This window comes from Equus przewalskii, chromosome 10, assembly GCF_037783145.1.
Source record: "Equus przewalskii isolate Varuska chromosome 10, EquPr2, whole genome shotgun sequence".
Lineage (NCBI taxonomy): Eukaryota > Metazoa > Chordata > Mammalia > Perissodactyla > Equidae > Equus > Equus przewalskii.
Window position 1 is genome coordinate 47743531 of NC_091840.1, and position 137941 is coordinate 47881471.

The following is a 137941-nucleotide window of genomic DNA, read 5'->3' on the forward strand; positions in this document are numbered from 1 at the left end:
CAAATCCAAGGTCATAAAGATTGACCCCTATGGTTTCTTTTAAGGGTTTTATAGTTTTAGCTGTTAAATTTAGACCTTTGATCCATTTTGAGTTAATTTTTGTATATGCTGTGAAGTAAGGGTCCCACTTCATTCTTCTTCTTCTTCTGAGCTAACATCTGTTGTCAATCTTCCTTTTTTTTTTTTCTCCCCAAAGCCCCAGTACATAGTTGTACATCCTAGTTGTAAGTCATTCTAGTTCTTCTGTGTGGGACGCTGCCACAGCATGGCTTTATGAGAGGTGTGTAGGTCCACGCCCAGAATCCGAACTGGCGAACCCCAAGCTGTTGAAGTGGAGTGTGTGAACTTAGCCACTTGGCCACAGGGCCAGCCCCCTATTTTATTTGTTTTTTGATGCTATTGTGAACAGAATTGTTTTCTTCATTTCATTTTGGATTGTTCATTGCAAGTGTATAGAAATACAATTGGTTTCTGCATATTGATCTTGTGTATTGTATTCTGCAAACTTGCTGAACTCATTTATTAGTCTGAATAGTCTTTTAATGGATTCTTTAGGGTTTTCCATATACAAGATCATGTCATCTGTGAGTAGAGATAGTTTCATTTCTTCCTTTCCAATTTGGGTACCTTATATTTCTTTTTCTGGCCTAATTGCCCTGGCTAGAACTTCCAGTACAATGTTGAGTAGAAGTGACGACAGCAGACATCTTTGTCTTATTCCTGATCTTAGGAGGAAAGCATCCAGTCTTTCACCATTAGGTATGGTGTTAGCTGTGGATTTTTTTTTTTTTTTTTTGCTGAGGAAGATTAGCCCTAAGCTAACATCTGTTGCCAGGCTTCCTCTACTTTATATGTGGGTTGCTGCCACAGCATGGCTGATGAGTGGTGTAGGTCTGCACCCAGGATCTGAACCTGTGAACCTGGGCCACAGAAGCAGAGTGCACTGAACTTAACCACTCGGCCACGGTGCTGGCCCCAGCTTGGATTTTTAATAGATGCCCTTTTTCAGGTTGAAGAAGTTCCATTCTATTCTTAGTTTGAGTGTTTTTATCAGGAAAGGGTGTTGGATTTTGTTAAATGCTTTTTCTGCACCTGTCAAAATGATCATATGATTTTTTGTTTATTGATGTGATATATTACTAATTAATTTTTCAGATATTAAACCAACTTTGCATCCCTGGGATAAACCCTGCTTGGTCACGATGTTTAATTCTTATAATAAAAAAAATCATTATTGTTTTAAGCCACTAAATTTGGGGGTCATTAGCTAAGCAGCAATAGATAACTAGTTCAAGCTGCCTGGTATGAGGCCGTGGGCACCTCTTTGCCACCTGAGCTCCCAGGGGACTGTGGCCACGAGTAGGGCAAGTGCCCTCTCTGGGGTCTGCTCTCTTATGCACCTTCTAGGGCCTCTTCTTTCCAAGGCTTGGGGGTGGGGTAGCCTCACGGAGCTGGAAACCGGGGACGCCCTCTTCTCTCTCTCTTCTCTCTGGTGGCAGGGGATGACAGGTGGAGCACGGGACACCTGGGGCAGAGCTGGGACTAGAACCTGAGCCTCTTGTCCCCTGGGTCTCCAAGTTCTTTCACTGGGAGTGAGGACTCACGCTTGAGTCTCGGCTATGTCCTCCTGTGGCTTTCAGTTGTGCTTGGATACGTGAGGAAGACGCGTGTTGTCTATTTGCACGAGGGTCTAGGTTGTCCTCTGGAAAGTAATTCACCCTAAATCCTAAGAAAGTCAGGCCCTCAGGCTTGGTTGGAGCAAACCTCCCGTGCTGGAAGGCAGAGTGATGCCCTGAACAGCCCTGCCCACCGCTCAGGTCGTGCTCTGCTCTTCAGACCCCAGTCCACGGCAAAGGGGAGGGAGCTGTGAACACTGCTACAGGAATGGCTTCCCCACATCTCTGAGAGATGCTGGAAGCCTCACAGAGAGGTTCCCCGTGTACAGAGAGAGCCCAGATGTCATGTACTTGAGAGGGCATTCTGTGCACACGCAAGACTCCCTCTGCACGGTCCCAAAAGAAGTGTGTGGAGTCATAGTTTCAGATGGGGACAGAGTTCTAGCTGCTTTGCTGGTAAAGGCTAGAGCGACAGCAATAGTTTTGCTGAAAGTGAGAGCCTGCTGTTACTCCCAGGCTGGCGCAGCTGGTGGCCTGAGAAGCAAGGTTCATTCACTCATTCAGAACAGCTGTTTGTCCTGCTTTGGTCAAAGCCTGGGCCAGACTCTAGGGGAGGCAGAAAGGGCTCACACACTGCCTTCCCCTTAAGAGGCTTGCTGACCCATGGTGAGATAGAAAATCCTGGTAAGGTGCAGTAAGTATGAAAACGATAATCACTCAGCCAAGCCTGCGGGCTTCCTGGAGGAGGTGACCTCTGAGTGGAGTTTGGAAATATCAGTAGAAGGCGGCAACATGAAGTGGATGGGGTGGGTGTCGAAAGCTCAGCAAGCAGTGAGAGCCTAGATCGGGGGGCGTTTGGAATATTCTCTCCCTCCTTTTTTCATCCATCTCTGCCCACTTCCTCTTTCCCTTTCCCTGTCTTCCTTTGCTCCTCTGTTCCCATCTTCCCACCAGTTTGCCAGCCTCCCCTATCCCCACCCTGCCCCCAGTCCTGCCCCATCGCTCACCAGGGCTGGGTCCCTATGAACTGCTTGTCCCTGTATTTACAGATTCCAAGGGAAGGAAGGAATTTTCAAAACTGCTGCCAGGGGCCGACCCCGTGGCAGAGTGGTTAAGTTTGTGCCCTCTGCTGAGGCAGCCCAGGGTTTCACTGGTTCAGATCCTGGGTGCAGATGTGGCACTGCTCGTCAGGCCACACTGAGGCGGTGTCCCACATGCTGCAACTAGAAGGACCCACAACTAAAATATACAACTATGTACTGGTGGGATTTGGAGAGAAAAAGCAAAATAAATAAATAAATAAATAAATAAATAAATAAAAAATAAATAAGATTGGCAACAGTTGTTAGCTCAGGTGCCAATCTTAAAAAAAAAACCAACAAAAACCCACCTTAAAACTGCTACCAAATCAGGAGAGCCCAGGTGAAGAGGAGAGTGGACTTCTTTTTTTTTTTTTTAAAAGATTTTAGTTTTTCCTTTTTCTCCCCAAAGCCCCCCGGTACATAGTTGTATATTCTTCGTTGTGGGTCCTTCTAGTTGTGGCATGTGGGACGCTGCCTCAGCGTGGTCTGATGAGCAGTGCCATGTCTGCGCCCAGGATTCGAACCAACGAAACACTGGGCTGCCTGCAGCGGAGCGTGCGAACTTAACCACTCGGCCACGGGGCCAGCCCCCATTTGCTTTTTTTTTTTGAGAGTGGACTTCTGCAGCTCCCCAGTCCCAACCTTTCTGTGGGGCTGCACCCACGTGGCACTGGCAGCCCGGACCCCTGCAGCCACACACATAGCACACAGTCACGTTTATTTGGTTTTGTTTCATATTTTTTTGTGTGATTAGAAAAACTATACCTGCCACTACTTTTTCTTTTTTAAACTGTTCCCTAAGCGATACACTGCAGAAAAATTAGCATATACAAATAAGACAAGAAGGTAGTACTGCAAAGAGGTTAGGTGCACAGAGTTCAGAGCCAGATGGAACAGTTACGTAGCCTCTTTGTGCCTCAGTTTCCTCGTCTAGAAAATAAGTATAATTATCAGACCTGCTTCGCAATTGCTTGTAGGTCTCAGCACATGGTAGGTGCTATGTTAGTTTTTGCTATTATTATTATTGGTAAGTAAAGAAAAAGTGAAAGGGAAGAAAGGAAAACAGTTCCCTATAATTCTCTGAGCCTGAGATAAATACTGTTGACCCTCTGGGATATATCCTTCCACTCTTTGCTGTGTGTACAGTATATGCTCTATAAATATGGTGGGTTCCACAATGTGGCATACCATATGGTCACAGCCTTTATTTTCCCAATTAATTGTGCGTGCTTGCCCACGTTTTATTAGCAAGAAGTCCAGGATCTTGAATCTCGGACTGAATCCTGAATGATCCAGGAAATTTGAGGGCTTACTCCCTGCCTGGAATAGTTCATGACTGCTGTGACTTCTTATGGCCACATGGTGTCGCTATTGAAGTCTGGGCCCTACCCGTCCCCAGGACATGCTGGTGAATGATGCTCAGCTCTGCTAGGGGGCCCCCAGGCTTGAGATCCCAAGCTTGCAGCTCTCAGCGGCTCTCTTTCCTGCGCTCTTCCCTCTAACTGGGGTGTCCACTAGCTGCAGGAGCTCTGGGTTAGGATAGTTTCTGGCATCTGCCGCCTCCTAGATTCAGAACCTCGATTTTCCTTTCCTCCTTGGGAATCCACACCAGGAGCTTGTTTGAACCCTCTGCACGTAGTTGGTCATTCTCACATTTCCTGAGAATGTGGTTGCTCAGTCGCTCTCACAGGGCAGACGACTCTCTCGGGCGCGGAGGTGATTAGCCATCTGCTCACCCAATGCCTGCCTTCCTCCCCCTTCTTCCTCACTGACAGAGGCAGCCTTCCATGGCGCCCACCTTCCCAGCCTCTCCTGCAGCTGGGCACGGACGTGTGACTCCAACCTGGCCAGTAGGTCCTGAGGAAATGCCAGCTGGGGGATTTCTAGGAAAGAATTTCCTCCTTGATAAATACACGTGAACACATTTCAGGAGGAATCTCCTTCCTTTTTATATGTGAGATGACAGCCACAAGACGAAGGCTGTGGGAGCCAGCCTGCAAGGTGACCTCCGTGAGCTTCGCCTCCTGGTGTTCATGCCTTTGTGTGGTCCTCTCCCACAATGAATCTGGCCTGGCCTGTGTGACTGATAGAATACAGCAGAATACAGACCTAGAAGGCTAAGTCATGAAAGGTATTGAAGTTTCTGCCTTGGTCCCCAGTGGATTGCTCCCTCTAGAGGAAGCCAGCCACCGTACCAGGAGCACATACAAGCGGTGCTGTGAAGAGGAGCCGACAGCTGGCACCAACTTGCCAGCCGTATGTGTGAGCCACTTTGGAAACGGACCCTCCAGCCCCAGTCAAGCCTTCGGATGACTGCAGCCCTGGCTGATAACTCACTGCAGCCACGCAAGAGACCCGGAGCCAGAACACCCAGCTAAACTGCTTCTGGATTCCCGACCCACTGAAACCATGAGAGATAATAAGCGACTATTGTTGTTTAAAGGGGATTTTTCCTACAGCAATAGATAAAAAACCCAAAGGCCAACACTATAAAAATTTATATAAGATTTATGAAGAGGAAAGGCAGAAAACACTGGAGTCTTTGATGATGTCATGGTGTCAACAAGTTAACCAACCCTGAAACCTCCTACTTCCTGGCTTCTTCTCATCTGAGGTCATTAATGTTTAGCTGCTGCTGGGTGTCCTTGCAGCCAAAGCCATCCTTACTGATTCATGCTCTACAAGAAGACTCCCCGGGAATTTCTGAAGTATGATTCTGGGGTGATTTCCTCTCACCTTCTCTTCTCTGAGGCTGGAAATTTCTTTTGTTAAAAAAACAAAAAGGACACAAATTTAAACTCTAATGGGAGTCCTTCTGGAGGGGCTTCGCTAAGAATAATCTCAAATGAACTTCTGTGTTGGTCAGAGTTGACGGGGCAAGCAGCCAAGTGAGTTACGATGGGCCAACTCGCAAGTTTTTGTTGTATTTATTTTTGTTATTTTTACTTCAATAGGGTCATACTGGACATGGCTTTTGTACACTCTTATTTGCGATTCACTGTCGTATCCTGAACACCTTTCAGATCAACGTAGACTAACGTTCTGTAAAGGGCTGTCGGGTGCTCCGTTGTATAGAAGTACCATTGTTTATTTGCTCAATCCCCTGAAACCTGGAACCGAGCATGTTGCCACTTTTTTGATATTACAATCACCACCTTTCCTTTTTTTATTCTGGCGAAATATACCAAACATAAAATTTACCATTTTAACCATTTTAAAATGTGTAATTCAGGGGCATTAAGTACATTCACCTTGTCGTGCAACCATCTCAACTACTCATCTTTAGAACTTTTCCATCGTCCCAGCTGAAACCCTGTACCCATTAAACAACTCCTCGTTGCCCCCACCCGCAGCCCCTGGGAACCTCTATTCTAATTTCTGTCTGCATGAATTTGCCTACTCTAGGTACCTCATATAAGCAGAATCATACAATATTTGCTCTTTTGTGTCTGCCTTATTTCACTTAGGATAATGTCCTCAAGCTTCATCTGTGTTGTAGCATGTGTCAGAATTTCCTTCCTTTTTAAATCTGAATAATATTCCATTATATGGATGTACCACATTTTGCTTATCCACTCATCATGTGTTGATACACATTGGGGTTGTTTCCACCTTGGCTATTGTGAATAGTGCTGCTATGAACATGTTAGTGCCGTGCAGTCGATTCCGACTCCTTGCAACCCTGTGGACGGCAGAGCAGAACCCTGCTCGGTCTTTTTGCGCCATCCTCTCACCTTCCAGTGCTGTATCAAGCAATGTTCCCCTGCTATTCATAGGGTTTTCGTGGCCAGTTTTTTCAGAAGTGGGTGACCAGGTCCTTAGTCTGTCTTAGTCTGGAAGCTCCACTGAAACCTGTCCTCCATGGGTGACCCTGCTGGTACTTGAAATACCAATGGCATAGCCTTCAGCATCACAGCAACATGCAGCCGCCATGGTGTGACAACCAACAGACGGGTGGTGTGGTCCCCTGACCGGGAAATGAACCTGGGCCGTGGCAGTGAGAGTGCCGGATCTTAACCACTAGACCACCAGGGCTGGCCTCTGCTGTGAACATGGGTGTACAAGTATTCGCTTGAGTCCTTTCCTTCAATTCTTTTGCCTATATACCCAGAAGTGCACATTTACTTTTAAGGGAAAGTGATTTTGAACATATTATGCTTCAATTTGCAGAGACTGATGACTCTGCCATGCCAGACAGCCTGAGTCTTGCCGCGGCTGGGAGGGGGCTGCCACACGCGGTGAAGGATTTGCAGCCCGCATGGGGGTGACCCATCCACTTCCCGTGTCCTCCTCTCTCACTGGGGACTCCAGATCATGCACCACATCATCTTCCCCAGTCTATGCTTTTCCCTCAAAAACTGTTTCCTGTCAGTGTCCATGTGGAAATTTTTCTGTTCTTTGAAAAGCAGGACTTTTGGGTCCTGGCTCCCATGTGGAAGGTCAGAAGGCAGCAGCATCTGCCCGGAGACTTTGGAGAAATCAATGGGACCTACTTCCAGGGCCCCTCATGGGGATGGTGGCAGGATGCCTGCCCTCAAGGAACCCGCAGCCGAGTTGAATGAGGGACACACACGCAACCGCGAAGCTGAGTGGACCTTCTTGGGCCGTCCAATCCCTTCACCACCATGACCACCGGTCTTCAAATGGGCAAGCGGAAGCCCAGAGGGCAAAGAGTCCTGTTGGCTCCTCTAGGGGTTGGAACCCAGGCTTCCTACCTGATGGCCCGTGAGTCTGTGCTGCCCCCTGCTGGCCTCCTGCTCCCGGGATGTGACGGTCTTCAGCTTTATTCCTAAGATGGCTCTGGGGCAAAGCCTCTTCATCCAGAAGCCCTTGAGGGGTCAAATCCTGGGCCCCTGGTGGGAGCCTGCACTTGGAAGCTGAGGAGTCTCAGCATATAGCCTGGGTGTGTATAGTCTCAGGGCGGTTGGTCCTCAGCAATTTTGATGCTGCCCTCCTGGCCAAGACCCAGCCTCCCTGGTCTGACAAGTCCTGGGAGTTCTGACCCGGGAGCTGCCCCCTTGTCCCTGCCTGGCTCAGAAAGCCAAGGCAGGGTGGCGTTCTGGCCTGGTGGAGGTGAGGGCTGGACCCAGGAAAGGGGTGACCATGACCAGCCCTGAATGGGGCAGCAGCCTCCGGATAGGGGGCAGGTCTGTCTTGGTGCTCACTTGGCTGTGATGCTCTTGTGCGGTTTGCACAAGAGTGTCTGTGTGCATGCTTGTGTGCCTGGGTTTGTACGCATACTTGAAGATGTAGCTCTGCCTGTCACTCCTCAGCTCTGAGGGCGAGGCTGAGACCAAAGTCTCATCTACATGTGCAGGGAAAGCCCATTTGATTTAATAAACGCATGGCACTTCCTCAATACCAGGCAAAACTCTAGGCACTTTTCAGACAATCTCTTAGTCAAGCCACAACAACCCTACGAGGTATGTACTGTTATTATCCCCATATTATAGATGAGGAAACTGAGGCACAGAGAAGTTAAGTGCCTAAGATGAGATGGCCAGTGAGTGGTGAGTCCAGTTCCAGGTACAGGATCTTAGCTGTGATGCTAACTGCCTGCGTGAGCTCAATTGGAGGGCTGACTTTGAACCTCCCTTTGTTTCACCAAGACCATTCACATGGGGCGTGTGGTTGAACCGCATGGCAGAGGCCAAGGACCCATCACCACCACTATCCCAACAACAATAATAACAGTTAACACTCAGTGTGCCGAGCTCCATGTGGGAATGTCACATGCACTCGCCTTAGCTCATCCTCACAATTAACCCCTCAAGCACTCACTCTTCTCTGTATCACATGTGAGGACACAGAGACTGTGAGGGCTTGGGGACCTGCCCAAGGCACACAGCTAGGAAGAAGCAAACTGGAATTGGAACCCAGGCCCGTCAAACAGCAGGGCGCACATTCTTGTGATGTCGCCAGACTGGGTTTTTGTTTGTTGGTTTGCTTTAACTTAAAAAAAAGAATTGAGGTGAAATTCACCTAACATAAAATTTTCAATATTTTGAAGCATATAGTTTGGTGGCATTTGGCACATTCACAATGTTGTGCAACCATCACCCCTCCCTAGTTCCAGAGCATTTCATCATCCCCCGAGGAGACCCTCTACCCAGTAAGCCTTCCCTCCTCCTCTTGGCCCTGACACCACGAGCCTGCTTTCCGTTGCTGTGGACTTAACTATTGGGGACATTTCACAGAAATGGAATCATACACTATGTGACATTTCGTGCCTGACTTCTTTCACTTAGCATAATGTTTTCGAGGTTCAACCACGTCGTAGTGTGGATCAGGACCTCATTCCTTCTCGTGGCTGGATAATATTCCATTGCATGCACAGTCATGTGCTGCATCATGACGTTCCAGTTGACGACGGAACATCGGATGAGAGTGGTCCCATAGGATCAGTACCATATAGCCTGGGTGTGTAGCAGGCTGTACCGTCCAGATTAGTGTAAGTACACTCTAGGATGTTTGCACAATGACAAAATTGCCTAACAATGCATTTCTCAGAACGCATCTCCATTGTTAAACGATGCGTAACATTTTGTTTCCCCAATTGTCACTTGATGGACCTTGGTTGTTTCACCTTTTGGCTACTGTGAGCAGCGCTGCTATGAATATTCATGTGCAGGGATTGGTTCGAGCTCCTGTTTCAATTCTTTCGGACACGCGCCTAGGAGTGGAATTGTGGGGTCATGTGGTAGTTCTATGTTTAAACTTTTGAGGAATGGCTATACTGTTTTCCACAGTGGCTGAACCATTTTACATGCCCGCTAGCGACAGATGAGGGTTCCGGTTTCTCCACATCCTTGCCAACATTTGTTACTTTCTGTATTTTTTATTAAAAACTTTTTTTATTCTCTCCATCTTAGTGGGGATGAATTGGTATCTCATTGTGGTTTTGATTCTCATTTCCCTCATGACTGGTGATATCGAGCATCTTTTTGTGTGCATGTTGGCAATTTGTGTATCTTCTTTGGAGAGCTGTCTATTCTGTCCTTTGCCCAACTTTATTTGGATTATTTGTCATTTTGTGCTTTAACTTTTTATCTAGAAATAATTTACAACTTACAGAAAAATTACAATATAGTACAAAGAAACCCAGAGAATCTTTACCCCCAATTCATCTATTATTCACATTTTGCCCCATTTGTTTTGTATCTATCTATTTTTTTTCCTGAGCCACTTGAGAGTAAGTTGCATACATCATGGCCCTTTACCCCTAAAAACTTCAGAAAAAGGACTTCATTATATAACCACAGTATAGTTATCAACTTTAGTAAATTTGACACTGGTATGATATTCTTTCCTAATCTACTATCTGCATTCCAATTCTATCAATTGATCCAACAGTATGCATTTCCCCTTCTGGTACAGGATCCAGTCTGGGATCTCATGTTGCACTTAATTATCACATCTTTTTAGTCTCTTTTAATCTGAAACAATCCCTCAATCTAAAAAAGACATGAATAACCTTTTATGACTTTGAAATTTTCAAATAATACAGTCCCTTAAAAAAATAGCATTCCAGGTTCTTGCCATATGATCCAGCAATTATGCTCCTTGGTATTTACCCAAAGTAGTTGAAAGCTTATGTCCACGCAAAAACCTGCACACGGATGTTGACAGCAGCTGTATTCATAATTGCCAAAACTTGGAAGCAAACAAGACGTCCTTCAGTAGGTTGATGGACAAATAAACTGTGGTACATCCAGACAACAGAGTATTATTTAGCCCTAAAAATAAATGAGTTATCAAGCTAGGAAAAGACTGGAGAAACCTTAAATGCCTATTAGTAAATGAAAGAAACCAATCTGAAAAGGCCGCATACTCTAGGATTCCAATACGACATTCCGGAAAAGGCAAAACCATGGAGACAGTAAAGAGATCAAGGGTTTCCCAGGGTTGAGGGGAGAGAGGAATGGATAGGTGGACCACAGAGGATGTTTAGGGCAGTGGAACTACTCTGTATGCTATAATGGTGAATACATGTCATACATTTGTCCAAACCCACAGAATGTGCAACACCAAGAGTGATCCCTAATGTAAGTGATGGACTTTGGTGGTAATGATATGTCAATGAAGGCTCATCGATTGTAACAAACGTCCCGCTCTAGTGGAGGATGTTGATAATAGGGACACTATGCATGTATGGGACCAGGGGATATGTGGGAGCTTTCTGTATCTCCCCCTCAATTTTGCTGTCAACCTAAAACTGCTCTAAAAAGTAAAGTCTAGGGGCTGGCCCCGTGGCCGAGTGGTTAAGTTCGCGCACTCCGCTGCAGGCGGCCCAGTGTTTCGTTGGTTCGAATCCTGGGCGCGGACATGGCTCTGCTCGTCAGACCACGCTGAGGCAGCGTCCCGCATGCCACAACTAGAAGAACCCACAACGAAGAATACACAACTATGTATCGGGGGGCTTTGGGGAGAAAAAGGAAAAAATAAAATCTTTAAAAAAAAAAAAGTAAAGTCTAGGGGCTAGCTTGGTGGCATTGCAGTTTAGTTCCTGCGTGGTGCTCTGCTTCGGCGGCCCAGGGTTTGCCGGTTCAGATCCCGGGCGTGGACCTTGGCACTGCTTATCAAGCCACGCTGTGACAGGCGTCCCACATATAAAATAGAGGAAGATGGGCACGGATGTTAGCTCAGGGCCAAGCTTCCTCAGTAAAAAGAGGAGGATTGGCGGTGGATGTTAGCTCAGGTCTAATCTTCCTCAAAAAAAAAGGTAAAATCTATTAAAAAAAAATAATGTCCCTCCATTTGGGTTTGTCTGGTGTTTTCTCATGATTAGATCGGGTCGTGCATTCCTGGCCAGAATCCTGCAGAGATGATATTGTGGCCTCTTGGGGCCTCACGTGGGGGCACACAGTGCCCAGTGTACCTCATCAATGATGTTATTTTAATCCTTCTGTCAAGATGTTTCTTGATTCTTCTACTGTATAGTTACTCTTCCCCTCCTTGCTGCTAATAAACAAACCATCAAGAGACACTTAGGACCACACTAATGTCTTGCCCCTCATCAGAAATTTCCTCCTAGATTTGGCATCCATCGATGGGTTCTGCCCAGGCTGTCTTCCTGCAGGCAGCACCTCTGCTGAGTCTGTTTCTCCAGGTAGGGTGGTAGACAGGAGCGGGCGCCAGCCTTCCGTTATAGTCCCGTCCAGTGCTGCTCTCCTGGCCAACGCCCAGGCTTCCTCATTCTACCCGAGTTCGAGTCCCTCCCTCGTTCACAGCCCACCTCTTGCGTGAGCAGCCAGACTCTCTTACAGTGAGCGGGACTCTGGGAGACTCATCTCGTTTCCTGTCCTGCTAAGCTTCTCTTCCTCATTGTAGCCACTGTAGCCACCACAGCTAGACCAAGGGGACCGTCCTGTGTGTCACCAACGGAGGGGGGTGCCAGGAGCTCTCCTCCCCTCTAGCAGGGCTTGGAGACTGGGGATGGTGAAATCTCACCGACAAGGCTGCGGTGGGCTCGGCAGGAACCTGTGATAAGATGCCAAGCAGTTAAAGCAGCTGCTTTGAGGTTGAGAGGCTGGAGGCCACAGGAAGTGAGCTCTCCGTGCAGAGCTGATGTGCCTTCAATCGGCACTTGTCCCGGGACAGCGGCTGCGGGCTGGCGAGGCTGGGGGCATGTCTGTGGAGTGCCGGGAGCCCGGGCCGGAGGGGCCTCAGGACTGGTCTGCGGGGCCAGGCGGGCATGCCTGGGCCTCGGGCTCAGGTCGGTGCCCCCGTTCAACCACACCCGCCCCCTGGAGCCTGCCCCGCTGGAGAGCTATCGTGGCCGCTGCGGTGCTCTGCTATATCAACCTCCTCAACTACATGAACTGGTTCATCATCGCAGGTGAGGAAGCGGACGGGCCTCCTGGGCAGCGCCTGCTCATGCATGTGTGCGCGGCCTTGCTACCGGCCGGCACTGCAAACCCATTGTGGCCTCCCGTCCTTCAGACTTTCTTCCTGTGGAACGCATCCCTGCTGTTCTCATGCCTGGAGGTGGTTTCAGCCATGCCTGCAGGTGGGAGGGCCTATCAAGTTCGCAGTGCAATCCCAAACTAAGGGTGTGCACATGGGTGTGGGTGCATGATGGCGAGTGGGTGGGTGAGGACAGCAGGGAGGACCGGTCCTGCAGGCAAAGGCCTAGAGGCTCTGGGTGGAATGCTGGGGTAAGGTTGTGGAAGACAGGGTGGCCTGGCCCAGCTCCCAAGCAAGAAATAACTTGCTGGTTGTTTCCGGGACAGCAGGCTACGTGCAAACCTTGCATATTTTGCCTTCCTTCCTGCGGACACTGGGCTTCTGCTCTGTCTTCTTGTCACTCACTCATTTACTCATTCATTTATTCAAGGTTCAACCTTCTTTGCTTTCTTCATCACGGATTCATTCGAGATTGATGGAGCACTAACTGTGGGAAGGACCCTCTGGTGGGCCTGGGGGACCCAGAGGAGGGGCAGTCAGTCTTGTAGCTCCTGAACTCAGGAATGACTATCTCATGGGGCAGAGGGAGAAGCTCATTAACAGGACTCCTGCAAGGCAGAGAGATGTGGCCAGGCGAGGAAGGCACAGACCGGCCTGGGGAGCTCAGAGGGGGTACCTGCAGCGACTGGGCATCCCTGGGGCCAGGATATTGATTCATCAGTTGCCAGCTGGGCACCCCAGGGAGTGGCTGTGGAATGAACAGAACTTGGAGTTGCAGACAGCCCCTGATCTGGTGTCCATCTTTGAGGAGCTCAGAGGGACACAGAACACCTGTTCAAGTACCTCTAATACAGAACAGAGTAGGGTGAGACTCAGCGGGGCAGCCCCAGGGTGAATGGCTGAGGGTTCTGGCAGAATTCACAGAGGAGGGGGATCTAGTTTGGGCCTTGAAGGCTGAGAAGATTGGCAAGGCAGGAATGGGGCGAGGCCAGGGCATGCAGAGAGAGGGGTCAGTGTGAGCCAAGGCATGTGGGGTGAGCGTGCACGCTCTGATCAGGGATGGCAAGAGGGAAGGATGCAGGAAGTTATTCTAAAAGGGTGTTGGGGGCCAGATCATAGGCTTCTTGGTGCTAGCCTGGAAGCTTGGACTCTCTGCTGAGACAAAGGGGAGCCATGGAAAAATATCTTAAGTGGAGGGACTCGTAGTCAGATTTGGGGCCCTGATGGAGGCCAAATGAGACAAGGAGGTCAATTCAGAGGCTCCTGCAGTGGGTTAGGCCAAAGCTGAGGAGGCCTGGGCTGGAGTGTGGGTCGGGGGCATGAAGGGGCCGTGGGGGCAGGAGACAGAGGGGAGCAGGCAATGGTACGAGTGGAGCTCTTTGAGCCCCTCAGGCTGGGTCCCTGCTTTCCTACCACTAGCCCTGGGAGGCCCCTGGCTGGGCCGTCAGACCCTGAGTCCTGCCTGCCTGAGGGCCCTTCCCTGTCAGGACTTCCTCTGGCAGCGTGAAGGGGGCAGGAGAAGTGAAACCACGCTGAGCGCTGGGGACTGCTGGGGGCGGGCGAGCCACTCTCAGGGCAACTACAGTTTTCTTGTGGGAAGCAGCTCTTTGGGAAGCCAGAGTGACACGTGGAAGGTAACAAGGAGGCTGGGTCCACACCTGGCCCGGGCTGTCCCCAGAGTGCCACAGGGCTGGGAGGAGCCCAGGAGCAGACCAAACAAGGGGACAAGTCCCTGTTTCTGGAATGGAAGATGAGTGCCATGACAGAGAAGTTTTATAGAGCTATATACTTTGCTTATCTGCGTTAACTATGTTTTTCTTTCCAACGCATATGTCTTATTCGTGTAATTACCCATGTTAAAAGGGAAGGAAAGACACGCAGGGTGCCCTGCCTGGATGCTGTGGCGACCGGGCCGAAAGTCAATGTCTGAACCCAAATCTCCTACGTTGCTTCTCCGATTCTTTGATCTGTCTTCGCCTGCTGGCAGGTCTTGGGGGTGTAGATGTGGGGCTTCTACACCCTCACCGTGTGGGTGTTTCTGCAGGGCCCCATTTGGGGGCTTCTGCCCACTTCTGTGACCCTAGGTGGGAGGGCGAGCTCCCTCTGGCCGGGATTCTAGTCCCAGCTCCTATTCCAGCTGTGCTACCGTGGGTGGCTGGAACCTCTGTTTCCTCATCTGTATGATGGGGACAATGACAGTCTCCACCGCTTAGGCCCATCTCATACTTCAGTGAAAGTGGTGGTTGATCCTGATAACGACAGGCCAGAGCCTCCCAGCTCGGTAAGCAGGTGCCTCGTCCTGACTAACTTGTCCTGAAATACGTCAAGGAGCTGAGGGGACTTCAGTGAAGAGAGCCTGGTGTCTGGGGGCCCGCTTCCTCTCTCCGCATTGGGCTGAGCACCACTGCACTGGCCCACGGCCTAGGCAGATCTTGGAGGGGTTTTGGAGACCCAGCTGGCGCAGGGCAAGAGCCGGCCACCCTCGGGGAGGTGAGGCCAAGGTCAGACCTAAGTGGGACCTGTCTGTGAGGCAATCACGTGCACTGTCATGTTGGTGTGTTTATGCCTCTGGGAGAACATGCTTGTGTGTGCACGTGTGCAGGCCCGGACACACGTGTCTTTGCATGTACATGCTCGTGTGTATACGTACACCTATGAATGTCTGGAGTTTGCACATGAGCAGGGCTGCTGTGTTGCACAATCCCAGGGACTTCCATTTACACTATAGTCTAAGTGAATGGCTGTGCACTGTGCAGCAACAGGGAACTGCCGGTCACTCTGACTATAATGCACATGTGCACATGCATGCACGCCTGTGGGTGCGTCTTTATGTGTACACCTCAGTATATGTGTCTGTGTGTCTGGGTGTGTGAGACTGGGCTTACACACCTGTGAGTGCAGGCTCGTGTGTGTGTATGTACATCTGTGCCTCTGTGAGGGTATTCCTCTGGGTGTGCCTGTTTGTATGTACCTGTGTGGGGCTGCATGTCTGTGTGTCTGTGTGACTATGTGTCTATGTCTGGGGTGCATGCTCGTATATGAATGTGTGAGTCTGTGCCTTTGGGATGTGTGTTTCTGCGTGTGTTTGGCTCCTGTATCTTGTGTGTGTGGTTGGACACATGTGTGGGAGAGAGGGGAAGAGAGCAGTTGGCCCAGGTGCCACGCCCTTTGCGGTGTGGGTCAGCGGTGGCCCTGTCTCAAACGCGGGGGCAGCTGCCTTTCAAGGCCTGCTGGGCCACTTCCCATTTCCTGAGTACTGTCTGTCTGTCCACAGGAGTACTGCTGGACGTGCAGAAGTTTTTTCAGATCAGTGACAGCAATGCTGGTCTGCTTCAGACGGGTAAGGAGGGCGTCAGGGCCTGGAGCTGGGGCCCTGGGTTCGTGCTGGGCGGGGTCTTTCTGCAGGTCCTGTTCTGAGCCCAGCCCCGGCTGCTGGGAGATGGGGCCAGGCTGAGCCCCACTAAGTCCCCTGGCACAGAGGAGAGGGCAATGAGGACGGGTGGTATGTGCGCATGAGGGCCAGTCCAGGTGGGAGATGAGACGGCCTGGGCTGAGACCTCGTGCTTGGACAGCCGCTTCGGGTTTGAGGGCGGGGGCTACAGGAGGAGCAGAGGGAGAGGAGCTGGAAAGGCTGCTGGGCCTCGCCTTCGGATCACAGCTGTGGAGTCGGTCACTCATCCCTTCACGTCTGCTCAGCTCAGCTGGGAACCGGCAAATCAGCGGGGCTGAGGAATCCTGGCCTGTGCTTTCCTCTCACGGACCTGAAAAATCTGACCTCCAGGACACACACAGACAGACAGACAGATAGACAGACACAGACACGTACCCACCATGGGCTCAGATGAGGTGTGGGCCCACAGAGCTACAGTCCAGCAGCAGAGAGCAGCCACATGTCCCGTTCCAAGGTGGGGGCTGTTGAGGTCACGAGGCACTACCTCTTCCCCTGTGGGTGCCTGGATGGTGACACACACATACCCACGTGTGTGCACACACTGCCACAACTCAGGATACACACGTGTGCACACACCCTACCTGTGACTGGCGCATGCATGGTTCCTCTCTGCAGGCCCCTCCGTCCTCCTAACAGTCTGCCATCTCCCGCCTTAGAACAAGCCTCTCAAACTGGAGACGGGGACCCTGGGGACACATAAGAACTTTCCAGGGCTACATGAGCAGCGTTTTGAGAGCATCCATTTACGGATATTCAAGGCCGTGTATTTCTTCCCTAAAATGGATCTGCCTGAGAACAAGCCTCTGTTCTCTTTTCTCACCTCCCCTTTAATAATCACCTGTCCACCCTCTTAAGCAGAAAAATACACCTTTCTCCCATTCTGAGGTTTTCTATGGTGCACTGCCCTGGGTGTAGAAAGTTCCAGGGTGCCAGCCAGAGGGAGCCCTTGGGGATGCTTAGCTTCTGCTGGGGAGACCCTGGGAGCGAAGCAGAGGGAGTGTGAGCAGAAAGCCACCGGGGATGTTTCCTCCAGGCCACAAGCCCATGGCAGGGCGCCAAGCCCTATCTAGCTGTCCTGCTGGTGTGTGACAGTCTACTATTTATCTACAATTTAGAATTCAGAAGTGAGATGTCTCAGGGATGGGTGTCAACACATTTATTTCAATAAAAAAAATGAAGCCAACATTTTAACATCTTTCTTACAGACAGCCACTCTGACCTGCCTGATTGATTTGGCAAATAAGGACTGGTTTTGTTCATTAGACCCTACAGCGACATTTCCCATAAGCGAAATGACCTCGATCTGCAGTTCCAAGGATTTGGATGAAAATATAGCTAAAAGAACACAATAATGCTGGAAATCACATCCTTTGGAACTGTTTAAACTTACGATAAAAATGTTTTAAATGTCAGCTGAAAGCTCTTGAAGGGGTGCCCAGTTCTATAAACTTCTTTAAGAGGCACCCGAGTGAAAGAGTTAGCAGAGACTGCTCTGGAGCAGCGGTGTTTTCCTGGTGCTTCTGTCTCGGGGCTGAGCCAGGGCTGGTCCTTCGGTCATTTCCGTAGCCGGAGTGAGGCCATCTTGCCTTGATACTCGCAGCCTTGTAGGTTATAAACAGACAGTGGTAGCTGAGTCAACATGTCCCTTTTCTGGTCCTTGCCACGGTGAACACGATTATTACTACCAGGTCCCTGATAAGTGAGAGGCCGTGGAGGGAGGAGTTTGTGCGTATGTGTGAGAGAGAGAGAAAGTACGTGAACATGTGCATGTGGATGTGTGAGTGTGCAGCGAGCATGTGTGTGCGTGTGTTTGGGAGTGGGTGAAGGGGAGCGCCATCTTTGCAGAGGAACCCCAAAAAGATGCGTGGGCAGGGCAGTGGGGCTGGAGGCCTGATGACCAGGCTCGTCTCTGGTGACCGCAGGTGAGTCTTTCCATGTTTCTGGGGCCTGTGCAATGGCCCCAAGACCCATCCTGCAGAATGGAGGAAACCAATGATGAAGACAGGGGCTGGCTGAGCTATAAGAGCAGGGTAGGGGTGAAGGGAAGCAGTGGTCAGACCCCCGCCCATGGGACAGAGAGGCTGCTGGAGTTATGTAACTGAGTAAGAATATTTACAATGAACACTGATGTGGCCCTTGCCGTGTGCCAGGCAGGGTTCGAAGTGCTTTATAATATTAAGCCACTTAATCTTCGTAACAATCCCATGAGGCAGGTATAATTCTTATGCCCATTTTACAGACGGGGAGCCTGAGACACAGAGAGGCTGTGGGGCTTGCTGAAGGTCACCCAGCTAGTAAGCGACAGAGCTGGGCTTCAGATCCAGGCAGCTGCCTGTAGAGTCCTTCTCTTACCCCAAGCTCCTTGATCACTCCCACCTTGTCGCAGAAATGATTTGAATTTAGAGAGGCCGGGAATGAAGGCTTGCCTGCCTTCTCCTTGGGGGCAGGGCTCTCCTTCCCAGAGCATCTGGGAAGGTTTAAGGTGTTTGTATCCTGTAAAGGACCCTTGCCCCAAATCTCATAAAAGTATGAGAAGATTTGAGGAAATATTTTTATAACCTTTGTGTAAAGAAGATATACATTAACAAGGCACGGAACAACCTCCCTAGAGGAAGAGTGATAAATTTGATGACATCAGAGCTAAACTGCCTTGTATAATGGCGACTGAAACTTAAACGCAAGGAGTAATAATAACGGATAACATTTATGAGGCATTTATATAAAGCCAGTCACTGCCTTTTATAGACTTTATTATATTTAATTTACTCAATAACCTTGTGAGGGAAGTACTGTCTCATTGTACAGTTGATGAGAGGAGAACAGAAAAGTTAAGGAATTTGCCTAAGGTCACACAGCTAGGAAGTGGTGGGCTCAGGATATGAGCCCAGGTTGTTTGGTCCCAGAATTTGCATTTTAAATCCTTAAAACAAATGTAAAGGACGGGGAGAAATTATTTCCCAACAACAAAGAGGCCAACAGGAAAATGAGCAGAGGATGCGAACCTAGGAAGGGCTGCTGAGCCTCGCTGGGAACAAGGACAATGCAGATTAAAACATCAGTGAGACATCATTTGTTTTTCAACCATTAGATGAGCAACAATCATACGATGGATCATATCAAGTGTCAGCAAGGGTGCTGGCAACGCTTGCTTCTATGCAAGTGTAAACTGATACAGCCTTTTCCAAGGCCTCGTTTGCCAGTAGCTATTAAAATTTTAAATGCTGTTGACACCAAAGACCATTCTCTGTGGAGTATTAGATGGAACCATATTAAATTGCTGTTTTTGTAGGTCAAAACTGGCCTAATTTCTGCAATTGCATATGGCTCAACCCAATACTAAAGCGGGTCAGGGGAGAGCGGGAGGGGCTGGAAGCTGAGCCAGGACGAATCTGGATGCTCATTAGGCTCAGGAAATGTCAATCATCTGTGCTCAATGAATGGCGACTCAGGCACTGGGCGGGGCCCTCCAGAGCCTGAGGCCCTGGGGTGGTGGGACCCGGTGGAGGGGGGGTCCAGGCTTTCCCTGCCACCTGCTCTGGGAGGCGGCGGACATACCCTCCTCGGAGGGCGGAGGTGATGTCATTTAGTGAACAGAAACAGTGAGGGTACTGATCCCTGTGGCATCGTCATGCAAATCTGTGGCAGTTTCTTTGTCTTCACAGAATAATAAACGTCTTCATTAATCCGGTCACCGATTTATAAGGGTTTCCTTTTAAAAATGGGATAAATGCAACTGACAACATCAGGGGAATGCTGTACCTACTTAGGAAAACCAAGGCGTTTCCAGGTTCTAGGATTCGCTGTGCTAATTCTAAACCCTGCTCATCTGCTCAAAGCAGGCCCGGGCAGACCTCCCCTCCCTGCTCCACCCCCAGCCCCAGCAGGGGTGTGAGAGCAAAATCAGACCAGTCCCAACACCAGGCTCACAGTGGGCAGGATGCTCTTACAGACAGGGCACTGGCAGGCACTGAGTACTGGCAGCCCCATGCCAGGCTCCATGTTCACTTCTGTCTCACCTTTACACAGCCTCGGAGGGCCTGTTGACTTCTCCAGTGTTGGGGTGATGCTCAGAGAGGTGGAGTTAGTAACCTAAGGCCGCACAGTGAGCAGGGAGCAGAGATGGGATTTGAGCCTGGGCCCAGCCCCCCACTCCCCACTTCCCAGTCCCCTGAGTCTGGGCAGTGGGTTACGTTAGGGAGGAACTGAGGGTTCACCTTATCTTCTCCTCCTTCTGGCCTTGACCCACTGTCAGGGTGCAAGATTGTGGCTTCTGAGCCAGGCCCTTTCTGCGGGCCTGCCGGCCGTCTGCCCGCCCTCCGTTGTGGGGGGATGCAGGCTGCCCCTCACTGTCTCCCCCAGTCTTCATCAGCTGCCTGCTGCTGTCTGCACCCGTGTTTGGCTACCTGGGCGACCGACACAGCCGCAAAGCCACGCTGAGCTTTGGGATCCTGCTCTGGTCTGGAGCAGGCCTCTCCGGCTCCTTTGTCTCCCCCCGGGTAAGTGCCCTCACCCCTGCACAGGGCCCAGGGGACCTTCCCCCACCTGCTTCCTCCCTGATCCAGTCCCATCAGAGCTGGGTGCAGCTGCTTCTGCTCCGTTCCAGTCTCCAGGCTGGCTCAGGGGTTGCCTTCCAGGGCTGAGAGCGGAGCTCCTTAGACTTTCTTAACGGGAACCTTCCTCTCTTACACCTCCCGCTGCTGCCCGTGGCTTCATTTCTGCCCAGCTGTCCTGGGGTGGGGGTGGGGCTAACAGCTACTGTCTGGGGGACCCGGCCTGGTTTGCAAAGGCGATGCCCAGGGAGAGGGCTCCTTGGGCATGGGGACAGGCAGAGGCTGCAGGCGCCATCAGGGGGCACCCGTGTGGTTTGGGGAATCTGGGATGGTTGGATATGAGGTGTTTGTAGCCCGGATGCCCTCTTCCTCCCGTGGGGGCATGTGTCCCCAGGTGCCCTTGGCCCCTCTGACAAGTCCTCAGGTCCCTTGCTCCCTGAGTGATTTCTGGAACTCACCATGGTCTTGTGCCTGCTTGCCCAGTATTCCTGGCTCTTCTTCCTGTCCCGGGGAGTCGTGGGCACTGGCACAGCCAGTTACTCCACCATTGCGCCCACCATCCTGGGCGACCTCTTCGTGAGGGACCAGCGGACCCGGGTGCTGGCCATCTTCTACATCTTTATCCCTGTTGGAAGGTTGGTATCACCCTGGATCCACTTCCCTGGATGGTAAACTGAGGCCCAAAGGAGTCAGAACAGAAGGTGGGCTGGGGTTAGGAGACGTCAGACCAGGAGGACTGGGGTCTGACTCCCAACTCTACCCCTTCCTTACCGTGTCACTTTGCCTCTCTGTGCCTCGGTTTCCTCATTTGTAAATGGGGGCAACAACACCCACTGACAGGCTATGTGAGGATTAGAGATGATAAAGATGCTCCCTGCGTGTTAGTGGACTCCGGGGAGGGTGAGAAAGAGCAGCGTGGCAGCGCGGCCCACTCAGGGAGGGCCGGCTCTGGGAGGTGAGGCAGGGAAGTGTGTCGGGGCCGGCCGCGCGCCAGCACGGGGTAGGACACAGTGGGATTTGCAGTCAGGCCTCTGAGCTCTGACGCACGTTTCCTGGAATCGCCTGACTCAGGCAGGGCTGAGCGTAGGGAAGGGGGCTGGGGTCCTCGGATAGGGAGACAGTGGACAGTGGTGCCGAGGATGGGCCAGGAGCCAGAGGTCACCAGTGACTTGACCAAGGTCAGTGGACATCTGGGCCTCACGTGGCTCACTTTTCCCAGTGAAAGTGCTACGGGCTTCAGAGGGCCAGCTCCCTGGGGTGGGGGCACCCTGGCTCAGGCTGGCCTTGGGCCTGCCTCCCTCCCCTCACTGCCCACGTCCCCTGCTCCTCTGTTGCAGTGGCCTGGGCTATGTGCTGGGGTCGGCGGTCACGGAGCTGACAGGGAACTGGCATTGGGCCCTCCGAGTGAGTCTGGCTTCCTTTCTTCTCTCTGCTTTCCCCCTGGGCCAGCAGGGACTTTCCAGCCTCGAGTGGCCTTAGCCACTTGGCACAGTACCCAGCACCATGTGGGGATGGGAGTGGTCAGAGGTCGGCAGCTTCAGACATTCGGGGCTTAATGTGCAACGTGGACGATGGAAGCCGTGGCCCCGGCTTCAAATCTCGGCTGCTCAGTTTGCTGGCTGTGTGACCTCACGCAAGTCACCTCCTTCTTTGGATCCTCACTTGGCCTGTCTGTAAAGTGAGGGAAGTAAATGCTACCTTCTGGAATCTTGAGGATTAATGAGACAAGGGGTGGAAAGATGCCAGGGCAGGGCTGATGGGGCAGGAGGACGCCTGGGCTGGGAGAAAGGACAGTTATGGAGGCAGCACGTGCTGGATAGTTGGGTCTCCAGTGCTCAACCATGTCGGGCTCGTTGATCCCAAGAGAGTGGAGTCTGTGCTGGACAGATAGGTATTAAATCCAGCCCCCAGGGGACCCCATGCCCCGTGTACTCTCAGGGGTGAGGGGGTGAGAAACAGTTGTAGGTCAAGCTTTGTGGATAACCAACACCCAGGAAATGAGCCGTGCCCCCGCCCCCCCGCCACCCACCCCAGGGAGCAGAGCATCCCAAGAGCCTGCGCCGCAGAGTTCAGTCACCCCCCCGGGATCTCCGGGGGCGCAGGAGTGTGTGGCCCTGAGTTTCCTGGGCCCTCATGTCCCCAGGTCATGCCCTGCCTGGAAGCCGTGGCCTTGATCCTGCTCATCGTTCTGGTTCCAGACCCGCCCCGGGGAGCTGCTGAGAAGCAGGGGGCTATGGCCATGGGGGGCCAGAGGAGCAGCTGGTGTGAGGACGTCAGATACCTGGGCAGAAAGTGAGTGTCTCTGCTCCTCCCTGTATACCACCGGAAACCCCTCTGTTTGCCCCGGCATCACTGACCTCCCTTTCTCTACCTCCAGGGAGACCTCCCTGAGGGTCCAAACCTTCACACCCCTCTTCCTCTCCTGAGCTCCCACTCACCAATGGAGATGCCCTCCCTCCCTTGGAGGCCCCCTCTGCCTGGCCATGTGATGGAATATGGGCCGGGAGGGAGGGAGGGAGGTAGCGAGGGAAGGAGGCATCTTGGCTCTGCCCTGCCTTATCCCTGAGTGACCTGAGACTTGGAGCCTCACTTCCCTCATTTATTCAATGGACATAATTCTCCAGCCTTGCCGGCTTCTCAGGGTCGTGGGGACTATGCCGGGAATTAATCACTCCCTTCTCCAAGTCCCGTGGGAGGGTATCTGCGCTCTCTCCCGGGCCTGGTTGGGGAGGCAGACGGGAGTCAACTGCACGCCCAGGTCTCATGATTTACTGAAATGTGGGGCACAGACAGGACCCCACTCTATCCTGGAGCCATGAGACCGTGGAGGGCACTCGGAGGAAGGTGGGGGCAGCAGGCACAGCTTCCTAGGAGCAGTGATGTTGCGTTTGGACCTTTCAGGAGGGCAAGAGTTGGTTCTGCAGGGAGTGGGGAGGAAGGCACAGCATGAGCAAAGGTGTGGAGGTGGGACGTGCAGGTTCTCAGAGAATGTCGGGAGGGTCTGGAGCCTGGGGCCTGCCTGAGCGCCCAGTGACCGGAGTGCCCAGGACGGGGCAGGGAGAGATAGGAGCAGACAGGCCCCGCAGCCCCAGCCCTCTCTCCGCCTCAGCCAGGGCGCTTTCTCTTGCAGCTGGAGTTTTGTGTGGTCAACCCTTGGCGTGACAGCCATGGCCTTTGTGACTGGAGCTCTGGGCTTCTGGGTTCCCAAGTTTCTGTTCGAGGCCCGTGTGGTGCATGGGCTGCAGCCGCCCTGCCTCCAGGAGCCGTGCAGCAGCCAGGACAGGTGAGAGGCCTCTGGGAGCCCTGGACACCCGTCCTGGGTCGGTGGAGGGTCTTGGTGGGGAAGTCCTCAGCATGTTCCGAGCCCCCAGACTCTGTGTCTCTGGGCACACAGTGCTCTGTGATGACACCAGGCTTGGGCCCCGGTTGTCAGGCAGGAGGCCTTGTTCTGGCTCTGGTCGACCTGCTGTTGTTCTGGGCGGCCGCAGGCATTTCCCTTGTCTTCTCTGGGCCCCAGTCCCCGTCTTCCCACTCTTGGGGCTGCTGTGGGGTCCAGAGGCACTAGAGAGGGGTGAGGCTTCTGTGGAGCCCGTGGGACGATGGGAGTCTTAGGCAGCCTTCCTTCGGAGGGACCCATGGTGTCTTCTGTGAGGTCAGCCCATTTTACAGAGGACAAATTGAGGCTGGGGGATTTCACACCTGTATTCACTCATTCTCTGTCTCGTTGGGGGCCCTGAGCATCCTGGGGAAACTGCTGGGGGTTGGGTACGGTGGAGAACAGAGCCACACACAAGGAGGCACTCTGGCCTCAGGGCATGCCCCCCTCCCCGCCCTGCTCCCCCTGCTGTGCCCCTGTCTGCACCACCTTTGACCCCAGTCTCCATGACCTCCTGATCGATCGATCGAGAGGGCACATCCTCATGCTCTCTTACCTGCTTTCTCCTCCTCCTCGAAACCCTCCATCCTGGTTTCCTCCTCTCTGCTGGATGCTCTTCGGTCTCCTGTGGTCCCCTGCTCCTCGCCGATGCTGCCCCCTGGGCTCCTCGAGTTCCTGGGGCCCCTGCTCTTCACCGGAGCCCCGTGTTCCCTGAGACTTCAGTGACACCAACTCTCCACTGGCTGCCTCCTTCTCCCCAGCCTCCCCTCTTGCCTCCCCCTCAATCCCTGATGCCCAGAGAGAGCTTCATGTAATTTCCAGAATATCCCACGCCCTCTCACTGATCTATGCCTTTGCCCAAGCTATGCCATCCACCCATAGCTCCCTTCCTTTTTCTCGTTGTTACTTCTTAAGCTTTAACTTTAGTTCAGGCCTTCTGCTAAGCATTTTCATGATAAACTCTCTGAGGTTTTGTAATAATAAACTCTATTATTCCTGTATAACAAATGAGGAAGATGAAAGATCAGAGTGGTTAAGTGACTTGTTCAAGGTCACACAGCTAACAAGTAGCAGAGCCAGGATTCAAACCCCTCTGACTCCAAAGCTGGTGCTCCTGAGCCGCATGTCCTGTTGCCCCTGGGGACGGCCTGTGCCTGTGAATTGACGTGAACATCTCCCCACTGAGCTGGGAGTGGCTTTCTGGCACAGGCTTTCTGGCACACGGCACTCAGGGAAAGCATCCAGTGAATGCAGGAATGAATGCATCGAATGAGATTGTGATGTCTGTCTCGGCTCTACAGCTAGATTCTTATCTCTTGGGAGGCAAGACTGAGTCCTAAAAGTCCCACAGCAGCTTGAAAAAATGGGAAAAGAAACAGGACTTAAGTCCACGTCAGGCCTTAAGTGGCTGTGTCCTCCTGGGCAAGTCACTTCCCCTTTTCTTAGCTTCAGACTCTTCCTCTAACTCAATTTGTGTAACAAATGATCACACACCCCGTAGGTTAAAATAATGGAAATTAATTTTCTCATAGTTCTGGAGGCCTGAAGTCCAGAATGGTTTCACTGGGGCAAACTCAAGTCCAGCAGGACCACACCCGCCTTGAGGCTCCAGGGGAGCCTCTGCCAGCCTCTTCCAGCTTCTGCTGGCTGCTGGCATTCCTTGGCTTGTGGCTGCACACTCCAGCCTCTACATCCACGGTCCCACTGCCTTCTCCTCTGCCTCACCTCTCCCTCTGCCTCCCTCTTATAGGGACACTAGTGACTGCGTTCACGGCCCATGTGAACAATGGAGAATAATCTCCCCATCTCAAGAACCCCAATTTAATCACACCCACAGGGTCTATTTCCCCTGTGAGGTGACACAGGTTCTAGAGAGTGGGGCGTAGACATCTTGGGGGGCTATTTGAGCCTACTGCAGAGCGGGTAGAAGGTCCCAGTGTTGGGGTTCTGCACAGACCTCAGCTATTAATACACTCTCCTTGCTTAGGATAAGCCCCAAGGTGAGGGCGGGGCAGGGATGGGAAGGAGCAGGACGCAGGATTCCAGCTCCGCCAGAGGGAGAACTTCCAACTCTCGGAGCTGGCCCAAATGGGACTGGCTGCCTGAGGGGGAGTAGTGAGCTTCCTACCCTTGGGGGCATGTAAGAAGGAGTTGGACAGCTGCTTGCCAGGGCCCCTTGTGCAGAGGATCAGTGTAAAACTTGCAGGCTTTTTTTTTTTTTAATTGAGGTAACATTGGTTTATAACATTGTATAAATTTCAGATGGACATCATCATATTTTGACTTCTGTATAGACTACATTGTGTTCACCACCAGAAGTCTAGTTGCCATCTGTCACCGTACAAGTGTCCCCCTTCACCCCTTTCACCCTCCTCCCACCCCCCTTCCCCTCTGGTAACCACTAATCTGTTCTCCTTATCTGTGTGTTTCTTTGTCTTCCACGTATAAGTGAGATCAGACGTGTTTGTCTTTTTCTTACTTGTTTTCTGTAACTAATACGCTCAAGGTCCATCCATGTTGTTGCAAATGACAAGATTTCATCTTTTTTTTTGTGGCTGAGTAGTATTCCATTGTACACACATACCACATCTTCTTAATCCAATGATGGGCACTTAGGTTGCTTCCAAGTCTTGACTATTACGAATAATGCTGCAGTGAATACAAGGGGTGCATTTATCTTTCGAATTAGCATTTTCATGTTCTTTGGATAAACACTTAGAAGTGGAATAGCTGGATCACATGGTAGATCTATTTTCAATTTTTTGACAAATTTCCGTACTGTTTTCTATAGTGGCAGCAGCACCAGTCTGCATTCCCACCAGCAGAGTACCAGGGTTCCTTTTTCTCCACATCCTCTCCAACACTTGTTATTTCTTGTCTTTTTAATAATAGCCATTCTAACGGGCGTGAGGTGATACGTCATTGTGGTTTTGACTTGTATTTTCCTAATAATTAGTGATGCTGAACATCTTTTCGTGTGCCTGTTGGCCATCTGTGTATCTTCTTTGGAAAGATGTCTATTCGGATCCTTTTTTATTTTATTTTATTTTATTTTTAAAGATTTTATTTTTTTTCCTTTTTCTCCCCAAAGCCCCCCAGTACATAGCTGTATATTCTTCGTTGTGGGTCCTTCTAGTTGTGGCATGTGGGATGCTGCCTCAGCGTGGTTTGATGAGCAGTGCCATGGCCGCGCCCAGGATTCAAACCAACAAAACACTGGGCCGCCTGCACCGGAGCGCACGAACTTAACCACTCGGCCACAGGGCCAGCCCCATCCTTTTTTATTTTTTAATCAAGTAGTTTGTGTTTTTTTTGTTGTTGAATTGTATGAGTTCTTTATTTATTTTAGATATTAATACCTTATCAGATATACAATTTGCAAATATCTTCTCCCAACTGGTAGATTGCCTTTTTGTTTTGTTGATGGTTTCCATTACTGGGCGGAAGCTTTTTAGTTTGATGTAGTCCCGTTTGTTTATTTTTTTCTTTTGTTTCCCTTGTCTGAGAAAATATATCCAAAAAGAAATTAAGACCCATGTCAAAAAGCGTACCGCCTATGTTTTCTAGAAGTTACATGGTTTCAGGTCTTAACATTCAAGTCTTTAATCCATTTTGAGTTGATTTTTCTGCATGGTGTAAGATAATGGTCTACCTTCATTCTTTTGCATGTGGCTGTCCAGTTTTCCCAACACCATTTATTGGAGAGACTCTCCTTTCTCCATTGTATATTCTTGGTTCTCTTGTTGAAAATTAGCTGTCCATAGATGTGTGGGTTTATTTCTGGGTTCTCGATTCTGTTGCATTGATCTGTGTGTCTGTCTTTGTGCCAGTACCATGCTGTTTTGGTTACTATAGCTTTGTAGTATGTTTTGAAATCAGGGAGTGTGATACCTCCAGCTTTGTTCTTTTTCCTCAGAATTCCTTTGGCTATTCAGGGTCTTTTGCTGTTTTGTATACATTTTAGGATTCTTTGTTACATTTCCGTGAAAAACGTCATTGGAACTTTGATAGACATTGCATCGAATCTGTAGATTGCTTTAGGTAATGTAGGCATTTTAACGATGTTAATTCTGCTAATCCAAGAGCAGGGAATATCTTTCCATTGCCTTGTGTCTTCTTTGATTTCTTTCAACAATGTTTTATAGTTTTCGGTGTACAGGTCTTTCACTACTTGGTTAGATTTATTCCTAGGTATTTTATTCTTTTTGTTGCAATTGTAAATGGAATTGTATTCTTGAGTTCTCCTTCTGCTACTTCGTTGTTAGTGTATAGAAATGCAACTGATTTTTTCTATGTTGATTTTGTACCCTACAACTTTACTGTATTAATTGATTGTTTCTAACAGTTTTTTGGTGGATTCTTTTGGATTTTCTATATATAGAATCGTGTCACCCACAAATAGTGACAGTTTTACTTCTTCCTTTCCAATTTGGATCCCTTTAATTTGTCTTTTTTTTTCTCCCCAAACCCCGCCCCCCCGCCCCACCCCCACCCCCCGCAGTACATAGTTGTATATTCTAGTTGTGGGTCCTTCTAGTTGTGGCATGTGGGATGCTGCCTCAGCGTGGCCTAATGAGCGGTCTCATGTCTGCACCCAGGATCCAAAACGGTGAAACCCTGGGCCGCCAAAGCTGAGCGCTCGAATTTAACCACTCGGCTACGGGGCCGGCCCCAATTTCTCTGTCTTGACTGATTGCTTGAACTAGCAGGCTTTTAAGGACCCTCTTAGCTCTGAGAGTCTGACTGTGGGAAGGCCCGTGGGGGTGACAGGACTTGATGGCCGGGTATCTTCTGGCCACACCTCCTGCTCAGGAGCCGGTGGGGGCCCTGTCTACACTGCCAGTCTGAATAATCAACCCTAAGTCCCCCCAAGGTTTTGAGAACCTGCCAAGGCCAGCTTAGCCCAGGACTGGGAGGCGGATAGCATTCATCCAGGATTCAGGGTCACTTGACTGGGCTGAGCTGGAGTCTTGCACAGCTTGGAAGGCTGGGAGCACCTTTAAGCTGCCTAAGGACACACATGCTTTGTCTGGTGGGCAGAGGGCCAGAAGGCCCTGGATCTGCCAGTGAGGGGCTGTGTGACCCCAGGCAGGTCCCTGCCCTCTCTGGGCTCTACACTCTCCCCTATAAAGCAAGAGGATGGGGCAGGGGAACAAACTTGTTAGTCCTCAGCCTGTGGGATGGACGTTTCAGAGAAGTTATTTCGAGGAAAGGTGGGCTCTTATGACACTCAATTTGTCAGTAACCATAGTCTTGCATCTGTCATCTTCTTCCATCTTGGTGGGAGCCATGGAGGTAATAGCAGGGCACCTGGCCATCCTACACTTCCAGAAATGTTTGGGTTTGGGAGGGGATCCTGGCCAGGTGGAGAAGAGGGGGTGGGGGCAGCAGTGCTACAGGCCAAGGGAAGAGAGCGGGCCAAGGTGAGGAAGCCACAAGGCATAGGGTGAGTTTAGAGAATTCCCACTATTTGTGTCGTCCCCGCAGATGGCAGGGAGCCACTGAGGGGCTGGAGAGGGCCTGGTTGCATCCGTGCTCCCCAGAGTTCATGCTAGTCGGTCGCAGCATCCCTTTGAGCTCCTTTAGAAGGAGGCCTGGGAGAGCCGGATGGACCAGGAGAGTGAAGATGTATATTCAAATCCTGGCTCTGTCACTTACCAGCTGGGGAATCTTGGCCTTAATCTTTCTCAACCTTGCCATCTTCTTCCGTCTACCTGGGAATTCTGGGATGGATCAATGAGCTCATTTGCTCCACATAAATCTCTTGTGTTCCAGGCTCTATGCTCCTAGCACTGAGTCAGGAAAGTCAACCAAACCTGGTCTCTGTCCTCCAGGAATTCACAGGCTAGTGATTGACCTTGATGATAGAGACACAGAAGGTGCTATAGGAACAGAAAGGAGTAGAGGAATCGGCAAAGGGACAGGGGAAGACATCTCCAAAGAGGGGATATTTGTGATGGGTCTTGAAGGATGAGTAGGAGTTCAGTAGGTGGAAAAACTAGTGAAGGGTGTCCAGATAGAGAAATAAAAGTATGAAGTGAGGACAACAACCAGTCTGGGGTCAGAGGAGGATGGAGCTGGGGGTTGAGGTCAGCCCGTGTCAGATCATGAAGGGCCGTGTACACCGCAATGACTTGGCACCAAATCTGGTGGGTGTTTGAAAGCCAGTGGAGAATTTTAGGCAGGGGGTGGACAGGGGCACGGCCAAGTCTGTATTTTAGAAAGTACCCTCTGGAGACCTCTATGGAGGTTTTCCTGGAGGGACAGGTTTCCACAGGATGGAGCTGTAAGCGGGGCCGAGTGCAGCTGAAGTGGGTCTAGGAGCAGGTGGGGGAGGGAGTGAGTTAGGAGGGGCTGCCTGAGAAGTGTCCAAAGACAGAGAGTGGGAGGATGGGATTCGAGGAGGGAGGGTGTGTGCAATGCCAGATGAAGCCTGGGGGGATCCTAGGAGCTCGGTAAGTTAATGTCACTTGCCTCCATTCCCATTAGGATTGGTGGCTAGAAGGTGAGGTGGTTGGAGCGAGTGGGACCATAGAGTTAAGATTTCTGAGTGGGACGGTTTTGGGTGGTGAGAGGTTGGAGAAGGTTGCTGGAGAGGAGGCAGGTTGGGAACTGGGGTGCTGGGGTGCTGGGCAGATCACCCACATGGCCGGTGGCCTCCCCAGGATGAGACGGGGAAGGGGATGGGGGAGGGCAGGAGGGGCACACGGTCCTTGGTCAGAGTCCCGAGGACCCAGGAGCACTGGTTAGGAGGGAGGGGAAGGGGCCCACGGCCGCATTCCCTGTAGGTAGGAGATCACGCACCAGGGGTGGGTGGCTGGATCCCCATCCTGACCCCACCCGGCTGACCAGCTCCTCTCTGCTCTTTCCCATCAGCCTGATTTTTGGGGCACTGACTGTTGTGACGGGCATCGTTGGGGTCGTCCTGGGAGCAGAGGTTTCGAGGAGTTACAAGAGAGTCAACCCACGGGCTGAGCCCCTCATCTGTGCCTCCAGCCTGCTCGCCGCAGCCCCCTGCCTCTACCTGGCTCTGGTCCTGGCCCCAATCACCTTCCCGTTCTCCTATGTAAGTGGGGGTCCCTGTGGTGGTGGGGCGGGGCGGGAACTCCTGTTCATACAGGGTTACGCTGTGCCAGGTCCTTAGGTACATTGTGTATACCATCTTCTAGGTGCAGCTTCTTATCCCCATTTTACAGATGAGTAAACTGAGGCTTACCAAGCGTTACACAGCTAGGAAGGGGCAGAACAGGGAGAGTGTAAGCCTTTCTGACTCTGAAGTGTGCCATCTAAGTTCCTGGTTAATGCTTTGATTGGAGATAACGGGACTCATTTACTCCCAGGACATATTGCGAGCCCGAGATGAAATAGGGTGACTCTCCTCAGGTTACAGATGAGGAAAGCGAGGCCCAGATTGGTCATAGTTGGTGCAGACACTGCTTTAAAGGTGACCATCATGATAATATCACGTCTTCCAGATCCGTATCCCGTCACCTCCCTTCATGCACCTCACACTCTGGCTGTACCAACGACAGGCGCTCACCCCCCCAGCCTTTGGTTGTGTCCATTCCTTCTGCCATGGCCACCATTTCCCTCTTTTGTGCATCCTGACATCCTTCTCCTTCTGCAAGATCCAGCTCAAAGGCCACCTCCTCCAAAAGCCTTTCCAGATTACTCCATCCTCGCGTCAGAATTCGTTCCTGCCTAGGCTCCGCTTGTGTTTGGGTCCCCTCGGGCACCTTGGTGTATGGGTGGGGCTGTGTCCATAGACAGAGAGCCTGAAGGGCAGGGATGAGATCCCGTGAATCTCTGTGTGCACCAGCGTCCCTGGCTCCCCAGAGCCCCAGCCCTGCCTGTCCCACCGAATGGGAAGGGGCCACTGATCCTGGGAAGATAGCACTAGCCCAGCTCTGGCTAGATGGGCCCCAGTGCCGCCACCACCCCCTCCCTGGTTCCAAGGTCCTGGGGACCCACCACAGCAGACGCGGATGCCCTTGCATGTGTGTGCGGGGTTCGTTGAGCAGGCTGGACTTGGAAAGAAAATCAGTAACAGCTTTCGTTCTCCTGCTGGCTTGGGTGGGTCTCCCACCCATGGCCAGGTCCCATAGCTTTTCCAGTCACACTCACGAACTAAAAAGCCTGGTCCCATTTAAACCAAAACTTTGGTTCTACTTCCAAATAAAGCTTCTATCCAGGCCCAAAAAACTGCGTTGGGGAGGGGGGAGCTCTAGTTGGTTCGATTCTTCTTGTTCCATCTCCATCCCTCATCCCGACACCACCCTCCCTGGAGCTCCTGACCCCTCCAGGGCTGGGCAGGTGAGGATGACTGGAAATGAGCCAAGTATCACTCGTGTCCGGAATTGTTTTTGTTGACTGTCGGTGCCCTGCGTTTGGCAGATGCCCAGATGCTGGCTGACTCCTCTCTTGGGGGCACTTTTGTGGGTTTTTCTTGCCCCCGGCCCTGGCTTTTGCATTGTCCAATTCCCTGAGGCAGGTGACATCGGCACCTCTGTCCTCTCACTGCTCCCCTCCTCTCCCCTTCAGGCGTTGCCCTTCCAACACCTTCTTGCTGGACCCTGTTGCCCTGGGCGGGCACCTGTGGGCCTCCCTCTCGTGACCCTCAAGCCAGTCTCCCCTTGGTGTCCCTTTGACACCTGAATGAGCTCGGGAGGTGCGGCCACTCCCGCTTCTGCCCTCATGCATCCTCATGCTCCCAGGTGACAAGCTTTGAGATACCGCGAGGACACCCTTTGTGGACACCCCTCAGGTGGCCCTGGCGCAGGAGGGTCAGCATTTCTCAAAGGTCCAGCCAGGGAGAAAGGCCAGGCTCCTTCCTGGCATGCACTGTCCTCTCTGTGGGTGGGTTGCCTGAAGCCCCTCCCTTGGCTTTCTCGCTCTTCAAATAAATCCTCCCCAGGTCTCTTCTCTGTGAGCTGGGGAACCACACAGGACAGTTTCGTTTCTCTCTCCAAGCCCTGGGGGTGTGTCTGGTGCCTCTCTGAGGGTGTGGGTGCCTCTCACCCGAGTCCTCAGCCTTGGCTGGGCGTCAGCTGTGCTTCCTGCAGAATGAAGTCCTGTTAGCGCTCCCCTCTGCACCTGCTCTTCTTTAGTTCTTCTGACTTCCCTCGTGGTGAAGGGTTTTTCTCATCCCCACTTGACAGATTGGGAAACTGAGGCCCAGAGACAGCAACAGACAAAACTCAAACTCAGCCCCGGAGACTCCAAGGTCTGTGTCCTTCATGCCTTACTGACCCTTGTCACCCCCATGGGAGAGAAACAGAGCCAGGCATACACTAGGCGCTAATAAGTGCCTTAATGCTTATTGGCTGAGGGAGCAGAAGAGTGACTGGGACCATCGTCTCCAGCCGGTGGGGGCTAGAGGGGCCTGACCTTGCAGGCGGACTGAGGCCCAGGCAGATGGAGGCCCCATCAAAGGCTGCCCCTGCCTTGGCTGGGGCTGCGGACCCCCTGCCAGCTCTGCTTCTGCCACTATCTTGGTTGGCTCTGGGAGGCAGCTCCTTGGCTATGTTTTGGGGACACAGCTGTCCCCCCTCTGCAGCCTGGCGCATCTCCAGAGCTGGATGGCTCATCTAGAAGTGACATTGCGCTCTGGCTGGCAAAGCCAGCTGGAGAAACTCTGCTCTAGGCCTGCCCCGGGGGGTGAGGGGCTGAGGGGCAGGAAGGCGGGCAGGGCCTGGATGCTGGGAAGCCGCTCCCTCCCTGTGGCTCGTGTTTGGGCCTGGTGTGATACCCAGCGGCGCTGACTCCCCACGGCCAGGACTCCAGCCTTCCAGACGTGGGGCGGTTCCTTCCGGCCCTCCTGACTGGATCCCTACCTCCATGCTCTGAGGTCCACCTGGATGTTCCGACTCGAGATCCAGGTTCCGGATCCTCCCCCCTGCCTACACCAATGCCAGCCATTAAACCGTAGCACCTCCCAACCTGCCCACTTCTCTCGGGCCCCCTCTCCTGTCCTGGCTCGCACCTGGCCTTCTTTCTCCAGACTGCTCCGGGAGCCACCTCCCTGGTCTCCTTGTCTTCCTGTTCACCCATCACGATCTGTTCTTCCCACACCGCCAGAGGGATGCCATGGACCTGCCCTGCTCAAAAGCCTTGCGTGGCTCCTTGGTGCCTCTGGAACTAAGTCCAGCTCCTCATCCTGGCATTCAAAGCCCCTCACGAACTGCCCTGACCACCTGAGTAGGCTTATCCCCCAGGTAGTCCTGCCGTGTGGGTCTCCTCCTGATTCCCAGGACATGCCCCATGCTTCCCACACCCAGGCGCTCCCTCTGTTCCCTCTTCCCCCACCCCTTGTCCTTCAGCCCAAATCATTTTGGGCCTTCAAGGGCCAGCTGGAACACCACGTCTCTGCGGAGCCTTCTCTGATTGCTGGGTCTGACAGCCTCTCCATCCTCCGTTCTCCTCAGCGCTGTCTTCCTCGGGTCGTGGTCACTTATGCTCTGCCCCCTCTCCCAGCTGGGCCCGGTTGCTTCCAATCTTTCTCAGCCCAAAGCACGGTGTCCGGCCCTTGGGGTGGGGTGGGGTGATCACTGCCTGCTGAGTGAATGATTGACTAACCAGCTATTTGCAGTCATTCGTTTATTCAAGTATTTATTGAGAGCCTGTAGAGTGGCAGGCTAGTTTAAATACCACAGATATAGTGGTGGATAAAGCAGACTGAAATAGCTCTGTCCCTAGGGAGCTCGCATTCTAGTTGGGGAGAGAGATGACGGGCAAGATGTATAAGTAAAGTTCACAATATTTCAGATAATAAAAGCTTAAGATAAATAGAGTGGAGAAGGGAGATAGTGGGGTGCGGGGGTTGGGGGAGAAGGCTGTAATTTTATGTAGTGTGACCAAAGGGGCCTCATGGAGAAGGGGGGTGTTGAGTAGAGACCAGTAGGAGGTGAAGGAGTGAATTACGTGGATATCTAGGAGAGCAAGTTCCAGGCAGAGGGAACAGCAACCGTAAAGGCCCTGAGGCAGGAGGATACCTGGTGGGTTGAGGAACAGCCAGAAGGACACTGTGGTGAGTGTGAAGTGCAGGGAGAGAGGAAGAGGAGGACAGAGAGGTGATGGGAACCAGATCACGTGGGCCTTGTGGGCATCAGGTGGAACTGGCTTTTCCTGAAAGTGAGATGGGGTTTTGTCCTGAGGAGTGGGAGATCCGACTTACGTTTTCTGCATCCATTGAGATGCTCATGTGGGTGTCCTTTCTTTTGCTAGTGTGGTGTATTACATTGATTGCTATTTGTGTGTTTAACCAACCTTGCATTCCTGGGATCAATCCTCTCTTGGTTGTGGTGTATAAACATTTTTAGGTGTTGCTGAATTCAGCTTGCTAGTATTTTGTTGAGGAGTTTTGCATCTATATTCATAAGGAATGTTATGATGTCTTTGTCTGGTTTTGGTATCAGGGTAAGGGCCTTACAGGATGAGTTGACGAGTGTTTCTTCCTCGTCCAGTTTTTGGAAGAGTTTGTGAAGGATTTCTGTTAATTCATCTTCAGACGTTTGGTAGAATTCACCAATGAAGCCATCTGGTTCTGGGCTTTTGTTTGTGGCAAGTTTTTTGATTACTGACTCAATATTTATTTGTTATAGGTTAATTAAGGCTTTTATTTCTTTTTAAGTCAGTTTCGGTAGTTTGCAACTTTCTAGGAATTTGTACATTTCGTCTAGGTTATTTAATTTGTTGGCATACAATTGTTCATACTATTCCTTTACAATCCTTTTAATTTCTATAATGTTGTTAGTAATGTCCCCTTTTTCATTCTTGATTTTAGCAATTTGAGTCTTCTCTCCTTTTTTCTTGGTCAGTTTAACTAAAAGTTTGTCAATTTTTCTGCCAACTTTGGTTTTATTGATTTGTCTCTATTGTTTTCTGTGATTGGCTTATGTTTAATAGAGTCACTCTGGCTTTGTTGAGAATAGACTTGGGGTGGGGAGTCAAGGGCAGAAGCAGAGAGAAGAGTTAGATTACTGCCATAATCCAAGTGGCAGTGATGGCCTTGGACAGGAGTGGCAGCAGTGGAGATGGTAAGAAGTGGTGGGATTATAGATGTATTTTAAAGGTAGAGCTTTTGGAATTTCCTGATGGATTTGGTGCAGAGTATGAGAGAAAGAAGAGTCAAAGGTGAGTTCTAGGATATTGGTCTGTGCAGCTGGAAGGAGGGAGAGGCCATGACCTGGGAGAGGAAAGTGAGCAGTGGGGTTTTTTGGGGGAAAAGTTGACAGCTTGGTTTTATAGATACTGAGTTTGTGGTGGGAGGCCAACACCCAAGTGGAGGTGTTAGTAGAGAGTTGGACACAGGAGTCTGGTGTTCATGGGCCTGACGTCACCCCTAAAACTTCAACCGGTAGAACTGCCTTCAGTCCACCATGAAGGATTGTCACCAGGTTTGGGGGAACCATAGGGTCAGTATCAGAAAGGGCATCCAAAGGGGGCTGAGGAATTGACCTGTTCAAAATAGCTTCAAAACAGGAAGAGTTACTTGAGTCTCTTCCATCTGTCTAGCCATCCATCCGTCAGTCCATCCATCCCTTCACCATCTCAGATTGTAGGAACCAGAGTTCTTCCTGCACTTTCTCTGAAAGTCCTGGGGAGATTGACAGGCTCCCAGGGAAATTGACAGGGCTTCTTGGGAAGGGCCCATGGGAATGTGCGCATGTGTGCATGCATCTGAGTGTGAATACATTCAGGTGTGTGAATATGAGTGTGGATACGTGTGCTCTTGTGTATATACATCTCTGTGGGGCTGTGCAGTCGTGCTATATGTGTATTGCATATACATGTATATTCATTCTATATATGCACCGTGTATATGAGTGTGTCCACGTGTGCTGTTTTGTATATATATCTGTGCACATACACGTGTATAGGGGAAGTAGATAATTGTGTGTGATGTGTGCGCACGGGAGTGTCTGCAGCTGAGTTAGCTTTTCCCTCACTGCTTTTGTGGCTGGAGCTGCATTGCATGGAAAGGAGGGGTTTTTGGCGGCATCGTGTGCCTGCCTCCAAATTTCCCGAAGTAGGGGCCAAGTCGTGCTGTATGTTTCATGGTGATGAGGTTTCCTAGGCATATAAAGTCTGGTCTTGGGCCTTCCCTGGGGGAGCCCGTGCCCTGTGGCCCACCCGCAGGTGCAGAGTGTTCCGTCTCTTCCCTCCTTCCAGTCCCCTTGGCAGGGGAAGTGGACTTCTCGGCTGTTAATTGGGATCCAGACACGCACAGCAGGTCTTGGCTCTCACCCTCTTGCTTGGCCTTCTTCCCAGAGTGGCTGCCCTTCAGAGGAGAAAGCGCTTGTGCTCAGAGGAGGAACTGAACCCAAGGAAGGGGCTCTGCCGTCGCTGGCCTGGTGGTTGGAGGACATGGCTGAACACTGCCTGGTCCCTCCTTGGGTGGGCCTTGTGGTCCAGATGGAGGGGCAGGAGTCGGGGGATGGGCATTGAGGCGTCTGCAAGACCTAGACATTGTTCCTGCTTCTTTACCTACTAGCTGTGTGAGCTAGGGCAACATTCGACTTTGCGGGTCCTCAATTTTCTCAGCTATAAAATGGGAGTGCTCATCTTTACCTCTTGGTTTCACGGAGAAGCTAAATGAACTTTTGTGCTTGTGCTAGTTATTATGGATATGTAGTGAAACTTAGTGGCTTGAAACACTTATTTTGCAAGGTTGGGGGCAGGGATAACATCTCTTTCCCATTTGGGGTTAACTAGGCGGGATGTGAGGGCCGGATCATCAAAGGCTGGGGCTGTCTGGTGGTTGATGCTGGCTCTTGGCTGAAACCTTAGCTGGAGCTACTGGCTGAAACACCTGCCTGTGGCCACTCCATGTGGCCTGGGCTTCTTCACGACGTGGTGGCCGGGTTCCAAGGACTAGTGCCCTGAGAGAGCCAGCCAGGTGAAGCCGTGTTGCCTTTTCTGACCCAGCCTTGGAAGCTGCACAGCATCACTTTCGCTGCATTCTATTCCTCGCTTGAGCCACAGAGTCTGGCTTACATTCGCGGGGAGAGAAGATGGATCCAGTCCTTCGATGGGGACTAACAGCGATCTGAAAGAGCACGTGGAAATACTGCAGTGGCCGTCATGGGAACCTACAATCTGCCACAGTGCAAGGGCTTCTCCTCCCCCGTGCTCTGGGTCCTGTTGATGTCCAACACTGCGGGGAGGGGTGTCTGCGCACGCGGCCGTGAAGCCCCCGCAAGTGTGGCCCCCCAGGGTTCTCTTGTTCCATGCTGCTCTTCCAGTCTCACGGGTGAGAAACCTCGGCGGGGGTTGAGTCTCCACCCTCAAACCCTTGCTGGGCCTCAGAGGCTGAGGGAGCAGAGGCTTCAAGGGGCAGAGCCGAGGCCGTGGGGAGGTGGCTGGGAGGCAGGATGAGCAGAAATGGTCCCTCACTTATCAAATATTTTCCAAATACTTCCTGTGTGCCAGGCACTGTTCCAGGCTCTGAGGATACAGCATTGAACAAAACAGGCAAAAATATGTATGTAATAAACGGTATGTTAGATGGGGACAAGTTCTGTGGAGAATAACAGAGCAAGGAAAGAGGACAAGAAGAGGGCCAGGGGCAGGGCAAGGTGGTAAGGGAGGCCTCACTGAGATGATGATGCTTCAGTAACAACCTAAAGCAAGTGAGGGAAGGACCACATGGATATGAGGGTGGGGCAGGGAAGAGCCCTCCTTGCAGAGGGAACAGCAAGTGCAAAGGCCCTGAGGGGGAAAGCATGTCTGGTGGGTTTGAGGAAACGTGATTGGAGTGGGGCGAACCAGGGAAGAGCAGAGGAGAGACCATCAGAGGTGATGGCAGTGGGGGTGCAGACAGTGTAGGGGCCTGTGTCTGCAATGACTTTGGCTTCAAACTTAAGTAAAATGGGAAACCGCTAGAGGATTTCTAGTGCAGAAGTGAAATGATCTGACTTATGGTTTGTATCAGTTAACTATTGCTGTGTAACAAATTGTCCCAAAACTTAGTGGCTTAAAACCATGGTTTATTATTTCTTATGATTCTGTGGGTTGGCTGGATGGTTTCTGCTGGTTACACCTGTGCTCACTCATGTGGCTGCCTTCACCTGGCAGATTGGCTGGACTGGAACATCCAAGCTGACCTCACTCATGTCTGGCTGTCGGCTGGGGCTCCTCGGTCCTCCTCTGGGTGGCCTCTCATTGTCCACTAGGCTGAACCAGTCTTGCGTGGCAATCTCAGGGCAGGAAGCACAAGTGAAAGCTGCAGACTCTTAAGGCCCAGGCCGGGAACTGCCCAGTGTCACTTCTGACTTGTTTTGGTGGTCACAGCGAGGTGTCAGGCCAGTGCCGTTTCTCTGTGGGAAGAGACTCTACAAGGGGGTGAAGGCCAGGAAGCATGATTAATTGGGGGCCGTTTTGTAACTATCTGCCATGTGGTTCAACAGGGTCTCTCTGGCTGCTGTGTTGATAATAGCACGAAAAAGGAGAAAGACAGAAACAGGGAAACTGATTGGGAGGTTTCCAGTAACACAGGCAAGAGATGACTGCAGCTTGGACCAGGGTAGGAAGTGTGGGGAAGTGGTCAGATTCTGGGTGTATTCTGGAAATAGAATCGACAGGATTTCCTGAAGGCTGGGGTGTGGCGTGCGAAAGAAAGGGAGGAGTCTGGGATGACTCCGGAGGTGTTGGCCTGAACCAGCAGAAGAAGGGGTTGCGGGTTACAAAGATGGAAGATGGAGGGAGGGGCAGGGTTTTGGTTTTGGAGGGAGCCGGATTAGGAATTCACTTTTAGACTGTGGAATTTGAGATGCCTCTTAGGACTTTCAACTGGAGGTGTTAAGAGGCAGCTGGATATATATGAGTCTGCAGTTCAGGAGAGAGGTCCAGCTGGTTACTTAAAGCCACGAGACTGAAAGAGACCACAAGGGAGCAAGGAGCAGGGAGCCAAGAGAAACAGACCAAGGACTCAGCTCTGGGGGACTCCACCTGCCCTGGACGTGGGCACAGCATTCTGCCACACGGAAGCCAAGAGTTGGGACCAATTCAATCCACCACCTTGTATCAAATGACCTTTCTATTTGTATTCGGGGGGAATTTAAAAACAAAAGCATGAGCAGAAAAACACAAAGAAAATAACAATGATCCATGTTCTCATCCCACAGATTAACTACTCAACATCTTGGCCTATTTGCTTCCGCTTTTGTTATTTAATTAGGTGACCATCATTCTATACGTTTCTCTCTGTGCAGATACACAGATTTATGTTTTTAGAGATATTTTTATTAACCTGGGGTCATATGATCGTATAATTTTGCAAACAGATTTATTGAGATATAATCAACATACCATACAATTCACTCATTCCAAATGGACAATTCGGGGATTTTTAGTATATTCACAGAATTGTGCAATCATCACTACATCAATTTTAGAACATTTTCATTGCCTCAGAGGGAAGCTTCATAGCTATTATCAGCCATTCCACATTTCCGTCCAACCTGCCCCTCCCCCGGCCCCTGGCAACTCATCTGCTTTCTGCCTTTATAGTTTGCCTATTCTGGACATTTCATGTAAATGGACTCATACAATGTGTGTAATTAATTTACGTGAATTTACCTGGAGAAACTGAAGTGAAATCAAAGGAAGTGTTGAACCTCAAATTAATTTTAAAAGTTTGGACTCACTGATGCATCCCAACCATGAAAGAGAGCGCCAGCCTTCTCATCCTTCCCCTCTTCTTCTCTCCCCAACTTCCTGATAGATGTTAGTTGTACTATTATTTTTATGTTTTCTAGATTTTTTAACCCTCACAGCCTACTCTCTAAGCATAATCCTCAGAGTTATTGGACAGTATAGTCCCCGCTTTAAAAAGATGCGATGCTCATTATGAGTCTGTTCACATAGATTCGCCACTCCTGAGTTCTTTATTCTGCTTCAGCTCCTAACTGGGTAGATTTCGTTAAGAGATTTTTTTCCCTCCGAGGAAGATTAGCCCTGAGCTAATCCACTGCCAATCCTCCTCTTTTTGCTGGGGAAGATTAGCCCTGAGCTAACATCTGTGCCCATCTTCCTCTATTTATATGTGGGATGCCTGCCACAGCAAGGCACGATTAGCAGTGTGTAGGTCGGTGCTCAGGATCTGAACTGGCGAACCCTGGGCTGATGAAGTGGAGTGCGTGAACTTAACCACTCAGCCACAGGGCCGGCCCCCTGAAACAGTATTCTTGAATCAGTCTGAGTATCTTCCTTCCCCGTTTTATCTCTTTGAATGATTTCTTACGTTTGTTTATTTGTTGGGTTTTTTACTTGTGTCAGATCATCTTCAGGGCTAGGGCTAGGGTGCATCAGGCCAGGCCCCTAGGGCCCCAGATTTAAGGAGGCACCCACTCTCAGGTACAGACTCTGCACTTGTGCAACCCCAAGAGTGAGCACCTCCTTAAATTTGGAGCCCTAGGGGCCTGGCTTGCTGCACCCTAGTCCCAGCCCAGGTCATCTTTATCTGTCTTCCATGTCATTTACTTCTCTCTAAATGCTTTTTTCTCTTTGTCTTTTAAAAAATCGTCAGTCAGTGGGATTATGTCAAGGCTTTTCTCTTCATCAGCAGCTCTACCCTCATTGATGTCTATTCTGTTTCTGGCTGTTTTTAATTTACTAGTTCTGTAATAATGTTGTTTTCTGTTTTGCTCCCCTGCCCCTGCCTCATTTATTTCCTTACATCTGCATTTCCCTTTATATCTCATCCTATTGGGTGTTCATTTCATCTTTGAGCTCTTTCTTTATTGAATTAATGTTCAATATAGTTTGAAGCAACTAGAAGGAATTTCTTTTTGCTCCTTCTCCTGTCATCTGTCTTCTAGGTTGGGTTGTTTTTTCTTCCTACCTCCCATTCTCTCTTCTTCCTCTCACTGCTTTCTCTCTGTCTCTCTCTCCTTCCTTCCTTCCTTCTTTTCCTTCTCCCTTACCCCCACCTCCCCCTCACTTCTCTCTTTCCCTCTTTCTGTGTATTTGCATAGTTTCCGTGCTGAATGCTTTCCCCCAGCCTGGGTGTGGGCAGCTCTGCTCAGAAACTGAATTTGCTTTGACACAGTGTGGGTGACTCTGTTCTTGACTCGCCTCCAGCCTTCCCTGTGACCATTCTCTTCTCCAAGGGGGCTGCAGTTTGAGAGCCGAACATTAGGTTTTTCTGTCACCTGAGGGAATTGCAGGGCTCAGGTGAGGCCCTGAGACGTCTTTGTTCAAACACCTGGGCTCTGCTCTGTCTTCTAGGATTTGGGTAAATGCTCCATCACAGGGTGCATTCTACTTAATTACTAGGTGGACCCCCGTCTGGGATGAGGGCTGCGCTCAGGCCTGGAGTGGAGTCAGGAACTGGAGTCCTTGTTCGTTTTCTCCACTTTTGCCCATTTCTCCCCAGCAGCCTGTCCCACTGGTTCTCAGTGAGGAGCAGGAAGAAAGGACCCCACTCTTTCTATTTCCCTCCAGATCCACGGGTTTTGTAGGATAGCTTTGGGGAGGGGGAGCCGGGAAGGGCTATACTCTCTACTCTGGAATCGTCTGTTTTTTCCCTTGGCTGCCAATATTTAGTGCTTATCTCATTAGGTTTTATTCTTTTCTTTGGTGAAAAACAGTGTTTTCTGACTTAACTATTTTTTAGTTTTGGGGAGAAGGGAAGTCTGTGACGCAATTTCAATCCCCCATCTTTACACAGGAATTGGCCCAGATGATCTTTAAGGCTATAACTCCGAGTTCCCTTCCCACCCAAGGAGGGATGGGGCCACCCCCACACAGAGCACAGTCAGCTTGGCTGTCACCGAGGCCTTTACATCCTGGAGGGGATGTGGCCCTTCTCAGCCTTGAAGACTCCTGGGCAAGGACCAGGGCTGGAGGCCCATGATCTGCCCAGCCTGCGAGGGAGTTGGCAGGGATCAGCTAGGATGTGTGTCCACCATAGCTGCCGTCAGGGTCCCCTAAGGATTCTGGGGATGGCTGTGGGATCTGCTCTCCCGCCTGTGGGTGGCCCAGACAGCTGGAGTGTGCAGGCACCGCAGCTCTGGGTGGCTCCCCTACCACTTCCTAGACTTGGCCCTTGGGGGGCTTCTTGGATAGATCCTTTTTCTTTTGCATCTTGGGCTGGAGTAACCAGCCTTGCCAGGGACTGCCTGAGAGGGGCGAAGAGAGGCCCACCCGCCCTTCTTCTGAGGGCCCCTCCCTGCCAGGATCTAGCAGGTGTCTCTGCTTGGATGGGCAGCAGAGCCTATGAGGAGAGCCCACAGTCTCAGCTGAATTCTCCAGGACACCGGAGCTCTGCTCCCTCACTGCCTCACTCCCCACTTGCCTGCCTACCAGGCTGTCAGGCTGCTGCCAGCCTCCGGAGCCGGGCGGTGCCCTTATGCCCTGAAGCCAGTCCCTGCAATTATAGTCTGGCAGGCCCAGGGGGCAAAGCGTGCCAGCCAGCACGGCAGCTTGCTGGCGGCCAGTCTGTGCCTGGGACCTGTGTCCTGAGTGGCTCAGCCATGCTGGGCAAGGAGTTGATCCCTGAAAGAGGAGGATGGGGTCCTAGCTCCACCCTAGTCTCTGTGAGCCCGGGGCGGGGGGACATTTGCCTTCTCCATTCCTGGTGGGGCCCAGGATCCATTCTTTGCAGTTCAGAGATCACTTACTGCCCAAGTGGAAGACTGAGATGGACCGAGGTGAAGACACTGCCCCCTCCACCCACAGGGGCTGAGCCTTCTCTGTAGCAGGTGCCCTCTCTTTCCTTCCGCTCCCTGCCCATGCCTACCTGTGTGTGCAGGTGTACATGAGGAGAGGTGTGTATGAGTGTGTGTACATCTGTGTGCATGTGGTGGGTGCTTGAGTGCAAAGGCATGAGCATGTTTGTGTACATGTATACTGGTGTGCACATGTATGACTGTGTGTGCACAACTTGCTGTCCATATTATGAAACTACCAGTGTGCACGTGTCCATGCCAGGCTGTTTTCAGCCTGTTCACCCGAGCAAGCCTATACCAGTGTTTACAGTCAATGCCTGGTTGGTTGGTATTCTTGCCACACATGTTGTAATATTTTAATGTCTTACCTGTTACCTGCATATGCATGTACTTATGCTGTGTGAGTCCCTGCGTGTGTGTCTCAGGTTATGAGTGTCCATGGATGTGTGCATGAGTGTGCACGTGTGTTGAAGCCCCTGTGCATGAGGGATGTGTGAGGTCTTGCATATGCACGTGTCTGTGCATGCTGGTGTGGCTGCATGTGTGTGTGAGTGCATGTGCATGTGTCACAGTGTGAGCATGCGTGTGTATGTGTGCACACCTCTCTGGTTAGGGGTGACTAAAGCCAGGGATATGCATCATCGTTGTCCCAGCTCGAGAGGGAAATCCTCCTGAGCCTGGAATGGAAAAGGCCAGGGGCTGAGGGGCTCCAGGGTTCTCAGGCTCCAGGCAGTGTTCCCAGGCCCTGTCACCCGCGGGAATAAGTCAGGGTGCAGGGAAGCATGCACAGGCGCTAAGGGGACAAGGGCACAGTCAGATTTCCCTTTCGGAAGTCCCCTCCAGGGCTGGCGTCAGGAGGGATGGTGGGGCCTGGGAAACTGGCGAGGAAGAGAGAGAGGGAGGAGGCCTGGACCGGCCAGCAACAGTGGACGGGAGGAGGGAGCAGATTTGTGGGACATTTAGGATGCAGAAGGGACAGGAATCTGGAGGGGTGGGAGGGCGAACAAGGCATGTGGGAGCCTCCCCTCCCCCTCCCTGTGTCTGGCCTGAGTGACAGGGGACAACCGGCCATCCCAGGGAAGAAGCAGCTTCAGCATCTTTCTGGCAGCCAGTCTATGCCTGGGACCTGTGTCCTGACTGCCTCAACCACCCTGGGCGAGGACAGCGATGTCGGGGTGGGGGGACCAGAGGAGAGAATGGGTGTGAGGACCTGGTCAGTGAGCGGTGCCTGTGGCCTTCCAGGGGATGGTGTCCAGGAAGCGCCTGGGACTGTGGGCTGAGGCAGCCATGTGGGAGAAGCTTTGAACAGTGCGCGAAATTCCTCACGGTGACTTTACTGCCCGCCAGGGCCCTTTGTGTTTTTATTTTTTAATTGTGGAACCCAAGTCCTAATTGGTCATGGAAGACACTGCTCTCTGAGACCCAATTTGCACGCAGCCTGGGGGGAACACAAATAGTGCCAAGGAGATTCCCAGCTTCAGCAGCTCAGGTTGTTGGGGCTGGAGGAGGCTGGCAGAGCATCAGGGCCACCCTATGGTTGTCCGGTTGGGAAAACCAAGGCCCAGAGCCAGGTGACCTCCCCAGGGTCACCCTGCGGCAGGGCAGGGCAGGGCAGGGGCCCGTCCACCCCAGGAGTCACAGCCCTTTGTTGGGGAGCCCCTCCCTGGGCCCCGGCAGGCGGCTGCCTCAGGAGCCTCGGTAATTATGGGATTAGGAGGCGGCTGCCCGCTGGCCCCTCGCCCCTCCAAGCCACAACGTGGAGACGGGATTTGGTGTCGCGGGCCGTTTCCAGGTGTGTCTGAGGAAACCTGGCATCCTGGGTGGCTTGTTCTCCTGAAAGGCCCCATTGTGGCTGCGGCCTCCCTCTGATCGGCTCTATTTTGGGGCTGAGATCCACCCTGCTCTGGCTGGAGGAAGGAAAAGGTATATTTCAGTATGTCCTGTGGGTGTGTGTGGGGGGGGAGGACAGGGCAGAGACGAAAAGGGGGCTGGCTGGCGCCCACTGCGTGAAGGGGAGGGGCAGGTGTTGGGGGCAGGGCCTGGCAGTGCAGGTGGAGGCGGAGTCTGGGCAAGAGGCAAGTGAGGGCTTCTGTGTGGCCCCAGGAGGCCGGGTAGGCAGACTCTGTCAAGCTGGAATGCCGGTCTGCAGCCTGCTTGGGCCCCACCTGCCGCCTGCCCGCCAGTGACTTCCTGATTCCACCCCTGTGGGTGCCAGCCCCACGCCCTAGGCCAGGAGGGAGACCCGCCCTGCCCTCAAGGGTCCCCCAGATTGAGTGCGGGGAGCCCCAGAAGACACACAGTTCCTCCCCCTCCTTGGTCCATTCTGCCCTCCCTGGCAGCACTGGGCCATATTCCTGCCTCACCCTGCACAGTGGGTGCATCACTGCCTCCTTACCTCTGCTCACGAAGGTTCTCTGTCTGGTGGCCTCGGGGCTCTTATCGGCCCATCCTGATCCTGCCCATCCTTCAGGGCTCTGCTCAGCGCCACCTCCACCTGGAGGCCCTCCCCTTCCTGGGCTTTCCTCTGACTTCCCTCGTGCCGGCCTCACCTGGCACCATGGCTGCTGAGGCCCCCTCCCGACAGCCTCCTGCTCCTCACCTTGCCCAGGGCCAGCCGCAGAGGTGAGGGGCTCGCTGAAAGTTTGGCATGTGACCTTGGGCCTGAGTCTCCTCATCTGTGGCATGGGTGTAATGATGTCTGCCTTATGAGGTGGCTGAGAGGTTAGACAGGTGCAAGTGGATGTGGCTGGCACATAGTAGGTATGCAAACAGTGGTCCTCCGGTTCCTCTCTCCTGGGTGCCCGCAGGCCTTTGGGAGCCAGAGCCCCGTGACTCCAGGAATGACTAATTCCACTCCAGCAATAAGCTCTTAGAAGCTCTGAGAAATGAGACTTTATTCTCCTTGCTGCTTCATTAGACTCTTCTTGAGTGAGCAGCGTGAGGATTGTCCTAATCCTTTGGCACGAGGTGGAGGGTTCGGGGAGAGACAGGCCCACGGCTACCTCCAGTCACTGCAGACATGGGGCAGGGCAGGGGCTGGGCACACAAGGGCACAGTACCCCATAGGGGCCCGGGGCAGGAGGTGGGTGCTGGACAGGGGCCGGCAGCCTCTGGTTCCAGGCTGGCTTGGCTTGGGCCAGCTGGTGGCCTCAGACAAGCCCTGGCCCTGCCCTGGGAGCCGTTTCACTGTCACGGCCTTGCTTACCTCCCCACCTTCTCTGGGGGTCTGGGATGGGGACGGCCTGGGAGGGCTGTTGACGGGGTGCCTGGGCAGGGCAGGCGGGCAAGCACACAGTAGGCACCTTATCAGTATCCACAGCCTTAGGGGAACACAGAGGAGTAGGGGCCAGCCCTGAGCAGTGCCTTGCCTTTCTCCTCTCAGAGTCTGTTTCCCACCTTTGAAAGTAGCCTATGGTCCCCTGGGGCCCCACGGGTGACCTCAAGGGCTGGGCCCTGGGGGCCATCCCTCAGGGAGAGTGCTGTTCTCCACTCTGGGTCGTGCCTGCCAGCCTGCCCAGATGGGAAGGTCTATCTCCCATCGAGGCTGCCAGAACTGGAGAAACAGCTCCGGACCTCACCCACCCACCCCAGTAAGTCTTAACAGTGCCCTCCTCTGCGCAGCCTCAGTCTCCGTCTCCCCAGGTGGGAAGCGACAGTGTGGGGGGTCAGTGACTGAGGTCTGAGGAGCCTCACCTGGCCGCCCTTTGTCCACAGGTGTTCCTGGCCTTTGGGGAGCTGCTTCTGTCCTGTAACTGGGCAGTGGTTGCTGACATCCTGCTGGTAGGTGTGGGGGCTGGAATGGGGGGCTGGTCCTGGGGTCTCTTGAGCAGGGGGAGCTGGAGTCTGTCCAGCTCAGGGCTGAATCTCTGCTGTTGTGTGACCTGGAGGTTGGTGGTGGGGGTGCTTCAGAGACTACGGGGTAGGAGACCAAGGTCATGGAACACTTACCTTGGACCAGGGCCTCGCTGACACTCTCAAACATCTCCTCTGACCATCACCCCCATTTTGCAGATGAGCAAATGTAGGTTCAGAGAGGCCAGGTGCCTGGACCAAGGTCACACAGCATGCAGAGTCACTAAGCCAGGACTGGGCCCCAGGCTTTTTGACTCCGGGGCTCTCTCCGTTCCTCTTCTTTGACCACACTCAGCAAGCAGGCTCCTTGGCCTCCACTCTGGTCACACAGATGGGGATGCCAGACCTTGGGGCTATTGCCACTGAGCCCAGGTGGGTCCAGGCCACCCCAGCTCCCATGTCACAGGCTGCAAGGCAAGCGGCTGGCTCAAGCTGCCATGAGGACTGATGCTGTCCCGACCACACGACTCTCCTAGGTCCAGAGTCAGCCCCGCCCTCCCTGAGCCTCACTCTCTCCATCCAGCCTCCCTGACTCCTAGGAGACATGGAGGAGGGACTTTGAACACTGACGGGCTGTACCCTTGTGGATAGCATGGGGTCCCAGACCTAGGGGCACCCTGAGAGCCCCCCTCCTGCCTGCTGGCAGCCTGCATTGTCCAGTGCTGGGCACAGAGGACCCAGGGTGGCCTGGCGTCAGCTGAGCACTGTCCTGAGGGTGAACCTGGATTCAGGAAGCAGACACAGTTTCAGCCCTGCCTCTTCCACCACTTACTGGCTGTGTGTGACCCAGGCGAGTCACTTGGTGTGTCTGAGCTTCTCTGAGCCTCAGTTTCCCCGGGTGGAAAATGGGGATGGAAATACCTCATGGATCGTCATGGGGGTGAAACGAGGTGACCTGTGTGAAGCTTTTGCGCAGGCCTGGCACAGAGCATGCCCCGCCTGCGCTGGGCACTGACCCGATGCAGAGCTTTCGCTTTCTCGAGGTCCGTCTCCTGGGGAAACCCTTGCGTCCTGGGATCTGAGTGTGGCAGGGCTATGGGGAGGCGTAGTCATCTGATAAGCCAACAAGGCCTGCTTGAACACTACTGTTGCTGAACACTCCCTGCCTAGAGGTTCTGCCCCCTCCCTTGGCCCAGGCTCAGTGGGTGTAGACAGGGCTGCCCCGTCTTTGACTCCTGGGTGGGTGTATCAGCTGCAGGCCTGGCAGGTCTTCTCCAACCTCCAGAAGCAGACTTGGGCTCCGGCCAGACAAAGCTACAGACCTGATGAATGGCCTTGGGCCTCAGTTTCCCTGTCTATGAAAAGGGGTGATCATAACTGGCCTGGCAGGGTGAGCGAGACAGCCCGTGGGGAAGGCCTCCGCGAACGGGAAAGCGCTGGCAAACGCTTTGGGTAGTGAGGGGCCCACTGTTAGGCACAGGGAGCTTCACTCCCCGCCCCCCACCTCCATGGCCCGTTCTCTGTCTCTGGAGGTTCAGACGGAGCTGACACCTGCCCCTCCTTCTTTCCCCGCCTGCCCCGTGTGCTGCTCCCTTTTCCACATGACAGCCCTGCAGATATGTGAAGATTGCCCATGTCCCCCCAGCGTCTGTGCTTTTGACAATGATTAACCTGGCAGAGCCAGGCTCTTCCAAGAGCTGTGTGTGTGTTGGGGGCAGGGATGTGGTGAGGAGGGGAGGGCCTGTGAGGCTGATCAGCCATAGTTTCACCCATCTGTCTGGGCTGGGGAGCTGGCCGGAGTTGCCCAGGGGGCCAGGCTGGATGTGATCCAGCCTACCCTGTGCTCTCTATGGTCCTTCCCTGGGTTGGAGGCCTCCAGCCCTCATCTCAGCAAGGCTTGTCTCCCCAAGAGGTCTTGCCCACCTTCCCCTGCCTTCCCCCTTTCCTGAAGCCACGTAGCCAAAGATTTGGTGGTCGGAGCTGAACCAGTCCTTGCAGTTCTTGGCGCTCGGTACCTTGGCAGAGACAGGGATGGGCTTGAGGAGGGAGGGGTCTCGGGCAGATGCAGGCGGGGGACAGGCTGTGGAGGCCCGGTCTGTGGAGTGGAGGGGCAGGCGCTGGCTCAGAGCCGGGTGAGGACAGAGCAGGAGGTGAAGAAGGAGACCCTGAGCGGAGACAGCTCCTCAAGAAGCTGCGCTGAGTGGGGAAGAGAGAGAGGATGGGGGCTGGAGTGGGCAGAGGGTCCCAGGAAGCTGGTTTTGCTTTTCTAGAGGTGAGACGGGAGCAGCCTGGGGCGGGGGGGGGGGCAGGGCCAGGGCAGGAAGGGAAGAAGTGGAGAGAGGGCCAGCAGGGGATGGGACCGGGCTGGGAGGAAGCAGGGCAGGGATGGGAAGCCTGTGGGGACCGGGTGTGGCAGAAAGTGCAGGAAGGTCCCATCTGCTGTTCTGCTCTTGCTCCTGAGGCACAGGAGCTCTCTCTGGGCGGGGACCCTGGCCGTGGCTATAAGGATGAAGGAGCTGGTACTTGCTCCCTGCATCGTGCCTGTTCCTGAGGGGGCAGAGTGGGCTCGCTGTCCTCAGTGTCAGTCCTGTCTTGGGGACACTGCTGTCTTTGATCCGCTTACCCACAAGGAGGGGAATCCAGATTCTCTCTGGGGAAGAGACCTCAGGAGCTCTCTGGTCCAGTGGTTCTTAAACTTCACTGAGTGTAAGAACCAGGTTTGGGGAACCTGTTACAAATCGGCTTCCAGGCCCTGGAGCCTCCGAGCCTCATTCAGTGGGTCTGTGTTTGGGTTCAGGGGCCTGCATTTCTAGTGCTTCCCACGCGATCCTGACATCCATGATCCTCAGAGCATACTTGGAGAACACTCGTCTAGCGCAGCCAGCTCCCCTTCCACGAACCCTCTGCAAACTTCTGACCGGTGTAGTCCACCCCCTTGTTTACATACCCCTCTGATGGGAGCTCACTCCTTGGACCCTGAGAAGCCCCTGCCTCCTGGCAGCTCTGTTGATGAAAAGGACCTGGCTCTGTCACAGCCAAGGCCCAACTCTGACCCGCCTCCAGCAGCCTCCCCCTAGCCCGGCTGGGCCTCAGAGGGTCCTGCTCCCTGGAATGCTGACACTGTGTCTCCTGAGGCTGCATCCCCCCAGGCTGAGCACCCTGCCTCCCCAAACCCACTGATGGGGTCTCCAGCTGCCTCCCAACCCTCTTGTCTGTCCGGGCTCCTCCTGGGGTGGCCTACAGCTGGCTCAGCCGCCCCCAGCAGTGAGGGGTGGAGCAGAGGAGGAACTGACTGCCTCTCCCAGGTCTGTCCTCTGGGGTTCGGGAATCCAGCCACCAGGCTCATCTCCCACCTCCTCAGCAGATTTCCCCTCCCTCTGGCGGGTCATCACCCTCCTCTTCTCCCTCCGCCTGTGTCTCAATGCTTCCCCTGCCCTCTGCCCCCAGGTAGCCGTCTGCTCGCTGGCTCGTCTGTCTCCCCCTCCCAGGGGTGTCTGAAGGCTGAGTGAGGCACGCAGGAGGCAGGCTGCCGAGGAGTCTGCACGTGGTGGTTGCGACCCTGCCTTTCTGCAGGCCCTTGGTTGGTGCTGGCTATGCCCCGGGCTATAAAGGGAACAGCTCTTCTAAGAAAGGAGAGTCAAAACTGAGGTGTTTTTGTCTCAGAATAGAGTAAGCCTGGATTTTTAGGAACCCAGAAGCCTCTAACTTCTTAAATTACCCGCTGGCTCTCCAGCTGCTGGCAGGTCCCAGCCTTGGCCCCATGGCTATATGGAGACAACGGGGACCCATAACAGGCTGGGGGAGACCTGCCTCTCCTGCCACTGGCAGCGGGGGCTGGTCCAGGCCCAGCAGGTTGGGGTTCCTGGGAGGGGAGGAAGGGGCCAGCCTGTTTGGGCCTTATTCCGAGGGTCCGAGCAGCCCTGGCCCCTGCATGGACTTTTTTGGACATTCAGGGCCCACCCTCTGGGAGGCCCTGCCCTTCTCCCCAGAACCACCAGTTAGTAATCACATAATTATGGGGTGAGAAGGAAGCACTTCTGGAAGGTGCAAAGCTGTGGTCAGTTCCTTCTTAGGCCTGTTGGCAAGTCTGGGTGATGGGTGGGAATCTCCGCTCCTCTCAGCACCTGGGCAGAGTGGCTCAGCGCCAGTGACCCCGGGACCAGCCAGTCACCCTCTGACCTGCCCCCCACAAGGCCCCCCTCCCTATCCTGCGGCTCCTGTCCCTGGGCTCCTGCCTCCACCCCTTTGCTGCCTCCATCCCCTGCCCGGGATGAAGGCCTTCCCCGCGCTCTGCCAGAGACCTGTCTGCAGGGCCACGGACGAACTCGTCCTCTTTATCCTTCTCTGCGTTTTCCCGATGTTCTGTAACAAACACTTATACATTGCTGGGAAGGCTCCTAACAGCAGAGTGGTCAAAGGTCAGACCCTGGAGGAGGCCTGGGATCAAATCTCAGCCCTGCTATTTCCCGGCTGGGTGACCTTGGGCAAGTTACTTACCCTCCCTGTGGAGGGTTTCCTCTCTGTAACACGTGGATAATAATTGCATCTCCCTCACGGGTTGGTTGAGTGGATATATAAAATGCATACAGGAAGCATTTAACAAACGTTAGTAATTATTACTGTCATTGCTGTTATTCTCTGGTGACTCAGATTACAGGCACCTCTGTCTTGGGGTCAAGGCTCTGGGGTGGGAGGCTCCCCTGCGGCTGCCATGTTGGGACTGCATCACTGTGTGGCTTCTGTTTGAACCCCCTCCTCCCTCCCTCCTTCCCTCCCTCCCCCGCTGCAGCCCTGGGTTCTGGCAGGGTTTCTCCTGGGACCTGTCTCCCATACGGTTCTACTTGACTTATTTAGTTGGCAAACTTTCAGCTAGTCCCCTCTGAGCCTGGCACCTTGCTGTACCTCAGGGACCTCAAGAGAAATTAGACAGGAGGTTTGCTGCTCAAACAAGGTAGGGGTAAGGGGAGGTGGACAAGGATAGACCCCTCCCAGTTGTGCGGGACGTGCACTCAGTTAGGGGTGCACACAGGGGCTGTGGGAGCTCAGGGCAGGCACCTGAACTCTGGGAAGGCTTCATGGAGGAGGTGACCCAAAGATCAGTCCTGAAGGATAAATAGGGATGCTCCAGCTAGATGGGAGAGGGAAAGGCTTGCCAGGCAGAGGACACAGCATGTTTGAACGCCTGGAAGCATTCTGCCTCCTGGAGTCATAGAACGTTATTTCCGTCTGATGTCCACATGAAGGCTCCGGGTACCACAGGCAGGCATGATCATGAACCTAACCCTCCATGAAGGTGCTATTGTTATCCCCACTCGGGATGAGGAGACTGAGGCACAGACAGGTAAAGTGACTTGCCCAAAGTCACACAGCTAGTGAGTGGGGATCTGGGATTGGAACCCAGATGATCTGACTCCAGAATTCATCTTCTTAAACTCTCTCCCCTCTTCCACGGAGTCGTGTGGGCCTCTCCAGCAAGGCTGCCTTTGCTGTCTGCCCAGAGGGGGCTTGAATTTCCTGCGAGAAGGGCTGAGCCCTCTGTGCCACCCACCTAGGTGCCCACACATGCAGACACTTGGCTGTGCACCCGCCCTTCACCCTGCCAGCCTGCACTGCTGTCTCCTGGGCCCTGGAGCTGGGATGCCCCATTACTGTTGTCACAGCCATGCCTGGTCCCTGCCCGGTTCAAGAGCAAAGCATCAAGAGGGTGGCCCTCATCAGGGGCCTTGGCCTACCCATCCTGGGGGACTGGGAGCCTTCCTGAGCCTTGGAGGGGCCTGATGTTCTGGCTTCAGGCACTGGGGGTGTTGACTCCCTTCCACGCCACTCAGTTGGCCAGCCCGTCCCACCTCCAGGCAGGTCCTTGGCAGGTGGGAGCAGGAGGTGGGTGTGAGGGAGCACCCGCTCTGCCCTCGCTCAGGGAGCTCCCCTGGTGCTCCTGTGTGTTGCAGTCCGTGGTGGTGCCCAGGTGCCGGGGGACAGCAGAGGCACTTCAGATCACGGTGGGCCACATCCTGGGAGACGCTGGCAGCCCCTACCTCACTGGACTTGTAAGGCTGGGTGGGTGGCTGGGCTCCGGGTGTGCCTAAGTGTGTGTTGGGGGGAGGTCTAGGGGAACACTGCACAGGCTAGGCCTGGAGGCTGGCCCGCTGGGCCCTGCAGACCCAGCCTCTCTCCTCCGCAGCTCTCCAGCGCCCTGCGGGCCGGGCGCCCCGACTCCTACCTGCAGCGCTTTCTCAGTCTTCAGCAGAGCTTCCTGTGCTGCACCTTTGTCCTCGCCCTGGGGGGCGGCTGCTTTCTGCTGACGGCCCTGCACCTGGAGGGGGACCAGGCCCGGGCCCAGCAGCCCTGCACAGGTACCCCCGCCCCTCGCACCCATGCCAGGCTCAGGGCTGAGCCCTGTAGGAGCCGGGAGCACTGGCCACCCCCTGAGCCCCCAGCCAGCTCATTTATTCATTCAAAAAGAGTTATTAGGCCCCTGCTCTGTGCCAGGCAAGGAGCAGATGCTGGGGAGAGAATGCCAGGTCCAAGCCCTTGTGGAGGGAGAGACAGACAGAAACAAACAAAAAAGCAAAGATGGAGAATGTTCGAGGTGATGAGTGCTATGGAGAGACATGGAGCAGGAGAGTGGGTGGAGAGGAACAGGCGGGGCAGCCTGCAGTTTTTGAAAGGGTAGTCAGAGGTCCTCAGTGCACAGGTGACAGTGGAACAAAGATTTGGAGGAGGTGAGAGAGTGAGCCATCTGGGGAAGGTGCTCCTGGCAGAGGGAGCAGCTGGTGCAAAGGCCCTGAGGTGGGAACGTACCTGATGTGTTTGAGAACCAGCAAGGAGGCCAGTGTGGCTGGAGCGGGAGAAAGGGGGACAGTGGTAGGGATGAGGGTGGCAGCAACAGGGCCAGAGCATGGGGGGCTGGGGAGGCCCTTGGAGGACCGTGGTCTTAACTGAGTGAGTTGGGAGCTGCTGTGGGGTTTCCATGGAGGACCCCCGAGGCATCTGATTTACACTGTAAAAGCCCCACTCTGGCTGCTGCGTTAAGGACAGACTGTAGGGGGTCAGGGTTGAAGCAGAGAGGCCATAGGAAAACCTGTAGCCATCAGGTGACAGTGCTGTGGCTGGGACCATGGAGGTGGATCTGGAACTTATCCTGAAGACGGAAGCTAAGGGATTTCCTGACAGGCTGTACCGAAGGCCTGGTCCCAAAGCACCTTCTGGCTCCTGTGGGGCTGGCTGAGTTTCTTTTCCTCCCACAGTGACCCCGGACAACAAGGACATGGAGAGCCAAAGCCTGCTTTTTAGTACCGGTGCCTCCACAGAGGACCCCTGAGACCCCTCACTGCAGCAAGGAGGTCCCACCCACCCTGCACACACCCCTCCCCTCGGCCTCCACAGTACCAGCACCTCGTCCCACCTTTGGCTGTGGCTCAGGGACCCTGGCCGAGCCGCACCTGCCACTTCTTCGCTCCCAGCTAGAGAGCTGGCAGCGCCCTTGGCGGGGCTGGGAATTGAGCTGTCAGCACCCTCCGCGGGAGGCCTGGGCCTGCGCCTGCTCCCGGCACGAGGCCGCTCCAGCTTGGGGTCCTCAGCCTGGCTGCTGGTGGCCCTGATTAAAGTGGAGCCTGTTCAAAGCCTGTGGATTTCAGGCCTTTAGACAATCATGTTATTTATAGCCTCAAGGTGTCTCTGCTGGGAGCGGGAGCAGAAGAAGAGGTGGGCAGTTTGGCACAAGGATGCAGGGGAAACCCAGGGGGCTGCTGAGCATGGGTCTCGAGGCCTGGACCTTCCACTCTGATCAGCTTTCCCACTGGGCAGGGTCAGGAGGGCCCAGGACACCGCTCTGCTTGAGTTCACCCTCTGAACAAAAGGTGGGGGAGGCAGGGCAGGAATCAGTAGTCTTGGAGATAGGTTTCCCCTCTGGTGCTGGCTTCAAGTTCCAGGGAACCCCATGGAGGAGTGCCCAAGCCTGAACCGACTCAGCCACGCCAGAACCATGCGGAGGGGCCCACATGGCTGTGCATGAACATTCCTGGCTGTGCCCTGCTCTGCAATTCGGTCCCTCGCTCCCACCACCCATGCTGGAGCCCAGCACAGCCCAGGGAGAGGGCTGGCTCTGTGGGACTCCCGCTTGCTGCTGGGTTCGGAGCAGCTGGGCACAGCAGGCCCTGCAGGAGATGGACAGCTTCCAGGCGGGCAGCAGTGGGGAGGCCTGTTCCTTCCGCCCACAAGCATGAACTTCTCTCCCCTCCCCTGGGGCCCCACCAGGCGATCCCTTGTTCACCTGCTGGTGGCCACCTTTGCTGTGACAGGCCGTGCCTGCCTGCCAGCAGCTGTGGGCAAAGCAGTGACCCAGACTTGCGCTCACCTGCTGACCCTCACCTGCTCCGTCCCTGCCCACTGTGGTGTCCCTCCTGCCCCTTATTGTTGGATGGGACACCGCCAGGAGCTGGACTCCAGCTCAGCCCACGCTTGCCACCCCCAGTCTCAGACGTCCCTCAGGAGTGGCCATTGCCAGGCTGGCCAGCCCTTCAACTCATGATCTGATGCTTGGAACTCATGAAATGGGTGCCCCTGAAGTTACAAGGAAAAGGATGGATCCATGAAGATCCGTGAGGGTAAGGGGTCTGTATTACAAGGTGTGTGGGGGTTCCCACCCCACCAAGCAATTTTCTGACACCAGCTGGGTGTCCTACAATTCAATTCAATTCTGGCGCTGTCTACCCACAGATAGCATCAAATTCCGCAGGTTAAGGACTCGGTTCTCCAAGATTACCCCACCACCCCGCCTGCCCATGTCAGATGCCAATCACAAGCCCAGGTTGTTACCTGTACTTCTGACCCACTGGCTATAAATCAGAGGTTCCCATGACCCCTCCTTGGGCTCAATTAATTTTCTAGAGTGGCTCACAGAACTCAGGAAACCTGTTTACTCACTAGATTGCGGGGTTTACTATAAAAGGATATAACTCAGGCACAGCCGGATGGAACAGAGGCACAGGGCGAGGCGTGGGGAAGGAGTCGAGCTTCCATGCTGTCTGCAGGCGCACCACTTTCCCCACATCTCCGTGTGTTCACTAACCCCAAAGTCCTCGAACCTTGGCCTTTTGGGTTTTATGGAGGCTTCATTACTTAGCCATGATTGATTAAACCATTGGCCATTGGCATTGATCTCAACCGCCAGCCCCTCTCCTCCCTGGAGGTCAGGGGGGCAGAACTGAAAGTTCCAACCCTCTAATCACATGGTTGGCTCTCCTGGCAACCGGCTCCCATCCTTAGGTGTGGTCCAAAAGTCATCTCCTTAACAAACAAAAGACACATTTATGGCCCTCATCACTTAGGAAATTCCAAGGGTTTAGGAGCTCTATGCCAGCACTTGGTTTCTCCTGAGAAGGAGGCAGCCAGTCTGTGCAGGAGCCAGGATGCCATGATCCCCCTTGGCATTCACTGGCTGTGTGACCTGGGCCACTTCCTGTCCTCTCTGAGCTTCAGACCCCCCAGCTATATTTAAGAGGTATGTTGGATGTGGCTTTTCCTGCCCAGGCCTTGCCTCATGTGATTCTCACAAGCAGGGGCTAGGCCCACAGAAGCCCAGCTCTCGGGTCTGGACCTTCCTCCCTACAGCCCTAGGGGGCACCCCCGGGAGGCTCAGCTCCCAAAAAATGGGCAAGGGCTTCCTAAGAGTTGGAACATCAGCCACCCCCACCTCGCCCACCCCAGAGTCCAGAGGCTGGGGAGAAAGATCAGAAACCTCATTCCGGCCAGTTCCAGAAACATGTATTGTTATCAGTGGGCGCACATCTTGGTGTTGGGCAGTGACTGACTCCAACCTGGCCGTTGGACCTCACAGCCCAAGACTGGGAGGGGGAACACACCTGTGGGCAGAGGAAGGGATTACATCCCTCAGAAACCTTTGAGGAAGTGGCTTAGAAGTCGGTAAACAGCCAGAGAAGGTGTGGGGGAAGGGAATTCCTGGTGAAGGGAACAGGATGGGCCAAGGTGCAGGGGGGTGGGGCAGAAGATATGTGATGAATCATGGACGGGTGTGGCGTGGCCAGAGAGGAGGTGGGGGGGGGTGTGTGTTCTGGGAAGGGAGAGGAGGCAGGAGAGACTGGTGGGGACCAGAGGGGCTTCAGATGCCAGCTGAGGAGCTGGGGCTTGGACCCTGTCATTCGGGTAGTTTCTTCTGACTCAAGTGGATTCTGGTGTTTGGGTTGCTGGGCAGGGCAGGGTGGCACTTCCTAGGATTGAGCTAGACAAAATGCCCAGCCAGGAGTTTATAGGATGTTATCATGCGAAGTGTTTCAAGGCAGAGCAGGAGCTCCGGGGCCTGCGGACTCTGGGAGTGAGAGACCAGTATCTGCCCTGCAGCCAACCTAGAACCCAGTTTTACTCAGCTCCTACCCTCTGTCTCACTGGGGCCAGTCACTCGGACCTCACTGGGCTGAGGTCACAGGTGTAGGTCTATGAGAGCTGGCCACTCAGGCTGGAGCGGAGGAGTGGTCAATAGAACACCCCTTTCTGGCCTAAAGCGCACTAGGTAAACCCAGTCCTTGATATTCTGGATTTGTTTGTTGGGAATGTGCTGCTCAGCAGGACGGGGCCCTCAAGCCTGACCCGCTCACTCCATGTGTTAATTGTTCTTCCCAGTCAGACATTGCATTCCAGCTCCTAGGTGTCATCCTGGCCCACAGGTGTGCCTGTCATTGTGCAGGAGCCTGGGCATGATCATTTCCGTGTGAGCACGAGAGGATATGTTTATAGGGTATAGACAAAAGAGCTTCTTCCACCCTGACCTCAAGCTTGGAGGGTTGAGCAGGTTCATCGGGATGATCTCCCCAACCCTGGTGTGTTCCCCTGCAACACCAGACATCAGTTCATCTGTTTCATTCCCTGAAGTGTCTATCTGTCCTCCATGCCTGGGTGGGCCTGTAAGCTTGTTTGGTTTAATGCAGCCTCAAAAGACAGAGCTGGCAGGAGGTGGCCAGAAGTTGCTGGAGCCAAGCTTTACCCAACACAGGGAGGTTACGTGACGGCAGGTGCTCCTTCAGTGTGACTGTATCAGTTAGGATTGTAGGGTTGTGTGCAAGAGAAACTGACTGACTGCTGTAAGCAAGGGAGGGATTTCTTGGAAGCATATCAGTTGCTCACAGAATTGATGGGCAGATTGGAGATTCAGGAGCCAGGGCTCCTGGGCCATCTCACTGGAGGTTTTCACCAGAGCTCCAGATAATTTTTCCCTATTTTTTTGCCACCCAACTCAAGATTTAAAGCCCCAGGTGAGAGAGTCCAGTTGGACCCTATGCCCATGCCTTGATGTATAGCCCCATTAAGACCAGAAAAGCAGGGTGCTGCTAGGAAGGTGGACGGACTCTGAGCATCAAGACAAAATGGCAACAAAAGAAAAAAAGACAATCCCCCGCAAAACAAAGATGGTGTCCGTGACAGTGATCTTGGGCAGGCGCTGGCCCTCTCTCAGATGCCACGGGACAGGGAAGGGGCTGGACTCACTGTCCTTCAAGGAATCGTTCATTTCTGATCAAAGGAGACTGAAGCTTCTCTAATTTAGAAAGTGTTAAAAATATTGAAATGAGAACAGGAACTTCTGTGTTAGTGGGGACTCAGAGCCATCTGTTCTGAGCAGGAGAGGGAGGCAGAGACGAAGCGTTCTAAGCAAAACTCGTGAGGCAAGCCCAGGAGGAAGGATGGAGGGGCTCCAACAAGTGCCCAGCTTGGTGCCAGCAGGAGCAAAGAGAGAGGAGGTGCCTTCTCCCTACCTGTGGGTGGTGACCTGTGGAGAAGGGAATCAAAGGTTGGAGGCAAAGGGCACATAGACGCTAATGGAGGGTGGAGTCAATCAGGGAGGAAATGCCTTTTCCAGAGGGGCCAGGAGAGGAATCTGGCTGGTTTCTGAGTCACTCAGAGCAACAGACACATGATGCAAATCAACACACACTTCCTGAGCACCTGCTAAATGTCATTTACTCATTCAATCAACAAACATTTTCTGAGCACCTCCGCTGTACTGGACTGCAGAGATGAATCAGACAGGCTATGGGCCCTGGAGGCTCACTGTCTGTTGTGGGGCGGGTTGGGGGGTGGACTCATCTACAAATATAATCAGTATAGTGAGTTCGGTGTGATGAAAGGATACACAGGTTACTCAAGTAGCCTAGAGGAGGAAATGACAATTGTTCAGGTGGATCAGGGAGGGCTTCCTGGAGGAAGTCATGTCTGTGCTGAGTTTCTGAAGGACAAGCAGGAGGAGTGAGTAGGTAGACAGCGTAGACAGAGCATGATAAAGGCCCCAGGGGAGGTGGGGTACACATGCGACGCTCTCCGTGGTCCTGAACCATCGTTGCGTTAGTAGGATGAGGGCTTCTGTGTTGAGTGGAGAGCAGGGTCTACAGACAAGCCTCCAATTTCCCCCACTTCTCTCACCTCCGGGAAGTGTAATAACTGTGAGTGAGTTCAGGGAGCTCACTTTTCAGTGTGATGGAGTGTAATTTTGGGAGATGGGCAGTAGGGTCTGAGGCTAGAGATTGGCATGGGTCGTGAAGAGTCATGACGGGTTATGAAGGGTTTGGAGATCATGTTAAGGAACTTAGATATTTTTAACCCTATGGGCAGTGGGGAGCCATGGAAAGGTTTTGTGCAGGGTAGTGATGGAGTCATACGTGTGTGTGATTTAGAAAGTTACTGGCAAGAAATATGGAGAAGAGACTGAGGGGCATGTTGGGGCAGGTGGTGTGGAGCTTTCAATGGGTCCACGTGAGAGATAGAGAGGTTTGTGCTAAGTCAGTGAGCAATGGGGACATTGGGAGATATTACAGAGAAAAAATGCACAGGCCCTAGACGTGGGAGTGGAGGGAGAAGAAGGAGTCCCAAATGGTTCCCAGGTTTCCTGCTTGGTGACAGTGTGGATGATGGTGCTATTTGTCAAGAGATAAATGATACAGGGTGGGAGAAGATTTAGGGGAAAGGTGATGAGTTCGGTTTTGGATGTGTTGGGCTTAAGGTGCTGTAGGATATGTAGCGGGGGAGGAGTAGGAGACTGCATATGGACCTAGTGTTTGGAGATGAGGCCACTTCTAGAGATGGAGGTTGGGGTGTCATGTGCACATGGATGCTTATTGAAAGCCCAAGCATGGGTGAGAGGCTGCCGAGGGAGAGTGTGCCTGGTGAGAAATGGAGAAGCTGAGGCTCAAGCCTGGGAGACACTTCCTTGTAGGCGATGGGCAGAGGGCAGATGGACTGAGCTCCCCGTTATCCGCCTTGGGGGAGCCAGTGTTTCTCAGAGCGTGTTCTGCAGAGCTCTAGTCATCTTACAAGATGTTCTGTGGTCAAGTACACATGGGGACGTGGCAGCCTATACCTCCCCCTGGGAGACTCACAGTGTACACTCCCAGATTAAAGCCTCTGAAAAATGCCTCAGTAAGGAAACCTCCTTCTCTGTGTTTACGCCATTGGTCCCAAATATACTTGCCCTTGGAACACTGGCCACTAACTGTGCCCCATTGGTTTTGAAATTATGGTCTAGACCTAATGAATGAATATCAGAAGACCATTTAGCCATTGTGTTCAGCCTGCCATTTTGCTGATGAGGAAGCTGTCCGGGAGAACCTAGGAGCAGCATGTGGGGCAGTAGAGGAAACGCTGGCTTACGGGTGGACACGCCTGAGGTTAGTGCAAGCCCATCCTTTACTAGGTATGTGAGCTTGGGCAGATTCCTTCTCTTCCCTGGGCCTCAGTTTCTTCATCTGTGAGATGGAGGTAAGAACTCTACAAATCTTATGGCTGATGATCCCATAATACAGCCTGAAGCTCTCAGAAGCTGACTGGAACTTGCCCAGGGCCACACAGCCAGTAAGGGCTTATTGTCCTCCTGATCGCTCTCCCCTTGGTGGCCCCTTATCCTACTCAAGGACCTGCTCTAGGGAATGCCTTTGAGTTAAAATTCCAGAAAGGCCCACATGGTGGAATAGCTGGCTTGCTTGGTGGCAGCTCAGAGGTTCCCCAAATTTGAAAGGCTCCAAACTCTGCCATCTTCTCCTGCTCTGGGCCTACTCAGTGGTGGAAAGGGAATGCTCCCCTCTCTGGTCAGGGGCTAAAACTGTCTCCCAGGGCAGGGATGAGGAATTTTGGGGAGTGGGAAGGGGAACTTGGGGTTGGGCCTAGAGCCATGGTTGCACCTCCTTCACAGCTGGACACAGTTCTATGCCGGGGCAGCATCCCATAGCTGGTCACTGTCCTTTAGCTGGCACCATCATACAGTTGTGAGAGTCATTGCCGGGACCCAGTCTCTGCTCCTAGGTCTATCCTTGCTTGTTAATCACCTGTCATCCCAGGCCACTCAGCAGAACATCCCCTATTCACTTTGCAGGCCTGAGCTCAGCAAGGTGGAAAGATGCAGAATGAAACTTTCAGAATGAAATCTGTTTCCCAATGCTCCCATCACAGTCATTCATACCCAACACGCCAAAGCATATTTTTAGTTACTTTGCAGAATTTAAAATACACCTTGAAGGTGCCAAGAAACACCAGCTTGGGGATTAACTCTGCTCACAAGAAACAGTGGGGTGAGGTGTGGGGTGCCTCGTGCTGTGTCACCCATTGGCTATGCCATGACTCACTGTGGCTTTCATGAGATGCACCTGCCTGTGGACGTGGGGTTCAGAGCAGCCTGCAGTGGGGACTGAGCTCCCAGTACAGGGGGTTGGTATCAGAACCCTGGGTCGGCACCAACCCTGCCACTGCCTAGCTGCATGTCCATGATGGGGTCATTTCTGGGCCCTGGGACCTGCCTTTGAAACACAGGGCATAATTCTGATTTCCCAGGCTCTGTCTTATTCTAACATTCTGCCCTCAGCACTTTGTACAGGATTTTAGTTTCATTCAAAGCCCTAAACATATGAATGGGGGCAGGTGGGGGGTTTCATAGACCGCAGCACCTCTGGCACAGGTGAGAGTTGTGACTGTGGCCCTGAACACCGAAGCGACCACACTTCCGGGCAACCAGTCTCCAGGGGAGACGGGACTCCCCCTCCCCCAGGAGGGAGTGGCTACTCGAGACTTCCAGACTGTCTGAATCCGATCCTCCTGTTACCCCTAGAGAGAGAAACTGAGACCCAGAGAGAGTTAGGGGTCTTGCCCAGGGTCATGCCACACACGAGGGCAGAGCTGGGCCGGGACCTAGCCTCCTGTCTTCCATTCAGGGCTTTGTCCCTTGCCTAGTGCACAGTTGGAGTCTGACGCTTGGGGAAAGGAGGCCCCTTCTTAATGCCCTGTTTCGGGTGGGCCTCAGTTGGGGCCAGGCCCTCCCTGCCAGGAGCTGCCTCTCCGTGGAGCCGGGTAGGTTCTCGCTGAGCACACAGGAATGGGCCCAGAGGGAGGTTGGGGGCTGGATCTCCCTCCCTGGGGAGATGAGCAACATAGCCTTCTGTGCCTGGCAGAGGCCTGGGTCCTGGGCGAAACCCACACTGGTCACGTTCTTGGTTCTTACGCAGCCCTCCCTGAACTGATTATATCAGGAAGGGCGAGTAGCTGCTGCAGCGGCCACAGGCTCTCCTATAGGCGCTCCTGACTTGACCATCTGAGACCCTCTCTCCAGGATTTCCATACGCCCTGAGCTCGAGCGCTCAGCTCTCTCCCAGAGTCTCCGCCAGGAGCCCACTCCCCTGGTAGAGAGTGGGGAGCAAGGGCATTGAGTGGGTGCCGAAGAGTCCTCGTGCTTCCTGAACCCCACTCCCAGCTCCCTCTCTCCCCACAAAGCCCCTCCCGAGCCCCGCAGGCCTCCGCCGCTGCGCCGCTCCGGCGTGACTGCGCCCCCGTCGGGCGGGAGGGGCTCTGCGGCCCGCCCCCCTCGCCCCCCGGGGCAGCACGTGCGGGGCGGGGCTGTGGCCCGAGCCTGGAGCCGATTGGGCGCTGGCCTGGTGGGAGGGGCCGGGCCGCAGCTGTCAGAGCCGCGGCGGCGACGGCGGCGCATCGGACTGAGCGGTGGCAGCGCCGCAGCCGGGGCCGGAGCGCAGGAGCCGACGGGGCCCGGCCGGGATGGTGCAGCGGCGGCTCCGCGGCGCACACACGCACTGAGCGGGCCCAAGCTGGGCCCCGCGCCCCCCGCGCCCCCCGCCGCCCCGGTCCCGGCCGGCATGATGTGCCTGGAATGCGCCTCGGCGGCGGCGGGCGGCGCGGAGGAGGAGGAGGCGGACGCGGAGCGGCGGCGCCGGCGCCGGGGGGCGCAGCGAGGGGCTGGCGGTGGCGGCTGCTGCGGGGCGCGGGCACCGGGCGCCACTGGAGTCGCGGCCGCCGACGACGAGGTGCAGACTCTGTCAGGCAGCGTGAGGCGGGCCCCGCCCGGACCCCCCAGCACCCCCAGCACCCCCAGCTGCGCAGCCGCTGCAAAGGCCCCCGGCGCGCAGCAGCCCAAGCCGGCGAGCTTGGGCCGCGGGCGCGGGGCAGCAGCCGCCATCCTCAGCTTGGGCAACGTGCTCAACTACCTGGACAGGTACACCGTAGCAGGTGAGCTAGTGCCCCACCCAGCCCGAGAACCAGAAACCCCACCTCGAGGTACCCCGGGGAACCTTTGGTCTCAGGCCCCCTATATCCAAGTCTTACGTGGGGTTCCTAAGGGCCCTCTGCTCAGGCACAACTGGGCAAGTGATGCCCCGTGATCCACGGGTCCAGTCCAGAGGTCGCCCCTGCTCTCTCCCTTAGCCAGGGATTGGGGGAGTCCCCACCCCTGGAGTAGCTCGCGCGTCCTCGCCAGCCCTTGACGTCCCATCCGTTGTCCTCTTCTCCTAGAGTCTCCTCTGCGTCTCTCTGCGTTCTCGCCTCTGCGCCCCCTCCCGCACCAGCCTCAGGTTCCCGGGCCTCTCCTCCCCTTCCCCCAGCCCAGGCGGTCTGTCGGTCCGTAGCCAGCCGGTTCTTTCCTTCCTCCGTCGCCTCCACTCCCCTGCGTGCGTGCGACGAGTGCGCGCGCCCCTTGCGGGTGTGCGCCAGGGGAGACCGTGTGTGTGCGCGCGGGCGGCGCGGCTGTGTGTGTGAGCGTGTGAGCGCGTGGCTGACAAAGGCTCGGGGCTGCGGGGAGCGGAGGGAGGGGCGGGGCGGGTCCGCGGCGCCTGGGGACCCAGGATGCGGTTTGCAGCTGGCCCTGGCTAGAGGCCTGAAGAGGCCTCCCCCTGCTCTATGGCGCTTGAGGCTGGGGTAGGGCACAGGCTGCTGGGGCTAGAGAGGGGCTGCCTCATCGTCTGTGAGCATCTCTGGGAACCAGCCTGGGGATGGGGTGGTGTCGCTAGAACAACTGGGTTTTAGTGCCAGGTTTGCCCCGCATGTGCTTGGTGCGTGACCTTGGGCCAGTCTCAGCTCGTGTTTAGGTCTGTTTCGAGGTTTGTGAGGTGACTGATTCCTGGGCCCTTTGGGGATGGACAGCGTTCTGAGACTCCTGGCTGCTTGCTCCCCCTCCATGGGTCTCAGGGGTCTGTGAACAGGGACCTTCTCTAGATTGAGCTGTCCCTAGGTGGGAAATGTGCAGCTTGGAGAGAAAAGGACTCTGGTCAGGCTGGCACAGGTGGGGGCTCCCTGCAGGAGGAGAGCAGTGACTGCATACCTGGCATGGAGACCCAGAACCTGCCTAACCACAGGTTAGTAAAATCTGGAACCACCAGAAAACAAAAAAGATAGCAGGAGGAATTTTGGACAGATTCTAAGGAGAACTTTGTGGTGATCTAGAGAGGAGAGCCCTGGCATAAACCACAGGCCACCTGGTTCCCCTTCTCTGGGCCTTAGTTTCCAGCTCTGTTGAGTAGGGTTTTGTGTCAAGCGGAAAGGAAGAAGTCTAATGGGAGAGCGGATGCCTCCCCCTCCCCCCTCCCACTTTCCAAACTCTTGGCTCTCTGCCCCTCCACTGTGGGGGTTGAAAGTGGATACCAGTGGCCCCAGTTTCTGGGTTGGGCTGTCCCCAAGAGGCTCTTACTTTGGTCTGGGGAGCAGGAATACCCAGCACCGCCCAAGTGCACCAGCCCCTGTCATGCATGTGCCATGCTGCCTGGGACCTGGGAACTTAGGTGCCACCTTAAAGTGGGGAGAAGTCAGAGAACATTGGGGACCTGTAGTCAATGCAAAATAGACTTGTGTATACAGATGGGGAAACCGAGGCCCCTGTCCAACCCTTGTCTAACACGGCCTGGAGAGTGCGTGGCCAGGCTGGCGTCAGATCTACCGGTAAGCCTTGGCCTGGGAAGAGCTCGCCCACCCTCTCCCAGCCGGGCAATGAATGGCCGGCTTCTGGCCCTGCAACTCTTTCCAACTTGTTTTTTCCGGCCCCTGATAGTCTTAGGGAAACTGACGCTGCCAGGGGCTGAGGGGGAGAGGGTGGGATCAGGGAGGTCTGGTGCTTATCTGCCCCCATCCCTACTTGGGTCCCAGAGTCAGAATGTCAGAATGGGGGAATGAGATAAGAAATTTCTGGTATTTGGTAAGGCGGCATGGAGGGGTGTAGGGCTGTAGGGAGGAAGGCCCGGAAAGTCCTGTGCAAACAGCTGCCTAGGCTGTGCATCCCTTTCTGTGCCAGCCAGGGTGGGAGCTCATGCACCGCCCCATCCCCCAGCACACAGCACACACCAATTTCCTCACTGGCCAGGGTGGGAGCTCATGCACTGCCCTACCCCCCAGCACTCAGCATGCACCAATTTCCTCACTGGCCAGGGTGGGAGCTCATGCACTGCCCCATCCCCCAGCACACAGCACACAGCACACACCAATTTCCTCACCGGCCAGGGTGGGAGCTCATGCACTGCCCTACCCCCCAGAACTCAGCATGCACCAATTTCCTCACTGGCCAGGGTGGGAGCTCATGCACTGCCCCACCCCCCAGCACACAGCATACACAAATTTCCTCTCTGGCCAGGGCGGGAGCTCATGCACCGCCCAGCCCCAGCACACAGCATACACTAATTTCCTCTCTGGATAACCCTGTCTCCCTCTCCCTCTCTTTTTGGCAGACTCCCCCCGCACCCCTTCCCCCAAGTGCAGTTTTTTGGGAAGACTTACTGTCTCTATGGCAACCACTATGGCTTGATGTGTCTGAAGGGGAGGGGCAGGGGAGCGGTCATCGCAGGCCTGAGTCCACCTGTTGCTGGCTGGCCCAGCTGGAACAGAGGAGGGGATGCAGACACTCTGCTCTTCAGTGACCTTTGAGGTTCACACCCACCTGACCTCTGACGACCTCACAGTCTGGCCCTGGCTCTCCCATCAAAGAATAAAGGGAGTCCCATTCTCCTCCTTTAAATCTGTCCTGTGCATTTTTGTCTTCATGGTGTAGACCAGCTCTGTCCAAAAGGAATACAATGCAAGCCACACATATAATTAAAGAATGTCTAGTCGTCACACTAAAAAAAGTAAAAAGAAATAATTGAAATGAATTAATATATTTTGTTCAACTCAGTCTATCCAACGTATTTCAACATGGAATCAATATGAAAGCTGTTAGTAGGATGGATGTCCTGCCTTCTTTTTCATACAAAGTTTTGAACCCCGGTGTGTGTTGTGCGTTTACAGCACAGGTAGGTATGTTCTAGCCACATCTGAGGTGCTCAACAGCCACGGCGGCTGGGGGCCCCTGCAGCGGACAGCACAGGGCTGGAGCCGTTGATGCCAGGTCCAAGTCCAGGCTCTTCACCTTACCAGCTGTGTGACCTTGGGGGATGTCCCCTGAGCCTTCTGGGGGATCCTTGCCTCCTTTCCACCTCCTGAGTCATGTAGAGTAAATGTGAATATCTCTTCAGTGCGCGGGACAAGGCCAGACTCCTAGGAGACCTCACAAATGCCAGCTGCCTTCTCTTCCACGCCTCTGCGTAAGCTGTGCCTGGGCCATTTTTCTCTGTTTCAGGACAGTTCTGAGAGCCCCTCCCTTCTCCACCAGGGCTGGTCTCCATCCTGGGAACTCCAGTAGGTGCTGCCCATGCCCTAGCATTCCCAGCGCCACCCAGGGATCATGCTAATTATGGCCTCTCCTCCTGCCCATGAGAACCCCCTGAGGGCAGCAGGCCTCAGAAGCCAGTGAGGAGGGCCTGGCCCTGCTCTTGCTTTTCTTCCTGAGCCTGGCTTCAGTTGAGGTAGCCCAGAAACCACCTCTAAGCTGGTCCCTTCTCCTCCTTGTGCGGACAGGGACACTGACGCCAGGAGAACGCAGACACTTACCCAAGGTCACAGGGCAGGATGGAGCGGGACCAGAACCCCCTACACAGCATTCTCCTGGTGGAGAGGGACATGCCCCCTGCTTCTGGCCTGGAAACTTGGAGACTCCCCTGGCCGGGGCACAAGCCCTCTGGGCAGATGAATTCCAGCTCAATTTAGCAGAGGTGGTTTGAGCTCCCCTAGTGCATGTGGCTCCTGCTCCCATGGCCCCAACCAGCTGGCAGGCTCCCACTCTCCAGTCTGAGCCCACTCACGGCTGCCAGGTCAGGAGGAGGAGGGAGCCCCTCAGGCGAGAGTCCCAGGTCCCCTCACCCCAGCTCTGCTTCCTGGTGCCAGAGCTGCCTCTGCCCCTGGGCTCCCATTCCTCCATCTGTGAAATGGAAGCAGGGCTGAGGGTGGTGTCGGTGGCAGCACCCTGCTCCTGGAAGCAGGCCTAGCAAGAGGGAGCTGGCGCGCCCTGTTCGTGGTTGGAGGACTGTTGGAGAGCTGAGAGCCTTCCCTGACTTCCCTGGGGCACCTGTCCCTTCCTGAGACCTGTTTTCTTTTGACCCAGCCCATGGCAGTTTGGGCACCTGAAACTGGGTAGGGCAGGGGCTGGTGGGGAGAGGCAGCGCCCTGCCCTGGGGGAGTCCTTTTCTGCCAAAGAAGCTGAGACCGGTAACCATGGCAACCACCCACTAACACAACCCAGAAGGAGAGGAGCACAGGGCCCCGGGCGGGAACACAGGCCTGTCAGGGACTGGGGGCTTCCTCAAACACCTGAGCTGGGTGCAGGAGGGGGCTGCCAGGCAGGGGCTCCTGGCTCTTTTTTTTGTCTGCTTGGTCGAGTCTGTCCAGAGCTGACAGATGGGGAGATGAAGGCCCGGGGCCTTTTAGAGGGTCTCCTGGGTGTGTAGAGGCCAAGTGGAGCTCCAAGCTCTGCGGCTATCTTCATGGATAAGCATAGTCAACATTGCCCTCGCCCTGCTCTCTCAGGTGGCCTTGTCCCCTTGGGTGGTCCTGCCCTGGCCACCGCCAAGTCAACATTATCTAAGGTCTGTGGGGCAGGGTGTCCCAGGGCCGCATTCCAGCGCACCTGTCTGGCAGGTCAGCACCCAGGTGAACCGTGAGCCGACCTGGAATGACTAACCGCCAGCTGCCCATTTTCTTGCTCCTCTGCCTCCTCAGGCACCTTCCGGCTGGTTCTGCCAGCACCTCAGCTGTGCCGTTGACCTGTCAGAGGCGGTGCCTTGAAACTCACCGTCTTGGTCTGGGAGTCAGGGCCGGTTCCTGGCGCAGCCTGTGCCTTACTTTCCCATCTTGTGAACAGGACAAGAAAGCTTCAGGGCTGCAGGTTACTCCTGGCCTGGGAGTGAGGCTGCCCGGTCCGAACTGCTCTAAGAGGAGGAGCCCCTTTTCCCTTCCCCACACAGGAGGTGGCTTTTGTTTCTGCCTGGATGTGGGGCCTGACATCCTGAGGGTAGAAGGGGGATGAGAGCGAGGGAGGCAAAGAGGACACTGGCTTGATCCCCAGGCTCCCGGGGCTGGGCTCCCTCTTGGGCCCTGAACATCTCCAGGGCTGAGCTTCCCGTTCCAGGCTTTGCCAGACTTGCTGTGTGACCTGAGGCAGATGCTGACCCTCTCTGAGCCCTGAATCCACAACAGATGATTTTGTTCCTCTCTGTGGTCAGGGTCTTGCTCCCAAGGGTAGTGTGGGGGCACTTGTTCTCAGGCACTCTTATCTGCTGGCCCTGGCTCTGCCTGCACCTCCCTTCCCCAGGATAACCAGGTCTGCTCCAGAGTTGCTGCAGCAGCCAAGCTGTTTCCCCTGGAGCGTCTCGGTGGTCCCTCTGCTCTCCTTCCAGGAGGTCGTCCCCACCTCTCTGGGCTGAGCCAGGGGCCTAACTCCTGGTTTTCAGCTGCACTCTATTCAGCATCCATCATATCACCTACCCCTATGTAGGGCGGCCATCTCCCTCCAGCTTCGAGGGGCTGAGCCTGGTCATCTCTGTGGCCCCAGTATGCATGGGGCGCTGGCACAGGCTTGGCACTTGCTGACTGACTGAGTGGCAGAGTTGGGTTGACCCAGCTCTGCCTGACCCCAAAGACCATTCAGGGCTGAAGGGGCGCTGACAGGTTTGGATGGTTGCGGATAAGGACCAAGCCCCTGCTGCCGAGGCCAGGGCTTCTCTCGTGGTGGCCGATGCTGCCCCTTTGTCCTGACCAGGGCACACAATGGGCTGCAGGCCTCGTGTCTCCGGGAAGGAAGTGGGGGAAGTGGTCAGCACAGTCCCTGTCTGCCCAGCCCGCAGCCCTGACAATGGGGCCTCCTGGCCCCCACATTGGGCAGAATGGCTTCTGGACATTCGGGAGGGCACTGGGGTGGCTTTGCCCAGTCTCCTGTGTAGATAGGGCACTGGAGGCGAAGGGCTGGCCCTAGATCACACGTGTGGTGGCGTGAAGCAGAACGCTGTCTGCTCCGGGCCTGGCTGTCTCCTGGTAGCTGGGAGGCTGACGAAAAGAGTCCTAGGGGAGATGTGGCCGAGGGCAGAGCATTTACATTAGAGCCAGAGGTAAGTGGAACAATGCACTGGCCAGAGCTTGGAGGCTAGGGATGGAGTCTCAGTCTCCCACCTCCCCCTCGGTTCTCTGTACCATGCAGACCTGGCTGAGGTCTCCCCCTCGACAACCTGGTAGCTCCAAGAGGTCTTGGTGGTCCCTCCACTGTCAAGCGTGGATTTGCTGAATGGGGTCCCAGGAGGCAAGGCGCATGGTTAGGCTTTGTAAACTGTAAAGGGCCGTGCCTGGGGAGGGTGGTGTTACTTGGTCACACACTGTGTCTAGCACCCATGTGAGGGCCATTGGTGTGGATGTCGAGAGAGGGCTGGGTGCAACTGCTTTTCTGGAGGTTGTTGGGGTGAAGGTGGGGAGCACAGGCCGGGTCTGGGAGCTTAGAGGCCCGCTCAGCCTGCTTAGCTCCTGCCTGCTTCTGCGGCCCCTGTCCCATTCTCCTTCTGAATCTCAACTTTCCATCTGAGAAGTGGGAGCGGGAGCTGCTGGGCTCCTTGGCCACTGAAGCAGCATGCGTGGAGAAGGCTGGGAGATGGAGGGCTTAAGCTGCGCCGTCCTGAGGTCTCTTATCTCCCCCTCACCCCCCCATACCCCCAGGCTTATCCTATGTCTGTGGCCACACAGGCCACACCCTCTGTGGGTCCTGATAAGGGTGTGGCCATCTTGTCCCTGGCCCCTGGGGGTCTTGGGAGCCCCCGAGGCAGGACAGGGCCAGGGAGGCTGAGCTGGGAAAGGAGTGGCTGTGCAAAGCCCCCAAATTGCTAAGGCCGAGTCTTGTTCCGGGAACGCTGGCCCCAAATGATAGACTAGAATCACAGGACAGAGGCCAGGCTGCCTGTCCCCGCCCACCCTGGGCTTAGAGACTTGGCAGGGAGGAGAGAGGGCTCTCCATGCATGCACCCGGGAGGGGTTCCTCTCTTGGTCCTGGCAGGGTCCGCAGGCAGGGCTCTTGGGCAGGGAGGGTGTTATGGTCTCCAGCTGGAGTGCTCTTTAGGGGGACAAGTTCAAGTCTAGGGGTCCCTCTGTGGGGCTGAGGCCCTGGAGCTGGGGACCTCGTCCTCATGGTCCTGCAGAGATGACCACTAAGCTGTCCTTACATTAACGACTCAGATTTGTAGTGCGATGTGGAGATGGGAGGGTCGGCATATGTAGAACAGATGCGACTGAGATTTAGGATGGACTGGCAGGGAGGTATGGGGATCCTGGGTCACTCACAGATGGGCAACCTGAGGCTCAGAGTAGGGACGAGATGCCGCGAAGCTCACTCAGTTTGTCCCTGGGGCACGGGGGCAGGATCTTGCCCATGGAAACTCTGGGGCAGGTAGAAGTGTGTGTACTTGAGAGCCCGGGCCCCGGGTCAGGGACTGCCTGGCCAGTTCCCTCAGGCTGGGGGGTGCTGGTGGGGCCAGGCAGTGGTTTCCAAGACTTAGCCATCCAGAACCAGGCAAAGCCAAGCCCTCAGGCCCTATAATTACTGGGGCGGGAGCTGCCGCCAAGCCTGGGAGTAAGGGTGAGACTTCCAAAGTCAGCCAGCCCTGAGGCCTCCACAGGGGGACTAGGGTCCCTCCAAGAGGGGCTGGCCAATGGCAGGCAGGGCCCATCCCTTCAGATCCCCAGGCCCTGTCTTTCCAAGCGTCTGCCCCTATTTTGGAGAAAAGAACACGGAGGTGGGAGTAGCTATGTTCTCTGGTCATGCCCAGGGACCTGCCTGGTGAGTTAATGATCTGTGATAACGTTTATAACATTTAGACTACCTACTATGTGCCAGGCGCCATTAAAGTTCACAACAACCATATGAAGCAGATCTTAAAATTAAGCCTTATTACAGAGGAGGAAACTGGCGCAGAGAGATTAAGTAACTTGCCTAAGGTCACATAGCAGGGAAGGTGGAGAAGCCGGGATTTGCGCCCAGATGGTCTGGCTCTGGAACCCATGTTCTTGGGAACTCAGCTGAGTTGTCTGCTGCTCTGAGAGAGGCAGGGTGAACGTGGGGCGATGATGGCAGCTTGGGGAGTGAGCTCGAGCACCTGGTGGCCTGTCCTGGCTGAGTAGGCAGGAAGAGGCCTCAGGATCATCTTGGCCCAACCTTGCATCTCAGGCTGACCTGAGCTGGGGGGGCCCGAGGTCAGTGTGGGCTTCCTCTTACACCTTGGCCTTTTTGAAGACTCTGTGACATTGGCAGGTTAGGATCTGGACCTGGCTCCTGCGGGGGCTCGTGAGGGACCAGCAGTGATGGGGGATCCTCATGAGTATCTGTGACCTACCAGCTGGGTGAGTCGGGCCAGATTCCATCTAGCTCTGGGGGTGCCCTCGTGGTTACAGGACCTCTTCAACCAGAGCCACAGAGGAAAGAGCTGGGGCGACACCCAGGTAGACGTGACCTTGGATCTGGGCCCTGGATGAGGTGGATCTTAGCAGGTGGAGATGGACAGCCCTGGAATAGGGTGCAGCTGGAGTCAAGGCTTGCAGGCCTGCCTGCGGGCTGCGAAGTGCGAGTCACAGGGCCCTCAGCCCAGCCAGGCCAGTGGTTTCCAGTCACCCGGGCAGTGTGTTAATAGATTCCTGGGTCTCACCTCGAGACAGGCTGATTGTGTACATCTGGGTCACGGAGGCCTCGAACGCTGCAGGAAGTCTGAGCTTGATTTGGGTGGCAATGGGGAGCCACCGAGCATTACTGGGCAGCCGCACTCAATGAGCTAATGCGGGCGACACTCTCAGAACAGTGTCTGGCACATAGCGAGCGCTAGGTACGTGTTAATACCCACGTCGTTGTTGTTGTTGTTAGTAGCAGTATTTCTGACCCAGGGGCCTGGGCCTGTGGATTTTGAAGAACTCCTGGGTGACTCTGAGCCCTGGCCAGAGCTGACAACCGCTGGGCCATGGCTTTAGCTCCTGGAGTCCAGAAACCATCCTGGGGTCTCAAAAGCCCGGGGCCAGGACTTGGTGGGAGATCGATAGGTGCTTATGAGGTCCGGCTGCAGGAGGGATGGTGGGTGGGCCGGGAGAGGCTGGAGGCAGGGAGCCCAGGGAGGAGGCCAGGGGGTGAAGAAAAGAGAGAGAATCACTGGGGCCCATTCATGGGGCGGAGGGAGGTGAGGGGATGTCGTGGCTGACTCCCAGGGGTCTGGCCTGGGTAGCACCATGGTGCTGCTGGGGAATGGGGATCCGGGGGGTGGAGCCACGGAATCAGAGTCCCGGTGGCTGGGACTCTGAGGGCTGAGAGAGCCTGTGGGGCTGAGCCACTAGGAGGTGGTGGTTTCAGGGCAGTGACGGAGGTGCGGGCATTGAGAACTTCAGCTGTGAACTGGGGAGAGAGAAAGAGCGGCTGGCAGAGGGGACAAGTCAGGATTGCTTTCCCCACGGGGACAAGAGGTGGGAGCACATTTGTGGGTGAGATGTGGGAGATGGAGGGGAAGGAGAGGCCGAGAGTTCAAGCTGGTGCCGGGGGCTGACCCAGGGCAAGACCCCTGGGAAGCAAGAGGGACAGTTGGCTGTGGACGGGAGGGGAGACCCTCAGGGGCTTGGGAGGGGTGTACCTGGGGTCAATGGATGAGAAAACTCAGATGTTCCTGCTGTTCCAGAATGTTGTCTTGGCCCAGGGAGGAGGACCCTGTGGGCAGAGGGCGATTCTGGCTGTTGATTTCGGGTGACTGCCTGGTGAGCCTGAGTTGGGAGCCATGACTGGGGGATGCCTGGGGGTTGTGTTTGGGATGGGAGCCCCACCTTGCATTCCCTGGGCTGGTGGGGCTGGTGGAATGGGCTTGGCTTGAGCTATAGGAGGCTGCTCCTGGGCGTGAGTCCCGTCCTGTGACCCACCAAACCTCAGCCTCCAGGAAAGAGGCTAAAAATAAGGCTGTGGTGAAGAAGGGAGGGGTTGTGTGGGCCCAAGCCAGGCTGGAGCCCAGAGGAAAATCTGAGACGACCGGCCGAGCTGCTGTGACACACGCTTCCCGTGCCAGCGGTCAGCGGGCTCTCGCCCGCCTGCGGCCACAGCCCCCTCCAGACCTACAAGAGGGAAAACAACCTAGAAAGTCTCAGGCAGGGCCTGACCTAGGGCCTTAGGGCCTGCACAAGGCCCTGCTCCCTGGGATGGTTCTCTCTGGTCTTCGGCCTGGAGCTCACAGGGTGCCAGGGTGGGGTCATCCAAAGCTTCCTGTGTCTTGGGGTCTAGCTGCCCAAGAGATCCAAGGGACCCTGGATGCCCAGCTGGCCGTGGAAAAATGTTCCTCCCCCTTACTAGCAGCTCTGTGTAGTAGAAGAGATCCAGGCAGGCTTCCTGGAGGCAGAGGCTAACACTGGGCCTTAGAGTCATGGGATGGGGACCGTTCAGTCAGGTGGCTAGAATCTGCCTCAAGGAGGAAGCAGGAGTGTTTTGATTTGCTGTGGTCACATGCCAGCTTCACGATGACCGTTTTGGTGTGGCCTCCCTCCCAGAAAGTGAGCCTATAGTTACTGCAGATCCATGTCCTCCTCTTGGCTGTGGATGGGGACCCACCGTGCAGGGGCCGGGGGACTTTTACCCTCCTGCCACCTCCGGACTCCACTCATCCTTCCCCAGTCCCTAAATGGTGACAGCCCCTGCTCTCTGTTCTGGAGATGACTTGCCACGGCCCCGGCCCTCGAGGGCCTCATGGTCTGGTGAGGGATGAAGCGGACACTCGGCCGTCTGTCTGCGCATCCACTCCACAGTCACTGTGGGCTGGCTGTGTGCCGGGCCACAGGCTGGGGCACGGGCACGAACCACGCGGAGGCAGTGCGGCAGAAGCTTTGGTTTGGGGGTGGCAGACCTGGTTTCAGATCTCACCTCTGACATCTTATGACAAGTTATTTCACTTCTCAGAGCCTCAGTTTCCTCATATGTAAAATGGGGACGATGATCATAGATAGCAGCATAGGCGTCAGGGATAGAAATGCCACCTGTAGAGCTTCCCATAGGACCTGGAACTTAGCAGGACCAGTTACTGGTGGCTCTTAGCTCCTGGCCACAGTGGGTCCAAAGAGCCCATATCCACGTCCCTGTGTGTCTTCCCTGTGGAACTAACTAATCCTGGTGTGACAAGTGCTAAAACAAGGAGGGACAGGAGAGCGTGCGGGCAACTGACTTGAGTGGTGTGTGGTGGGAGGGGGAGAAATCAAGGAAGACTTCCCAGAAGAGGAGGCATCTGAACTAGTCTTGAAGGCGTGGCGGGGATTAGCAGAGCCAACAGAGTTGTGCTGTAGAAGAGGAAGCATGTGTAGTCGGGGGGCCATGAGTAGTTTGGGGTGGCTGGAATATGGTGAGGAGGGGTGGTGTCCTGAGAATTGTGGCTGGAGGGGGGATTTGCAGGGCCAAACCTGCAGCCCTGTGGCCTGGCGAAGGGCCTGGGTCCTCCCCTGAGGCCCTCGGGAGCCACAGGTGATGGTGACTATGAGAGAGAGGGATGTGATCAGACTCACATATCAGGAGGGGAGCAGTGGCCATTTCAGGAGTGGGAGGGGCTGTGGGGCTGGGAAGAGGGTGTGGGTGCTCCTCAAGGTTGGTCCCAGCCATGCCACTCATAGGCCCCAATGGAACTCTGGGCCTCTGAGGCCAGGTCGGGGCACCACACAGGTTCCTCTTGGTGGCTCCGCCATTCACAGATCTAGGACCGGTCCCTGGCTTCGGCCTTCCGGGCAAGACCACAGCCCGCCCTGGTAATTAAGTCATTAACTCAGCCTCTCACAGCCTCTTCATTATGGGTAATTATGGCAAATCCACTTTGGGCATTAACAAGGAGGTGGCCAGCTTCTCTTGGCCGTCAGGCTGTTGGGACACAAGCCGGTCTGACCCCACATCCTGGGAAATAGCTCAGCATTCTGGCCCTGGGTCTTGAGAGGTCTCCCCACTGCTATGGCCCTGGTCGCCAGACGGGACCCCATATAGTGCGTGGAGATCCCCCCTTCACCCCACTTTCCTGTTGTATGACTTTGAACACACGGCTTAACCTCCTGTGTCTCGGTCTCCTTGTCTGTCCAGTGGGATAATTGTGCCAGCTTCCTAGGGTTGTGTGAGGATCAAACCAGGAAAGCACTTAACGTTCAGTAATGCGAACTGTTGTCATTTGAAATGCGGACAGCATCGTCATCGTCGTGAAGAGCCCTGGGAGTCCCCGGAAGGCAGCGTCCAGTCCGTTCCTCTGCCCCCTGCATGGGGCACTGCTGAGGCAAGCCCTGTCTCCCCCAGCTCTTCTCGGTGCAGGTGTGTGGTGGCCAGGGGGCCTCTGGCCTGCGGCCCAGCCTCCTGCTGTCCTCGGAGCTAAGCTGAGGCAGGGGCCCCCGAGGCCTGCAGGGCTGGGGTTTGTCCTCACTTAGGGGCCCTGTGGAGTGCAAGGGGTGAGGGGATCCAGGAGCCAGGGCTCTGTCTGTCCACAGCTGCTGGGGCTTCTAGGTGTTCTAGTTGCCCTCTTGACTTGCAAAGTCCTGATGGGAAAGCAGAGGTGGCTGGGACTTGGGAGAAGGGCAGACGTGGCCTCGAGGGGTCCTGTTCCCCCAGTAGAGCAAGCCTGGAGCTTCGCCTGCATCCCTCTGCGTCTTGGCTCTGCGCTGGAAATTGGGGGTCCACGTTATCATCCTGAGGACAGTGGCGTGAGCATGTGTGTTTGCGTGTGTGTGCACACGTGCTCCTGCAGGTGAACAGGCATGCGCGTTGCCTGGAGCCCCCTCTGCCTTGTCCAGTGGCTGTCCTCCCGCCCTCCGGGCTGAGGGCTTGGTGGTCTCCCCTGGGGGCAGGGCACATGTCTGTTAAGGTCCCGGCACCCAGGCCGGGGCCAGGCCACAGGTGGGCAGGAGGCCCAGGTGGGCGGATAGGAGACTGGGCTCCCCCGTCGGGCTGAGTGACCACTGGGCTGAGTGACCGCCCAGGAGACTTGCCTGTCTGTGCCTTGGGCCCCTGCGGTGGCCAAGGGAGGGGTGGGACCCTATCCCCAGGGTGAGCACAGGAGGCCCAGTGGGGCGAGATGGAAGCTTGGCCTCCAAGGCCCCCAGTGGCCTGGCTAAACTGGGCAGGGTGGAGTTCTCTAGATAGGGCTGGGCTGGGCCCTGCAAGGTGGAAGGAGGGCTGGGCTGGGACCGGGCGTCACCTAGGTGGGGTGGTCCAGTCATCAGATGTCCCCAGTAAGCGCCCTCTATCTTGCCCTTCCAGGCGTCCTTCTGGATATCCAGCAGCACTTCCGGGTCAAGGACCGCGACGCCGGCCTGCTGCAGTCAGGTGAGGCCCGCCTCCCGCCCTTGCCCCGTCCAGGTCTCCCTGGTGCTGGGGCATTCCCGGCTGCTCTCCTCCCTGGTCCTGACTCACTGGAAAGAGCACGGGCTTTGCATCCAGATCCCACTGTGGCCACTCACAAAATGCACTACTTCTCCGAGCCTCTGCTTCTCTTCTTGTGAAACAAGACAGGTAGCCGCCTGCCCAGGGGGCCGTGGGAGACAGACGAGAGTGTAGGCCAATCACCCAGGTCCTTGGAGGTGAGCCTTCCTTGGGCTGGGCCTCCTTGGGGCCCGGTGACCCAGGTTCCCTCCGGAGACTGGCTGCTGAAGGGAACTCCTTGGGTCAGTCAGTTGGGCAATGTTGACAGAGCCTTAGGGACCCCGTTTTCATGTCCTCCCCTGCCTCTGGTTCCTTCCACTACCATCGACTTGGGAACCACCTCTTAGATGTCAAAGCAGAACACTCCTGCTGGTCCGCCCCAGAGCTGGCCCCAGACTGAGAACCTGGACCCTGGGCTAGTCCTGGGCCTGAGGCTCTCTGCCCTTGGCCGGCAGGGAGGCAGGGCCCAAGCCCCTCAGGACTGGGCAGTGTGACAGGTCATTAAGCAGCTATCCCAGCCTATCTGCCCCTCCCGCCAGGGTCCATGTCTCCCTTGTCCCTGCCCTGCCCGCTACGTGGCCACATAGGGTCTGAGCTCCTGGCTCCCTGGCCCTCCCACTGGCTCTGGCCATGCTGGTCGTGCCCTCAGCAGGACCCTCAGGCCTGGGCAGAGACTCAGAGCCGGCGCTGCATCCCAGGGCTCGTCTGGTCCGGACTCGGCCCCAACCTTGCTGCACGGCTGGTTCCCTTGGCCCTGGGGTCTGTTTGGCTGTGAGGCCCAGTCGGGTGTGTGGGGAAAAGTCCACGGTCTGCATTCCAGTCTGTGCACCCCTTCCCCTGCCCATGCTCTTTGGGGACGGAGGGGTGGAGCTAGCGGCTCTGTCCAGGAACCTGCCTGACATGTCTAGGTGGCATTCCAATACGCACAATGCCAGGCCTCCTGGAATGCCACAGCCACTGGGCCAGGCTTGGGGCCAGTCCTCATGTCCCAGATGGTGTCTTTGGGTCTCAGAGAAGCAGCTGTGATAGCTCCAGGGCTCAGCCCTAACCCGTGAGAGTTGCTGGAGCTAGGACTGAGGCGAGGCTGTGTGGTCCAGTGCCTCCTAAGGGCAGCCAGCTCCCTGCCCCTGCAGACATCACCTCCACCCAGGAGGTGAGCCCAAGTCCCTCCCCTGTCTCCTTCCCTCTTGCTGGGCCTTCTTGGCCAGGCCAGAGCAAGTCAGTCTGCCCCGGGGCCTGAGACAGGTCCTTCCAGCCTCCTGGGCTCTGTGTAACACAATGCGGTGACCAGTGCTCGCAGCCAGCAAGACAGGGTTCAGGCCAGCTGGGAGCGTGGGAGGGAGCAGGCTGCTGGGCTGGTGAGGGAAGGGCAGAAGAGAGCCGAGCTGCCCAGCCCCTCCCTCCGTGGCCCCTGAGTCACTGGGGACCCAGCCCGGGCCTCATCCCCGCCTGGTCTTGGCCTTGCTGACTGATCGGGAGCCTGGCTCTGCCCCAGCCTCCTCCACTCATCTCTGCCTAAGTGTGATCAGGGCCAGTGCAGCTGCGTGGGGAGGGAGTGGGCGGGCTGGGGGTCATGGCACTGCCTCAGTCATGTCCTGGCTGCCTCCTTGGCCAAGAGAGAAGTCACGGGAGTCCCTGGTGACCTGGCTGGAGGTGGACAAATTGCCCACGGGCATCGTCTCGTCTGATTCGTCCTCTACAAGCTCCCTTTGGTCAGCTTCACTTTCAGATGAAGGGACAGAGGTCCAGAGAGGGGAAATGACTTGCTTAAGGCCTCATGGTGAGAGTGCAGCAGGACAGGAATGAGGACTCTGTGTCTGCTGTCCTCTTGGCTTGGGGAAGGTACACAGATGGCCACGGGATTGGTGAGGTTCATCCCAGTGTCTGAGAGTCCCGGATCTCAGTGTTCTTAGGGCGGGTGCCTCTGGGCCCTGGTAAGGGTTCCATCACCCTCAGAGACCCTCTGGTCCTTACCCCATGGCCCTCGGCCTGGCACCTACCCCTGGCACAACTGAGATGGCTCCCGAGTATCCTCACCCCTTTGGCCATCTGAACCAAGAAGCCAGGCGAGCTAGACCGGGATGTGACTCAGTGGGCAACCGGGCAAATCAGCTAATTGGCCTGGGCCCCGGGCACCTGTCTCTTCCCCGAGCCCCGATAAGGTCAGAGCCAGGTGGAGGGCGCCAGCCAGGTGTTGCTGCTTGCCCAGATCAAAGGGCCAGGGCTGTGGGGCCGGTTGCCTGCTTATTTGTGGGCACCAGGGGCTGCGGGGCCATGAGACAGGGTGGGAGGTGGCTGAGGGTTAGGCCCAGACCTGCCCCTCCTGTCTCTCCTTGGGACTGGAGCATGGGAGCTGACTTTCGGCAGCCTGCTTGAAGATTGCCGCCAGCTCTGAGCTGGCACCTGAGTCCCCTGCTGCAGCCATAGCTTAGCCTCTGCGGAAGCCCACAGCAGAAGGACAGCTCTTGGGTCGTGCTGTTTTGGGAATTCAGGGGCCCCCACAGCCTACACCTAAAGGGGCAGCTGCTGCCGAACCTCCTGTTGGCAGGCCCTGTGCTGGGCTTGGCCACAGACTCAGTCTTTGCACTCAGGTAGACTTCCTCTATCAATGGGGACAGAAAACATATCCAGTTCACACCCAGCCACAGGGGTAGCCCCGGGGGATGGCAGCAAGTGTGCACCCAGCTCTGCCTGGTGGCAGGTGGAGAAGACTTCCCCGAGGAGGGGAAATTTGAGTGGGGTTTTGAAGGATGAGTTGGAGTTCGTCCAGGAGAAAGGACTTGCAGTTTGTCAGTAGATGTGAGTAGCTCTCTTTCTCCCTCCAAGCTGGATAGAATATGCCAAGAAAACATTTAAATTACATAGCTGAGCTTGAAAGCTAAAGCTAGCAGGGAAATTTTCAGGTGCCAGAAGCAAAGAGTTGAACTCAAAAACAGGAAAACAGGACCTAATATTGAAGCCAAATGATAGACTTCGGGGACCAGCATATGTCTTAAACGCTGGTTGCAGTATTTTTAATGTAAACATTTTAATGAAAAAATTTAAATACACATAAAAAGTAGAGAGAGAATCTCCACGTGGCCATCACCCAGATTTATCAAATTGTCACTAGCCCAGCCCAGTCTCCAAGCTCGGGGGTTTCTTTGCTCTGAGGACTGGGCAGTGCCGGCTAGGGTTCTGGTGTTGCCTGGGTGACTCAGTTTCCACCCAGAGCCCAGAGCAAGCTCCCTGATTTCAAGATGTGCCCTCAGTGGGCGGATTTTCCATCCATGAAAGGACATCTCCTTCCCGGCTCTGGCTTTCTGCAGACAGCTTAGTCTAGCTCCTGCTCTGCTCGGGCCTGCGATGGCCACCCCTTTGCTGCAGGCCTCTGCTTCCAGGGACCCCAGCAGAGGCAAGTCCAAAACTGCTCCTTAGGGACACCTTCATGACCCGGGGCCTGCATGGGACATGGACGCCAATTCCTGCCTTCATGACCCGGGGCCTGCATGGGACACAGATGACAAGTGCCACGGAAGACAGACTCAAGTTCAAAATGAGCAGAGCACACAAGAAAGCCCACCTTTGTGGGACGGAGTCAACCAGGCCAGAAAAGATAGGAAAACTGACTTCTGAAGAACTTCAGAGAATAGGCTTATCTTACAGGGACTTGATATTGGGTATGCTTAATTTTCAACGCTCAAGAGGAAAGAATAGAATTTATGAGCTAGAATAGCACATTACTAAAAAAGAACAGGGAGGTGTCTAAGAGACCTAAATTCAAAATCCTAGAAGTGAAAAATGTAAGTATTAAAATTAAAAAATCTGTTGGGGCAGCCAGATGACATAGTGGTGAAGTTCGTGTGCTCCACTTCCGGTGGCCTAGGGTTCGCGGTTCTGATACTGGGCGCGGACCTACACATCACTCATGAAGCCATGCTGTGGCAGCATCCCATATACAAAATAGAGGAAGATTGGCACAGGTGTTAGTTCAGGGTGAATCTTCCTCACCAAAAAAAAAAGTAATAATTAGATGACTTAATTAGACTAGATTGAAGAGAGGAAAAGCAAATTAGAAGATGGATGCAAGGAAATCGGCATATGTGCAGGTTAGGGAAAGGGAAAGCGAGGCTGAAAGCCTGGCCCTGGTGACTTGTGGTTCATGGGCTGTGGGCTGGAGTGTGGGAGAATCAGTGAGAGGACGCTGCACAGTAGTCAGGATTTGATGGTGAGAGGCATCTGGGTTTTGTCTTGGGGCAGTGGGGAGCCACAGAAGGTTGTGAAGCAGGGCAGGTCCCTATAAGATATGTACATCAGGATGTTCACTCTGGGGCTGCGTGGGGGAATGGGTGGCAGAGGAGGCTGGAAGGCAGCTCGGGGCTGGGGTTTGGGGTCATGAGGAAGTGCCAGGATCGGGGGTGGGAAGGGAGAGTGGGGACAGAGGAAGAGCCAGCTCAGACTGAAACCAGACAGTGCCTCTGCTTGGGGCCGAGTCTCCTTCTGGCCTTGCTCGCCTCTCCACTTCGGCCTGTCCAGCAACATCCTCCTGCTTCGGCAAAGACTCGGGTTCTGAAGGCAAAGCCGGGCAGCCCCTGTGACTCTCCCCACAGGCCCTACTATTGGAAAGGGGGTCCAAGAACCCCTCTTTCCCTGAGGCCTGATGGGCCAACCCAGGGTGTACATCCTGAGCGGGGGTGGAGGAGGCAGCTCCCATTCTTCCTGCAGGAAGTCTGCCGGCCTTTCAGGCGCCCACGGGGCCAGGCTGTGCTGGGTGCTCCCATCATCCTTGCTGGCCTGGGCTGCCATCCTCCACATCCTGTGGGCAGGGAGGGTACCCAGGCAGAACCTGACCCCCGCCTGGCCCACGCCTGCCTGAGCACCCTCCCTGCCCACAGGATGTGGAGGATGGCAAGTCTTCTCCAAATAATAGGTCGGCCGGATCTGGACTTGGTAAAAATAGCCCTGGTTCAGCTCAGGCCGAGGTGGGGGCTGGATGTGGGCTCCAAGGCCACAGTGTGGGACCCAGGGCTCCCCCAGCTCAGACCTCACCCGGTGCTGCTCCAGGACCCCCTCTGGGCGCAAAAGCCCCACGGATGGGGGGGGGGTCCTGGGCTGCCTGCCAAGACGCAGAGCCCTCGGTCGGGGTTGTTCTGAGCTTCTGGGCGCTGGCCCCTCTGTGCGCCCCTAGGGGAGACGGCCTTTGGCCGGCACACCGAGCCCTGGGACGGCCATGAGAGTGGGCAGCACCTTAGGGCTGTCGGCCAAGCCCTGTGGTGCAGAGGACCTCCCGCCAGCCCTATGCAGAGGGGCATCGCCAGTCTCACGGAGGGAGGGAGGCTCCGGCCCAGGTTCTCCGCCCCTACCCGCCGTCTGTCCGTGGCCCTGCCCCCCCACCCTGGCTCCCTGCCTGCAGCTCCATTGTCCAGACCTGTGGGCTCAGCACACGTGAGCTGACCAGGGCTTCCCCACACCCCGGCCACAGGATGTCCTCGTGCGGGAGGTGCTGGGAACGCCACCACCCGCCGAGAGCAGGGTGGGGCAGCTGGGCTGCCCAGAAAGCTCTCCTCCAGTGAACAAAGACTGCGGGGTAGGGGCATGGTGGCCCGGGAAGCTTCTAGCCCGCCGGTCTGTATTTCCAGAGAGCTACTGGCTGCCGGCTGGTGGGGTAAGCCTCTGCGCCCCCATCTAGGACAGAGTTCACACATCCAGGCCTTTGCCTGTGCTGTTCCTTCTGCCAGGAACATTGTCCCTCTTGTCCCTACCCTGGTTGTGTTCAGGCCCCTGCACTGCCTGGGGCATCCCTGAGGTCCAGGAGAGGTCCTCTCTCATCTGCCCCAAGCAGGGGGAGGTCTGCGAGGATGGAGCGTGTCTCCCTCTTGACCCTGGACTCCCTTGTCCCCACGGGGGAGGCACTGAGGGACAGGCTGTGGTTCATAGCATCCTTGCCCAACTCGCTGTGTCCTCTTGGGCAGGTTCCTCCAGCTCTCAGTGGCCCCGGCTGTCAGGGGGACAGACACCGTGAAACGCAACCTGCAGCAGGCTGGGGCCTGGCAGTGCGGACGGGGCGTGACCCCTTCGACAGGGGCCCAGCTATGGTCTGGATGCCTCTGCCCACCCAAATGAGCCGGCAGACCACCAGGGGAGGGGCCGGGGGGCCGCCCTCCTGCTCTCCTGCGGGCAGGAGGGTGGGGATGCGCCAGGATGGCCGAGGGCTGGCCAAGGCCTGGGTCCCCTCCTTCGGCTCCTCTCCACCCACACAGTGGGGATTTTCCAGGGCTCCCCTTTGGAGGGCGAGAACAGAACATGCTGGGGCTCTCCACGGCCCCTAACTAAAGGCCACACCGGGTCCTAGTGCCTGGACCCCAGTGTCCCCCCACGGCCTGTCTCCTGCTGCTTCCTCCAGAGCCTTCCCGTGCTGCAGCCCGGCGCTTCTGGCTATTGACAGACCCTGAACTCTCCCTGACCTTGGGGACATCAGCTGGGACCTTCCATCTTCCCAGCCTGGCAGTCCGTAGCGTGATTTAGAGCAAGGGCTCTGCAGTCAGACAAATTGGGGTTTAAATTCTCGCTCAGCCACACACTAGCTGTGTGACATCACTTCTTTCAGCCTCTGTTGTCTCCCCTGTAAGATGAAGAGAAGGAATGAGACTCGAATGAGGTAATCTGTGCTTATGTCCAGGGCGCATCCCTGGGCCTTGCCTGTAATAAGTGCTCCATCGATGATAACTGCAGGTATTATTAACAATAAGCATTATGCCTCATTAACCATTATATAGTATTGCTTATAGGATCCGTAATTTATATTTTAGTACATAGTCTTGGATTTAAGTATTATTGTCATGGTAAACTCCTATGCATCCTTCAATACCCAGCTCTGACTTCACCACCTCCATCAAGTCTCCTTTCACTATTCTGGCAGGAGTTGACCCTCCTTGCTTGTTCCCTGGCATTTTAGGGAACTGGGCAACTCAAGGATGGGATTTGTGCCCTGGCCAGACAGGGAGCAATTCCTACTCTGATTCTTTCTGCCCACTCGCCACCTAGCACAGACGGGCACAGAGGGAACAATTCTTCCTCCTCCTGTAAGTCCTGATGAGGCTGACATCTCTTTCCTGTCCATATTCCTATCTGATCTCAGGCAGGCCCTGGGAGGCAGGCCCAGCAGGAAAAATTCTTTCTCTAGATATGAGGAAATGATGTTTGCCTTGACTAATCTGAACAAGGGCCCCGTGTTGCTGGAGGCAGTCCCCTCAGGCAGGGCAGGGCAGGGCACGAGGCGCCTCGTAAGCTTTACCCCACCCAGCGGTCGCAGCACCTGCGAGCTGATATTTTCATCTTCATTTTGCAGACGAGGAAGTGGCCGCGTTGGCTCAGGCTGGCTCCTGAGAGTTGACTGTTCAATTTTCAGGAATCGAGTGAGCGGGTTGTCAAACACAACCATTATTAAAAACTAAGCTATGGGGGCCGGCCCCACGGCCCAGTGGTTGAGTTCCCACGCTCTGCTTTGGCGGCGCAGGGTTCACCGGTTCGGATCCTGGGCATGGACATGACACCGCTCATCAGGCCACGCTGAGGTAGTGTCCCACACAGAGGAGCTAGAACGACTTACAACTGGGATATACAACCATGTGCTGGGGCTTTGGGGAGAAAAAAAAAAGAAAGAGGAAGACTGGCAGCAGATGTTAGCTCAGGGCCAATCTTCCTCACCAAAAAACAAAAACAGACAAAAAACTAAACTGTGTAAACTTAACATGAAACAATTTATATTAAAACAAACGTAATAAATACTTAAAAGTCATCACCCTGTAATCATTTCACCATGTTTTACTATGCTCTAGTTCCTAAGGTGGTTTACGTCTGCTGTATCTGTGTGGTAGAAATACTGCACACACAATGCCGTGCAACTGCTCATCGCTTCCCGGCTCTGAGCAGTGACGTCACATGGGATCAGCCGCGCTGGGAGCATTTACCCCATGAAGACTGGCAAACACTACAAACACTACACATCAGGGCTTCCTCTCTCCACTTGTTCAGAGAGCCAGTTGTTAAACATTTATGAGCACACCACTGAACGGAGGCACAGAGAGGTTGTTGACCTGCCTGAGGTCACCCAGCTGGGAAGGAGCAGAGCTGACTTCGAGCCCAGGCGGGGTGTCTCTGGTGCCCAGGTACACGTACCTCCACGCTGGCTCTCCCCGAGGCCCCCGTCACACAGAGTTGGGATTAGCAGGTTCCCCTGGCACCCACACATGCTCACTGTCCTGCCCACTAGGATGAGAGAGGGGCAGTCACGTTTCTGCAGCCCAGCCGTCTCTCCGCCTTGCTCTCCTCCTTCCCTCCTGCCTCCCCTCCCTGGTCCTCCTCCCTGGGGACGCAGGTCTGCACGGGAGCCGCAGAGCCCAGGCATGCTTCAGCCTGGCGGTCAGAGGCCGGCCAACTGGCCACCTTGTCTGCCCGCCCCCGCCTTTGTCTGGCCATCTGCCTGTCAGCTGTGGGACTGGCTTTTAGGGGGAGCAGTGGGGGGCTGCCTCGCTGCATGATCTAGGGCCTACCCTGCCTTGCTGGCCTCCTCACCCCACCTGGGACCCCAAGGCCCCTCCCATCACAGGCAGTGTCACCCCCACGGAGTCCTCTAAGACTGCTGCTCTCCTGTTCCCGAAGAACAAAACCAGGTCATATCACTCTCTGCTCAGCATCCTCTGGTGTTTTCCTTTCTTGCCCGTTGAAGCCACAGTCATCGCAGTGGGTCACGGTCCCTACCCCAGCCGGCCTCTCCCCCTCGGTCCCTCTGCTCCAGCCACTCTGGCCTCTTTATTGTTCCTCAAATATTCTAAGCACGCTCCCGCCCCAGGGCCTTTGCACTTGCTGTTCTTGGTGTAATATTTGCATGATTTTTTTCCTCACCTCCTCCAGGTCTTTGCTGAAATGTCACCTTCTCTGACCCTTCTATTTAAAATTGTAACATCTGCTTTCTCTCTCTCACACACACCTTTCCTATCTTCTGTTTCTGCTCTTTTACTCTGCTATCACTTGTTACCATCTGGCATACCGTACTTTTATTTTATTTTCTGTTCCTCCTCATTAGAACAAAAGTCCAGAGAGGGCAGGAATTTTTGTCTGTTTTGTTGAATGGATGAATGAATGAATGAACAAATGACAATGTTTCCGAATGTCAGGAAATGTCTGCAGCCTGCTGGGATTGAGGGTGGTCGTGTGATCTGGCAGGTACGAGACCTGGGCTTCTAGGCCCAGTTCTGCCCTGATTTGCTGTGTGACCTTGGGCAGATCCCTTCACCTCTCTGAACCTCTTTCCCAAGTATAACAAGGGGAGCAGTGTGGTGTATAAGTATAAGGAACGCTGGTCCTGGAGGCAGACAGGCAGGGGGTCATTATTCTCTGAGCTCGTCTCCCCGTCTGTGCGGTGGGATGGGGTTGGAGGGGCACACAAGACGCTGCGTGGTGAGCCTCTAACACAGCTCCTGGCACGTAGAAACCGTTCAGAGAATAAATCTTTACTGTTTTCAGAGTACCCCAAAGGCTCACCCGGCGCTGGGCAGCCCGTGGACATGAATGGAAGAGGATGGGGCCGTCCCGCCTCCCCGGGGCCCAGGCGGGCCGAGGCCGCCCTCTCTGGGGCTGCTTCCTCAGGCCCTGGCCCAGGCCGACCTTTGTCTCAGGGGCACTTGGCCGCGAGCTGAGCGGTAGGGGCAGGCGGGCTGGGCCACGGGGACCCCGCGCGGCCCTCAGCCCGCCTCTCCCTGCACAGTGTTCATCTGTAGCTTCATGGTGGCCGCCCCCCTCTTCGGGTACCTGGGTGACCGCTTCAACAGGAAGGTGATCCTCAGCTGCGGCATTTTCTTCTGGTCGGCCGTCACTTTCTCCAGCTCCTTCATCCCCCAGCAGGTGAGGCCTGCCCCGCTTCCGCCCAGCAGCCCTGCCCAGCCCCTCTGCGTGGCCTGCTTCCCCCAGGGGGCGGCTAGCCTGATTGACCTGCCATAGTCTGGGTCATGGGTTCCAGCCCCTTGGTTCGAACCCCAGACAGTGTCTTCCATTCGCAGTGGGATGAGGGCGTGTTCGGGTACTTCTGCAAACTGGCCCTGCAGACAGGGCCTTCCCCATGTCAGCCTGACCTGAGGGATTCACAGCCCTGTGTGGTATCCTGACTCTTTCTGAGCTGCCTCTGATTTGGGGAGGACGCAAGGCATAGGGGGAGTGAGTCTGCCAAGGAGTCAGGACCCTTGGGTTCTAGTCCTGGCTCTGCCTTCATCTTGCTGTGTGACCCTAGGTAAGTCACTACTCTTCTTTGGGCCTCACAGTTTGCTCTTTGACTGACCACCAGCTAACTCTTAGGGTCAGAGTTCTAGGGAGGCAAACATCAGTTCAACACGAGGAAGATGTTTCTTACTTTGTTCCCACAGTTCTGGGTTTGACTATCCCAACTTTGTTGCCTACTAAGCTTTGTGATCTGGAGAAACTTACTTAACCTCTCTGAGCCTCAGTTTCCTCATCTTTAATATGGGGATAATGCTTCTCAGCTTGAAGGTTTGTTGTGAGAAATAACTGAGCTAATGAATGCCCAGACCCTGGAACATGGCAGGTGTTCAATAAATCATTATTTCTGTTCTTTCTTCCAAAGAGGAGATATGTTGCTTTGTGAGGTAGTGAGTTTCCCATAACTAGGGGTATTCAAGCAGAGGAAGGACAATCACAAGATGACAACTGTAAAGGGAGATAGAAGAAGGAGGGAGGACCAGGATCTGTCCTCATGGAGCTTTCAGCTTAGGGGACAAAGGAGGAGACCTCAGCCCTGTCTTTGGGAGCACCCAGGCTGGGAGTGGGAAGATGTGACAGGAGCTCCCATGCTCAGACCTTCAGGATGAGCAAAGTGCTGAAAGTGCTCACTGAAGAGCGCAGTCTCTGGAAATTCATGTGGTCAGGGAAGGCTTCCTGGAGGAGGCAGCATTTGGGTTGAGCAGGCAGGACAGGGAGATTAGGCCTTTTGGTGAAGATAGCATGGGCACAGGGAGCACACTCATGGATGGAGAATTGGGAGAGGGTTGCGAGAACGAGGCAGAGAGGGTTTTGGCTGGAAAGGAGGCAGGCACCAGGTCGTGGGAACCTCGAATGCCAGTTTGGGGGGCCTGGGCTTGCTCCTGAGGGCAGTGCTGGACTCTGGAAGAGGCTGCAGAAGGGAACGGTAGGTCAGGTTTACATTGATCGAGAAGAGGTTGGAGGCGAGGGCAGAGAGAATGGGCAGGTTTGGGCGGTACCACTTTGCTTCCCGGGGCAGCTGCACAGAGGAGGGTCAGGCCCAGGTAGGCTCCAGGCCCAGCATGTCAGGTGGAGCCTGCGGCCACAGTCGAAAATGGAGCCTGGACCAGAGGCCTCTAGGGCCCCGTTGTTCTGCCCCTGGCCAGGTTCCTGGTCATCCAACCTCTGGGATTGGCCAGTGAGGTCAGGACCATGACGCCAGGGCTAGGCCCCGCTCTGGGTGCGTGGAAGGGAGGGAGAGGTGGGGGGAGAAGCAGACAGATCACCCCCAATTTATCCATACATTCATTGCTAGCACAATCTGAGTCCCACGGGGGTTTTTGCGGACCTTGGCAACGTGATTCTGAAGCTAATTTGGCAGACAAAAAGCCCAGGAACAGCCAAGAACATGGTGAAAAATAACAGTGAAGGGGAACTTGCCGTATCCGTCATCACAATCTGGCTGTTCTAACCGAAACCAAGGGGTCGATGAGACGGAGTCCTCTTTTCCACGGGAGCTGGTGCGGGAGGAAAGTTGCATCTCAGATAAATGGTTTTGGGGGAACTCACTATCCATCTGGAGTGAAAATAAAGTTTAGTCTGTATTTCAAATCATCCTTCAGAGTAAATTCCAGATAGGCGAAAGTAAAGTAAAAAGCAAACTGTAAAAATCTAGAACTGTACGTCAACAAGAAAAAGACAAGTAAGACAAATAATCCAGTAGAAAAATGGGCAAATTACAGGGACAGGCAATTCCAGGAGAAGATGCCCAAGTGGGCGATAAACGCAGGAAAAGATGGCACTCTGCCTCTGGAGTAATCAGGCTCGTGCAAATTAAAACAACAGTGAGATACCGGTTCACACCCAACAGATTGGTGACAATTAAGGCTGACGATACCAAGTGTTATTAAAGCTGCTGGTGGGAGTGTAAATTGGTGGGGCCTCTTTGAAGAGCAAAATGGCAGGATTTGTAAAAGTCTGTGTACAGCCCAGCCTTGTACTTCGAGGTATGTACCCAAGAGAGAAACTCCAACTCGTGGACATGAAGTGACATGTGCATACAAGGATGTCTGTTGCAGAATTGTAATAGAAACAAAGGGAAGCAGTCTAAAGGACCATGACTGGGGAATACCCAGGTCAAACGGGATGTATTCACACTATGGGATTCCTGACAGCAAAAGGATGAACTAGAGCTATATTAACCAGCATAAATCGGTTTCCAAAAGATAAGAATGGGGGAAAACAGCAAAAATGTGGGATCAGATGCACAGAACGGTCCCTTTCATGTTCATGTTTTAAAAGCACACAGAAGACACTAAGTGTGGTTCACTGGTACATGTATGTATGTTCACACGTGGTACATGCATGCAGAGGTAGAGACGGGTTCACACCAACACACGACACGGCGGGTTCCTGGGGGGAGAGGGCCATCAACAGGATCCCCATCAAAGAGGTCTTATCTGCTCTTTACCGAGGAGGATGACTGAGGAAACTGCTCCCATTCTCTCCCTCAAATATAACAACCATAAAATATTAAAGAACAACTATAAGGACCCACAATTAAAATATATAACTATGTACTTGGGGGATTTGGGGAGAAAAAGCAGAAAAAAAATATTAAAGAATATTTTTACCATTTTGGGATGGAGTAGACTTTCTGAATAAGACATGAATAGTCCAGAACCCATTAAGATTGGACAGCATCAAATTAAACAGCACGACATAAAGCTTCTGTTCGGTGAAACCACCCATAAACAAAGCGGGAGGAAAGATGACGGAAAATATTTGTGTCATATATAATAAAAGATCAATACACATGATAGATAAAAAACTAACAGAAATCAATACAAGAAAGACAAACAACCCAACAGCAAAATAGGTAAAGGCTGTGGGCAGATGATTCCCAGGAAAAGCAGAGGCAAGGGGCCAGGGGAAGACTCGGAGAGGGAGAGAGTGAGTGAAGGAGCCTCAGAAATGAGGGGCACAGAGATGGATGGGCAGGGCCAGTGATGCAGAGAGAGGGCCGGGAAAGAGATGTGCAGATGCAGAGAGGGAAACAGGGAGATCCTGAGGGGGGCTGCATGTGGGCGATGCTGGCCGGATGGGTGGTCAGGGTGGGGCTGGGGAAAGATGACCAGGCTGGGTTCTCAGGCCCTGGGCAGCTGGGGGCACAGAGGGGCCGGGTCCACATCAAAGGGGTAGCACCACGGGCAGCTGGCACTGCCCCACCCTTCCTGGCTCAGCTGGGCTTTCCTCTTTGATGTGTGTATCGGGGAGGGGGCACTGAGCCCACTGGGCTGCCCTGCCCACTCCCCACTCACACCGTCCTCCGTGCTGGCAGAGTCAGCCCAGCTGCCCTGCCCAGGGGTGGGAGGCAGAGTGAGGGGTGACTTGAGGTCCCCAAGCTGGGGCCAGAACCCAGAGAGGGGGTCTCCCAATTGGGGAGAGGCAGTGGAGACACAGGCCTATGCCCCACATGCTTATGGGGACAGAGGGGGATCTGTCTGGGCCGTCCTTATAACTCTCAGCCTGTGCAAGTGCAGTCCCATCCCAGCACTGGGCCAACCGAACTCTATCAAATCCGCTATACAGAGGGGGAAACTGAGGCCCAGAGTGGCTTAGGGATGTAGTCTTTGCTAAGGCAGGGGTTGGGCTCCATCGTCTTCCCTGGCTCCTGGACCCTGCAGGGGTGAGGAGCAAAGTGGGGACCAAGGACGAGCAGACAGAAGAGTAGGACGGTCCCCCAGCATCTTCCGCCCCTCCCCACAGCACTTCTGGCTGCTGGTCCTGTCTCGGGGGCTGGTGGGCATCGGCGAGGCCAGCTACTCCACCATCGCACCCACCATCATCGGCGACCTCTTCACCAAGAACACGCGCACGCTCATGCTGTCTGTCTTCTACTTTGCCATCCCGCTGGGCAGGTGAGGATCTGGGCAGGGCCCACTCGGACTTCTGACCACCCCTTCTCCCTGAGGTCCGGCTCTCTGTGACCGAAGCATGCAGGTGGTCAGCTCCCTGGCTGGCTAGGGGGTGGGGGCGGGAGGCCGGTGGGCATCCTCTGCGCCCGCCCATCCCCACCTGACTGTGCCATCTTCTCTGCAGTGGCCTGGGCTACATCACTGGCTCCAGCGTGAAGCAGGCGGCTGGAGACTGGCACTGGGCCCTGCGGGTAAGGACACCCCAGACCAGTCCTTGCCCAGAGTCACTCAGAGATCCGGGGACACAGCCCGGGCTAGGACGCAGGCCTCCGCCTCCAGGCTTCCCAACTCTCGGGCCTGGGCTTTTCTAGATTAGTCCACATTGAGGTGTCGGGGCCCAGCTGTGAGGGGAGCCAGACTCAGCCCCACCACCCCCAGGGCCCCCAGTCGGAGAGGACGGAGGACTCTCCCACCATGTCAGGAAATTCCAGGTCCACGATGGCACTTCCTGCTTCGAGCCCTGGCACTGTGCTGGGGTGAGACTGAGACCAAACCTCTGTGTGGGGGCCCCCAGGGTCTGGAGCCACTTCCTGTCCCGCAGGAGGATTCGAGGCAAGTCTGCCAAGACCCCAGGACAGTGCAATCAGAGGAAACAGAGATCCCCAGTCTCCCGGAGGAGAGGAAGCTTAAGACAAAGTGTTTTTTCCTCAAAAGCAGGAAGGAAGCAGCCTCCGTGGAATTTCTGGTTGGGGGGTGAATGGAGAGGAACTCTCGAGCCCCTGGGCTCCCTGGCCTGGTGGGGGTGGGGGCAGATCTCCCTGTTCTCATGAACGGGGGGCAGGGAGGAGTGGGTATATCGGAATCCAGGCTGCCAAGATATCCTCCTTCCATGTGGGGAGAGGCGTGGGGCCGTGGAGACTCTGTTCTCAACCCTGGGCTGGACACAGGGAAGACCTGAAGGGGCCCCTCAGCCTGTGTTCTCCTGGGGCCCATATGGGCCCCTCCCAAAGGATATCCTACTTGATATGTTAGCTGGAAGATTCATGCCCAGCCAGTCCCCTCCCAGTGCCCCCCAGGGTGAGGAGCCAGCCTGGGGAACTTTTCCTGACCCAGGGATGTGGGCAGGGCTGGTATCTGGCTCCCTGTCCCCAGGAACTCTCTCTCCTCCTCTCCTAGTCATCTTTCCATATGTCTGTCCATCTATCTGTCTTCCTTTCTTTCCACCCATCATCCATCTATCCATCCATCCTTCCATCCATCTGTCTGTTTCTCTGTCCATCTCTCCAGCGATCTGTCCTCCCTTCTCCGTCCATCTGACCATCCATCCCTCCTTTCTGTCTTCAGTCTCTCTTCCTATCTTGCCCCTGGTCTGGACAGTTCATTTTGAGCCCCCAAGACTTTTTTGCTGACTTCATCCCCAGGTGGCTTTTCTCAGCAGCCCAGTCAGGAAGGCTGGGCAGACACCAGACCAGAGGAGGCGCTCGGAGCCAGAGAAGGCCTGGTTTGCCTACGCCCCCCTCCTGGTGCAGAAGAGACAGGACCGACTGGGCACTGGTGTCCTAACCTGGTGCTCCCTGCCTTGCCAGGTGTCCCCCATCCTGGGCATGATCACAGGAACACTCATCCTTGTCCTGGTCCCGGCCACTAAGAGAGGCCATGCCGACCAGCTCGGGGGGCAGCTCAAGGCACGGACCTCGTGGCTCCGAGACATGAAGGCCCTGATCCGGAAGTGAGTGCTGCTGGGAGGGGTCTGGTGGGAGGAGGGAGGGGTGCTGAGATGAGAGGACCCATTCCCCAGCATGGTGGCCCACCCAGCACCCTCGGCCAGACCTCCCGCTGTCTCCACTGCCCACAGTGCTGGGATTGACATCCTGGCCACTTGCGTTTATTATTCCTGAGGGCTGAGCCCTCACCCCCAGAGCCCAGAAGGAGTCGGGAAGAAAAGGCTGCCTCCTGGGTCCCGACCCTGGGTTAAGTGTCGCCGCCTCGGCCTCTCCCCAGCCGCAGCTACGTCTTCTCCTCCCTGGCCACGTCGGCCGTGTCCTTCGCCACAGGGGCCCTGGGCATGTGGATCCCGCTCTACCTGCACCGCGCCCAAGTCGTGCAGAAGATGGCAGAGACGTGCAGCAGCCCACCCTGTGGGGCCAAGGACAGGTGGGGCACGGCAGGGGGCGGGGTGGGTGGCAAGGGATGCTGGACGAGAGCGCCAGCCCCTCTGCCCCAGCCTTGGCAGCCACCAACCCGTGCTCTGCGTCCTCTGTCCCACAGCCTCATCTTTGGAGCCATCACTTGCTTTACGGGCTTTCTGGGTGTGGTCACGGGGGCAGGAGCCACGCGCTGGTGCCGCCTGCGGACCCAGCGGGCTGACCCGCTAGTGTGTGCTGTGGGCATGCTGGGCTCTGCCATCTTCATCTGCCTTATCTTCGTGGCCGCCAAAAGCAGCATCGTGGGGGCCTATGTGAGTGCAGTGGAGGGTGTGAGGGTGGTGGGGGGAGCTGGGCCTGGCCCAGGAGGCTCTGGAACAGGAAACACAGTCTGACTCGTGGGGCCCTCCCTCCCTGTGGGAGGCTCCAGTCCTCTGCCTGCCCCTGCTTTGTGCAGGGCCTGTCCAGGGCTCTGGGGGTCCTTCAGGGCTGTGGGCATGGCTTGAAGTCTGTAGATAATCCACAAATTCCTCATGGGCCTACTGCCAGGAGAGCGGCCCCACAGAGAGGTGGGAGGGTTTTGGGGGCTCCCTGCCAGCACCCAGGGTTCAAAGAGCAGCCCGGAGCCACTGGCGGGTGGAGGGCTCCCTAACGGTCGCTCTGGTCTCTCCTGGACAGATCTGTATCTTCGTCGGGGAGACGCTGCTATTTTCTAACTGGGCCATCACTGCGGACATCCTGATGGTGAGGCAGGCCAAGGTTGCCTCGTGCTGACCCAGGCCTCTTGACCTCTTGGGTCAGCTGGGGAGGGTGGGTGAAGAGGCAGGAAAGCTGGCAGGGCGGGGGTTGGGGTGGGAGTGGGGGCGGGGGGGGGGGGGGAGGAAGGCATTCTGGGAAGGTGAGCCTGGAGGCAGGGAGGGGATCAGAGGTTTTGGGGTCTGCATCTGAAATCTGAGGGTTGAGCGGGCAGGAGGGATGGATGTGAGGATGGGGCGGGGAGGGGGATGTCTGGACGCTCAGGTTTGTGGCCCAGAGGCTGGCAGTGCCAGGCTGGCACGGAGGTGGTGCTGCCTGCCAGTGCTCCTCCCCCAGCGTCTGAGCTGCCATGGACCCTGCCCTCCCAGCTCAGCCTGGGTCCCAGGGCGCCTGCCGGGTGCCTGCGGCTGGGGCTGGGTGGACAGAGGCTGTCTTCACAGGGTCAACAATGGGCTGCAGACCAGCCGGCCAGGGACAAAGGGCCGTCTGAGCGCAGCAGGGGCTCGTGTCCCTGGGCAGAGACGGGCGCAGCCTGGGAGGAACCGGGAGGGGGCTGTGGCCCTGATAACTTCAGCAGTCTGGGGGGCTTGGGGGGAGTGACACGGGGCCCTGTCCTTGGGGATCCTGCAAAGTCAGGGTCAGGAGAGGATTGGGGGAAGGGAGTACAGAGCACCTGCGTTAGAGAGAGTGTCTGGGAGCTGCCAGGCAGGCTCTGGGGCCGGGGAGGAAGGACTCCTCATGGGTTGGCCCTCAGGACGAGAGGGTGCCTCCATAAGGGACAGCTCAAGAGATCAGAATCTGCCTGGCTAGGGCCTCTGCTGGTCCTCTCCTCCGGGAAGCCTGCCTTGCCCCACCCAGCTTCCCTGCATATCTCTCTGCCCCACCAGGCCATGGGTGGGGACAGGTGGGGGGATCTGACACAGCTCTGTGCCTGAGCATGGAGCCAGGTGGGGTGGGGGGCCCCGCACATGCCCTGAGTGAAGGGAGGGATGAGTCTGTCTGAATCAAGTGCCCTTGGCAATGAGCAGGAGCCCCTCCTCCGCCTCCCCTCAGCCAGGGGCAGCCCCAGCTGCTGACAGGTTTGGGTCCCAGGGAAATCATGTCCCATTTTAATAAGTGTCACAACCGAGCGGCTAATTATTCTTGGAAATGGGGTCACACAGTCCCATCAGATCCAGGTCTCCCCGCCCCAACCCATCCTGGGGTGCCCAGTGGGCACTGGCTGCTCTCACAGACTGTCCACAGGGCCTGGAACTCTGCCTAGATGAGGCAGCTGGAGCTCGGGCCCAGGGGCCTACACAGGGCCCCCCCACGGAGCTGGCTGCTGCCTGTCCCACTGCCCCTCTGCTGACCTTAGCCTGCCCCACTTTGGAGGTGCTGCCCCTGTGAGTCAGGCCTCCTTGGTCTGAGCGGGGTTCCTGGGGCCCAGCAGCTCCCGGCTTTCGGTGCTGGGGGTGCCCATGGGTAAAGTGGAGGCTCTTCCAGGCAGGGTCCTGCTCCTCCCCCAGTCCCTCAGCCCAGGCCAACCTAGGCCTTGCCAGGTCCTCATGGAGGGGGGACCAAGATGGGTCTTTAGCAGCGAGGAGATGAGGGCGAGAGACCCTTGGGGTTCTGGTCCCTGCAGTGCCTGACTCCCTGTGTGATCCCTGAGGAATGTCCGCCTCTGGGCCTCAGTTTCCCTTGACCACTGTGCTTGGCTCCCCACCAAGAGCCAAGCGCAGCCCCTGAGGCACGTGGTCCCACGAGTTGGAGAGCAGAGGGCCTGGCTGGAGGGAGGGGCGCGAGGAGGGAAGGGCCCAGGAGACGGAGGGGTCAAGACACCAGGGCAGACTGAGTCTGAGGGTATGGGGGCTTCAGAGCGTGGTGACCCCAGGGATGAGGCCAGGTGGGGGCACCTGGCTCCTGTGGCCTCTGACCTGCCGCCTCTTCTGCAGTATGTGGTCATTCCCACAAGAAGGGCCACCGCAGTGGCCCTGCAGAGCTTCACCTCCCACCTGCTGGGGGATGCCGGAAGCCCCTACCTCATCGGCTTTGTGAGTACCCTGGGGGCGGGAGAGGCTGAGGTGGGTGACGGGCTTCGGGAGGTGGCCCCGCCCTGATGGTCACCCACAATCCTCACAGATCTCCGACCTGATCCGCCAGAGCACCAAGGACTCCCCGCTCTGGGAGTTCCTGAGTCTGGGCTATGCCCTCATGCTCTGCCCCTTCGTCGTGGTCCTGGGTGGCATGTTCTTCCTCGCCACTGCTCTCTTCTTCCTCAGTGACCGGGCCAAGGCTGAGCAGCAGTGAGTGGGGGTGGGGGAGGGCCTGCCGCCTCGGCCGTGACAGCTTCCGCCTGGGGTGGTTCCAGGGTGAAGTGGGTGGGTCACCTGGCCGAAGGGGTCCCTGCCCGGCCCCAACGGCTTCCTGTCCTTGTGACGCCGCCTCCGGCTCACAGGCTCCGTCACACACGCAGCGGTGGCTGGGAGCCCTCGGTGGCCGGGCTGTGCCTGGCGGTTCTGGGCCTGGGTCTTTCTCTGCAGTTAATGGTTTTCAGAGCTGGGACCCCCTCCTCTTCCTTTTCCTCTCATTTTCTGACTTCTTTCTCCTCTCCTCTTGACTCCTGTCTCTCTTTCTCTTCTCCCCACCCCTGGGCTCTCCCACCTCCCCCTGGGCCTGACGAGGTCCCTGCCCAGCACGTCCGGTCAGCCAGCCCCCGTGATGCGATGCGCCAGAGCAGTGCCCGGGCCGGGCCCCCGCTGATCCGCCACCTTGACCCCCGCCCGTCTCTCCCCCAGGGTGAACCAGCTGGTGATGCCGCCCGCATCCATGAAAGTCTGAGGCGGTGAGTGTGAGTGGGCCATGGGTGGGGGGCTGGGGCTGGGCCTCCCTGTGGGAGGGAAGGGCCAGGGCCGGGGGAGAGGGAGCACTCAGCACAGCGCTTGGGGGATGTTCTGAAAGTAGGAGCAGCTCCTCCTGAGTCACCTCCTGCCTTAGCACATCCCACCAGCCCTGGGTTTCGTCTTCCTCCTGAAATGTTGCCCAACTGACTGGTGGATCCATGGGAGGGGGCAGGCTCCCTCTTCCAGTAAATCAGCTCCCCCTTCCTTCCTCAGAAGGGCTGGGGGCATAGGTCAGGGCTGGGGCTGGCCAGAACTGCCTGCTGTCCCGGATTCTGTCTCCTGATTCCTCCTGGAGGTGCCAGGGGCCAGCTCCTTCCTTGACCTTCCTCTGGGCCTGGCCTCTGGGGGCTGTAGCTTCCCAGCAGTGTGAGACCCAAGGTCACTGCCCCCATACCCCGGCCCCAGTAGACCTACACCCTTTCATGCCCCCAGAGCCTAGAGAAAGGCCTGTTTCTCCAAACAGCAAGGAAAATAATGAAAAGAGGGAAGCTGGAATGGCCCCTCCCAAAGGCCCACCTCTGACCTCTAACCCTCTCCCTCCAGGTGCCACTGGGATAATGAAGAACCATTGCTCTCACCTAGTCTGGGAGGTGTCCTATGGCATCCTGGCCCTGCTGGGCTGTCCCAAAGCTTTCTGTGTGACCCACAGCGGGCCACTGGCCCTCTTTGGTCTGGGACTCCTGAGTGGCCGTGGCTCCAAGAAGAGGCTGTGTCCTCAACTAACCTGGAAGGCTGTCAGTGCTGGAGCCACATGCTTGGACAGACTCCCGGCCCCAGGGGCCCAGGGAGAAGACGGCCCCTAGTGGGTGCGTGGGGAGAGCCTGGCCTGACACCAGCTTATGTGATCCTGGGCAAGTCCCTGCCCTCACCGGACTGCGGGGCCAGGGGGCTGGACTTTCCCACGCAGCTTGCCAGGCATGGCACTGTCTACAGCTTAGAAGACCTACCAGCTCCTGGGCCACCCAGAGAAGAGGTGGCCCAGGCCTTAGAGTGGCATTTCAGGCTCTGAGGCTCCCCGAAAGGCCTGCTGTGCGAGGACCACAGCCTTTCAGCTGGGCCTCTGACCTTGGGGACATTGGACTCAACCTGGCAGAGGTGGGCACTCAAGTCACTGGGCACTTCCCAGCCTGGCTGGTCACTCTGGAGGACATCTGTCTCCACTGCCTTGAGCTAGCTGTCCGCTTGGAGGTCTCCCAAGTGGGGACCATCCCAACAGGGAGCTGGCATCACCAGGGGTGAAGGCCCTGGTGGCAGCTACATACCACCTGTATCCCCAGGCTTTGAGATCCTTGGGGGCTGCCCACTCCTACAGGGCTCCTTCCAGCCCTTGCAGCATTTCTGCTGTCCATCTCCTCCCTGACTCCCCCCACAGAAGCCAAGAACCACCTCCTGCCCCCAGGCCGGGCCCTTTCCAGGAGCAGAGCCCAGGGGACTATTCCCAGAATCCATAGGGCAGTAGCCAGGGTGCTGGCTGCCAGAGGAAGCAGCCATCCACCCAGCTTCCTGTCCCAGGGAATAGCCTGGTGGAAGTTGAGGCCCACCGGGCGAGGCCAACACCCCAGAGCCACCTCCAACCAAACGTTGGCTGCTGTTGCTCTCACGCATATTTCCACACGGCCCACCACTCCCCCAGCCTCTGACTGCCCCATGCTCGTCCTCAGCACCACACCAGAGAGCAGCTGCTAACTTCACACCAGACCCCTGCCCCCTGGCAGAGCTTATCCTAGCCTCCCTGCTCCACTCCCTCTCTGCAATGTGCTGGAATCACGGTGGTTCTGGTCTGGGGGCCCCTGCGGCCAGTAGGAAACCCTGAGAGCCAGCTTAGACAATGCTTTGCCCCATAGTTAGTGGCTGGCGTGGCTTCAGTGGTATGTAAGCTAGTGGAATACCCACTCCCCGCCGAGCTCTGGGGCACCCTGGGGGCCTAACAAGGGGGTGGGCTGGGGGAGGTATCCCCCGAAGACCAGCCTGGCCTCCACTCCCACCCCAGCCTCAACTGGGGCCCCAGCGATGTTTTCTTGTTGTACAAGAACCAGGTCCAAGTGTTGCCTCCTCTTCCTTCCGGAAGCCAAACTGCTCCTTTATTTTTTAGAGCTGCTGATTGTGAATCTCAGAATCTTAAGAGAGAAACCAAATAGATTCCTCTTGTAAATGAAGAAATAAACCTATTTAAATCATGCCCTGGTGGCTCCCACAGCAAAGCAGCCCGGGGATGGGGGGACATGAGGAGTGGTCACACGTGCGCCCAGCCAATGTGGGCGACCCATCTGAACATGAGCCCTGGCCCACACTGCCCGGAGCCAAGGTCCCAGCTCCACACAGGTCAAGTGTGTGCCGGCCAGAGAGCAGAGGCAGGGTCCAGCCCAGGGCCAGGGTCTCTGCTCCCCCTGGGACCAGTGGGAAAGGGACCAGGCTGTGCTTGCTGTGGCAGGACTTCCGGGCAGGCTGGCAGCAGACCGACCCACTCCCCCCAGTGCCAGAAGATAGTACACAGTGGCTTGTTTATTAAAATCATGGTGGAAAAAATAGGAGTCTTCAGGGCAGATGGGGGAGAGGCTGAGGGGCTGGGCCTGCCTTCAGGGCTTTCTCCCCTTCCTCAGCTGCACTTTTTTTTTCTTGGCCCCACTCTGGAGGAGGCTGGGGCTCCTGCTGGCCAAAGACACTCTGGCCTTTTTCCGTGGCAGCGTGGACTGTGGCGACTTGCCTGAGACACACTCTTTGGGGAGAGCCTTCTGATGCTCCTCTATGTTGGCAGGCTCCGTGGGGGTGACAGGAGTGGCTCCATTCACCTGGGACAGCTTCCGTTTTTTTTTCTGCAGCTTCGGGGTCTTGGCAGGAGTACTGGGGCTCGTGGCAGGGGGGTCTGGAGCTGGACTCTTGGCAGGCTCCATGGGGGACACGGGAGTGGCTCCATTCACCTGGGACAGCTTCCGTTTTTTTTTCTGCAGCTTCGGGGTCTTGGCATGGGTGCTGAGGCTCGTGGCGGGGGGGTCTGGGGCTGGACTCTTGGCAGGCTCCGTGGGGGATACAGGAGTGGCTCCATTTACCTGGGACAGCTTCCGATTTTTTTTCTGCAGCTTTGGGGTCTTGGCAGGGGTGCTGGGGCTTGTGGCAGGGGGGTCTGGGGCTGGACTCTTGGTGGCAGGAGTCCCATTCACCTGGGACTGAGCTGGGAACTTGGCCTTCACCCTGTTCCTCCTCTTCCTGCCAGTGCTGGGGGGCTGGTTCCCACTGGTGACTGCAGGCTTGGTGGCATCCTGTTGCATGGTGCCCTCCGACTTACGTTTTTTACGCTTCTTGGTCTCTGGCAAGAATCCCTTTTTCTTCCGCTTCATGCTAACGGGGCTCTGCGTGGCACTGGGGACTTCCTTGACATCCTTCTTCTCTGACTTGGGGCGCCTGGGAGGAAGTGAGCAAAGTGAAGGAAGCGTCCAGTGAGGGCAGGAGTGACTGCCACCTCCAGGGTCCTGTGGGACCCAAGCTGCCCAAAGCTACCATATCCGAGCACGTGCAGCCCAAGGGTCTCTCCAGCCTTCCCCAAGCTGTGGCCCCCTCCCCGGACGTACTGGACTCCAAGGGTCTTCATGGCCTGCCAGTAGAGGTTGTGGAGGCGGCCAGACCCGGTTGCGCGTTCTCCCTGCTGCAGCCTCGCCTGTCGGCTCTGCAGCACGCCCCGGACGGCGGTCAGGTCCGTGGTCAGGTTCTGCAGAGGGGCAGAAGGCTGTGGCTGCAGTGGGGAGGGGAGGCAGGGCCTCTCCTCAGCCCTTGGTCCCCAGTCCTCCCACCTTTGCCCAGTCAGTGTCTCTCCAGCGACCCCAAGCTCTCTTCGGGACCCTCAGCCACTCCTTCTGCCTATAAATCACCAGTCTCTCTCACCTCAGGAGAAAAAAAGAGCCCCAGATGCCACCTTCATTCCCCCTTCCCACAGCCAGAAGGCCCGCTCTCCACCTCCTGACGTCCCACTCTTCCTCGCTCAGTGGCTCTGGCCGGCCCACCTCTAAGGGCACCATGCGATGGCCTCAGGGCTGCAAAAGCCCTTCCTGTCTCACTCTCCCTGCCAGTGGGTTATTTTTGAAACCCAGTGACTTCCAGAACACCCTTTTCTCCTGGCTTTTTACTACCAGGCTGACCCCTGTCTGTCAGGCCCACCGGCTGTTCTGCAAGGCCCCAGCCCAGGCTCGGCTCCTCCCTCCAGCAGCCTTGGGCAAGCTCGCCCTGCCCGTGGGCTCCAACCAGTTTCTATGCTAAAGACTCCCAGACCTTTCCCTCTGGGCCAGACTGGGGAACCCCTCACCCGGAGCTGTCTCCTGGTCCCACCTGATGGCCCATGAGCATCTCAGGCCCCCGCACCCGCCTGGAAACCTGGGCTCCTTCCTAATAGCTGCCCACGGGGAATCTTCCTCCTCTCCTCCCGTGGTCTGCCGCCTCCCGCCCCGTCCCAGCCTTCTGGCTGCAGCGCACCCTCATGCCACCCTGCCACGCACGGCGGTGGCACTCTCCCCTCCCAAGTGGCTCTCCTTCACCCATGGCTCTCCAGCCACCCATATAGAAACTGCCCAGATTCCTCACCCAGCCACCCGGAACCTGCCCCACGTGGCCCCCCACCAACCCCCTAGCCTCTGCTCAGACTGGCTCCTCTGTGTGCTGGTGACGTCCCTCCGCAGCGCCAGGCTCACCTCCTGGTGGACGGTCCTGAAGAGGACGTTGAGCAGCTCCACCGAGGACAGCTCCCTCTGCTGCTCCGACTTGGTCTGGGCCTCACCCAGTGTCCGCAGGTTCTAGGGAGAAGGCGGCCAGGCTGAGCCGCTCTGGAGGGCTGGCTGAAGCCTCTCCATTTCCCGTAGGAGAGACCAAAGCCCCGAGGGAGGACACGTCTCCCGGGCAACCAGACACCACCCGAGGATCAGGAGCCTGGTAATCCTCGCGCCTTGGTTCCCAGAGAACCGCGCCTGATGGGGGTGTGGGAGGGGAGCTCCGGGGCCATTACCTCAGTGACCTTTGCCAGGATCTGGCCAATCAGCTGCTCCCACTCGGGGTCCTCAAAGCACAGTCTCAGCTCCCGCGTGGGCAGGGTCTTCTGGAGCAGCAGGCAGGCCTGGGCCTGGGGTGGGGGAATGTGGTCACCAGAAGCCTTGGAGTGCTGTGGCAAGGCTTAGGGGACCGCAAGGGGACCCTGAGAGCTCTGGGAGCCTGCTGGGCACCGAGGGGCCACAACTTCAGGCTCTCTGTGGGGGCTGCCTGCTGCTCGGGGTCTGACCTGCCTGGGTTGTCACCACAGAAGCTCTGGGCCCCTTAAGCATCTGTTCCTGTGCCCTCTTTTCAGGCAAGTGGGGGAACTGGGACCTGGGGGTCAGCAAGGGCTCCCGGCTACATAGAGCTGGCAGCCCCTCAGGCTGAGACACTTCCAGAGCCTCTGACTAGCTCAGTGCCATCTTCCTCCAGCCTCCACAGGCCTGTCCCTGTCAGCCTGGCACCTGAACCAACCGCCAGGGGATTCCTCTGTGTAGGCTGGAGCGTGAACTCTAAGGAGCTGAGGGCTCAGGCCACACGGGCAGTGGCAGCTGTGGGAGCAAATCTGCCCCTCCCCTGCCCCCAGAGCTACTCTTGTGCCTATAGGAGCAGGGGAAGGGCTGGCAGGTGAGAGAGGCAGTAGTGGGCCACCCCTTTCACCCCTATCCCTTGGCCTCACAAATAGCCAGCTAGTGAGGAGTCAAGTGGGAGACCCCGAAGGCCTGGGCTGGGATCCGGAAGTCCCTCACCTGATGGCGGGGCCGTGTCTGGCCTGTCACATGCTGGACCATGACGGGGAGCAGGCTCTTGCAGAGCGCCTAGGGAGGCAATGACAGGGCTGGGAAGTGGGGACTGGGCTGAGCAGGCGCCCCCAGGGGTGGGCTGTTACCACACTCACCGGGTGCCGGGAGAAGAGGCTGAGGAACATGGGCACGGTGAGCGGGCTGTTGCGCTTGGTCAGGAAGGAGCTCAGCGCTGACGAGTAGATTGGGGTCACGAGGCTCAAATCGAAAGAGCTGGGAGCCTGGGTCACGTGAGAGAGCTGGTGTGATGCCAGGGAGAGGGGTCCCTGGTACAGGGGCAGAGGCTGGCTGCCTTCAGAAGGCTGAAAGGTGGGTCCTGCGGGAGTCATGGCCTCAGCTCCCCACCTGTGAGATGGGTGGGGGCCCTGGCTCACTCACCTCTGGGCCCCTGGGCTTGGTGCTGGCGTCAAGGCCAGCCTCCTCCTTCCTCTGGGTCTTGTGGACGGACCCGTGAGCACTGTTGCCCTTCAAGACCCGCAGGAGGTAGAGGGAGGCATTGAAGTAGTAGAGGGAGATGGAGGAGTCGGCCTGGTGGCCGGCCTGCTGCACCAGCCGCTCCACCTGGCTGTACAGAGTCTCCATGTAGTTGCCCACGTCATGGCAGTAGTGCCGGGAGCGGCACAGGTGGTGTCTGTGGGGCAGTAAGAGGCACAGCTGGTGCCAACGTTCCCTTTCCACCCCTGCTCCCTGCCAAGCAGAGCCCACCCCAAGAGCAGGGACCCTGAGTCCCATTTCACAGGCAGGGAAACAGACATGGAGAGAAGGGACCTGACCAGGGCTGCCGAGGGAGACACAGGACCACCCACGGATTTGCCAGAGGGGAAACCGGCTCCTGGGCTGAGGCTGCACCATCGGCCAAACGCCCCAGACCTGGTCCACATCTCCCGTCTGCACCTGTCTCTTGTGGGACAGTAGCTTCCAGACCCTTTGCAAGGCACGACCAGGGTCTGTGTGCTCAGAACCCAGCGTGGCCCCGCAGGGCTGGGAACAGAGTCGGGACGAGATTCAGGACACTCAACAGAGTCAACGCTGTCCAAACAGGTGGCAGGAGAACTAGGTGAGAAAGTGTGGCCTGGGGCTGGCCTGGGAGACAAGCTAGGGTGCACTGTCCATCACGCCTCCCCATCCGCCCTATGCTGTACTCTCGGCACCCCAAGTCCCCTGGCCTTCGTCTCCCTGACCTCTGTGCTCCGGAGGGAGGGCAGGCCTGTGCCTGCCGCCTGCACTGTCTCCTTGCCGTCTCACTGCCATTGCCTCCGTGCTGGGCTCCCTGCTCTGGTACAGCCCACCCCGCCACCCCACCCTGCCCACGTCTTGCTGAAAACACCCCTGTGGCTCCCCAATAGTGCTAGAGTCGATCTACGAGGCCTCTCATACTCCAGCTGCGTCTGACTGGCTTCCATCTGGACCCGCCTTTCTGCCCTGCCTGTGGGCTCCAGGCCTGATGAACTCTACAGCTCCCAGCACTGCTGTCACCTTTCCCAGGAGACTGGGTTAGGGGCCCCCACCACTCTGTGCCTTCAGTATCTCCTATCCACCCCCTGCTATAGTCCCAGGATGTCTCTGTTGGACGACTGGTCTGGTTTCCCAAGTGCAGTGATCCTGAGGGCAGGGATGGGACTGGGGGACCATGGGTCTGGCACAAAGCTGGTGCTAAGCATCAAGGACGGTGTGAACTACTGAGTGCCATGTGCCCCCAGGGCAGAGCAGCGATTCCAGAGTCAGGTGGGCCACTTCGGAATCCTGGAGCCCTAAAGGCCTGGTTCTCCTCTGAGTGTTAGTCTGGGGTCTGTCCAACAGCCCCCGCCGCGCCCTGCCCCGTGCTCACGTGAAGATGCGGGCCGTCTTGTGCAGGAGGTCCTGCTCCTGCTTGGTGCTGCTAGTGCGCATGCTGCGCCGGATGATGTTCAGCAGCGGTTCAAGCAGCTCCAGGACCAGGGGATTCTCAGGCTGCTTGGTCACCAGCACTTCGATCAGATCCAGGACCTGTGGCCGGGACGGGTTGGCTTAGCCAAGTGTGGGAGTGCGTGCAGAGGGTGGGGGTGGGCTGTGGAGGACAACGGTGGTGCTCTGCGGCTCTCAGCCTCACCCTGATTTGGAAGTCTCGCCGGAGCATCTTCTCCTTCTGCAGCTTGTTCTTCTCATCTTTCCGCGCCTGGATGCGCAGTTTCTGCTCAGCAAAGAGGCTGGCAAGGTTCTGGTCCAGGGCCATCATGGCCTCATCCCCCAGCTCCTCATCGTCGTCCTCGCTATCCACTCCACCCTAAAGAACAGACGCCCAGTGAGCAGCCTGGCCTTCTGTGGGCAGATGCAGGCAAACACAGGTCGGGGAGCCCCTCCCTGGCTCCCGCTGCTCACCAGCGCCTTCCCTGCCTGCAGCACCGCCATCAGCTGCTCCCGGAAGCCCTGGTCCACGTCTCCATCCCGATCCTCCTCATCGCTCTCCTCCTCGTCACTGTACTCCTCATCCTCCGAGTTTTTGTTGTCCTCGCTGTCCTCACTCTTATCCTGTGGGTGGCAGGTGTGTCACACTTCCCACTGCCCACCGCGTGTCTGCCCACCCTGCCCTGCCCCTTGCTGGCAAGTACCTCCACATTCTCTAGCTGCTTCTCAGAATCATCCATGACCACCACATTGTCGTCCTCGTCCTGGCTCTTCTCAGGGTTCAGCACCTGAGGGGATTCCCAGACAGCTGGCTCATCTGTTGCCCTGGCCCCTTAACCCTCCTCAGACCACTGGGCTCTCCTGACCACACTCCCTGATCGTGCCCCGTCCAGTCTTCACCAACAGGTCCCATTTCAGGGAGGTAAACGGAGCCCAGGAGAGGTGGCCACACCCTCCAGTGCCCAGGGCCAGCACCTCCTGGACAGACCCGACGAGGCCAAGACACGCTCGGATCAGGCCTGCACAGCAGCAGTTTGAGCGAGGCCCCCACCCACTCCGCAGATTAGAACAAAGATGATGGGGTGACGTGGCAGCCCCGGTGCCGCCCGGTGCTTGGAGAGCCCGGTCCCGGCACCCACTTCCCCAAAGGCCTCAACTCACATCCAGGATTAGCTGCAGGGCACGTGGAGTCAGGTGGGAGCAGATGTGGCTAAACACACTCCGGGCCACCTGGCGCATGAGGTGACTAGGCTGGGCCAGGAGGGCCAGCAGGATCTCCACCAGCACCTCCACCCACGGTGGCTCCTGGGGGTCTGCAAGCGGGGAGAGGGCTGAGCCCGGGCAGAGAACCGCCAGCCATCCCGGGTCCCTGCTGTCCCCAGGACGTGCCCCGCCTGCCCCGCCCCAGGGGCGATGACCCACTGACGGCCTTGGAGCGGGTCCGACGGGTCTTCTCCCCCAGGCTCTTCTTGATGCAGGTCTGGATGTCGCCTAAGAGGTCGCAGCTCTCTGCGGGGGACTGTGGGCAGGACAGAAATCAGGGGGTAACCCAAGGAACAGCTGGCATCAGAGACCTAGAACACTCCAGCCACCAGCCTGCCTTAGCCAGTCTCTCTCACAATCCAGAATGGAGGACCCCGCCAGACCCCAGGGGGCAGCCCAAGAGCAGATGACCTCTTACACCTAACACACAGTCATAGGATCTGAGAGCCCTCAGGGAACATGGAGCCCAACCTGCCCATGGACGCCCAGTGAGGCAGAGCCTGACAGGGACGGCCGGGTTACGGCCATAGGGAGCCAGCAGGCCCCAGCCTCCCGATTCGTAATTCTAGATCACTCCCCCGACACCTGACTTGGCGTCACAGAGAAAGAACTGAGAACCGTTAGTTTTAATGAACTTAGCTTATATTAATTAAATTTAAGCCAATTTACACCCAACTTGGGGATAAGCCCAGACTCCAACCGCCAACCAGTGACTCAGGGGGGGCCCTCTTGAAAACATCCTGTGTGATCTATGGTACCAAAAGGGCAGGCTATTCCCTCATAATGCAGTGGGCAGCTTCGACGTGTGGCCCAGAGGTGGTAGAGTGAAGGGCTGGAGAGGAGCCCAAAGCCCTGGCCATCTTTCATCCAGGCGTCTGGACACACCCGGGTTCCAGTCAAGCTCAGAGATCCCAGGGTCTACAATAGGCCCCAAATGTGCCCCATAATCGTCACGACCTGCTGCTATCAGAGATGCACTGCCACGGATGCGAAGGACATCGTGGCCAACACTGCCCACACAGCTTGTCCATGGGTTGGACTCGGGGTCCCTGAGGCCTGGAAGCCCAAACCGCAGCCAAGAGGCCAGAGGGAGAAACCGTGAGCCCGGTCTACTCAAGCGCCTTAGGACCCAAAGCAGCCCCGTAGGAGCCTCATGCAAAGTGAGAGGAAAACCTCTGGAGAAACCAGGGTTCAGAGTTCATGAGAAACCACGAGGGGCAGAAGAGTTGCTGGCACTAAGGTCCGAATGTGGCCAAAACCTCTCAGTGGGAAGTAGAGAAAGGGAGACAGTTGGTTCCAGAGAACCTGTTGTTAGAAAGCACGAGTGACGCCGTGAGCAGTATAGCGATGGGCAACGAAGCCGGTGCTGGGGAGCGACGGAGGAAAACCTACTAACCTCAACCCATCACCATCGATTCTGGGGGGGGGTGAGTTAAACAGAAAAATCGGGGCCCTTCTCCTAACGGACCACCAGCACAGAAGCAGCTGACCCGTGGGGGCCAGGTCTGCCAGAGGAGGGCCCTCCCGGGAAGGCGGGGCTTCTCCTTTACAGCCCGCCTTGGTCTGTAAAGCATGTTTGGACGGCCTTGGGGGGCAGTGGAGTCAGGTCCCCATGTTTGATCCCAGCCAATAGCCTGGGGCAAGTGACTTAGCCTGAGTCTCAGCTGCCCCGCCTGACAAACAGGAGGAAGTGCCTGCCTCACCGTGTTGGGGACTGGAAACAAGAGACGACGTGTGGAAAGCTCTGGACGTAGCTGGTGCCCAGTAAGAAGATGGAGTGATTTTTTCTCTGGCTGTAATTCTACCCAGGACCAATCAGCCTAGGAAACCTGCCAATTTCAACTCCCTGGCCGCTCACAGCTTGTCCACAGGCTGGACTCAGCCCTCAAGCCTCTCAGGAGGAAGCCTGACACGCCCTAGACAGCAGGTCCATAACCCCCTCCCTGCCAGGCCGCTGTACCTTGAAGAGGTGGATGCCCACGAGGAGTATCAGGTGCTGGAAGGCAGCGGCCTTGGCCTTGGCCTCTGAGGAGCGGGCCTCCAGTTCCTTCAGAGTCTGCAGCATCCTGGGATGAGGATGGGTATGCTCTCAGGGCACTGCTGCTGACATCAGACCCCAGAGTGTCCTGCCCATCCACTGGAAACCCCGCCCCCCTCACCGGTCCCAGGCCTGGCGCTGGGGTGGCGTGAACGGCGTCAGGGCGGCCACGTTGCGGCTGTGGTTCAACAGCATGTCTGCGAACTGGACCAGGCGGTAGGTCCAGGGCTGCCCATCCCGGGTCTGCTCCGGCGCCTGCCTGAACTGTGTGCTGAGGGTCTGCAGCAGGCTGGGAAGGGTTGGGTCGCGGTCACGGGCTGGGCTAGTGAAGACAGCCACCTGTATCCCCCCCCACACCCAGAGCCACTGGAACTCACGGGGCCCCTGTGGTTTTCCCAGCTTAGAAGTGGAGAGAGCACATGTCCTCAAGACCACTTTCCCACCTGGCCGGCCCACCTTCAGACCTCCCCCGAGCAGCCCCTGGCCCACCTGAAGAATGCCCCGCTGACGACCTCTCGGGCCCGGCTCTCCAGAGGGAAGGAGAACCGCTGCTCAGTCTCCGGGATCTGTGGGGTGGGCTTCTTCGTTTCAAAGAATGCGTGGAAAAAGCAAAACCTGGGGAAGGTGGGAGAGTAGCCAGCGCTGCTTCAGGCAGGGCCATTTGTTTTTCCCAGCCCCTCCCTGGACGGCAGCACTGAGGGCATGGTGCCAGGGAGGAGGGAGCCACTCTGGCGATGAAAAGGAGGGGACGTTTCGCAGGTCTGGATCCCAGCTGAACACAGCTTGGCCCAAAGTGGGGCGAGAACCAGGGCCCTTCCCTGGGAACCAAGACAGGCACGAGGCTGTGCAACCTCAGCCAAGTCACACCATCGCTTCTGCAGACGCACGGCTGCCCCGTCTCGGGGGACTATGGCCAGGGCTGAGGAGCAGCTGGCAAGAGGAGGGTGGTGCCGAGGCTTCCCTGACACCATCAATGTGCAAAAGCTGCCTGCGGAACACGTGGAGCTAGCCAGAGCCTCTCAGGCCCCCACAGCCCCACACTTTCTGGCTCCCACGGCATTTCTTTAAATCCCCTTCTGTGTGAGGGACAAGAAAGGGTGGCCTGCTCCCCACGGGTGACTTGACCCCAAGGCTCTGGCTCCAGGGGGATCCAAACTAGGACTAGGCAAGAGGGCCCATTCTTGGCCCCCCACCCATGGGGAGTTGGGGCTCAAGCACATCTCGCACCTGGCCACCTCCTCAATCAAGGCCTCCTCCTTCTCCACGTGCACATTGTCCACAACACTGACCAGGCGAAGGATGATCCACTTGCGTAGCCGGAACACAGCTCGCTCAGGCCTGCGGGGTAGGAGGCGAGGTCACAGAAAACACTGAAAGGTGGCAAAAACGGTACTCTTTTGCCCTATCTTGCAGACAGGAAAACCATGATCTCCCCACTGCTTATCACAAGCGTGGGACCATAAATAAGAAAACTGAGGCCTTCTTTGAGAGCTAAGGCTCCCCTCCTCCCCTCCTGTGGTTTGGCAACAGGACGCTGTGGGAAGGAGAGCCCAGGCTTTCGGGCTCAGCGACCCCAGCCCTGCACCCAGGGGCCCTTCCCTGCCAGGCCCACTCACCCATGCAGTGAAGCGTCTTGAGCTTTCTTCTGGTTGTTGGTGCTGAAGTCCACCAGGGACTCCAGGTCGGGCTGGAGAAACATGTCCCGCAGCCAGGCCACGTAGCCCTTGAGGGCGGGGGCACTCAGGGACTGCACGACCCGCCAGAAGGTAGGCACGACCGGGAGGCCCTGGTTGGTGATGGAAGTGAAGGCCACCACCACGGCCAGCTGCCGCTCGGGGTCATCCCGGCAGCCTTCCAGGAAGGCTCCCACGTACTCATTCATCTCTGGGGCAAACTTGAACTGGTTCGGGAACTGCAAGAGTCAGGCATAGCACTGGGGTCACCAGCCTGGAGGGGTCTAACAGTCCCACCAGCCTCTTCTGCAACAGGTTAAACCAGGGCTCAGAAGCCCCCTAGCCGTACACAGCCAGGCTGCGGCACCCTCCCGCCCTAACGCTTCTGTCCAGCAGCAAGGCCTGCCTCCATCAGACTGCTCCAGCCTCCACACCTCTGGCCCCAGAAGGCCCCTCCTGGCCGCCTCCCACTGGATCAGGAGAAGCTGTTTTCCAGGCTTGAGGCAGGAAGGAGCAGCAGCTCAGAGTCCACACTGGGCCATCAAACCGCTGTGTGTTCAAGCCCCACTTCTGCCAGCTCCTAGCTGTGTCATTGTGGGGCTCAAAACCTGCCACCTCTCAAGTGCTCACTTCGTGCCAGGTTCTGTGCAACGTGCACCCATGCAGCAGCTTATTTAACCTCTGTAACAACCCTCTACACTGGGTCCCTTTGTCATTTTCCAGACGAAGAAAATGAGGCACAAAAACACCTAGAAGTAACTTCTCGGGGTCACAGGGCTCCGAGCAGTGCAGCTGGGATTTGGACCCAGTTGGTCTGGCCTCCCAGTGCGCACTCGTGATCACAGATCTACACTTTCTGAGCCGGTCCCTTACCCAGGAACCAGGGACAGCAGCTCTCGGGAGCCGGCTGTAAAGATGAAATGCAGGAACGCAGCTGCACTTCCTGTGTGCCGTGCGTGTTAACATGCTCATCTTCACAACAGCTCTGAGCAGATACTGCTCCTCTTGTCTCACGGACAAGGACAGGCGGGCACAGGGAAGGGAAGCCAGCTGTGCCAGGTCCCACAGCTAGCGAGCGGTGGAGTCAGGACCAGACCGACAGTCTGCTCTGGGGCCTCCAGGCTCTTAACCACCAACCGATTCTCCTGTCAAGCGCTTAGCTGAGTGTGGGGCGTGCGGAAAATGCTCCAAACGTCAGTGATGATGGCTAGTCTCACTGTAACACCACCTGGGGGTGGCGGGAGGTCTGACGGACTCCTGGCTGTACAGGCCTCTGCTGAGGGACCTGAGGGCAGAGAGGCTGACCTTGCCCAAACTCCATTCAGAGAGGAAGAGAGGAGACGGGGTTCAGGCAGCTGACTTTACTCAGAGGGAAGAGACACCCAGGTCCCAGGCCCCTGCCAACAGCACCTGTGCTTGCCCTCCCAGGCGGGGCCACTGAGGTAGGAAGACCACTGACACCAGAGCAAAGAGCAACCCTCTTTTCCAGAAGCTGAGTGACACCTGAGGCGGCCCAGCCCCTTTCTTGGCAGGAAGCATCCTGGTTGCCAGGCCCTTTATGGCAGTGTTGGGCTGCAGGGTGCGGCACCCACCTTAGCAGTGACCAGGTGCTCCCCATATTGTCGGATCAGGTCCCCCTGCATCACCAGCTGCAGCTGCTCCTTGGACAGTAGAGGCAGGGCTGCGCCCAGCAGGCGGAAACACAGGTAGCTAAGGGGCAGAGGACAGAGCCTGGTCAGAGCCCTCGGCTCCCCGGGTGGACTGCCAGCCCAGCCCCATGTAACAACTGAAGCAGCGGAGTGGAGCGCAGCGAGTGCCACACGCACCTGGCCGGCCAGAAGTGCTTCTTCAGTAGCCCTTGCTCCACGACTTCCTTCCAGAACCGCGGGAACTTGTCCTCCTGAAGTGCCAGGCGGAGCAGGTCCAAAGCCACGGTGGGCAGCCTGCGCTCCTTCTTCACAGAGGCAGCGGCCATCTTCAGGACCGTCACCAGTCTGCAGAGGGGGCAGAGGGGACTCAGGGGGCACCTACCAAACCGACAAGGGCCAGGGCGCCCGGGGTAGCAGGGACACCCCCAGGCTGCACTGCAAGCCTGCTGAGGGCCAGCTGCAGCCCCATGGCCCCAGGGAGGGCCCACCCACCCAAGTCCCTCACCTGGGGATGTTCTCATCTGAGAACAGGTTGACCAATCCCATCAGCTTCTCGAGCTCCGTGGGCACCTTCTGCTGGGCCAGGAGGAAGAGCTGCAGGTGCTCAGGGGAGCCAAGGACTGAATTCAAGTCAGCCTTGAGGACCTTCGGCAGGACCTCCTGCAACGTGGCCTCTGGGACCTGGAGTGGGGAGACAGGTTGAGGAAGGGTGGCTTCCTCATGGCATCCTTTGTTTTTCCCCCTGGGGTCAGCCCTCTGGGTTGTTCCACCTGCCAGGCTCCCATGAGGCCCCTGGCAGTGCCAGCCTGAGGCAGCAGAGCTACAATCCACCTTGCTGGGCATCAGAATCACCAGAGGGCCACTTGTTACAAATCTCAAATTCCCAAGCCCCCGGAATCTGAGTTTTCAACAAGAACCCCGCTGATGCTAACCGGCGCAGGGCTACCCTTTTAATTATTCCTCTTTCGGGTTTTTCAGGACTAGCCTATTTCTTATGCAAGAAACCCCAAATGGAGAGCTAGGATTTGAACCCAGGTCCTTCTGGCTTCTGCAGCCTGGACTGTGCAGAAAGCCCCTGCCTGGGAGGTGCCAATCTCTGTCTTTTCCTCAGGAGCAAAGGATTCTAGGTACTAGCCTACCTCTATTTTTCAAGTAGGGCAGTGGGGGCCCATGAGGGGTCAGCTCTGCCGCAAACATGTTTAATATACTTGCCGCACGCCAGGCGCTATTCTAGAACTGCACTGCCCAATATGGCAGCCACTGGCCACACGTAGCTACTGAGCACACGGAATGTGCAAGCCTGAATCGAGACCCGCTGTACATGTAAAATACACACCGGGTTTTGGAGACTTAATGTAACAAAAAATGTAAAATATCTCTACAATGTTTCATATTGATTGTATGTAGACGCATTAGGCGAAGTGGAATATGTTACTAACTGCACTCGATTCTTTCTACCTTTCCTAAGGTAGTTACTAAAGATGACAAGTTACTCACTTTTATATTTCTATGGGATAGTGCTGCTCGAGAGTATGAACTCAGCCTTCTCCATGTTTCTATAACAGGGAGTGCTGCCCGAGGTCCCACAGCTGGTCAGCCCGCACGTACCTCAGAGAGGATGTCCACCAGCGCCTGCTGGGGCTGCTCCTGCAAGTGGTTGTAGTACTGGGCCAGGGTCTGGAGCAGCTTCACGGACTTCATCAGTGCCTCCGAGTCCTGGTACCCACAGAGGGGGAGAGGGTATGAGCAGGGCATGCCACTGCCCCCCAAGGCAGTCCCCATACCCTCTGTACCCCCGAAGCTCTTACCTTCACCAGCCTGCCTGACTGAAAGAGGGCTAGCACCCCAAACAGGTTTGCGAAGAGAGCGGGTCTCATCATTGTCTAGAAAAGGATTCCAGGCACCAGTGAGAAGGGCCGGAGGATTCCCCACCCTGGGGCTGCTGACCTCCCTAGGCCACCAGCTCTCACCTTTTTAACTTTCTGCAGGTCATGCTTCTCTTGGATCTGCTGCAGGATGCTGCACAAGGGTATGTCTTCAAAAGACTGTAACAGCTGCCAGGAGTTGTGGCAGAAGAGAGAGAGGGGTTCAAGGAGTGGTCCAGCCACACCGCAGCAGACCTCAACTCCCTGCCACTTCTCCCTTCAACTTCTGCCCAGGGGCCTTGGGCCCCGGCTCCCACCCCAAGCATGCCTCTGAAGCTGCTCACTCTCCTCTGAGCAGTGCGGATGATGAGCTCTGCTGCTCCACTGCAGCTGAATCTTGCCTCCCTGCCCCATGCCCCCTGGGGCTCAGAAACTACCTCCTTTGGCCCCTAGGTTGCTAGACTGAGACTCCCAGACACTATCCCCACAGCCTGCTCTGAGCTCCTCCCAGGCTGATGCTAAAGGACTGGATCTTTATTGCTCTTCCAGTGGTCCAAGTTCCTCAGCCTAGTGCTCCTTGCAGGGCAGAGGGCCCTGAACCTTGCAGATGTAAGGGAACGCATCCCAAAGCTTTCTACTCCCAGTAAATGTACCTAAGAGGCCAGTCAACCCATGTACAAAAAGGAAACTGCTCACTCTCCTGCCCCACTTGCCTGGGCTTCTCTGCAGACAAGCCTTGCTCACACTTTCTCCACCTCCACGTGGGGACGCCTCCCATCAGCTCAGGTGCCACCCGCAACTTCTCCCTCGGACCACTGGCTCCTCCCCTGCAGCAGAGACATCTGCTCCCCTCACCCCTCACCGTTTTGACCAGCATGGCTGGGCCCCTTCCCCGGAGCCACTAGCTCACCTGTGCCAGGGCCAGACTGTAGCAGGGCCGGGCGGTTTCTCGCCCGACCCCGAGCCCAGTGATCAGGCGCTTCAGAGCATACTTCATCTCGGATCCCTGTGAACCAAGCGCATCCTCCGGTCGACCAGTGAGAAAAACCGTCCCGCACTCGCCCGCTCCCGCACCCCGACCGCGCTCACCTGGGCATCCAGGTTCGCGATCACGTGCCCCCTCCCCAGCCCAACTCTTGGAGCCAGCCGCCACATCTTTACCGGGATCTACGCGGACGCCTGCCACCATACCTGTGGCCTTGTGCGCAGATACTCCAGCAGCTTCTCCGTGGCCTCAAGCCGCGTCTCCTGCTGCGGCTTCGCAATGTCCCAGAAGAAGTCCAAGAACTCGCGACTGTGCTTCAGCAGGCCATGCGGGTCGGCAGGCCGGGCGCCGCTCTTTGTCGCCTCTCCCAGAGACATGGGCTCTGCGACGTCCCGACTCTCCATCTCCGCCATGCTCCCCGAACACGTGGGCTCCGAAGACAAACTCTTCCAGGTCAGGTCGCGGCGCGTGCGTACTAGATTGGGTCGCCTGGGAGGCGGGGCCGGGGCGGGGGCGGGGCCTAGGGGCGGGGCCTAGGGGCGGGGCCGGCCCAGTTAGTTCTGCTCTCGCTCCGGGAGATAAGTGTGGGTTTTATTCTGTGTGTGGTGGGGAGTCATTGGAGGGTTTCATGCAAGCGCGAGCCTTGGTCCCATTTACATTTTTAAAAGATCGTCCTCCCGTTGTGTGGGGGATGGATTGTAGGAGCGCGAAGGCAGAAGCAGGAAGCACAGTTAGAAACAGTGGTGGATTGGCCAACGTAATACGGGAATAGGTCGGGTTCCAGCTAACTTGGAGCCGGTAGGGGGGTGATGGATATCGGGGGAGAGGAAAAGAGAGGGATGCCAGGTTTGGGGCTAAAATAACTGGGCAGATGGTGGTACCTTTAACTGAGCTGGGGCAGAATTTTCTCTGCTTGCAGGAGATGGAGGTGGTGGGGTCAAGAGTTCTGTTAAATGAGAGATACCTTTTACAATGAGGGGAGGAGTGCACCCGCTTGAGACTGCTTGAGAAGCTGTCTCTGGAGGGCTGTAGTCCAGAGAGCCCCCTGCTCTCTGGGAGATGGGGGAGGTCAGGCCCAACCCCTACCTTAAAATCCCACACACTCAGCTGTGCTCCCCTGGGCACCTTTTCCTGACCCTTCCTTGCGCTGCTGGATGTTTTAGAAAGTGAGAGTAAGAGGTTTACCGTATGTATGGTGCCCCAGGAAGCAGAAGGTGCGCAGAGCAGGGGAGCTGACCGACACCAGCCCGGGCTCTGCCTCTCTGGATGTGGGTCTCCTGTGCTGCCATGGGGAAGCCCTGGCACCAGGCACCTCAAAGGCTGATGGGAAATTAACTAAGAAGCAGAAATGGCACATGGCATCCAGGAGACTTGATCTTTATTTTGTTTCCAGCCCAGTTGAGGGAGATCAGCAGAGGATGGCCCGAAGGGGAGCATGGAGATGCCAGCAATAGCCTGCAGTCTGCCTGCCCTGCCCTTGGGGCCCAGAGCCTAGGCAGGGGCTTGGCGTTCTTCCACCTGTCCGTCCCAGGGCTGCATCTAAACTCAGAGCTGGCCCCAGGCCCTGCTGCTCTTTCCGTATCATCCTCAGTTTCCTTAGCTGAAAAAAGAGCCAGAACTCGAGTCTGGGTCACTGACCGGGCCAGAGGTCGAGGCCCTGAGCCAGCAGTGAGCACATAATTGATGCACACTCTTTATGTGCTCCATGGCTGCTGGGCCTGCTCTGCCACTGCCTCCAGGCTCGAGACCCCACGCCCCATCCCCTGCCAGACACCTCTCCCCGCTTAGAACCCCTGGAAGGGGCAGCAGTCATGGGGGACACTGGAGACATGGGCATGCTCTGCATGGGCTGCCACCTGGAGCAGGGTCCCTTGGCCACAAATGCTGGGGCTCTCTGTTGGTCCTTGCTGGGCCTGGGTTTGGGACCCAGCCAGGTGGCTGAGCAGGGTACGAGTCATGACTTTGGCCACTGCGGGGGTCCCTGAAGCCACCAGCCCCAACACATCAGCCTCTGTGTCATCCAGGCTGCTATGAAGGATGAGGGGGCAGGCCCAGACATTAGGTGCAGACTTCGCCACCAGGTTGCTGAGTAGAACCCCAGTGCTTGGGGACAGGTGTCCAGAGCCAAAGGAGCTGTTGAGCGAGGAGGTGAGAAGGAGCACAGAGCCGCTGCTGTCCACAGTTGCCAGGACACTGCTCACGGGGGTCACCGTTGCTTGAAGGAGTGGTGGGCAGGGGTCAGAGCTGGGCCCTCTGGAGTGTAGGGCCGCCTGCAGCAGTGTCAGCAGTTCTGGGCCAGCTGAGGGGCTGGGGGTGGTGAGCAGGATGCCCTGGGGCACAGGGAGCTGCAGTGCTGGCTCCAAGGTGGGCATGGGCCCAGCTGAGGGTCCCTCCAGCCCCAGGTCTCTGGCCAGCAGACCCAGTAGGGCCTCCCCAGCAAGGTCTGGGGTGGGGGCGAGGGCTGCCCTGCGTAGTACAGCTGCCAGTTTGGGGTTGATGGCTCGGGCCCCAGGGCCCAGGGGCCTCCCATCAGTGTGGCAAAGGAGTGGACAGAGGCCCTTTGTGCCCTGGGCTGCCAGAGCCCTGGCCAGAGGTGCGTCCACCAGGAAGCCCTCCTGAGCCAGCGTGGTTGGGCCCACCAGCAGGCGTGGCCAGGGCAGGCGGCCGAAGCGTGTGTGCAGCAAGCGCAGGGTAGGCAGAGCGGAGGGCAGCCCCAGGCCGGGGACCAGGGTCTGGGCTGGGCCTGACGTCAGGGCAGTTGAATTGCCTGAGGAGCTATTGTAGAAGAGTCCCCAGAACATGGCACCTGGGGGAGACAAAGGGGTCACCCAGGGGTCAGTGGCACTAACTGGGGTCAGGGTTACTCAGTAGCCCCAGATGGAGGGTCACTGACTTAGCCTGGGATCAGGAGTTCCTGACTAGGCCAGGGGTCAATAACCAGGCCTGGGGTGAACTTCACATGGACCTGGGATCAAGGTTCACAGCCAAGTTTGGGGCTACTGCTCAAGTCCTAGGTCCTGCTCACTCACCAGCCTTGAGGTCAGGGCCACTGACTCCCTGAGTTCTAGGTCACCCATCAGGCCCAGGGTTGGGGTCTCTGGGGTTGTGGGTCACTGACCTAGCCCTGTGGCATGAGGATGCACCACTGCCAGACACAAAGCTGCTCCAACTCCGGCGTCCACGACATTGCCCCCAGCAACAAGGAGCTCTCGGCCCAGGTGGGAACATGTGGCTGCAACAAGGAACGGACTGTCACGGGGAAGGGCCTGGGACCAGTGACCCTGGCTCCTCCCCTCCCCTGAGCTGCTCCCAGCACTGACCTGCAGGGCTGATGATGGCTCCATGGTGGTATACTCCGGGGTGGTGGGCATGCCCGCTGGGCGGAGGGGCCACAGAGCCCAGGGTTTCTGTGGAGCCACCCTGGGTGTGGAGTTGCCTCACAGCCAGGGAGAAGCCAACGGCCAGCAGCAGCAGGGCGGCGACTAGTCGGGCCCAGGCTCCGGGCAGGCCACCAACCTCGTTCCTGTCGAGAGGGGTGTCCTGAGCCAGAGCTGGGGCAGGGGACACCCAAGAGCCCCAAGAGACCCCAGAGAATATTTCCCACAAGGTTTGGTCTTGCTTGCAGGAGAAGTACAAGTTCACCAAGGAGGAGGGCCTCCTGGCGGAGGGCACAGCACGGATGGAGACATGGAGTTGGGAAGGAGCTTGGGGAAACTGAGGACAGCTAGGGAAGAAGTCTCTGGAGAGGGGGTTGGAGAGGCAGGGTGGGCCAGTCGGGAAGGAGGCCTGAGGGGGTCTTGGCAGGCCTGAGGAGCAGGGCCCAGCCAGGTGTATGTAGCCAGGTCCAACCTGCCCAGCAGGTGCCTCTTGCACCAGCAGTGGGGGTTGGGAACTTTTGACAGGGCAGCTGGCAGGGCAGGCCTGGCACGAGTATCTCTTCAGATGCACAGACCTTGGGTTGACGGTGCTGGCCAGGTCTGGGGCTGCAGCCTAGGTTCCTGGCATTCAATTTCCTGGAGCTGAGTCGAGACAAATTTGCCTGGCCCCACCGAGGGGCTCCCGAGGGAGAGACTTGTTAGCCTCAGGCCTGAGTTGCTGGGTGCCCAGACCCCTCCCTGACTCACCCAGAGGAGTCCTGGGGCCTCCAAGTGTCGAGAATGAGTGTCTCTGCTGTCCCCTCCTCTTCCTCCTCAGACTCCAGGCCTGGGTCCCAGAGCAGCAGCTTCTGGTAGCGCACAGGCCCTGCTGTGGGCTCCATGGCCCCGCCGTGCCCGCCCCAGCCCTCCTGCCTGTCAGCTTTCCAGGCTGAGTCTGTGGAGGCCCGGCCGGAGCCGGGCGGGTGGGAGGTGGAGGCAGCCTTGGGGAAGGGTGGTGTGGAATCTAGAACAGGTCTGGGCAGAACACTGGGCCAGGGAGGCTGCCTGTGAGCCTGCCCCATTAGGGCACAGGCCTGCTCCCGGCAGCGGACCCCGCCAGGAGCCGGAGCTCAGCGAGGTAGGGGGAGCCCGGTCCTAGGGCCATGGCCACAGGCCTGAGACCCAGGCTGCCCGCTGGTCCCCTCCCTTTAGGGGATGGCGCCCTGGATCCCATGGCCTATCCAGGACTCTGATCTATGGACAGTGGAGCTCGAATTAGAACTACAGTCACCTTGTGGCCTGGATCAGGGTTCAGCATGTGACTAGGTTCTGGTATGGGAGCATCTGGTGCCAGGCTGGGGCAGGGCTCAGCCTGAAGTCACTTCAGGGGTCCAGATTTCTCTATCTGGGGAGCAACTTGGGTGACGAAGGGCACATCATGTGGCTCCTGTCCAGCAGGTGGCGCCACAGACCTCTTGGCAAGGCCCAGCCCGGAAACCACCAGTTTCCCAGCTCCTTCACTCTGGGATGCACAGCAAGAACCTGTTCTGTGGCAAAAGCATACAGCCTCAGAGAGTGCTGCAGGACTAGTTACGGACTAGTCTCATCCGTTCTCTAGTCATCCCTCTGCTGACCACTCTCTACCATGACTACCTCAAACCTCCGTCTCCCATGCCTCAAACCCCGAACCCTCCGAATGGCACTCTTAGCACACATCTTGCCTCCTGCTTCCCACAGATGAGTCACAGCCGACACAGGAGTCCCCATAACCACCCCCAACTACAGACCTGTGGTCCACGCTGCTCTCCCCTCCCCACCTGCTGCAATGGAAAAGCCCTTCCCCGTCTCTGCTCCTGGCTCCAGCCCTCCCACCTCTTGCCTCCTGCTTCCCCGGGGACCTCACTCTCTCACTGACCCTTTCTCTCTTGTAGCTTCGTGTTTTCTTATTAGTTCCTTCTCAACAACGTTTAAGCAGGGTCGAGTGCCCAGAAATTCCTTTCCTAGGCGTGCACCCAACAGACATGTCCCGGGATGTTCATAGCAGCACTAGTCGGAATGGTCCCGAATCGGAGCGTGCCCACACACCCACCCGTCATCAGAGGAATGAGTGGCGCAAGCACACGATGGAATACTCTGCAGGGGAGAAGGAGCGAGCTGCAATCGTATGCCATAATACAGGTGGAACTCACAAACACGACAAGTGAAAGAAGCCAGACCCGAAAGAGCACATACTATTTGCTTCCATTTATATAAAGTACAAGAACAAGTAAAACTAGTCTCTGCCATTAGAAGTCAGCTAGTGACTAGGGGAGGCACAAGAGGCCTTCTGGGGTGCAGGCGATGCTGGTTTCTTAATCTGATGTCGGTTACATGGGTTCCTGATTGTGAAAGTGCATCCACATTTACGACACACGCACTTTTCTGGAAGTATATTGTGTTTCAATAAAAAGTTAAAGGAAAAAAACCTCAAGTATTTTCTGCATTAGAACAACCACCATAAAAATCATCCCTTAATCCCTCTCGGCCCTCCAGCCACTTCCCTTTCTCTGGGCCTCTTCACAAGCTGTGGAGTGGTTCTCTATGATGAACACCGGAATCACTGTTAATTCAGACTGCAGGCCTCTGTTCCCAGAGATTCTGACTTTGTAGGTCTGGGGTAGGGGCCAGGAGTCTGCTCACCCAGCCCCCAGGTCATGCAGCTGCCTCCAGGCCAGGAACCAACTTTGAGTAGCACCCATCTACAAAAGATCATCGTGTGCCCCTGCTGTCTGCACTTCCTCGCCTCCCTTTTTTTTCTCTCAGCCCTCTACAAGCTGGTTTCCACCCCCAAATGCCTAGAGAAAACTTTGGTTTCCAGATTTTCTGATTTCTTGGACCAATAAAAAACAAACCAACCAATCAAATGGAGATACCAGTGTACAGTTGCCACCTTTTTATTTTGCCAAAGGTGTGTGTGGGGGGGGATCACAATTAACATCTGCTCTCATTTCATAAAAGAATTTGATTTCATTTCCCGTTAACACAGTGTGGGAAGGTTATAATCTGGGAGTGAAGGTCAGTCCTTCCTTCCTAAGAAAAGGCGGTTGGGAACCTTGTGTGTCTGTGCTGCCCCCATCTCCTGCCCCATCCTCAGCCTGGCCTCTGGGCTCCTAGCTCGGGCTCCCTTTGTCCAGCAGACATGACTCTTTGGCCCCTGTCCAGCCAACATTCCTCTGCTCTTAGAGCTGTGTCCCGATGAGCTTGTTGGGCCCAAAACTTCCACTGATTTGGTTCCAGGGACTTTTCCCTCTGTGGGCCTTCTCACTGCTGCAGCTCTGGGCCTGGACAGAGCTGCCCCTACCCGCCCAGAGATGGCTGCTAGCTAAGCTCCCGTGAGATGCCAGCCAGGCTCTGGGGGTGAACGGGGGTCAGGCCAAGGCGGCTCCAGGGGCAGATGGAACCACTCATTTTAGTGGGAGCTGGGAATGGCATTGGCTTCTGGAGATCTGAATCTGGTCCAGTTCCTGCCACTGATTCAGTGTGTGACCTCAGGCGAGCTGTTTAACCTCTGGGAGTCCTGACTCCACTTCTGTAAAATAGGGTCCAACACTGTTTATCCTTCCAGGGTTGCTATGACAATTCAACAAGGAAATACATTTAAAGCATCCGGGCCAGTGACCAGTACAGAGTGGACCCTCCAAAAACATGAGTCCCTTCCTCTCTGTTCTATGGGCCTCGATCTCACATGCTAAAATGCTGTGGATAATCCCCACGCCTGCAAACACACACACACACACAAACACAGTGTGGCTCTAAGGCTGAAGTGTAGGGCTGTAGATTCATTCATGCCTTTATTCATTTCCTCATTAATTCCTTCATTCACTCTCTCACCCTAAGAATTCTCAAACTTATCCTAATGATTCTGTACCTTAGAATCACCTGGTAAGCTTTGCAAGCTCCTAATACCCAGGCAGATCAATTAAATAATTAAATCAGAATCTTTAGGCTGGAGATTCATCAGAATGCTTTTAAGACTTCCCAGGTGTTTTCAACATGCAGCCAAGGTTGGGAACCACTGCCTTATCTAGCCCGTTAGTCCAGTGATTCCACAACTGGAATCACTTTGCGTGATACTTTAAAAATATGAATATGCTGGCCCCTCCCCTCTCCTAGTCCCACCCCGAGGGAGTCCGTATCTCTGGAAGCGAGCCTTAGTCATCATGACAGTTTTGAAAGCTCCCCAGGAGATTCTAATGTGTAGCCGGGTTTGACAATTGCTGCTTAGAATAACACCCTTGCAGGTGGGTTGATCATTCATTGAGTCCCTCTTCTGAGGTTCGTGGGCTGCGGAGGGCCTTGAGGAGCCTGGCAACAGCTAAAGGCTGGCTGTCTCCCAGGCCACAGGGTATCACCTCTGACCTCCACAGCCCTGGCTGCTCCTCCAACCAGAAGAGATCCCGGAGGTGAGGGCCCAGCAATCAGCTTTTCTCCAATCCCTTCAAGCTGACTTTCCCACTCAGCATCTCTCTGGCTCAGACCTGTTGTGTGTGTGTGTGTGTGTGTGTGTGTGTGTGTGTGTGGCCACGCACATGTGCAAGCCTTTCTCCAGGCTGACTTTCTAACTGGCCCCTGAAACATGCTGAGGTTTGACTCTGATTATAAATTTGGAGACAAGGAAGTGTGATGGGGGTAGAAGAATGGGCTTTTCCTTGCAGGATGACTCTCTGGAATGTGGCAGAATATTGATTTTTGTTTTTAAATCCACTCCAGGTGATTCCAGTTGCAGAAACCACTGGAAAGTGTTTTTGAGCAAGCTGGGAACAGCCTAAACAGAAAGAGGAGGCAGTATTAGAATGAGTATATGCCATTTGCTGGAGTAATTTGCATTCGGGAGAGAGAAATACCCCTATCTTTCAGGGATTATTGGATGCTGGCTCTAAGCTAATAATTTCTGAATGCTACTGTGGTGCACTAGTTAGAATGGGGACTTATGATGATTAGGTGATAAAGGGAAATTTGACCTATGTATTCTTCATGGCAAGTCTTGGCGAATTCTTACCTCATCCTGTGGCTGTTTCCACCCTTTCTGAGGATGCAGTTGGAATAAATACACTTTGCAACTATCATAATCTTCACATTCTTTCTCTAATTTATAGAGAAGAGACTTTATCATGGTAAGAGCCATGTGGAAGCCGCTGGAGGGCCCCCTCTATCCGCAGAACAGCAAACCAAAACCAATACTGCATTCCTGGTGGAATTGCAAAGATGGATGCTACCATTGAAGACTTGAAAGATGAAGGGATACCGAGTCCTGTCATATTTCAACTTAATTTGGTGGATTGTACAATGCATAAGCAGACGGGTCTTGGAAAATTACAGTATATTTAGTAATCAGAGGTAAGTCAACTTGCAGTGCTATTCCAGGTGTTTCTTTATTGAGGAAAATCAACACAGACCCTGGCAAATGCTTTGTTCTCTATCCCAATAAGCAGAGAATCCAGAAGTCATTGTTCTTGCCTGGTAGGGATGACAGTACACTTTCACAATCCTGCCCCACTCATGGTAACACAGCATCCAACGTTCGGTGTCAGGGATACAAGCTGTGGCATCTGGTGCCCAGGTGAGGTGGAAGCAGGGGTGCCTTCCCAGACAGCTCTGCAGCGTGATTTTGGATGTTGGTCCTGGCTGCCTAGCCCCTGAGTCAGTTCTCAAACAGCCCCCTCTCATCCCCTTTTTGGAGACCACAGACCTTTCATAAATTTATTTTCTACTTAATTCAGGCAGAAGTGTGTCTTTTGCTTATAAGATGTGGCCCGCAGCTGCAAAGGGCAAGGAATGACAGGTACTGCCAAGGTTACTTGGTTGTTTAAGTGATCAAAGTTTACTGATAAAGGGAAACAGAACAAGGAGCAGGGATAAAGGGGAACAGCAAATCGGTGCTTACAACATCCACACCACAATCAGCCGGGGAAGTCCCAATGGTTTGTACGGCAGGCGGGAGTGCCGATTGTCCGGGTCTGAGGCAAAGCATCCTTTCCTCAGCGAGACTTCCAAATATTTTATGCCTGTGACTCCCTTTTATCCTAAGGTTTCTCTGGGTTCCGACTCAGGCTTTTAGACATTTGGATATTTTGAGTTATTTCTTCTTGTTTCCACTGATGGGGTGTTTTTATCTTTTTTGTTCCCACAGATGGGATGTTTCTAAAGTCCTGTCAGGTACCCATCAGGGTGGCCAGCCCAGACAAGGAACATGATGCAGGACATATTTTTTGTAACTTGTGCCTTAGAGTCAAGGCCGAAGTGGCCATCTTTGGCCCCGAGCCCAGACACTTTCCTTTGTGTGGGGCCCAGGACCAGCGTACTCTGTACACAGGAGTAACACTGAGTGATGCGCATACTTCCAGCGGTCCCTGGAGAGCAGCACGCATCCCACGCAGCCTGCAGTGGGGAGCAGGGTGCTGGTGGGCCAGGTAGAAGCACCTCATCTGTCACAGGTGCAAAGGCCCTAGTCATGTAAATAGGCAAAGAGGACATTTGTGCTATCCCCACTCTGCTGGCTCCCAGAAAGAGTGTGTCTTAGACCCAGACTTAGAACGGGGGGCCGTCAACTCCAGTAAGAGGTCATCACTAGGTCAATTTTTTTCGGTCTGAATATTTCTGAAGCAAAAGGCCTGATCAGGAGGCATGTCTGGTGTCCCTTCCCTGGCTTCCTCGAGTTCTGCATTCACAGCATTTATCTCTTGTCCAAAAGTGCTCCAGTCGTCTTTGGGACCCACCTTCTCCGGCTGCTGGGAGCCTTATTGGTCTCACACATTACTGACTGTAGTGCGTTTGTCAAGTTTCCAGCTGCCTACTCTCTATTCTGATTCCTAATGGCATCCGAATGTTCTACTGGGGAATTATTTCCCCCTTATTGTGTGGAGTCCTGATGAGAGGTTGTGGCGAGTTTGAATATGGGGGCCAATCAAGATAAAAAAAAAGCAGGACCACAAGATGGCAGTAGCAGGCAACGAGCTGCATTAAGGCGGCTCCTGGACAGGACTGGAGTGGACGGGAAGTCCCCCAGAGCAGGACACCTTCTAGGGATGGTGCTGCTGGCCCACCACCAGGCAGGGGATGAGAACAAGGCACCTCCCTGGGAAGAAGGGGCGCAGAGAGAGAGTTTATGTGTCTAGGCGAGTCTCTGGGTCAGAGAACTCCGAAGGGCAGCAGTGGCTGTGGGTCTTTCATAGACCTGGCGTTTGTCTTATCTATGGCCAGCAGATATCGGGGGCAGTTTTGCAGGGTATGCAAAGCAGGCAGATGCTAAGTGGCTAAACATATGCTTGTTTGGGCTATATTTAAAGCATCTGGATGTATACAAATTTGAGCTTGGCTCCAGCAGGGTTTTGAGGTAATGGGTCCCAGCCTGCTGTGAAGAAGTAAAGTTCACAGGAGCCAATACACAGGAGGCATCCATAGCCCGTTTATGTGACAGAGGCTAATGACATCAAGGGCCTGCCTCCCACCACTCTCTCCCAGTCCAGAGCGGAGGGAGCAAGGCCCTCTTCAGCCTGCCCTGCTGGAATAGCCAAGGGCTACGTGTGGCCTGAGCTCAGCTGGTTAAATAACTGTCCTCAGGTCTTTTAATTTGAGTGAGTGACTGAGTATTTGGAGATGAGAGTCATTGACCCGTCTGGTTCTACCGAGAGAAGCTTCTTGCTCCTAGGTCTTTTAGAGCTGGTTTTGTAACCAGGTCGCTCTTCGGAACCATAGAACACAGAAAATGATTGCGTGACAATTCCCTCAATTCTCCCCAAAGTCTTTGCCTTTTCTCTTTCTTTCTGCCTAGAACTCAGACTGGAGACCTGGACACGGGGATAGTGGGGTGTCTTAAGGATGGTGTGTAAGGAGCTACAAGGAGGCTGTGCCTTGATGACTTTTCAACCAGCTCTGTTAGCCCCCGGCTGTATACCTTTAGATTTCTTGTCATATGAGAAAGATAAGCCCCTTATTTGTGTAGCAAGAGGTTGAACAAATAGGACTCACAGGGTGTCATCACAAGGCAATTTTATTTTTATCTCCCTGTCTCCATTCAAACTTGTTCTGTGCAGATGGTTCATGGCCACCCCGTTGAAATGAATATAGGGCGGGCACTCTCCATTGGCAAAAAGTTCCTGGCTCACTTGAAGTCATAAAAGTCTCATTTCAGTAACTGCAATTTAAAAAAACATATAGAGTGGTCAGATTCGTGGAGACAGGGTGGAACAGCACTTGCCAGGGTTGGGGGAGGGGCAATGGGGAGGTGTGGTTTAGTGGGTGTGGGTTTCAGCTGGGGCTGAAGAAAAGGTTCTGGAGATGGATGCACAACAAGGCAGGCATACTTGGTGCCACTGAATTGTACATTTAAAAATGGTTAAAATGGTAAATTTTGTGTTCTGTATATTTCACCACAATAAAAAATGAAAAAAAAAATACAAGCCAAAAAAATTAAAAACTCATTTAAAGTTGAACACGTTTCCCTTGCACCTTCTCGGTCCGCTTTGAGTAGGCAGCTTGCAACCGGGAAAAGTGCTTGAGAGTGTGTGTGTGTGTGCGTGTGTGAGAGAGACTGTGTGTGTATCTGACAAAGTCTTCAGTTTCCCCTCCCCCACTGCCCTCACACTCTGAGATTCTCTTCCTCACTCACTTCCTAGGCTGCTTTTGCTTCCTCTAGAGTTGAAGTGGGGGAGAGAGAGGAGGAAAGGGGCAGGAAAGGTCTTATTCTGACTAGTGTGGTGTGGGCTGCCACACAGTCTCCCCAGGATTGGCATGTGTATAGAGCTGATTCCTCTTCTAGCGGGGCTGTTTGGCAAGTTCTTCCCAAATCCTCTAGCCCACACCATTGTCCGGGTCCCTAACTCACAGGTGAGTCCCTTGGCGTGGTCTGGCAGCTGACTTCTCCTAGGCTCACTCGCAGCTTAGACTTCAGCTTCTTGCTGCTAGGGGCTCATCTTCCCTCCAGGGGGCGCTCTTGGACAGGTTTTAATATGGCGCCGGGCAGGTCCTTGCTCTGCCGTGGCTCACATCTGGTCCGTGGGAAACAGTCAAACATCCTTTCCTCCCAATAGATTTCAGGGGTACCCGTTTCCAAGGCGGCAAACTGTCTTCACTTTACTATCAAAACCACTGTGAGCCAGCAGGTCTGTCATGAATTTGACTTTTAAAATCAGATTTATTGAGGTATAATTTACACAAAGTAAAATTCGCCTATTTTGATGTATGCAGTCCTTTACCAACACCACGATCAAGATAAAGAATGTTTCCGTCACCCAAAAAGTTTCCTCGTACAACTTTGCTTCACCTGTTACCTCTGGCCCTTGGCAACCCCAATCTGGTTTCTCTCTCTACATGTTTGCCTTTACCAAAGGAATCATGTTTTGAGGATTTACATATTATAAATGGACTCATACAATATATAATCATTCATATCTGGCTTCTTTCATGCAGCACAAAGCTTTTGAGTAACACCCACATTGTTGTATGTTTTAGTAGTTTTTTCTTTTTATTGCCAAGTAGCATTCATTGTATCTATATACTACAATTTGTTTTATTGTTATGAATATAGCTGCTATAAACATTTGTGTACAAGTCTTTGTGTGGACACATATTTTCATTCCTCAATGAAATAGCTAAGAGTGGCATTTAAATAGTAAATATCTAAGAATAAATAGGATTTCTGGGGTGAGTAGGTAATCCCACTTACTCTTACCCCAGAGTCATATGGGTCATATGGTAAGTGTATGGTTAACTCAATAAAAACTACCAAATTATTTTCCAAAGTAGCTGTATCATTTTGTATTCCCACTGGCAATAAATGAAAGTTCCAGTTGCTCTATGTTCTTAACAGCACTTAATATTGTCTACTTTCAAAGTTTTAGCCACTCTAGTGTGTATACGTATGTAGTGGTATCTCGTTGCGGTTTTAATTTGCATTTCCCTAATTTCTAATGATAGTGAACATCATTTTATTTGCTTATTTTCCATTCATATATCTTCTTTGGTGAAGTGTCTGTTCAAATCTTTTGCTCATTTAAAAAACATAAGGTATTGTTATTGAGTTTTAAGAATTCCTTGTGTATTCTAGATACAAGTCCTTTATCAGATAAGCGGGTTTTGCAAATATGTTTTCTCCCAGTCTGTAGCTTGCCTTTTCATTTTCTTTCTTTCTTTCTTTCTTTTTTTTTTTTTACTGAGGATGTGATAGTTTATAACATTGTGAAATTTCAGTTGTATGTTATTATTTGTCAGTCACCATACAGGTGTGCCCCTTCACCCTTCATGCACACACCCCACGCTTCTTTCCCCTGGTAACCACTCAGCAGTTCTCTTTGTCCATGTGTTTGTTTATCTTCCATAAATGAGTGAAATCATATAGTGTTCGTCTTTCTCTATCTGGCTTATTTTGCTTAACATAATACCATCAAGGTCCATCCATGTTGTTGCAAGTGGGAGGATTTTTGCCATTTTTTATGGCTGAGTAGTGTTCCATTGTATATATACACCACATCTTCTTTATCCAATCATCAGTCAATGGGCACTTAGGTTGCTTCCAAGTCTTGCGTATTGTGAAGAATGCTGCAATGAACATGGGGGTGCATAAGCCTCTTTGAATTGCTGATTTCAAGTTCTTTGGATGGATACCCAGTAGTGGGATAGCTGGGTCATATGGTATTTCTGTTTTTAGTTTTTCGAGAAATCTCCATACTGTTTTCCATGGTGGCTGCACCAGTTTGCATTCCCACCAGCAGTGTATAAGGGTTTCCTTTTCTCCACATCCTCTCTAACATTTGCTATTTTTGTCTTGGTGATTACAGCCATCCTAACAGGTGAAAGGTGATATCTTAGTGTAGTTTTGATTTGCATTTCCCTGATGATCAGTCATGTTGAGCATCTTTTCATGTGCCTATTGGCCATCTGTGTATCTTCTGTGGAGAAATGTCTGTTCATATCCTCTGCCCATTTTTTGATTGGGTTGTTCAATTTTTTGTTGTTGAGTTGTGTGAGTTCTTTGTATATTATAGAGATTAACCACTTGTCAGATATATGATTTGCAAATATTTTTTCCCAGTTGGTGGGTTGTCTTTTCGTTTCAATCCTGGTTTCCCTTGCCTTGCAGAAGTTCTTTAGTCTGATGAAGTCCCACTTGTTTCTTTTTTCTTTTGTTTCCCTTGTCTGAGAAGACACGGTGTCCAAAAAGATCCTTTTAACACTCATGTCAAAGAGGGTACTGCCTATAATTTCTTTGGGAAGTTTTATGGTTTCAGGTCTTACCTTCAAGTCTTTGATCCATTTTGAGCTTATTTTTGTGAATGTGTAAGAGAATGGTCTACTTTCATTCTTTTACATATTGCTGCCCAGTATTCCCAACACCATATATTGAAGAGACTTTCCTTTCCCCACTGTGTGTTCTTGGCACTTCTGTCAAAGATTAGCTGTCCGTGGATGTGTGGTTTTATTTCTGGGCTTTCAATTCTGTTCCATTGATCTGTGCACCTGTTTTTGTATCAGCACCATGCTGTTTTGATTACGGTAGCTTTGTAGTATATTTTGAAGTCAGGGATTGTGATGCCTCCAGCTTTGTTTTTTTCCTCAGGACTGCTTTAGCAATTCGGAGTCTTTTGTTGCCCCATATGAATTTTAGGATTCTTTGTTCTATTTCCATGAAGAATGTGATTTGGATTCTGATTGGGATTGCACTGAATCTGTAGATTGCTTTAGGTAATATGGGCATTTTAACTATGTTTATTCTTCCAATCCATGTGCATGGAATGTCTCTCCATCTCTTTATGTCGTCATCAATTTCTTGCAGTAAAGTCTTGTAGTTTTCATTGTATAGGTCTTTCACTTCCTTGATTAAATTTATTCCGAGATATTTTATTCTTTTTGTTGCGATTTGTGAATGGGATTGTGTTCTTGAGTTCTCTTTCTGTTAGTTCGTTATTAGAGTATAGAAATGCAACTGATTTTTGTAAGTTGATTTTGTACCCTGCAAATTTGCTGTTATTGTTAATTACCTTTTCATTTTCTTAACGGCACCTTTTGAAGAGCAAATCTTTTTATTTTCGATGAAGTTCTATTTAACATTTTGCTTTTGTTTCCTATCTAAGAAATCTTTGCCTAATTCAAGGTCATGAAAATTTTGTCCTATGTTTTCTTCTAGAAGTGTTATAGTTTTAGCTCTTACATATATAGATCTATGATTTATTTTGAATTAGCTTTGGAGTATGATGAGAGGTAGAGGGCAAGTTCATTTTATTTTTGCATATATATCTCCAATTATTCCAGCACCATTTGTAGAAAAGACTATCCTTTCCCCACTTTTCAGCCTTTGTTGTAAATCAATTGACTATGTTTGTGAGCCTATTTCTGGCCTCTCTGTTCTGTTCCACTGATGTCTCTGTCTATCCTTACGCTGAGCGAGCACTATCTTGATTACTGTAGCTTTATAATAAGTCTCAAAATTGGGTAGTTTGATTCCTCCAATATATTTCTTCTTTTTAAAACACTTTTTGGGCTAAATTTTAGAATTATCTTGGCAATTTTTAAGACTGAAAGCCTACAGGAATTTTGATTGGAATAATGATAATCTACAGATTCATTTGGGGTGAATTGACAATAATTTGAGTCTTGTGATTCATGAACCTGGTACATCTCTCCATTTACTTAGGACTTTAATTTATCTCAGCAGCATTTTATAGTTTTCCACGGACAAGTCTGGTATATAGTCTGTTAAATATATCCTTGAGGGGCTGCCCCGTGGCTGAGTGGTTAAGTTCGCGCTCTCCACCGCAGGCGGCCCAGTGTTTCATTGGTTTGAATCCTGGGCGCGGACATGGCACTGCTCATCAGACCATGCTGAGGCAGCGTCCCACGTGCCACAACTAGAAGGACCCACAACGAAGAATATACAACTATGTACTGGGGGGCTTTGGGGAGAAAAAGGAAAAAAATAAAATCTTTAAATATATCCTTGAGAGTTTTGAGTTTTCTGCTATTAAAAACGGTACTGAGTTTTCTGCTATTGTAAATACTATTGTAAATGGTGTTTAAAAAATGTCAATGTCTTACAACTTCTTGCTGATATAAAGAAATGTAATTGATTCTTATATATTGACCTTGATCCTTGTATTCTGAGACCTTCTTAAACTTATTAGTTATACTAGTATTTTTGTGGAGATTGCTTATGATTTTCTACACTGACAATCATGTTTTATGAATAAAGAGTTTTACTTCTTCGGCTGGCCCTATGGCTGAGTGGTTAAGTTCGTGTGCTCTGCTTAGGCGGTCTGGGGTTCATGGGTTCGGATCCTGGGCATGGACCTAGCACTTCTCAACGAGACACGTGGAGGCGGCATCCCATATAGAGGAGCTAGGAGAGCCTACAACTAGGATATTTAACTACGTACTGGTGGGTTTTCGGGAGAAACGAAAAGAGGAAGATTGGCAACAGATGTTAGCTCCCGGCCAATCTTCCAAAAAAAAAAAAAAAGTTTTACTTCTTATCTAACCTGTATGCCTTTTTTCCCCTTGCCCTTTTGCACCGGCTAAGACCTCCAGGCCAATTTTGCATAGAAGAGATGAGACAGGAGATCCTGGTCTTGCTTCCCTCATCTCAGGGGAGACACATTCAGCCTTTTATGGTAAAGTGCGATGTTAGATGTAGGTTTATCTCGGCTGCTGTTTGTAAGGTTGAGGAAGTTCCTTTCTGTTCCTAGTTTGCTAAGAATTTGTTTTTTTTAAAAAATCATGAATGGATGTTGCATTTTGTCAAATGCTTTTTCTGCATCTGTTGAGATAATCTTGCACTTTTTATTTGCACTGCTAATTTAGGTTATATGGATTAATTTTCAAATGTTACACCAAGCTTGCGTTCCTGGGATAAACCCCTTGGGGTCATGATGCATTATCTTGTTGTATATTACTAGATTTGATTTTGTGTCTGTGTGCATGCGGGGTATTGTTCTGTAGTTTCGTTGTAATGTTCTTATCTGGGTTTGGTATCAGGATAACGCTGGCCTCGTAGAATGAGCTGGAAAGTATTTCCTTCTCTACGAATTCCTGGAAAAGTTGTGCATGATTTTTATTATTTCTTCCTTAAAGGTTGGGTAGAATACATCAGTGAAGTCATTTGTGTCCGGAGTTTTCTTTTAAGAAGGTTTAGAAATCCTTTCGAGTGAGCTTTGGCAGTTTTCGTCTTTTAAGGCATTTGTACATTTCATCTAAGTCGAGTTTATTGGCGTGAAGTTGTTCACGATATTCCCTAATGATCTTTTTCATGTCTGTAGGATTTGTAAAATGTTCTCTTTTTCATTCCTGATAATTTGTTGTCTGTCTTTTTTCCTGATCCATCTGCCTACCATTCCCCCCCACCCCCCCCCCCGCCCCCGCCCCCGCCCCCGCCACATTTTATAGATCGTTTCAAACAATCAGCCTCTGGATTCATTTCTGGTATAATTGACTTTACTGTTTTTCTGTTTTCCACTTAATTAGATTCTGCTCTTATATTTCCTATTTTCTTCTGCTTGTTTCAGACTTCATTTGCTCCCTTTATTCTCCTTTTCTGACTTCTTTTGGAGCAATCAAACATTATTTATGATTTCATTTTTATCTCCTCTGTTTATTGGCTATAGCTCTTTGTTTTGTTACTTTAGTGGTTGGTTTAGGGTTTACAGTAAACATCTTTAACTATTACAACACTGTATTATCAACCATAGTCATTGTGCTATACTGAGATCCTCAGAACTTTCTCCTCTTATATCTGAAACTTTGTACCTTTTACCAACATCCCCGATTTCCCCCACCTCCAAGCCCCTAGCAACCATCATTCTCCTCTCTGTTTCTATGAGTTCAACTTGTTTTTGTTTTTTTTTTTAAGATTTCACAAAAAAAAGATTTCATGCAATATTTGTCTTTCTTTGTCTGGCTTATTTCACTTAGCATAATGTCCTCCAGTTTCATCCATGTTGTTGCAAATGGCAGGATCTCTTTCTTTTTAAAGGCGGAATAATATTTCATTATATATATATATGTATACACATACACACCCATATACATATATTCACTTATATATACCACATTTTCTTTTTTTTTTTAAACCTTGGCACCTGAGCTAACAACTGTTGCCAATCTTTTTTTTTTTTCCCTGCTTTTTCTCCCCAAATACCCCCAGTACATAGTTGCATATTTTAGTTGTGGGTCCTTCTAGTTGTGGCATGTGGGACACCACCTCAGCATGGCCTGATGAGCAGTGCCATGTCCGCACCCGGCATCCAAACCAGCGAAGCCCTGGGCCACCAAAGCGGAGTGTGTAAACTTAACCACTGGGCCATGAGGCCAGCCCCAGTACACCACATTTTCTTTATCCATTTATCTGTTGATGGACACTTTGGTCATTTCCATATCTTGGCTATTGTGAATAACGCTGCAATGAACATGGGAGTACGGATAGCACTTTGAGATAGTGGTTTAGTTTCCTTTTGGACATATACCCAGAAGTGGAATTGCTGGGTCATATGGTATTTCTATTTAAATTTCTTGAGGAACCTCCATACTGTTTTCCATAGTGGCTGCACCAATTTACATTCCCACCAACAATGCACAAGGGTTACCTTTCTCTATATCTTTGGCAGCATTTATCTCTTATCTTCTTGAGGATAGTCATCCTAACAGGTGAGAGGTGATGTCTCGTTGTGGTTTTGATTTGCATTTCACTGATGATTAGCGATGTTGAGCATCTTTTCATATACCTATTGGCCGTTTGTAAGTCTTTTTTGAAAAAATGTCTATTCAGGTCCTTTGCCCATTTTTTAATTGGGTCATGTGTTTTTTTGGCTGTTGAATTGTATGAATTCTTTATATACTTCAGATACTGATCCCTTATCGGATTGTGGTTTGCAACTGTTTTCTCCCATTCCCTAGGTTGCCTTTTCTTTTTGCTGAAATGCTTGACCCTTCTTTCAGACTCCACCCAATGCTTGGCGTGTTATGAGGTCTCTCTGTTCTGACTGGTGGAAACAGGGACTAGTCCTCCTCCTGTGTGAGCTCCAGAAATTGTCTAGCCTATTACGTTATGGCGGTTCTTTCCTTTGCCTTGGGTAGTTTCCTCTCACACTGAGCATGTCAGTTCTTAGCCCAAGCCTCTCTGCAGACGCCCGGAGCTCTTTCTCCAGGACGCACCTTCCTCAGTCCTTAGCCCTGCAGATTCTGGCTGCCTTGGCCTCTGACCCCAGGCTTTGCCTCCTCGACTCGGGGAGACTGCCGGGCTCTGTGCGGGACAGTCCCCCCTGCACTGTGGCCAGAAACTGCCTCCAGGCTCTGAGCTGGGGCGCTCACGTTGTTTGTTTCTCTTCACTCAGGGATCATGGTCCTGTCACCTGTTGTTCGATGTCTGAAAATCTGTTTTATACATTTTCTCCCGTTCCTAGTTGCTTACAGCGGGAGGGGGCAATTTCTGAGGTGGTTAATCCTTCACAGGCAGGAGTGGAAGTCCCCCTTGTTAGATTTTTGAGGCATGAGTCAGAGACTAGTCCACAATGTTCTCTGAGTTACTGAGGACCCCCACCCTCAGCCGTACCCCTAGTTCCAGGAACAGTCAACAGCTTGTTGACTGACTGCCTGCCGGACACCTATCGAGCTATCTGGTCCTATTGAACCCCTTTCCCTAGACCTGGGGTGAGGGACAAGCACGCCCCACCTCTCCCCACTGCTGGGGGCTGGTGGTGGTGGCAATCACTGTTTAGATCTCTCCAAAGAAATCCTACCCAAAGTTTTTTTAACCCCTCTTAGCCTCTCCAACCTTTTTTGTGAGCTCGAGGAGGTGGTCAGCTAAGGGTCACAAAACTGGTTTTCAACCACCTCCTTTCCAAGGCCTGCTTTGGTGGTCTCACCCGACTCTGGAATGTGGGAACCATTAGCACCTGTTGTCTTGGGGTCTCATTCAATACCAGACAAGACCCAGCCCCATTCCCAGATCCTATTACACTTGTTTAAACCACTGCAGGCAGGTTTCTGTCACAATTCCTAACTCAGATGAGCCCAGAGGGGAAAAACAGCTCCTGGGACCCATCGGTAATTCTGCCTGAATCAGGACGATTGAGTGGGACCAGGGCAGGGGAGGGGCAGAGAGCTTCTGTTGGACTGGGGGCTGGGTATGGTGGGGAGGGGCACGGAGTGCACACGGAGGGACGTGATCTAGGGGGCCCGGGGGTAGTGGGAGTGATGAGAGCACGTAGGCAGGCTCAGAGGGCCTGGAGGTCGTGGAAGGAAGGGGAAAGTAAGAGGGATGGGAGAGCTGGGGAGGCTGGGAGGACCCGGAGAATGGATGGGACTTAGTTGATTTGGGGCAGGGAAGATGTGGGAAGAGATGGAGCAAAACAGCAACTAGGGGGAGCTGGAGAGGACTGGGAGGGACCGGGAGGGACCAGGAGGGACCAGCAGCGGTTGTGTACAGAAAAATTTTTAAAACATTTTCATTGTGGTAAAATATACATGACATTTACCATTTTAAGCATTTTCAAGTGTCCAGTTCAGTGGCATTAAGTACATTCACAATATTGTGCAACCATCCCGACCATCCATCTCTAGAACTTTCTCATCTTGGCAAACAGAAACCCATTAAACAATAACTCCCTCTGCCCCCAGCCCCTGGGAGTGTCTACTCTGCTTTCCGTCTTGTAGAGAGAAAATTTTAAGGCATAATTTCCTTGTCCCTACCCTTGTTCCTGATGGAGGTGTGGGGGCTGGGGAAAATGGGGGTGAAGGGGAGAGACCAGGAAGCCCTGAGGAGAACTGGAGGGTCAGGCGGGAGGGGCGGGGCTCAGAGGGCCTGGGGCCTGGGAGGGACCGAGGAGCTGAGAGCAGCTGGGAGGAGTTGAGTGATGATGGGGTGGATGGGAAGGAGGCCAGAGCTGGCCATCTTAATAGGTCATTGCCCCTCCAAAAACAGGGCCTTCTGGTCCCCCCTCTGTGACCACCTGCTGCAGCAGGTGACACTCTGGCCGGGTCTGTGTGGTGACAGCTGCAGGTCCACTGGCTGGACCTGGAGCTCCCTGGCTGCCAGGATGGGCCCTGCCCCCAGCCTATGGTCAGCACACTCTCATCATACCTGTGATGGGGAGTGAAAGGGGGCCTGGGGGACCCCGCCTTTACTCCTCACTGGGTCTAGGGGTGGCTAGAGGCAGCATTGAACCTTGTTTGTATTTTATTCCTATCTGGCCAACTGAAGGTCTCAGTGCACTGGTCCTTCTAGGAAGTGGGGAAGTAATCTGCTCATGGTCCCCCATGAGGAACTAGAAAATGAGTCTCTAACCAGGCTAGACCAGAAATACGTTGGGGGGACGCAGAGAGATGGTGTGAAACGGGAGGAAGTTGGGGGGTGCTGGGGTATAAAATGGTTGAGTGCCCGGAGGGCTTAGGAAGAGAGTGGGGGAGCTGGAGGGAATAGAGCTGGGAATGATGTGGGGATCGGAGTTGCTGGAGAGGGATGGGGATAGAAGGACCCCGGGGAGAGGGGAGGAGCTGAGATTCCGCATGGGATGGAGTAAGAGGGACTGCGGGGAGGTGAGTGGGGGATAGAGCAGGACAGAGGTGACCTGGGGGAGGCTGGAAGAGGTCAGGAAGTCACTGGAGGGATGTTAGGGTCTGGAGTGAACCTGGAGGAACTGGCGGTGACATGCAGGGACTGTGAGGAGCTAGAAGGCTCTGAGAAGAAAGGGAGGTCTGTAATGGGATGAGGTGGGGTGCGGGGTGGGAGGGACAGCCACAGAGTGCTTGGGGAGGAGTGGGGACTACAGGGCCCCCTGGGAGGGGCAGAGAGACACTCCTTCATCTCGAGGTTAAAACTCCCCACTGTGATGAATAGATTTCTCAACTTCTTGTAGTTCTACCGGTTTTGGCGTTCCCACTTCAGGGCTGAGTCAGGTGAGGACTAACTGCAATCCCCACCTCCACGCCGGTCCCACCAAAACCCCTCCACGTTGCATTAAAGCGAATCACAACCTCTCCTTGCTTGAAACCCTCCAAAGCTCCCAACCCTGCACCACTGCCCTCAAGGCCGGCTCTTATTTGGCCCCACCCCCCACCTGGCCCCACCTGGCCCCACCTGGCCCCACCTCTGTCGCTTGGCCCCACCCCCTCACCTGGCTCCACCTCCCTCTCCTGGCCCCACCTCCCCCACTGGCCCCACCCCTCATCTGGCCGCACCCCCTCACCTGACCCCGTCTGGCCCTCAGTCCTCAGGCCTCCACCCACCTCTGTGCTGTCCTACAGCCTCACTATCCTCTGCTCTCGAATGCTCCAAACTGGACCCTGGTTCTGGCATCTACTCCTGCTGCTGCTTCTGCCTGGAATGTTCTTTCCCCCACAGGACTTAGCTACCTTCTTACTCCTCGAGCCTCAACTCCAATTTCACTTTCTTTCGACAGGCCTTCTCAGACCGCCCCGCCCCCCCCCCCCCCCAGGATAAAGCAGCCCTCACCTGACCAGTCGCTGTGAACCATAAAATGCATTTAATGGATGTAAACTATATTTCAATAAAAACTAAACAGTCCGTCTCTATGAATCTTCTGAAGACGCCAAGAACCTTAGTCTGAGCTCAGAGTCCTCTTGAAAGCAAACCTGAGATGAGGATTTGAGTGTTAGGAAGTTGATCTGGGAGGTGAGGGCAGAAAACTGGAGAAAGGAACCAGGAGAGTGAGGGCTGGAGAGAATGCCACTGGGAGTGTGTTACTGAGGGCAATTTGGGCTCAGTTCCCCTGGGGACCCACTGAGGGGTATAGGAACTGTCCAGTGAGGAGCTAGTGGGAGAAGCATTTGTCAGGTCCCGTTCCCCACTGGTTGAGAGCTGCCTCTCGAGGCATTATCTCCAGAAGTCCTGGAGCAGAAAGTGCAACACTCTTGAGGTGAGAGCCTGTCGTCCTGAGCCCCCCAGGAACAGTTGGCCAAAACTTCGGCTGAAATCGGAGGTGAGACGGAGAGGCCGTGAGTCACCAGCA

The 137941-nt window shown here is 54.9% G+C and overlaps 4 protein-coding genes across 11 annotated transcripts; 2 read left to right on the plus strand and 2 right to left on the minus strand.

Annotated features, from left to right (window-relative positions):
• Window positions 1-11998: 11998 nt before the first annotated feature.
• SPNS3 (SPNS lysolipid transporter 3, sphingosine-1-phosphate (putative)) lies at window positions 11999-56309 on the plus strand. Of its 3 annotated transcripts, XM_008519350.2 has the most exons (12): window positions 11999-12536; window positions 15879-15944; window positions 20415-20551; window positions 21089-21240; window positions 21943-22009; window positions 22749-22897; window positions 23736-23888; window positions 30858-31047; window positions 47366-47431; window positions 53392-53490; window positions 53625-53796; window positions 54691-56309. In XM_008519350.2, the coding sequence occupies exons 1-12, from the start codon at window positions 12266-12268 to the stop codon at window positions 54762-54764; spliced, it is 1596 nt and encodes a 531-aa protein (XP_008517572.2). In that variant the 5' UTR covers window positions 11999-12265; the 3' UTR covers window positions 54765-56309. The 3 variants fall into 3 exon arrangements, 2 of the variants coding, with proteins under 2 accessions (XP_008517572.2, XP_070417045.1); XR_011523179.1 differs by lacking the exons at window positions 53625-53796; window positions 54691-56309 and adding an exon at window positions 50891-51023 and having other exon boundaries at window positions 12036-12536; XM_070560944.1 differs by lacking the exon at window positions 47366-47431 and having other exon boundaries at window positions 12036-12536; window positions 54691-55074.
• Window positions 56310-63385: 7076 nt separating this feature from the next.
• Window positions 63386-99603, plus strand: SPNS2 (SPNS lysolipid transporter 2, sphingosine-1-phosphate). Of its 5 annotated transcripts, none has more exons than XM_070560942.1 (13): window positions 63386-63949; window positions 77334-77399; window positions 87241-87377; window positions 91494-91645; window positions 91827-91893; window positions 93229-93371; window positions 93644-93796; window positions 93911-94100; window positions 94465-94530; window positions 96477-96575; window positions 96664-96827; window positions 97320-97366; window positions 97968-99603. In XM_070560942.1, the coding sequence occupies exons 1-12, from the start codon at window positions 63580-63582 to the stop codon at window positions 97360-97362; spliced, it is 1650 nt and encodes a 549-aa protein (XP_070417043.1). In that variant the 5' UTR covers window positions 63386-63579; the 3' UTR covers window positions 97363-97366; window positions 97968-99603. The 5 variants fall into 5 exon arrangements, 4 of the variants coding, with proteins under 4 accessions (XP_070417043.1, XP_070417040.1, XP_070417041.1 ...); XR_011523178.1 differs by having other exon boundaries at window positions 63428-63949; window positions 97206-97366; XM_070560940.1 differs by having other exon boundaries at window positions 63428-63949; window positions 93064-93371.
• MYBBP1A (MYB binding protein 1a) lies at window positions 99470-115540 on the minus strand. The gene is made up of 26 exons (XM_008519351.2): window positions 114801-115540; window positions 114520-114615; window positions 113715-113798; window positions 113553-113627; window positions 113353-113460; window positions 112250-112425; window positions 111922-112089; window positions 111688-111805; window positions 110039-110334; window positions 109650-109760; window positions 108912-109037; window positions 108544-108711; window positions 108345-108450; window positions 106544-106640; window positions 106283-106434; window positions 105826-105909; window positions 105596-105745; window positions 105327-105500; window positions 105066-105223; window positions 103616-103868; window positions 103333-103458; window positions 103184-103252; window positions 102412-102525; window positions 102101-102202; window positions 100991-101127; window positions 99470-100823 (listed from the first exon to the last, which is right to left on the minus strand). Exons 1-26 carry the CDS (start codon window positions 115005-115007, stop codon window positions 100001-100003), a joined length of 4278 nt encoding a protein of 1425 aa, XP_008517573.2. The 5' UTR covers window positions 115008-115540; the 3' UTR covers window positions 99470-100000.
• A 415-nt stretch (window positions 115541-115955) lies between these two features.
• GGT6 (gamma-glutamyltransferase 6) lies at window positions 115956-119919 on the minus strand. 2 transcript variants are annotated; one of them, XM_070560943.1, is made up of 5 exons: window positions 119866-119919; window positions 118719-119497; window positions 117915-118117; window positions 117713-117826; window positions 115956-117400 (listed from the first exon to the last, which is right to left on the minus strand). In XM_070560943.1, the coding sequence occupies exons 2-5, from the start codon at window positions 119030-119032 to the stop codon at window positions 116379-116381; spliced, it is 1653 nt and encodes a 550-aa protein (XP_070417044.1). In that variant the 5' UTR covers window positions 119033-119497; window positions 119866-119919; the 3' UTR covers window positions 115956-116378. The 2 variants fall into 2 exon arrangements, with proteins under 2 accessions (XP_070417044.1, XP_008517574.2); XM_008519352.2 differs by lacking the exon at window positions 119866-119919 and having other exon boundaries at window positions 118719-118943.
• Between the last annotated feature and the right edge of the window lie 18022 nt (window positions 119920-137941).

Bases quoted from the DNA above. Each gene is read 5' to 3' on its own strand.
- SPNS3 (XM_008519350.2), top strand. From the start codon at position 12,266: ATGTGCCTTCAATCGGCACTTGTCCCGGGACAGCGGCTGCGGGCTGGC. The intron at 47,432-53,391 runs GTAGGTGTGGGG...TGTGTGTTGCAG, and splicing joins TGGTTGCTGACATCCTGCTG to TCCGTGGTGGTGCCCAGGTG. The intron at 53,491-53,624 runs GTAAGGCTGGGT...TCTCCTCCGCAG, and splicing joins GCCCCTACCTCACTGGACTT to CTCTCCAGCGCCCTGCGGGC.
- SPNS2 (XM_070560939.1), top strand. From the start codon at position 63,580: ATGATGTGCCTGGAATGCGCCTCGGCGGCGGCGGGCGGCGCGGAGGAG. The intron at 63,950-77,333 runs GTGAGCTAGTGC...TTGCCCTTCCAG, and splicing joins GGACAGGTACACCGTAGCAG to GCGTCCTTCTGGATATCCAG. The intron at 87,378-91,493 runs GTGAGGCCTGCC...CCCTCCCCACAG, and splicing joins GCTCCTTCATCCCCCAGCAG to CACTTCTGGCTGCTGGTCCT.
- MYBBP1A (XM_008519351.2), bottom strand. From the start codon at position 115,007: ATGGCGGAGATGGAGAGTCGGGACGTCGCAGAGCCCATGTCTCTGGGA. The intron at 105,501-105,595 runs GTGAGCAGCGGG...TCTGTTCTTTAG, and splicing joins TGCAGGCAGGGAAGGCGCTG to GGTGGAGTGGATAGCGAGGA. The intron at 103,869-105,065 runs GTGAGCACGGGG...ACTGCCCCACAG, and splicing joins AAGACGGCCCGCATCTTCAC to ACACCACCTGTGCCGCTCCC.
- GGT6 (XM_070560943.1), bottom strand. From the start codon at position 119,032: ATGGGGCAGGCTCACAGGCAGCCTCCCTGGCCCAGTGTTCTGCCCAGA. The intron at 117,827-117,914 runs GTCAGTGCTGGG...TCCTTGTTGCAG, and splicing joins AGCCATCATCAGCCCTGCAG to CCACATGTTCCCACCTGGGC. The intron at 117,401-117,712 runs GTCAGTGACCCA...TGTCTCCCCCAG, and splicing joins TCCTCATGCCACAGGGCTAG to GTGCCATGTTCTGGGGACTC.